Genomic DNA, 130,465 nt, shown 5'->3' on the forward strand with positions numbered 1-130,465 from the left:
AGTCCCAACAGGACTTCCAATTTCTGGAATGAGATAGATGCTCCCAACCCAAGACCTGTCTTCCAGTTTGAGATAAGTACTGAAGGAGCTGCCTGGACTCATCAATGAGTTATTTATTTAATGGTGTTCCTGGGGAAGCTTTCTGTAAAATGGCTCTGGAACTCAGCCTCCATCACTCAGACTATACAAGCTTGGAGGCAAGGACACCTCTTGGCCTCTGGACCCACACAGGACTCAAGGAGACCCAAGAATTTACTGCCTAAGGGAAAGACCTCTGGCATCATTTACTGAACTTAACCTTGCTTTGTCACACACTCTTCATAACTCTCTAAACTCATAACATCTCACTCTTTTAACCTCTAAGCAATTATATACCTTCTACACAGTTTATTGGATTATTGGAGTAATTTCAACGTTGTCTTCCATATTAGACACAATTCCTCTTTAAAATTTCTTACTAAATCAGAAATTTAGTAGAATCAAATGTTTTATAAATGCTGAAGTCAGCCAGTTCCCTTCCGTAACCTGTAAGGGTGCCACACATCCCAGAGGAAACAGAATTCTGAGTGGGAGCATAATCAAGAGGAGTGGGGACATAATCAAGAGCATAAGACAAGAAAAACAACAAAGCCACACAGCTCAAATTCTCAATGATCTTAAAACATCACAGATTCCAAGAGGAATTTAAAGACATTTCTGACTCTGAACACAGAGTCAGCATCTACTGAGGCACTGGCAAAGCTACCAACAAACCAGATCACATTTCATACGTCCCTTGCACCCTGACAGAAATCACTGGCACACATTTTTTTTTATAACCCATACAGGTTATACAATAACAATTTACCCTCCAGGGCTGGAATGCAACAAAGGGAAAAGGAAATGGAAGAGCATGGGTGTGCACGAACACGGCAGTGATGTGCCTCGGAAGCCATGGCTGCTGCCAGAGGCCCTCTGGAAGCCTCAGGCTCAGAGGAGCAGATGTGAGCCCTTTCCCAGCACTGCACAGAGGGGAGAGCAGGCACTGGCCTGGCAGGGTTAACTGTGCGTGGCTCCTGCAGGATGCATGCTCCAAAACAACCCAGGCTCCAAAACAACCCAGGCCCGCGGCTGTTTTGACAGAAGGAGCGGAAGATTTTCCAGTCCATCGCTTTCCTGAGCTCAGTGCTGGGATGCTGTGTCTGAAGAACAGCTCTCCCTCTCCTCTTTGCTTGCTCTACAGTAAGGAAAAAATGTAACTGTGGATGCTTGATGGCCACCTTAATGAGCAGCTGCTCTTTCCAGAAGGGCCTGGCACTTGAGGTCATTTTAAGTGACATTTTGGGATTTCTTTGATTATTTTCAGCTAGGTCAAATCACCTTAAGTTAACCAATAACTCATGTCTCATTAAAGGGAAGCTTCCAGAAAGACTAGAACTTACATCAGATTGTTTCAAGGTTCTAATAAAATCCACTATACTCAAACCTTTCCAGAGTAGTTTATAGGGCTGCTTTGGTACCTGGGATAAACAGGACACAGAGGAATCCAGGCATGGCCTTGTGTTTCTGCTCGCACAGGTTTGCAAGAGAGCCTGAAGGATTCAGGTACCTCTGGACAGTCTGAGAGGAGATATGTCTGCTCCACCAGCCACTGCTGGGGCTACAGCAGCTATGAATAGCTTGACAGGTTGAAATGGGTGTAATCTAGCTAGAAGATGAGGTGGAGAGGCCCTCCATGAGCCAGTCCCATTTCTTTTGTAATCTGGGGACATCCAGCTGCCTCTTCTCAACTCCTAAGGGACAACAGATCAGATCTCCAGAGCAGCTTAGCCCCTCACAGATATCTCTTTTTCTTTAGAGACACAGTAATAATAACAGCAGGTGTCACCACTTTGGCTGTGTTTCCTACAAAAGTACATCCACGTTCCCTTGGGAAACATGAAAATTCACTCCCTTCTTTCACACCCTCTGACAGGCCACAGACAGCTGTGCTGGGGCTGCTGCAACGTGGCTCAGGTGTTCAGAAGAAATCTCTGGGATCTCAGCCTGCAATGCAGATTGTTTTGGAAGGTGATACTGACAGCCCTGATCCTGGTGGTGCTGGGGCTGAAGCACTGCATTCCTAGGGACATGAGCAGGTTAAATCCAGGTCAGCAGGTCAGCTCAGGCCAGTACAATCTGTTGGGCACCCCCACATCAGAAATGTGCACCCCTCCTGTACCTTGCAAATGCAGCATATGATCTGAGAGGGTCTGTTCGTCAGCCTTTGTTACAACAAAGCTGAGTTAAAGCACAGAAATCAAAAACGGATGGCTCAGAGTGACAAAGAATGTGGAGAGCAAAACACAATGTCTCCTTCCTCTTAAACATTTTCCTCTAATGAGCAGGACCATCATTCAGTGAAATCTTTACCAAGGCAGTGCAAAGAGGGATCAGTTGTACTGCTGACCTGGGAGAGAATCTCTTGACTTTATTGATACATCAAGGGAGGGAGACACTGAAATGCTGACATCAAAAGAGATTTGGGTTTGAAAAAGGCTGGAGGTGGCAGTTTGTCCAGCTGGATAACTGAGGGTGTTTGGGGTGACTGCGAGCACTGCTGAACTGCCATGTTCAGTTTTGAAAGAAATACTTCAAGAAGGGTGTTGAAACAAGGAAGGAGACTTCTAAGACACTAACATGAAGGATGGCATTCAATGGAAGATCTCGGTCACATTCTACTTCCACAGATGAGAGAGGATCAGGCTAAGCACTATTTACTACCTGTCCTGCTTTCCTTCCCAAAGAAACTCAGATTTGATTAGTAAGGAACCATAAGTGAGCATCCCCAGGATTGGACAGGAGGGACTAGAAATAAGTTTAAGTCAGAATTAATTCAGAGAAGTACAAAAGTCTGTTTAATCACAGAATAAGCTGAGTTGGAAGGGAGCCTCAAGGATCATCAAGTCTACCCTGTGCTAGAGAACATCATCCAAACACTTCTTGAACTCTGCCAGGCTGGTGCTGTGACCACTTCCCTGGGGAAGATTCTGTTCCGGTGCCCAGCCACCCTCTGGGTGAAAAACCTTTTCCTAACATCCAACCTAAACCTTCCTTGACACAGCTTCAGGCCATTCCCTCAGGGCTTGTCACTGGTCACCACAGAGAAGAGATCATCCTCTGCCTCTCCTCTCTCCTCACCAGAAGCTGTAACTGCAGTGAGGTCTCCCCTCAGTCTCTTCTCCAGGCTGCACAAGCCAAGTGTCCTCAGCCACTCCTCATGGGGCTTCCCCCCAAGGCCCTTCACCATCTTCACTGCCCTCCTCATTATATCACCTGAGAACAGTGATGCCTTTCATTTATGAGCCTCACCCTATCCCAGTGACAGTAAAGTGATCCATATTCTCATAGATTTTGTTATATAGGCAAGAAGAGCAGGGAGGCAGCCCTTCTCCTTCTGTCTGATGTGACAGAATGAAGAAACTCAAGGGGAGTGTCTTGCCCCTCTATTTCAAACTCAAGAAAGCTGTTCCTGAAAAAAAGAGACCCAACAACACATGTTCCAGTGTCTTGATGCCAGGGTGCCTCAACAACCCACACAGGAATTGGGAAATACACAGGAGCAAGTTTCTGGGCCCTGTAGGGCAGCTCAAGGGAAGTTCCCTGAGCTCAGGGCAGTTCTAGCCCATCAGAGTGGTTTTGTTAGCCTGCAATCCACAGTGGTCAGTCAGGGAGTTAAAAGTGGCTCCCTGACACTGAAACATCCAATTCTCTTCCATAAAGACAGTTGTGAGCTACAAATCTGTAATTTCCCAAGTCACAGCCCACACATCTCCTCACAGCTATTTTATCTCCTCAATCACCATTAAGGTATTGGAATTACACCTACATGATAATTCCTCACCCTTAAAAATATTATGCTACCTTTTTAATAGTACTCACGTAACGCATAAGAACATTTAAAAAAAAAAAAAAAAAAAAGAAAATATTAAACTTGAGGAGTGTGCTCAGTACGGGAGATTTTTTTGTATTTTAAGAGTTAGAGTGCCCTCTTCTGTCCCATCCATGTCCTGCTGATTAACTAGCTGTTAACCAGATTACAGAAACCTGTCACTTGTTTTCTGCACACCTTATCGTCTGCTGAAGCACAGTTGAGAAGCCAAGCACCAGATCACAAAGCAGGAAATTATTCGTGTTAATGAGGGGGCTTGGGCAGTCATCTGCAAACAATAAAAGGGTTGGGGGAACATCACAGATAACATGATGGATCTAATTAGTTCATGGGGTCAGGGATATTTTGAAGTGAATCTCTGCAAAGTTTAAACTCTGGGGTGTTATTTATAGACCTGCATTTACAATTCACCTTCCTCCTGCCTCTGTAGGCACTAATTGAATCCAGACTGATGGCCAAGGAAACCTGACTGACACAAACATATTAAAGATACCTCAACAGTACTTTTGCATACAATAATTTCTAAACTAATCTTGGTGAAAAGCACTGAGACTGCAGGATATCTGAAGTATGGACAGAATGGCCTCGAAAAAAAAATTTAGTTGAGTGCTTTTATCATGAAAACACACAGAAGCGTGTTCCTGGAAAACACACCACCACTTTCACGTGGCAAAGCCAGAATTCATAACCTCTGGTGAATTCCTGACCTCTGTGATGTCCAAGGAGCTCCTACAGTGTGCCTGTGCTGAGCTGTGATGATGCCGGGGATGCACCGGGAGCTCCAGCTCTGCATCCAAGGACAGCCCCCGCCCCTCTCCCCTGCTCTGGGGCCTCCTGCCCTGAGGGATGGAGGTGGAAGGGGCCGCTCTGCTCCCCTTCATCCCCAAATCACAGAACGGGTTGGGATGTAATGTCCCTTCCAGCCCCTGCCTGGGGCAGGGACACTTCCCACAAAACCAGCCCCTTCCAACCCGGCCTGGAAGGCTTCCAGGGATGGAAGCCCACAGCTTCTCCGGGCAGCCCGTTCCAGGGCCTCGCCACCCTCACAGCGAGGAATTCTCTCCCGGTATCCCAACCCAAACCTGCTCCAGTTTGGCACCGCCCCGTGAGGCGGCACCGCCCCCGCGCTCCGTCCCGCCGCGCTTTGTCCCCCCGCGCTCGCCGTAGCGGCCGCGCCACAGCCGTCATGGCGGCCGCCTGTGGGAGGCTGCTGCCGAGGGGCGCCGCCATCGCCCTGCCTGGCCGTGAGCACCGCCCGGGCCCTCACCCTCACTCCCGAGCCTCCCCCGATCATCCCCCGGGCCCCGCGCCCTCCTCCTGCCCTCCCTGGCCCACAGAGCGGGGGGGAGGAGGCTCCTGGCCTGGCGGGCGGGTTGTGGTGCCATGCCCTGCTTTGGTGGGGAGAGGTTAAACTTGAAATCACGGGTGTTTTAAAGGTTCTGTTGTATTTTATAGGGTGTTTTTCTTTATCGGGGTGTCGAGTGAGCAGCGATGGAAAGCCACCGAAATTCCAGCCGCCTCCGAAGCCCGTCATTATCGACAGGAAGACGAAGAAGGAGGAGAGCAGGTGAGGGTGTCCCGCTGCTCACCTGGGCTGGCACAGCCTCACCTGGGCCGTGCTCGGGCTCTCACTGTGTGAGCACTCACTTAAAGAATCAAGGAATTACTATAACAAAAAAGAAAAAAACAACACGGTTTGTAAAATTCTAGCAAAGATATTTGAGTTGGAATATGCTCAAAGCACCTTAAAATACTGTTTCTGGAGTTTCTGAAAGCAATGAAACATGGAAAAAAACCATAGAGCAGTAAATACTTTTGCAGATTTGGGGTTAATGTGGGAGATCATGTCTGTTAAAGGCATCCCTTTGTGACAGTGACACAGGTCCTGTGTCTGCCTTTGCCTTGGACTTCAGTACTGGTTGTGATAGGGACCTGATGTCTCTGGTAGCCTTCATGAGATGTTTGATTCTGGGTATTTTTGTCACCTCAGCCCATTTCATGGAATCACAGAGTGGTTTGGGTTGGAAGGAACCTAAAGATCATCTCATTCCAACCCCCCTGCCATGGGCAGGGATACCTCCCACTAGAGCAGCTTGCTCCAAGTCCCATCCAGCCTGTTCATGAACACTTCCAGGACTGGGGCGTCCACAACCTCCCTGGGTTTTAAACCCAATTTGCACTACTTTAAGTGACCCAGTGGTTGAAAGTGCAGTGCTGTGTCTGGAAGAAGAGTGGTGGCACTGTACTACTCATCTGCTCCCTCCAAAACCTCACTTTGAAGATCATGAGGAGGTTTGGTGTTGTTTGCTGCCAGTGGGCAGCAGCACCAGCCAGAACCTCTGCTGCCCCCACAGCCCCATAAAGTTTGTAGGGCAGATTTGCAGTTGTCCTCCTCTCTGTTGGGCACTTCTCTCCTGGCCAGATCCAGGACTTTTAAGATGCATCTGTACAACTGAATTGAGTCCACCTTCATCTGTCTGCTCTGAGGGCAGATGGTCTTGCCATCCAAACCTGAGTGAGCACATCCAAATATCTCTTGGAAATGGTTCTCACTCAAGCCAATCCATGTCAGGAAATATGCACTCATCTTAGCAGTCAATAACTGAGGTTAATGGGGAAATTTTTTGGCATGGTTTAACTTTTTAGTAGCAAAAAATTCATTTTACCAGTCTATTTAAGTTTCTGTAACACAAAAGGACATTTATGTGGTGTGTCCTGTAGAATCAGTTTGTGAAAACTGTAATAGATTCTTCCATTTCTGTTATTAAAGTCAACAAATAGTAGGTGTTCAGTCATGGGGATTACAATTAAACCATGAAATAACCTGTTTCTAAGCTGTGACAGCACTAATTGAATTGGCCTCTTTCATTCAGCTCCTCTGAGACCAACATGTATTACTGGTTTGGAAAAAATTCTGTTTAAAAGAGCAGCAACAAAAAAAGCCACATAAAACCCCAAAACCAACATCAAAACCCCACAAAAAATTCATTTTCGATATCAAAAAACAATAATTAAATAAAATTGGTGACTTCAGAGACTGCAGTTCATATCTCTGAAAAGGCAACAGCTGATAATTCTTAGGCCAAATACTTGGAATTGTCTCGTATTTTTTATGCAAATGTTTTTGTTTCATACTTCTAAAAGTTTGGCTTTTCTTACAGGTTCCTGAGCCCTGAATTTATACCTCCCAGAGGGAGAAAAGATCCTCTTAAATACTATATAGAAAGAAAAGATATGATACAGAGAAGAAAAGTTTTCAACATCCCAGAATTCTATGTTGGTCAGTGTCAGCACTAAAACTTTTGTGATTCTGGCAGTATTTTACATTGTGTGGAGTGTGGTCATATGTAGAATAGCATAAAACATAAAGTCTCAGGTGTGTTAGATCAACTGGATGTGTTTCTATATGTAACACTTCATATTTTAATCTCATATTTGCATCCTGATTAACTAAAAGAGTAATCCTAATGTGATCCTTATGTGGGTATTTTTCAATCCTGGCACTTGAGCATATGGTTTACCAGCAGAGCTAAAGAAAAAGAATACATTGGATTAATTAAATTCAATTTGGATAGGGAAGAGCAAAAAAAAAAGGTGAAGAAAGTTTGCAGTTAGCCTGCAGTATCAGGCTATATTAATTCAGGTCACCTTTGCAGTTTTTTCTGTTTCTGGCAGTTTTGATGGGAAGCAAAAGTATTTTTAAAATGTACCTGAATCAATGCACTTTGCCTGATTCTTCCCACATTTTGGCACATACTAACTGTTTATTAACATATTAAATGAACATATTAACTATTAATTCAAATCCATTTTCTGGCAGGCAGTATACTGGCCGTGACGACTGCGAATCCCCTGGCTGGTGACAAATGCAGCCGCTTTGTGGGGATCTGCATCCAGAGGGGAGGGACCGGGCTCGGCGCCACCTTTGTCCTCCGCAATGTCATAGAAGACCAAGGTGGGGTTGCAGATGTGCTAATTGTGCTGCAAGTGTGTGGTGGTGTTCACAGGGATCCCAGCATGAGGGAAGAGATGAGAATCTTGACTCCATGTTTCAGAAAGCTGATTTGTTATTTTTTAATATATATTATATTAAAAGAAAATGATATTCTAAAACTCTACAAAAAGAATAGAAGAAAGGATTTCATCAGAAGGCTTGCAAGGAATAGAAAAGAATGATAATAAAATCTTGTAACTGACCAGAGAGTCCAAGACAGCCGGACTGTAATTGGCCATTAATTAAAAACAGCCACATGAGACTAATCAAAGATGCACCTGCATTCCACAGAGCAGATAATCATTGTTTACATTTTGTTTCTGAGGCCTCTCAGCTTCTCAGGAGAAAAGATCCTAACGAAAGGATATTTCATAAAATATGTCTGTGACACAAGTGTTCAGCAAAAAATGTGTTATGTTGTAGAAATTGGGTCTGTGGGGAGGAAAACAGCAGATTGAAGTGAAAGTATGAGTCTGCCTGTTAGAGTACTGTGCAAGTTTAAAACTGTGTACACAGAAATGCTGATGTGCTCTGTACTTGAAGATATGGAACTGCACAGTAATTTTTGGACATTTTGAGAAGGTTGTGCTTATGTCTGAGCCTAGGTTGTCTGTTACCATGTTAATACCAGCCCAGTTTGAGCACTGTGTGTTTTCATGAACTAGGGATGTAGGTGTGAACTGTTTTAATAAGCAACAGATTAGAAGAGTTTTATCACAGGTTCATATTCTGGATTATGACAAAACCAGGGGCAGTACAAATAGTGGAGTTCTGAGGGCACATATGAAAAGGATGGGTGTCTCTTCATACACACAACACCTACACTGAGATGCATAAATAACAGCCATTGTAACCAAAAGGAAATAAAGTTGAAAACCCAAGCTCATCTTCCTTAAATCTGAGCCATTCAAGTCTCTTATACAGAATGGCTTCAAAGATTTGATTTACAAAGAAATATGCAGACACAGTGCACAAGTATAATCACAACTGCACGCAGCACCGCAGTGCTCTGAGGACTAAACAGCAGTTTGCAATGATACAGAAATGTGTAACTGAAGCAATTCTGCTCCTGATTGTGTTGCATTAAAGCAGGCTTTCTGTCTCTAAGGGGTTGAAATCTGTTATGAACTGTACAGCCCTCGCATCCAGGCCATCGAGGTGCTGAAGCTGGAGAAGAGGCTGGATGAGAACCTGATGTACCTGCGGGATGCCCTCCCCGAGTACAGCACTGTCGATGTCAACATGAAACCTGTGCCTCGCATGGAGCACGAGGAAATCCCTGTGAACAAGGTAGGAGCCACGTGTGTCAGGGGCAAAGCACAGCATTGTTTACAGCTTCCATTTATGACTTATCCTGGCAGGCTGGAGCAGCTCTTTGCTACATCACTTACCAGGGTGACAAAAGTAGATAAAATCAGGCAAGTCTTTGTGCCATTTTCTATAATGAAAGAATGGTGAGAATGTAAACACCTACCATCCTCTGGAGTTCATTTTGAAGATACACAAAAAGGAGCAGCCTCCACATTCCTCTGTAGAACTGTGCAGAAGGGAAAGCTTTTCTTACAGGAATGTTTTTGTTAATGTCGTTAGTGATTCAGGAGTGCTTGGTGTCAGGAAGCAAGGTAAGAAAGATGGAAGAGTCACCTAAAATCTGCATCTTGGGGAAGATCCAGAAACCATCAAACCCTGCCAGAGTGTTGTGTAGAAACTCAGTATGGCAATTCCTCCCTTTCCCTCTCATGCTACTTTTATTTTTTTCTTAATAAGGAGTAAAACTAGAAAAGATGAGTTATCTTCAGTTCATGTTTCAGTTAAGCACTCTGTGATAAATCAAGACAGTGTTAATTAAAAAGTGTTACAAGATACTATAATAACAATCATAAATTAGTAGTTACTAAATACACTGACAGATTGGTCAGTTTTCTCTTACTTTCCTCCTGTTAGAGCAGCAGTTGTCACCTTTTGCCAAGATCACAATCAATCTAATTTCTTAGTACCCTTTTATTGTTTTGGGTTTTAAAAAATGTTTTCATCTTTCACTCTAGGTGCAGGTACGAATGAAACCTAAACCATGGTCAAAACGGTGGGAAAGACCCAAATACAATATAAAAGGAATCAAGTTTGAGCTACCAGAACATAAAATGCAAGCAGCACAGAAATGGAGCCAGCCATGGCTGGAGTTTGACATGCTGAGAGAATATGATACTTCAAAAATAGAGGAAAAGATTCAGAAAGAACTGAGTGAAGAACTTGAAAAATAATGGATTTTTGCAGTCTAGAATTCCTGAGAAAATTAATATTTTTAGTTTACTGTATGGATGATCAGTTGTCAAGTTTTGTATATACATGGGCAAAGCAACAATAAAGTTAACCTTTCCAGATTTCAGCATGAACAGATTTCTGTGGCTCAAGTGTCCACTGCCCTCTCAACGCCCTCAAGTCATTACAAGGAATCTTTCTTCCAGAAACAAACATCTACAGAGCTAAATTGTGACAGAACATCAATTACATATTTGTCATGGCACAAGGCTGGTGCTAGAGACAAGCTGGGATGAGGCAAAGCAAAACAAGAGAAAAGCAATGAGATCATGAGCTTGTGGTGATTGCTGATCAGCAGTTGCATTTTTGTTGGCATTCTGAGAGGGAAAACAGCAGAAATTGATTATTAGAAAGCATTATTTGCAACATAAGTCCTGAAGCTGCTGTAAGTTAGTGGAGCTGGCGGGCTTTTTTTCATACAACTTAAAAACATTTTGTCACATGTTAAAGAACTGAGCTGTAACAGTCATTACCACAGTAAAATATTTTATTTTCAAAAACAAACCAAATTATTTTTAATCTTTCATCTGTAATACTGATCAAACCTATTTACAATTAAAATATTTTACAAAAATATCTTTTTAACTTAAAAAAAAAATATAAAAAGAAGGCATAAAGATTAAGTCTACAAGAGTTAAATTCTATTCCCAGAAGATTTTGGAGAAATAGTCACAAACAGATTCTGTGATGCATTACAGTTTTTACAATGAAACATCCCTGGTATTCTGTAACAATATTTATTGCAAATATACAAAATTACAAAACATTAGAAATAATATCCTAATAAGGATATGAAGAAGTAAAGTTCTGTAGAGCTTACTGGGAAGCAAAGGGAGATTTCTAGAATTCCAGTTACTAAAAAGTAACTTGTTCTGTTCTCATCATCACAGTGTCTGTGATGAAAATCCTGATTCCTTACCTGCACACTGACCCCCCTTGTTTCTGTATCAGGGGCATCATGAATCCTTTTCACTAGGAATGGCTGAACAATAACCCCACCAAAAATCACTCTGGGCCACAAGTCAGAAGAGCTCAGTGACTGCTGAGTCAGAATGGTATTTGGCAATTAATACTGAAAATAACCTGTCAAGCTGGCTAGCAGTGATGAAGTTCACAGGCACTTTCTGTTTGCAGGATTCCATTCAAGAAGGATACAGCACTAAAGCACTCACACATTTTAGAATGCCTGAACCATTGCTTTGACAACTGCAATTTCTAAATATTCCCTAATCTAGGAGTAGATGGCCGTAAAAGACATTTTGAAAAAACACCTCATGTATTTAACACCAAGATAGTGACTACCACTACCTGAGTAGGCAGGATCCACTAATTAAATTTCATATTAGAACTGGTTCACTGTGGCTTGTTTCAGTAATTGTAAGCATTCCTTCAAAAGTTTCTATTTCCCAATCATTGCTTTAAGGTATTCAAGTTTATGCTCTTCAATGAAGTCTTCTACAATATGCAAAGCTCCAATTTTCACCAGCAGGAGAAGAACTTCTTTTGTTTCATCACTATTTAAGAATAAAATAAAAAATATTTAAAATATAGCAGCACTTTTATTAACCTGTCTAAACTATAATTTTTGTTTCCTGACCTTGGCTACCCTGATCATCAACAGCAAACAATGTCAACCATCTCAAACTCTCACAGTAAACAAGGACTGCTCAAGTGCTCCTTCACGTTAGACTCCATCTTTTCTTTTAGGTATATATATATATATATATATATATATATATATATATATATATATATATATATATATATATATATATATATATACATGACATGAGCATACTTTAAAGTGTCAAATATAAGGTGTTTAAGGAATTTTAAAAAATTTTAACACAAAGTATTTGGGGAAGCACTTGAATCTCAAGGACAGCCTCATCCATCACCTGTGGTTGTCCTTGTGTAGCGCACGGGCACATTGCAGCAAGTGCTGGCTGAAGTTCAGTAATTCAGGGAGAGTTGATCCACCCTTGAGATCTTGGAACCATCTTTCTGGGAGGCATGCAACCACCTGTTAACACAGTATTTGGAAAAAGTTTAACAAGCATTTCAATATAACCAAGTCACATTATTTCTGACAGGAACCTTCTGGCAGGTTCAGTCATTATTAGCGTGTTTTTTCCTTTAAACCAACATTGATTATCTCTCTAAGTAGTTATGCTTAAGAACCTACAGACCAGTATTTGCTCTAAAATGGTCTTATGCAGCAAGGTTGTTAAAAGAAAAAAATAAAATCATATTTTATATGTTTACATTTTCTTTGTTTTTAAATATTCCATCTTCAGTTTTGACCCCTCTTCATGAAAAACAAAAGGCTTTGAGCATACACCCTCCTGGAATGAACATTATCTTTTACCTTATTACACTTTTTGATGTTATCTGGCCCTAGAGGTGTGTTCAGGATGTTCAGCAGAAGGTACCGATTCAGCAGCTTGCTCAGGCCCAAATCACGGACCTTGTCTTCCTGGACAATCCCATCCCAAAGAACAACATTGGAGAGCAGCTGCAGTAATGCAGAAACAAAGAATCTGTAGAGCTGCTGGCTCTAAGTGTGCCAAAACTCTTTTAAGTTTCATAAAAGAAAAACATAGAAAGGTAATATGTGCATCCAGTACAAATCCTCAAACTCTAGAATTTACACTCTTCAAACTTCTGGTCAGTTAGCCACTAATAAACTAGAGTAAATAACCTAATTAATTTTACAAGTGCATCTATCTGTATGTATAGATACACCTGTGTATGTCTATACATGACCTCCCAAGGGTGGGAAGAAACTTTTACCCTTCTAGGGGGTTTAACAATTTGCTAAGTACAGAAGGCAACTAAACAAACTGTCAGAGAAGCAAAGACAGAAGTGAAAAAGTTACATCAGCTGCTCAGGACAAGACGACACACACACTGTCCCTCATGACATGATGATGCTAAAGTTTGTGGCATCACAAAGGTTTTTTTGTAGTTCATCAGTATTATTAGGCACTGAGGGTTTTTTTCTGTTGCCTCTATCACTATAAATCCTTACAACTGTAATTTTTGAGTCTGGTGTAAGGCTGTGTTTGTGAAGGTAAAACACCTTGAGGTTAAGCTACCTGAAAATTAACCTGCTCTGAGCCAAGGAGGAGGACAGGCAACACGAATAGCAGGAAAACTGAAATATGGTCTGGGATGTTAATGTTTCCAATGAAATGAATTTCAGAGAGGACAAAGAGAACAAATCCAGCCCTATTTTCTCTACCTTAACAGCTGACCAAAACCGTCTCTCTTGAAATTTTGAACGTAGTGATGACTTTTCTTCCACAGTGCTGGTCATAGGAAGAAAAATAAAAAGTTAAAATAAAGATTATTTTTTGCTGGATTTAAAAGAAGATAAACAGACATCTGATCTCTCAGACATGGATGTCTAGATGTCTAGTATTTCATCTACATCTGTAGGGGACAAACCAAAAATCCAAACTGAAGAGAGTCAGAGGGTTAGCTTACCTTTTAGGATACAGAGGAATAAAGACATCTTCCTCTACAGATTTCTTCATCCTTAGGACAACCGTGTTCATCAAATCCTATTAAAAAAGAATTATTAATGTGTCCTCAGAAGAAAGACTTCATATTCCATTTGTTACAACCTCAGAGGTTATTTAGTTCTTCCAGAGGTCTGATATCTTAGAGATAAGTGCAGCTGCCATTTGTATATAACACACATTGAGACCCTGAATAGAAAATAGAAACAGCGGACAAATCACAGCTGTAATTATCTATAGGCTTGGCCTAGAGGATTTTGCTATATCCATAAGCTATATCCCTAGGCGAGGCCTGTTTTTGCACATTAATCTGCAAGGCAGCAAGAAAACTGTACAGATTAAAATCAAAGCAAGTTATACACATGGGATCTCCATTAAAAGATGTTAAATTCTATGTAAAGAAAAATCACCATAGCTAGGATAGCATGCATTTTTGAGCAACATGTTTTCAGGTGCCATAGATTGCCACCTAGCTTTTTTTTTAAGCCTATTTATTAAAGTTCTTGTTAAGATCAGTTGTATCACTTGACTTAAAGCCGTGGTTTCAAAACAGCAGACTTTGGAAGGCATAAACATTTTCTTTAAAATATTTCTTTTCATACTCAGGGCCCAAACATCCATCCTGTTTCAGCACTTAATCCATCCCATTTTCACTAGATAAACTTCCTGATTTACATCAGAATAAACCCAGAATCAGGCTAAGAAGGGCTTCCTAGAGTGACTGTGTATATAAAAGTAATTATTAAAGGATTGCTAGGATTACATAGTAGTTTTCCTCCTCACCAATTAACCAACCTTAGGGAATTCTCAAGTTTTAAAATTCTAGGCCTACTTTATAAATAAATGCTTAAGGGATGCACCACTGAAGCATTACTAGCATATAAAGCTCAAATTTGAAAAGATAATTAAATGCAAATTATTATTATTGCAGTGAAGGAAGATTAGATCTACAAACAGATTCTGGATAGATACAGGCAGAATTTTTCTACTGACAGCAGCTGATTTCTGCCTCATCATCTTCAACAAGGAGAGCATCAGAGAGCTGGAAGTTTAACTGTTAAATCATCTAAGTGGCAAAACAAAAAAGTAATCAGAACCAAACAGCTTCAGGAGAATGTTCTCAGTACCCAAAGGAGCACACATAGAAGTACACGGTGGGTGAAGTTCCCCTTTCTCGGTACCACAGCTTTTACCTCTCTTGCTCGGCTGGACTCGTTTTTGGCAAGGATTTGTTTTCCAAAGATGTTATTGCAAAGCTGTACGAGGTTCTTTGTCTGTGAAGTAGATAAAGGATCCCACACGCTCTTCACAAATGCTGAAAAAAACAGGAATTTATTTCATTCATAATATGCAAGTTACTTATCTGCCCTATTTTCAAGCCATTACAAATGTAACAGAAGTAAACATACAAAAAGCTCAGCCTCTCACAATAATTTTGAAAAGGCCACCTCAGCCCCACTCTGTGGAACTACACAATCATTACATCTTAGAGCACTGTGATATCACCAATGTTATTTGATATTATCATTTTTATTTAAGGTTTGATTGTGTAGCTGCAGTGAATGATTTCAATACAATCTTATCATACCTGTAATTTTGGGAAGAACAGTTTTTTCAATCACTCTAGGCAAAACTTCTTTATCATGATCATCATCTCTTTTTGATTCAGATACATTTTCTGCATCGCTGAATTCTTCTATAGCTCTGAACCAGGGCATCTCTTCCAACTCTGTAAAATTCTGCTGAAAGATGAATCCTGTTAGTCGTTCAGCTGTCAGCATTAACAGAAAAGCTCAATCCAGCAACACCCAAATTCCCACTTAATTTCAGCTTCACCCTCATCACTGAATGGGCCAAAAGAGCAAAACTAGTTTTAAAGCTACAATTTAATGGGTGGGATTCTTCAAGTGTCTTCGAAGAACCCAGGAGAACTGTTTTTACAGGAGGTGTAAAAGGGGCTGGAGGTAAAAGGAAAGGGGAAAGTTAAGAATATTCCACAATATGCTTCAGTTTTTGAGACAACACAGTAGCTTTCTTAATTTCTAATTCACTGTGCTAGGTATAGGAAAAAAAAAATCATTCTTCATATTAATACATCATACACACACAGATACAATTTTTAACAAAAATGTTAGCTGATGCACCCACCTCAAGAGGATTCCAACTTATTAAATGAGCTCTGATCAATGGGTTTAATAACTTAGGCAGGCAGAAACTGATGTAAGCATCACAGTAAGAGTCAGGAAACTTCTCTTTCCATTCCTGGAATTTCAACAGGATTTTTCTGATGTCACAAAAATCTGCATGTACATCTTCAAAGATTTTCCTACTATCCTCTAAAACGTTATCTATGGATAATATTCATTGGGAATAAAAAGAAACAATCACAGAACTTATTGAGGCATAAGCTGAAGGGTTTATGCATCTATAGGACATAAAAGATATTTTTATGAGAATTGCATTTGTTATCTATCTTTGACACACCTGACATTGAAACGGTTTAAAAGCAGCTCCCACAAGAACCCAGAGAAAAATAGTGTCAGAATACCAAGGCAAGGTAAGTTTGTTCATGACCTTTTCCACAGATTTATATAACAACTGTATTTCAAACTTTGTTACAGAATGATAAAATTTCAGGCATGAAAATCCTTCTGCTGTTATGTTAAGAAAAGTTATTATACCTTTCTCTCCTCCTCTTCATCCATTCACTGAAGATAATACAAACACTGTAAGCAACCTTTAATTCACACTCCAGCTTTGGGAAATAAATTGACTGTACAAAACATGTTGCAGCACTGCACTGAGTACTACCAGATCAGCTCTGGCAGAATCTGACAGAGCTAACCTCTAGTTTAAAAAGCCATGTAGAGTGCTGCCACCACATAACTGACACCACAAGAAATCTACAACCATTCATTCATTCCTCCCAAGTCATTAGTCAGAACTGCCTGAGTGCATTTTTTTCTACAGTGTGCAAATAAAAATATGGAACTTAAATGAAGTATTCCTCTACTTTTTCTTAAAAAAAAAATCATTGAAGAAATATCAACAAGAGATCTTGTTCTAGTACATCACATTAGGACTGCCACCAACCTTTGCTCTTCTGGAACTCGTCCAGCTCTGTGGGAGTCAGCTCCTCATCACTGGACAAGCCCTCGTGGTGATCTCCTTCTCCTGAGCGCTCCCTCGCCTGCCGCCTGCAAGCCCTGCATTTGGGAATGAACCCAGATGAGTTATCCTCTCCTGTGTCTGCAGGAGACAGCTTAAAGAAATAATCCAACTTCAAAAACTGTACTTAAAACAAGTCATGAGAACAGCCTGAGGAGAAGCAATGGGGGAGCAACAGTGACTACAGAACCAAAAGGACTCCTAAACTGTGGAAATAGGAGGGGATTTGGCAACTGACATCCAAGAGCTTAGAGCAACATCTCTGACCTCCCCCATGAGCCATGCAATAACCTTCCCTACACTTCATCACCACTGATGAGGCTAACAACTCATCCCACCTGCAACACTGAGCATCTGGTGTTGAACTGTATTTACTGAGCTCTCAGACTATCCTGCCAGTCCTGGATCACTTGTTCAACAACCCACAGGAAAAAGGTGATAGCACCCATGTGCCAGTGGTGTTCCAAAAACTATTGACATGGCATCAAGAGAAACAGGCTGCAAAATGGCTTGAATTTCTACCACAGGAAAATGATAAATAATATGGAAGTGATATTGCATAAATACTTTTAAACAGTTATTCTTATCAATTACCATTAAAAGTTAACTGCTGTGAGAGGAAATTATTCTTATTATATCACCTTTCCTCCAGTAAAATTTCAAGGTACTTGCTGCTTCAAAGTATAGTTATGACTTGAGGTACCAACTATAAAACTTTCAAAGCTCCCAATAATATTAAAAAAAAAAAAAAAAGGTACCAATCTCTGAACACTGTAACATCAAAAATGCAGCATCTGTCTGACCTACACTGATAGTAGACCTGGGGCAAGAGGTTGATTTGCTTCACTCACCATCACCTCTCCAGCAGAAACAATTCTGCCCAATTTTGCTATTTATACAGAATATAAAAATATATTTCTGTAGAAGTTAATATTATTATTAATTAAAATAGGAAGAAAAAAGCTCCCTCCTAATTTTATCTCACTTAAGACTTTTTAATTTAAAATATCCAGCTCTATTAACATTCAGGTTCAAATCAATATGAAGAGAATGACATTATAGCATAATGGCTTCCATGTACTTCAAGTTCTGGAAAGCAAATACTGAAGTATTTTAGTGTAATCTCATTTAGTAATCCTACAGGTTTACATTCATGACTGCAGGAATAACAGGAAGTCAATGCACAGCACATTTATCAGTTAAGTGCATCTCTGTGTAAGAGTTACCTTCGATGCTCACACATTTCCAGAACTTGTGTCTTCTCACCACCTTCCAATTTGCTTTTCACTGGTTTGTCATTCCCACCTGTAAGACAGAAACAGCCAAAAATAAAGTGGTACATTTTTAAAGTTCCTGTTTTATTTTCAAACAGGAAACAATCAATCTCCTTCTATTGTTTTTTCAGTTTTTTTTTTTTTTTTAATTTGGAAAATAGACAACAAAAGAACAAACCTAATCAAAACTCTAACAGTGTCCAGAGTAAATCAGAGTGAATTCCTTGTAGCCTTAATAACTGGCTGATGTGCAAAACATGCCAAAGAGAAAGGGTGTACTACTACTGAAGTACTATCATGTAAGAAAAAACAGCCTTTCCACTATATTAAATATAATTAGGAACATAAAAAACAACGCTATGTGCTGCTAAACATGCAAGTGCAGTCTCATTTGTAATGAGCTGGAGGTAAAATCATTTTAATAGCAATTCTTATTATGTCATTACCCTTCTCTCCTTACACCTGTTGTCAGTTTGCCAGCCCATTTTACAAAACCATCCAGGCTGCTACTTTCTCATCAGCAGTTTATCCCCTCAAGTGAGAAGACTGAACCCATATGATTTAGTATTTACCAGGATCCAGTGCATCTGCCCTCCATCTGTTCCCAGCAGCTCCAAGCAGATTGCTCTCAGCTTTGCCTGAACAGTTTTAAAGGGTTTTGGAGGTCTGGTTTGTTTGGGTTTTTTAAATAGCAGCAGCCAGAGATTCACACAGCATATAAACAATACCTTAGTGAGGAAAGAAAATATGAGCTGAGAAAACTGTACTAATTTTTCCTACAGTGACTGAAACACAGTCTTCTTTTAGATAAAATCCCTACACAGAGTAGCTTCTCTCTTCATGCTCTGCCACATGGGTGTCACCTCCTGGTTTGAAATCTCCCATCTGGGCACACATATAGCCTTACAGACACCCTCAGGTAAAAGTGATGTTGCCAATTACACACTCAGCTTTTTCAGATATTCACAGAATTCAGTAATAAGCAAGCTTTCTCCAACTTGAGACCTACTGGAAAACTGACTCACATTTTTCATTTTAAATATTGATGGGAAATTGAAAAATTAAAAATTGACAAGGTACTTGGTCACCTTATATTTAGAGAAATTAAGCCAGAGAAAAAGTGTCATGGGCATTACTGAGGTAAGAATTTCAAATGAGGTACAATATAACACACCTACTGACAATGGGAAGGGGAAAGGGGATCAAAGGTGAAAATTAAAATCATAACCCAAAAATGAACTGTATTTCTGCTCAAAAACAGAAGTTATTTTCTCACTGAAAATCTGAACTTTGTACTAACTTGTCAGATGCTGAATATAAGCAGATTCATTTTTCAGCTCCTCCTGCCTTCGCTTCGATACTCTCATGGCTCGTTGCTGCAGAAGGGCATGCACAGCCCATTCCAGCTCATTAATGTCCTTCAGCTGCAACACAGCAAACACCAAACAGGCTTTCAATTGGTTAAATCTCACAAGAATGAACAAAAACCAACATCCATGGGTTTTTTGTGGGGATGTGAAATTAGAACAGAAGCATCATAGATTGACAAGTAAGTTCCTGGTCATGTGAGTTTTCAGGCTGAAAACACAAACTACATGCCAGTTACACATAAAGGACTAAGACTTCATACAAAAGAGTTCACCAGGACACCACTGGTGTCCATGGTTTTACTGCAGTTTGCTTTTAAGGCACTAGCCACTGAAGAAAATGTATTCACTAACATGTCTTCTGTTTAAAGTTACCTGAAGAAATTCACAACTGCGAAGTGACACAAAATTAAATTAAAATTAAATTTGATTCTGATAGAACTGATTTTTAACTGCGTGGTATCCCTCATTTTTCACTGACAGGATACACCTTTATCATCTTAAAAAAAAAAAAAAAAAAGAGGAAAATATACATACTTTTTCATTCAAACAGTTTATCAAGTTTTCTACATATGTTTTCATGGTCCTGTAGAATTTGTAATTCAGAGCTGCATCTGAAGACTTCTCCAGCTCCTGGACAGACATCTTTGAGCTCTCAATATCCTCCATGTATTTTTCATACTCTCTCTGGTGGGCACGGTGCACATCCTGTAAGGATGTTATCCTGAAAGAGAGAAACCCAGACTATCAGAACTATTGCCATCTTAACAGCAGATGTACTCCAAAACATTTCTCCCATTATAATCACATACAAAATCTTTGCCTGTGCTTATAACAGCACTTGCATTTGACCTGAGCAGCACTGAAAGATTTACCCATGCCAACATTTACAGGGTAGGAACAACCATCATGCTTTGGTGACCCAAATGTCATTTATATGGTGCTGGTTTGGAAAGCACCACAGGTATTTTACCTGGACTCTTCAATACACCACACTTTCCAAAACCATAAAAGCCAAAATTACATGGTATCACATTATTAAATAGATTCTACCCAAGGTAATCTGGTAAAAACTACAGCTCACATCAACATGTCCATACCAGTTAATAAAAAGCTGCATGGACAGAAGTACCTGTAGTATTCACAATGTGCTCACTATTAAACACAAACCAACTGACAACTCTTACTGCTGAGGGACAAACACCAAGACATGTAGCACACAAACATTTACATATATTACAACTCTGCTTTCTCTCTTTTTTACCCCTTCCCTCCTTACATATCCCAAGTGTTTGCTCAGTTTGAGCAGTCTGGAACAGAATCAAGGCACAGACCACAACTTATTTTACCTCCCTGAACTAAACACTTCCCAAAGAAAACAGATTAACTAAGCTATTGTGTTCTATTGTGTTACCAATTAAAAAGAAAAAAATATTCATTTATTTCAACACTTAATATGTTAAAAACATGTACAAACAAAACAGGTTTGTACCTACACCAAACACATTCCCTCTCCCCTTCCTGCTGTTTCCCAGACAAATTTCCCACTCTTGACAGCTGTATTCTTATGCTTTCTTATTTGATTCTGTACATAATTCTGTACATCAATTCCCTTCAGGTGATTAAAGCTAAGAAAGCATACAATTCCACAAAAATATTTAGTCCAACTTAGTTTCACTTCTCTAAACAAATGCAGCAATGATGGTCTGTACAAAGCAAATATTACACAGAGTTTGGTGCAAGTTCACAGCACAATTTATGTTTCACTTGTATTAAGTTACTTGTCTAAACTTATCTGAACAGCTGCTTCCCAGTGCTGGGAGGGATGACAGGGGATGGCTTACCTTGGGATGCCTGACCCCAGCTGTCCTTCCCACACACCCTCTAGGAGGTTCCCATGTCCACTTCAGCTGCCCACACAGCAGCTGAGCTGCCCAAGAAAAGTCACAGCCTAGCACACAACTAAAGAAGATCCAGGCACGCTCTGAACAGGCTGTAGAGAACCTGGGCTCCTTTGGGAAATACTGGGCTATTTTTGAAGCTGGTATAAGAACTACCATAGGAGAATGGAGAGTGCCAGCTCCACCTGCCCCCAGTGAAGTTCTTCTTGCTGGGAAAACAGGCCAAGGCTTCTGTCAAGAACTACCAGTAACCATAAAAAGCTGCTGCCAAATAAAAGAATTTATGTTCTAATGTTCAAGTTGACAGAAACACTCTTGGAAAGTCCAAATGCTGCCCTGAAACAAAGTATTGCCACATAAAGTAAAAAATTTGTAGTACTCCATTAGACATCATTACACTTGGTAACAACCCAAACAAAGCTCAACGCTCCAGAAAAAGAGTAAGACTTTAAAGCTGTTGCCTCATTCTGTGACAAAAACTCAGACAAATAGTAAGTTAAGGAGTTACCTTTCAGTCAGTCTCTTCTTCACAATTTCCAAATTCACAGGTGGTAGAGAAACAGAGGTATCAAACTTGGGTTTGGTTGGCTGATATTTACGCACAGAGGCATCATCACAAATTTCCTACAAAAATTAAGTGTCAATTTTTAATACACCATTTACACATTTTCTCCCTTTGCAACTCTACAGATCATCAAGACATACCATTTGAATACTAGACATCTGATACAAAGACATATATTTCAATCACAAAAAAATCTAGACAAAACCCAATCAAATCAAGCATTAAATCCATAACTAACAAGGTCTACAGCTATAAACTGCTGCTGTATCCTGAAGAGTAGAATTAACTTTTCCATAAGCAAGTGGAACATGAGGACCTAAGATCATACTGGATTTGAACACAGTCTCAATAGGATGTAACTTTCTCTCATTCCTCTACTCCCCAAATTGGAAAAATTTCTACAATTGTCAATACTGACTTCAATAAAGAGCTGGTTATTCAGATACTCCTATGTCTGATCCAGTGTAAGTGATCCAAGCCAGAACCAAAACTTCCAGCATATCAGAATATAGTTAGTTTTTGCCAATTACTTACTGAGAAAAAGACAGCATTCTCCTTAACTGTGAAGAGATCTCTCAGATTGCCAGTCAACAGAAATTTAGCAGAATAAAAGAATAATTTTTGCTTTGCAACTTTGCAACATTTGTATCATTTGCATACTCTTGTTTTCAAGATCCCTTGCACAGCAGCAAAAAAATCAGAGTTCAGAATTTTCTTCTCTGCTTCTTGTGATCTCTTATCACAACAGATATCTGCCTCTGGGGCTGACACCACCACACTGCTTCTCAACAGCCAGACAGAGATTACAGATTTTCATTGTCATCTTCCCGTATTTCTAATCATCGTTCCCTGAAGAATCGGGGAATAACTTCCTAAGATCCTCCCTAACAAGAGGGCAGAACAGAGATACAACAGTATTCCAGACAATCTCTCTTGCCTATAAGCAAAAAGCAACTTCCAATGGTTAGGAAAGCATGTGTGTCACCTGAGAGAGTTTAACAGCTTTCTTTATTTGCTGCTCTTCCCACTTGGCTTCATCGTCACTTGATGCATCACTCAGAGACACTGGAAAGTAAAACAACTGTTATTAGATCCAACTACAGCCTTTATTTTTCCCCCTCCATCTAAAGCAACAATGGGTCTCCCAGCCAACACTGAGAAGTGATACAGCAGATGAAAAACCTGCAGATGGAAGACTGCAAAACTGAAAGGCAAGGAAGGCTTGGAAAAGGCTACTGGGATTTGTAGGATTCACAGTAATATTAATTCCCCCAAGTGTTTCTCAGACAACTACTACTGCAGTAGGAGGCACACAAACATCTTGTTTTTATTTCTCAAAACAAAGTTTACATGCATAATACATGTAAACAAGAGTGTAAGTATAGACCAAGACATGACACCCAACAAACCCTTGAGCATTCCAGAACATACACTCAACTATAGATACAAAAACATCTCGTTAACATTAATCTGAATGGCAGATTCTGCTCATAGATATGCATACCTTATAGCCCTTATCCAAATAATTAAGTAAACCTGTGCTTCATAAACAACACTATAAGCAGCTCTAAGGGAATAAAAACAATGGAAAAGCCAATTATGTTTTGCATGCAGTAGGTTTGTTTACTTCTGAAGGACTAGAGTGAGGGTTTGTTTGTTTGTTTTCCATATTTGAAATTTATAATGTCAGTGCAGGAAGAGCACTTAGAAGGCCAGGCCAGAAGCAGGAGGCAGGGCTTAGAGTAACTTTATTCACAGTAAATGTGCCTCTTACAAGGCCATTTTTTTGCAGTCAACAAGGCCAAAAATAATTTTGTAAACATTTCTCAAAGTATCCTGCTCCACCACCAGTGAGACCTAAACCAGGTTTATGACCCATATAAAGAAACCTCAAGTACCAACTGCACAGCCTTTTTCCAAGAGCCCTGAGGAGCAAGGGCTTACTGTGCAAGTCCCACGTGGCTCCAGAGACTAAAACAAAGCCTCTGGGAGAAACAGCATAAACTCACCCATGTCTTCAGTCATCCTCTGCCTAAGAGTTCTCATTTTAGGAGCAAAATCAAGATTCTTTGTTTCAGATTCATCTTCACTCTCCAAATCACTGCTTCCTCTTCTCTGAGGGACCTGAGGACTGTTTGAAACATCCAGGGCAAGATAATCAGCCTCTGTCCTGGCTAAGTGACGCTTCCTCCGAGCAGCCTCAACCTGAGCTGCACTGGGGATATTGCCTGTATCAAAGAGAGAGAAAATCTAAGGAAAGACTAAAAGCAACATTCTGTATCTAATGCCAATCATCAACTGTTGAGCACCACTGTACAACCCTGGATACACAACACAAGATGGTTTTCTACAACGGTTGCCATGTAGAATACAGGGAGATGAAAAAGTGGCTCTCAGCCCTCAAAGTGAGGTTTTATTTTCACCTCATGAAGGGAATTGTGCATCACTAAAGAGAAAATTTCTGCTGCCTTTCTTCTATAACCAGGGCTCATAATTTCTGCTCCCTTCCCAAAACCAGCATAGAAAGACAACAAATGTTTGCAACTAAAAATGTGGGGGAACCACTATTCTTCCAGAAGGGTAGGTAGCCCTGACTCAGGATAAACAGATGCCAATATCTTCGGTGGTTTAAGCTTAGTGGAACTCACCTCACCTAACTTGTCATGTCCTTCAAACACAAAATGTTCTAAAACAGCTTTCTTGGAAAAAAAAAAAAAAAGAGAAGAAGCTAGGGAACTAACCTGGTGATAAATCCTTCCCCCTCTGTGGAGAGCTGGATTCATTTTCAGAATCTGAGCTGTTGTAATCCTCATTCAGTGAAGAATAAGTTTCATCCTCATTGTCCTCATCCTCTTCATGAGTATCTTTGGTGTTGCCAACTCCAGGCTCCAACTGACAGATTTCTTCATTACAGGGGAAAAAAGTATGATCCATTATTTCAGTTTCAGCTGCTGGAATATGATGTGCCATAACTGGTTACCAGAAATTATTTACACCTTGCTGCAGCAAACACTGGTCACATGTCTATCTCCACCTGTTCTCATCAAAACATGTCAAATTGTAACATTCCAAGAGAGTCACAAGCCAATTCTTGTATTGAATAAAAGCATCTTTGATGATGCTTCCCACAGAAAGACTACGAGTCCTTCTGAGACACAGAGTGTATTTACATGCACAAAAGCAATGAGATCAGCTCTCAGATAACAACTAATTAATATTCTGATTGCTCACAGCATATTTGGATTCTTGACTTGAAAAACTGCATTTAGAAAGCAGTCTTAGTTAAACTATAAACATTTTTATCTATCTTGTCTCCAGTTATTATCAAATGTTTTAAAAATACAGATTTCTCTTCATCTGCCACTACACTTTCAGTAAATCATAAGATTAATGAACAACAGAATGTACCACCTTTTATAAGAACATTATATACTTTTATAAGTTACTAAGAAAATTTACTATCTCAGCTGAATCACAACCTCAAAGGGAATTATTGCCCAATCTCAATCTAATTTACTTTTATCTACCATTAGCAAATATGGTATATCTGTGAATTGACAGAGGTGTTAAAAGGGGAATACATAAAGAGAACTTTTAGATGCACTTGTTTCTAAAACACACAAACTCCAAATATTCAAACAAGAGAGTTACCACAGAATGGTTTGGGTTGGAAGGTACCTTAAAGATCATCTAGTTCCAATTCCCCTGCCATGGGGACCAGATGCTCACAGCCCCATCCAACCTGGCCAGGAACACTTCCAGGCATGGGGAGCCCAGCCTCTCTGGGCAACTGTATTTCAATGAAACTAGGGATACTACCAGAATAATCTAGGCTATTGACTGAATTAAATTAAAACATTTAAATGCTGTAAGAGCACACAATTTATTAACCTTCATCAGGCAAAATGTTACTAAGCTCACATTTTCCCTCAACGCCAATATTCAGATCAAACTGCAATCGGACAGCAATAAGCAGTGGATACCTGGCCCATAGTTTGAAAGATATGATGCTGAGGTAAAAACTTATCAAAACTTTGTTAACTTTGATGTTCATGGTTCTGCAAAATCAATAAGAGCCTCCAAGTTCTGATAATCTTTTACCACGGTCAAACTGAAAATAATTTCAGCACAAATACATCATAATTATAAACCTGTAAACTAACATTGTAAGTATAATTCTGGGTTCAATTAACAAGCAAAAAACATCTAACGGCAGTATTTTTACATCACTCTTCATGTATTTCATAAAATATTTAGCTAAAAAAAGTACTTACTTTTGCTTTCTTCAGCTTCTGTCTGTACAGGCAGTAAGCTTTCCTTCTTTTTAATTCTAAAGGTTACTTCATTGAAGGATGGCTTTTTAACTTTAAAAAACTCTTCACCTAGCAGATAGAACAAAGTGATTCTGAGTAACATTCATAAAGCCAACAATATACACACATATATGTGTATGCACTGCATGCAAAAGTGCATGTAAACTCTCCATGTGCACAGCATAACTTCTGAATCACAGAATCAATTAGGTTGGAAAGGACCTCTGAGATCAAATCCAACCTATGACCAAACACCAACATGTCAACAAGGCCATGGCATTAAGGACTATCTATGTCCAGTCTTTCAGTTCTGGCTGGATTAATTCTAAATATTACAGTAGCTTTATCACTCATGATCTATCACCTCTTTGGTAAAAGCTGCAGCTCAGCCTCCTCTACACAGCAACACTGCACTGCTGAAATGCAGGGTCTCTCTGTAGATTGTCTCCACCAAGGTGGCTACATTCTCTTATCAACCACAACAGTAACAGCCCAGAAGTGTCAGTTAAACATACAAGTTTCATTTATTTAAGCTTGTTCATCATAAGCTTGTTCAGTCATGGAAGCACACAGTACTTGTTCTCTCTGATTTTCTCCAGTTCTAAGAAGATTTCAGTTGTTTTCAGCCGAAAAAATGTGGACATACATAATTGCCAAAGTACTTTTCACAGAGTGACTGAATTGTCAGGGTTGAAAGGGACCTCTGGAGATCCCCTTGGCCAACCCCCCTGCCAGGGTGGGGTCACCTGGAACAGGTGAGACAGGAATGTGTCCAGGTGGGCTTGGAATGCCTCCAGAGAGGGAGACTGCACGCCTCCCTCGGCAGCTGTTCCAGTGCTCTGCCACCCGTGATGTAAAAAGTTCTTCCTCGTGTTGAGGTGGAACTTACTGTGTTTTAGTTTGTGGCCATTGCTCCTCATCCTATTGCTGGGCATCACCGAACAGAGTCCGGCACCATTCTCTCGCACCCGCGTTCGAGATGGGTCTAGACGGACTGATCTAGACGGACTGATGAGCCCAGCTCTCTGTCTTCTCCAGACTAACCATGCCCAGCCCAGGTTTTGGTCCGGGTTCACCGTGCAAACCCTCCTGAGAGCCCTTCCCCTGACAGAGCACGGCTGGGTGTGTTTACAAAGACAGGCAGGAGGGGCTCGCTAAGGCGGCAGCCCAAGGCAGAGCCTGTCCGCTCCCGCAGCTCTGCGGCTCACACACACACTCGATCCCTCCTCACCTTCCCGCTCCTCCTCGCCGCCGAAGCTCAGCAGCTCCTTCCCGGCCCGGCCCGGCCCCGCTGCGGCCCCGGTTCGGCGCTGCCCCGGGCCCGGGCCCGCCCCGGCTCTGCGCGCCCGCCCGCGGGGGCTGCGGGCCGGCTCCTCCCCGGGCAGCGCCCGCTCCGCGCCGGGACCGCCCTCGGCCTCCGAGGGCTCCGCTTCCCGCTCCGAGGGCGAGCTGGCGCCCGAGTCCGGGGACGGGGCTGAGTCCGGGGATGGGGCTGCGGCCGGCTCCGCCTGTGGCTCCGGCTCGCCGTCGCTGCTGCCGCTGGAGGCTGCGCGCCGCCGGCCGCGGAAGTTGCGCGGGGGACGGCGGAACATCGCTGCCGGAATCGCTACCGGGAATCGCTACTGGGAATCACTCCCGGGACCGCCGCGATTCCAACGTGGGGCCCGGCGCGCACGCGCGGTGACCCCGGCACGCCCCGCCCGCGGCTGGGCGGGAGCTTGGGAGGGACGGAGGGGCAGAAGGGAAAGGTGTAAAAAAATGTACAAGGCGTTTTTTGGTGATTCATTGATGCCTAAAATGTAACTTGTTGGACAAACCCTGAGCCCCTCAGTGCCGGGGCTGCCGTGCTGGGTGGGTGCTTCCCCCTCCTCCGCAGTACCATCGAAAGTTTGTGGAGTTCTGGTATTATAAAATATCATTTATAAATAACGTATGATAGTATATTATTTCAATATGCAAAAGTTATTTGGCGATAATTATTAATGAATATTTATAGACTTTTGTGATTGCTATGTATTACGTAAATGAATAGTAAATTGAACTGTAATTATTAATGCCTAACTACGCATAAATAAAATAGCTGTTTTAGAATTAGTAGTAACATACTAATAAAAACAAATAAATACACTTTTTAAGGCCAGGTTGAAGGGAGCTCTGAGCAACCTGTCTACTGGAAGTTGTCCCTGCCCATGGAAGGGACAAATGGAATTAGATGACCTTTAAGGTCCCTTCCAACACAAGCCATTCTATGGTTCTGTGATTATTATAAATGTAAAACTGACTCTGTAGCTTGTTGTCAAAAAGTAATCACACATTTTTTCCCCCTTCCTCAGGCTGAGCTCACAGAAGGATCCAGGCAGGTACCAGTGCTGGTGGAAGAGAGGGGAACATATGGCTGGGAACAGAAGGAAGGTGGGAATGTGACAAGTGATGACAAATTGGTTTGCTTGGAGAGAAGTTGTGCTGTAGCTTGTACCAGCCTTTGATTTCTGCCGTGCTGACTTGAGCTGTGTGTGATTTGCTCTGTGGAAAGAAAGTGCATCCCACTCCAAATGAAACCATAAAACCAGGCAGAGCAAGTCCTTCAAGTAAGCCTTTGTGTCCCAAGAGAAGTATCCAAGAATAGCAAACGTTTGAAATGTTCTTGCTCAAATCGCTCCACCTTTCTTTTCTTCAGCTGTAATATGAGGATACTAATATTAACTTGCCTCAGGAATCTTGTGAAGAAAAAGCTGCATTTGTGAAGTACCAGTTACAGTAAGAATAACATAAAAACCCAAGAGAAAATAAACTAAAATATATTTTTATTCAGTGCTGCTTCTGAATGATTATTAAATAAAACCCAAGGCTACTTAGTGAATAAGGAAGATTATAAAAACTTTAAGAATTCAGGAAACACAATTCACTTTGCAGCATTATTCATTTTCTGCACTGAAAAAGGGTGGGGATCTGGTGGAAAAATAAAGTACTTATGTAAATGCTGAAATTAAACCTGTCCATGAATTTGTGTTTAAATTGACTTATTGCAGGCTCTGATTCAAAACTGCCTTATTGCTGTGGAATTGATATGGATTTCCATGGGTAGTTTCTCTGAGTGAAAAGTGAAGTCAAGAATGGTCTGGAGATGACCACGTATCTTGAGTTGCTCCCTTGCAACCTGGGCAAAGCAAAGTTTGCAGATGTACATTTACCTGGAATAAAGCCCATAAGTTTCCTGTTTCTCATTTACCCCTCCAGGACTGATGAAGGCTTCATCATGCCAAGGAAAGCAGGGAGTTTTACCAGGAGCCTTTAACATCCTTATAATAATGTCAGACCTTCTTGCCTGGCTGTGTCTCTGTATTTAAGTGTTTCTTTTTAATCTGATTTTAAATCCTGTCAGTCTAGTGAGCACTACTCAGGCAGGACTGAGCTGGCTCCTTGTAAGACAAAATGGGCCAGGACCTCAGCATGGCAGAAACAGGGGACACAACCCTTGTACTCTTTGTCTTTCCAGCAGGTTGAAACTGCCATGCTTGCCGTTGTCCCTCCAGTTAATTTGCTCACTAAGTGCCCAGATACTGATCTAGGCAATGGCATCCAATCCATTATGATCCCAGTTCAGAAGAAGAAAAGCAAATTCAGCCTCAGCCACACAGCACAGTATTTCTTGGAAGGACTGCCAATGCCAGGTGCTGATGGATTTATCTTGTTAGGCAGTAAAAGCCCTTTTCCTGGCACTGCTGACACAGAACAGAAGGATAATTTTGCCTTAAACTATTTAGCCATGAAGGTTAAACTTAACAGATAGCTTAGGATTTATTGGTCACAAATATTAGAATAATTTGTTCTTAAGTATTTTAGTGACTCTGCAGCCAAAATTCCTCTGGGAAATGAATTTTCAGAAAGACTTGGAGTAGATCAGTGAAGTAGATCAGCAAATTGTTATAGATTATCCTTTCCGAAGCAAGAAGCAGGATAAAAGCAAGACAAACCTTGCATGAAAATTCAAGTGAAGCATTAATGGCTGACAGTATGATCTCTTTTCACACTCCATTGATTTCAGCTCTGGCTTGAACTCTGTTAAACTTTAATGTCAATGTAAGTTACAAAGTTACTTGCTCTGACAGACTTACCTCTGGTCAAAACAACTTTCAACTGCAAAAAAACCCCTAAACCTAAGAGGTCAACTCTGTTTTGGGGAAAGACTACAAAATTAGATCTGACCCCCTGAATGCAACAAGTTTGCCACTGATTCGAGGTACCGCACAACCTTATTACTTGCAGCTGGTGGAAGAATTTGCCTTTGCTCCCGTTTTTCATGGAAAAGTCCAGCAGGATGTCAGGCAGATGGGGGCAGCAGCACCTCAAGCTCTCAGCTTTACACCAGGCAAGCAAGAGCTACAGCCAGGGGAAATTTCTGTGTCCTGTCAACACAGAGCTTTTGCGTAGACTTCCATAAGCCAGGTTAAAACCACAGTGATCTCTTTGCCCTTTCAATGAAACCCTGTTTTTATTAATTATGTTATAAATCATAAACTCACTTTACTGTTTTACACTCCTTTGCATATCTTTATCATAATATGTACTTGTTTCATAGCATGCCTGCGCCTTTCCAGAAATCTGTGAATCTGAAAAAAATTCCTTTTCACAGCAACTCACAAAACATTTTGAAATCTGAGATTTATTTCAAATTTTCCACAATATTTATGTTATTTGTCCCTTAAAAGCAATGTGTAATTCCAGACAAACTCACAACATTCAGTACACAAGAGGTACACTACTCAAAAGTAGTACTGGTCCTCAGAACCCAACTGTATGTATGAAATAACAGGTTTTTAGCACCTAAAAGTGAAATATTTGGGGAAAAGAAACTCACATTTGTAGCAAATGCAGTAGGGATCCCAGCCTATTGGGATCAGAGTGGCTTCTTGGCTTGCATCAAAACCTGAGCACAGAGAAACAAATGTGTCTGAAATGAACATGCAACTCTGTCTTACCGAGGTGTTATTTACTAATTGTGGCATCAGGATTGTAAAATTGCAGCAAATAACCTTGCTTAACCCCATCACTCTGCTATTGTCAGCACTTGGCACTTGTGAAATTCCTGTGTGCTTGAGCGTTTCTGCCCGCCTGCACTGCAGCTAGGGATAGCAAATAAAACCCTTGTGTCTGCTCAGCAGTTGGCAAAGTTTTATTTGCAATAATTCAGTCTGCATGAGTCAGCACTGCCTCCCTCCACAACATGGTCTGGCCTGTCTGGAAAGCTGCTTTCTCTATGGTTACATACATGTTCTGTAAATCTCAAAATAATTTCAGTGCGGTAGGCAAAGAAGCCTTTGCCACACTGAACAAATACAGTTCAGCTCCCCATCCCCTACTAAATAATATCAGTGCTTGGCAGGGAACAAAGTTGGGACATGAATATTTTATTTCATACAGCTATGAAGTAATAGAAAATCCTGCAAAATGAATACAGTAGCCATTTGTTATTTTAAAACCTGTGTGGGCTTCTAGTTCAGAAACCAAACCAACACCTCTAGAAGTTCTATTTTTGATGCAGTGTGTGCTTTGTGCCTTCTACACCTTTTTGATAAATTGTTACTCAGAATCTATATCAGAAATGCTGTCTTGTTCTTGTTCTGTTAGGCGTGGAAAGCAAATATTAACCTGTCCTTCTGTTTATCCTGTTCTGTTTTTTTGCCTCCATTTTTAAACAAAGGTGTGGGTTAAAAGACAGTATCTAGCACTTACTCAGAAGAAGGAAAGCAATTGGCACTGCTGTAAATATGGAACCTCCAGCAGCACTGAGTGAGGGCTCACTGCTTATCTGTTTGCTGGAGAGCAAAAAGAGGAGGTGGAAAAGAAAATGTAGCATGAATAAGAGAGTTGAATCTAATAAAGGGGTCAGAGCTGTCACTCATCAGGTAGGTGTGGCTGTTCCTAAGTAGTTCTTTATAGCTGGGACAACAAGCTGGACTCTCCAGATGAGGAAATGCCACTCACTAGGAAGCAAAATTAAACAGGTCACTACAGGAGGAATGTGTGCAGGTTGCTATTGAGCAATTACTGCTTTTTGACCACTCAGAAATAGTTGTCACTTTACGTCCCTTGGTCTCTGACCAGTGCACAAAGCATAACTTATTCTTGAAATTACTGATTTCTGGTGTACATTTGGTCCTGGTTTAACTTTATGTATTTTAAACATACATTTACAGGAAAATGTCTGTCATCAAGCTTTGACACTGCCTGGTCAGAGGGCTTGGACAGGGAGAATAAAGCATTCGCTTCTCTTCCTGCAGCAGAGCAAAGAAAATAAGCAATATTATGGAGCAAACTAAGAGCAGAGAAGAAGTCATGTTACCTTTTGCCACTCAGTTCAGGCTAAGCAATTTTATTAATGATTTTTTTGCTGTCAGTGGAGATCTTTCCTTATTACTCTAAAGATAGGAAAACTGCTTGTAACAGAAAACTGAGACAGAGTACAGATAATGGTCAAAAAGTAAAGCCTTAATGTGAAAGTTGAGTTGCTAGTAATAGGAATAGTTTCTCCATTATATCTCCTTATAGTTCTTCATTATATCTTGTTAGGTTTTGCTGTTGTGTGTTGGTTTTGACACAGACATGACAAGATCACAGAACCATAGGATGGGTTGAGTTTGACCTTAAAGGTCATCTAGCTCCAATCTCCCTGCCATGGGCAGGGACACCTCCCACTAGAAACCCAGGATAAAAAATGGTACCATAACAATCCTAGAGGATGAAACATTGCTTAGAGTAAACCTTACTTCTTTTCTGCTCCTCCCACACTTTTCATCTTAATTGGTCTCCTCTGAGTAGCTGTTGTGCTGCAAGCCTGCCCCTATGTCTGGAACAAGCCTCTATCTTATCATGCCTTTGGTTTCTCCTCCTTTCAGCTCCCTTTTCTATTATCAGTTATTATTAAACAATTTCTCTTACTTTAATGAATTTTTGGAACAAACTAAGTTATTCCTGCAGTTTAAAGTTTCTTTGCTACTGTCTACTCCTTGCTAGAAGGGTACTGTCAGCAGAAGGGACTTTTATTTCATCTGGTATTTGACACCAGCCCCCAAAACCACATGTTGAAGCTTGTAAAAAGCACTTTTTCCAAACCTGGAGATGCCCAAAGGCAGTATCTGCAACAGTGCCTGTAGAAACTCCACCTTCATAAAAGCAGTGTTTTTCTTTTGAACATGCTTTGCAGTAGTCAAACTCTGAGTGGAAACAAATTTCATTCTCCATTTTAAAGATGTAATACTAGTTTGTGCCTTGGTCATTACTAATAAAACATCTCTGTAAGACTCTTAGGTTGAGTAAGAGTTCAGCTTTACTTCAAGGATGCATTTTTTCATAGCTGACACTAAACACTGTATGTCTACATACTCTATTTCCAAGGAAGAGTGGAGGGGCTGCTGCATTCAAATGTGTCTACACTACAGGTTGTGAGTCTTCCTCCTCTTCCTGATAATTAACTAATCTTACAGATATCTGTTTTTCTAGTATCTCTGATCAGCTCCAGTTCATTGTAATAATGCAGATGCATTGAATTTGTGTAGAATCAGAACACATAAACCCTTGATGTGCTACTTTTTTATACCAGGTTATCTTGCTAGGGAGTCAGCTGAATTTTTAATTCCCTACAACTCCTCCCTCCCCAGGCAACAGGTCAAAAGAGGTGATTCTAAGACCCCACTGGGTGTCCAGCTCTGGGGCTTTAAGCACAAGAAAGACGTGGTCCTGTTAGAGTGGGTCCAGTTTGGGCCATGAAGATGCTCAGAGGGCTGGAGCACCTCTGGTAAGAAGCAAGGCTGAGAGAGTTGGGATTGTTCAGCCCAAAGAAGAAAAGGCTCCAGGGAAACCTTATTGTGGCCTTTCTGTGCTTAAAGGGGCCTGAGAGATGGGCAGAGGAATTTTCAGTGGGCCTGTTTCGGTGGGAGAGGGGGTAATGGTTTTAAACTGAAAGAGGGTCGATTTAGATTAGATATAAGGAAGGAAATTTTTTTACAATGAAGGGGGTTAAACACTGTCAGGGAGGTTGTTGGTGCTCCATCTCTGCAAATATTCAAGACCAGGTTGGACCAGGCTCAGAGCAACCTGATCTAGTTGAACATATCCCTGCTTATTACAGGGGGTTTGGACTGGGTAACCCTTAAAGGTCCTTTCCAACTCAAACTATGCTACCATTCTGTGATTTTCCTGGCTTCAGTTTTGTCTCAAAGGAGGTGTGTAGTTACTCCAACCGACGTACATTGCTGCTTTCCTATAGGGATCTCACATTTAATAAAGCAGATGGGTCATTCCCCATCTGTCATATTTACAGAATCAAATATCCCAACATCCTTTATACAATTCCTGCTTTATGTACTTTGTGACCTCTAAGCCAGTGGTTAAGCACAGACGTGGCCCAAGTTCATTTTTGTGTGGGATGTGTCAGTAACATCAGTTACAGAAGAAAGGAACCGTGAGGTTCTTTGAAAAGTCACTAGTCCAATGTTCAAGGCACAATCAACTGTATTTATCAAACTCCTCCAACATCTGCCTAACCTGTTCTTAGAGACTTTCCTTCACAGATTTTTACATTGCTCTTCCCAATCCTTAACCACTGTAATCAGTAACATGATCGATTTTGTCTTACGAGAAGAAACGTGTTTATCTGGTTTATTGTTATCTTAATCCTCTCTACAATAGTGTTTCTGTTATGCCTGGTGCAAGCCCTTGTCTGCAGTCCAGAGCAGGCTGGAGGTGTTGCCAACACAACAAAGTCACATTTACAACTGTATCGCTATAATGTGTACTAAACAGATTAAAGGCTGTGCATTAAGAGGTGTTTTAAAGTAATTCAAGTGAAAAGTGTCAGATGAGAGACTTTTTAATTGGCCTTCAGAGAAGCCTGTTCTTGACCCAGGGCTGCTTTGTTATCCCAAATAATTGTTTGAAGCACTGCTTATGAAATCTGCAGTTGACTTCAAAACAGCCCAGGGCCACCTGGGCCCCTTGAATAACACATGTTTTAATCCACCTACACAGCAAATATCTGTGCATCAAAGCCGAGGTTGCTGTCTGTTCACAGGGTAAAAATACAAAGCATGTTTTTGGGCCGGGTGTGAGAGAGGAGAATGCTGTATCTTCAAAAGCAGTGAATCAGATGAGGGCTGAGGAGGTCACAAGGGGTAAATGCCTGATGTGCAATGTGGCAGCTGCAGCAGCAAATGCAGACATCAGGTGTGCAAGCACAAATCCTGCCCGTGCTAAGTGCTAGGATGTGGCCACAGCCATTGCATGGCGCAGGAACGTGACTCTTCTGGAATCACCGTGAATGATAAAAGGTGTAACCATCTGGAAAGGCTCATTAGGAACCCAGAAGAATGAGTCAGTGGAAAAATCTGGGCTGTACGAAGGTGATAGGTAATTATCTACCCAGCAAAAGCACGGCAGAAAGGCGCTGTAATAGTCTGTGCACGGCAAGATCCCCTCACTGAAGAAGGAAAACGTTTGGTGGTTAAAAATCATGACATTTTCGACGTGCTGCCTTCCTACAGGGTTCTTTAATTTTTGGAAAGATAAACCCCTGAAACCCTACGTGTTTCAGTCCCCGAGCAGTGCCTGGCGTGAGCCCAATTCAGCTGCTGGAGCAGCCCCCTCCGCGCCGCTGTGGGGTCCCAGCGGGACACGCTTCATTCCCATGGAAAAGCACCAAGGGTGCTCTTACCTGCTCCCAGGGGGAAGAATTAGCTTAATCTGGGAGCTTTGCCCGGGCAGAACAGAGACCACGGCTTTTCAGCTTCTAGTAGAGATAGGGCTGGGATACAGCCGGAAAGCTAAAGCAAAGGTAACCTATGGAGCAGATGAGGAGGGAGCGGGTAGAATCGAGTGAGACAGAGATGAGCAAGGACGGGGTAAATCCTCTGTCTTCTCTTTAAACAGTAGCTGTTACCGCATAGCAAAGGCACCGACAAGCTCGGTGCGACATCCCCGGATCGCGGCACTGTTTGGCGAGCATGGCCCAGACCCAGGGGCTGCACTGCCGGACACAGCGACCCCTCCATGGGGCTCCGAGAGCCCCGTCCCGGCAGCGGCGGAGCCCGGCCTCGGGCAGCGCCCGCCCCCGCTTCCTCCCCCGCCCCCGCCGCCATGTTGTGGGGCCGAGCGCCGCGGGAGGCGCAGGGGCCGCGGCCCGGCGGAGCCGCCGCTCGGGGCAGCGCAACAGGTACCGGCGGGCCGGGGGGCGCGGGCCGCGGGCGTTACGGGCTCCACTGCCTTGAGCCGCTTTACTTGTCTTTTATTCTTTAGCTGTGTCTGGGCTCTTTTTTTTCTTTTTTTTTTTCTTTATTTCTTTTTAGGCAGGCTTTTTTCTTTCTTTTTTTAAATTTTTTTTTTCCTCTCCTCTTTTTTTTTTTGGGTGGGGGTGGTGTCTGGGGCTTTGGCGGCGGCGGCTCCCACTGCCGGCGCCGCCGCTGCTCGCCCGCGCTCCCTCAGCGCGCTGCGAGCGGAGCGATCGCGGTGCCCGTGCCCAGAGAGCTCCCGGAGCGCCCGGGGGAGCCCCTGCCGAGGTGAGGTGACTCGGACGCGGTTGTAGAGCCCCGCTCCTTGTGGTGGTGATTTTGTTCCATCTGGTTAGCTGTGAAAACGCGGGGTTTGGAGAAACCCAGCTGGTTTCTGCAGTTAAAGTTTGTAAACTGCTCTGTCTGTTAATAAACTGGCTTTTCTCGGTCTCGACTTCTCACCGCGGCGTGTCGTAATTCAGAGAATAAAATGAGGCTGAGGTACGTGATTCGGTTTCCTAAACATTAAGGTACCATTTTGAATACAGTAAATGGTTTTCGGGCCAGCTGGGGCTTTGACATCTGTCACATCGCAGAACTCGAAAGTAGATCGTGCTTTAAGATAGTGCCTGCGTTCTCTGAAGTTATTCTTGCAGCGGTTCTCTTAAACACCAGTCGGAAATTCCCCATCTAAAACACGGGAATGAGAAGTCTCAAGCTTCTTTGCCCTTGTGTCCAGGCTGCCCTCTGTTGTGCGTTGCTCCTTTGGGAAAATGATGTTTTCTGAGCTGTTGGTGCTGGCCTGTGGTGGCCGGAGTGTGCACAGGAAGGCTCGGGGTGTGTGTGAAGAATGTGCTGTGTGTGGGTAACATCGGTGCTGCATAAACTGTTGCCTGCTCTCAAGAACTTCTAATAATTCATCTGAAATTGGCTTGTAACAAATATCTATATCCGCTGATGCGACGGTGACATGTAGAAGTAACAAGCGCTAGGAACTAGTTGGATAAGCAGCTAACTGGGCTTCGTTCTGCTCCCAAATCTGGTTCATTTTTGTTACCTTGTTTCCACTCTACCTCCCCTGTTTTGTTTGTGTGTATTTTTTCAGTCTGACTCATCTGGGAGGGGCATTCACACCACCATACCTCTGAGTACTCAGAGAAACCTTAACTCAGACTCTGGGCTCCCTGTGATGTGAAGAGAACTGTGTGATGCCTGCAGACATGGATTTAGGCTGCTCTGTGCTCTCTGTTGAACAGAATTTTTTGTTAAGATTAGCCTCCTAACTCAGATGCCTAAATTAGATCAAGTGAATATGCTTATCCTTTTAATTACTATCCTGAGGGAATTGCATTTACTTTTTTTCTCCTCCATCTGTACAAGATCTGGGGTACAGGATGAATCCCTGGCTGAGTTGTAGCTGTCAGTGTAATAGAAACCAAGAGGATGATGTTCCTATAGCAGTAACAATAGCAAAATGGGGTACCTATGGTCTGTTTGTGCTAATCATAAAAATAATGGGGTTATCTACCCCATTAGGTGCTGGTCAAAGCACCAAAGCTTTATGGATACTTATTTTTTTAACCATTCTTTTAACCATAGACAGAATGAGATAGATCAGGGCAAAAGTGAGCGTGGATGATTTTGAACTGTGTTTTTGAGAAGGCTTTATTTATTTATTGAGACTCAGGTATTAGAGTGATTTGTACCACAGCAGTACTTACAGTAAAGTTTTTTAACAGGTATTTCTGTTGTAGTCTGTAATGTTGAAAAGTGAATTAATTTCATGGCATAGGAAAGTAGCAAGCTATGAAAAATTAAGCTAAGTCTGTAGGTGATAGTATTTCTTCAATAGCTGGTGAGGAAAATGAGGCAGCATTTGGAAAGGGAAAGGTGATGTGCATGCTTTGCTTGGGGTGTTATCAGAAACCTTCACAGCCTTTGAGAATAGGCATCTGTCAGGAAAGTACTGTGGGTTTAGTTCCTGAAAGGCAATGTAGTCCAGATTAGTTCCTGTCACAAATTGAGACAGATGTCTCTGGTCTGAGAGATAATTTACTTGCAGACTTTTAACTAACAGGTTATCTACTATTGCCTCAAAAGATTTAATTTGATTAGCATGCAAAATATGTGAAAAAAATAGTTTAATGAGATTTTTCTTTAAAGCCAGAGCTGTTCTCTTTACCTTTTTACAAACTGGTTCAAAAATTGGATGTCTTTATTTGTAATGTTAATTTCTAGCCTATTTTCACTTGAAAGGAAATACCTCCACTATCTCAGTTTTAAAAAAGCTTTTAACTGCTTCAATTTGTTTTTATTTACCTCAAATGTAGTTACAGAACAATATTGTTTTGAAGGGACTTCTGGAGATCATCTGGTCCAACCCTATGAAAAGCATGGTCAGGTCAGGTCACTCAGAGCCATGTCTGGTTGTATTGGGATTATCTCTGAGGGTGGAGATCCCAAAAACTCACTGGACAGCCCTCTCCAGTTTGGTACCTACCCTGGCTCAAGGTGCATCCCATCCCCTTGCCCAGGCTGCCAGGGAAGGTATTAAACAATACTGGCCATGGTGGCAGCTCCTGGGGAGCATCACGGGTTCCAGCCAGATGGATTTGGGACTACTGAGCACAGCCCTTGCAGTCTGCTGGTCAGGCAGGTTTTCCACCCACTTTACAGTCAGCTTTTTCAAACTATATTCCACCAGTTTGGCTGTAAGAACACTGTGGGAGATCTTGTTCAAAGCCTTTGTGGTGTCAAAACAAGCTGCTGTGCCCTTGTTCACAGGGCCAATCATCTCAAAGATGAGATGTGTCAGGTGTGGTTGGTCCTCAATAGCCACATGCCATTTCCCTTCACTTTTTTCTTCTTCAAGCATCTGTAGGTGGGTCCTAAGGTGATTTGCTCCATAATCTTTCTAGGGACTGAAGTGAGACTTAGCTGCCTTCAGTTTGCCTTTTTCCAGTCACCAGGATCCTTGACCAGTCACCAAGACCCCCCCAAAATAACAGAGTTTAGTCTTACAGTGACATTAGCCAGTGTTCCTGGCAGCACTGGGGCTATGATTTGTGCCATATGCACATGTATGCAAATGCTTTATTTACATGTTTTAAAATTATTTTGACTTTCAAAAGCTGCTTTCAGTCCAGTGCGATGTTAAATCTTTTGCTAAAGGATATTAGATGATGGATCCTGCCATGTTTTTAAGTTTTGGGATGAACCTTGGTGTAGTTGTTCTGTGAAAATCATGAGAGCAGCAGTTGGCTGACAGAGTTTGGGGTGTTGCTTGGATTAGAAGGTTTGTTTTATGTGGCTGAATGATTGGGAAAGTCAGTGACCCTTCTTAGGCTTTTTTTGTCTTAAGTGATGATTGGTGGTTATAAAGATAACAAAGAGTTGTAGAGTCCTCTTCATTTTATGAGGGACTGACCTATTTCAAGCACTATCACTTGTCAGGAAAACAACACAAAGTATACTTTGAGGTTCAGAGGTTGAGCCTAGATATGGGGTGGAATAGGGTAGTTACTGTATTCCTCTTACCTTTAAAAACATACTATCACTCTTTAACTTCACCTTTTAAAATTGCATTTTTCCTATGTGCCCTGGTTGGTGATAGATGACACATCAGACTATTTTGAAGGAAACACTCCTGTTAGAGTGCCTGGTTGGATTTCTGGAAGGGCTAAGCAGCTGTTCTAAGTGATCCTGAAATTTTCAAATGCTTAGTTGCAAATATTACAGGTAGCTGAATTCCCTTTGGTATTCTGTGTCTGACTCCTGATCAGTATAAACTTGGAGATTTATGTCTATGTGTAAGTTCAAGTTCCTTCCAGTGACAGACCAATGTAAGCCAAAATTTTAAGCCAGCAGTGAGCAGTGAAACCTTGTTTTCTGTGGCATTAGCTGTCTGAGTTTGATCAGATGTGAGCCTGTGTTGAATTTTTTCTTGTGGTCAGTATATTTAGAGCAGCCTTCAGCCATGTGGATCCTCTGGTGTCTAATATAGGCCCTCAAACATACTGCAGTCTTTCTCTCCCTTGAGGGTACTAAATTTGGTTGTGCCTTCTCTGTCTGGTTGCCTGCTTTTCATGAATATTATATTCAGTGAAGATCATTGCAAAGGACACTCTTCTGTTAAGCTTGGTTCATGTTGGTGACGGGGTTCATCAGAGTAGTTTACTCATGTCTAATCTCTGAGAAAGGCAAGCTAAGAATTCAGGCATCCTGGTTGCTTGGTTACTGTAATGCTGCTGCTTTCATTAATTCACTTGTCTATCAGGATGGTGGTTTTGGGGGTGTTTTTTTGGTTGTTTTTTTTTTTTATTTTATTCAAGGATAAGTCTTTAGAAACAAACAGGAGACTATTTCATGAGGAATTCTTTGTTCTTCTTACTTCTATGTATACATTGTTTTATTGCCCTTTGCAAGATGGCAACTCACAAGATGTAGTAACTCATTTTTCTGGTATAGTTGTGCCATCAGCACCAAATGTTGTAAAGGTGAGGATTAGGTCACATAAAAATTATATAGTAAAAATGGAGCTGGTGAAATGTCATTTTTCTTCAAATTGAGAGTATTTAGAACTCAGTATAGGAACAGAGCCTGCCCATGTTGGTTACTTGGATCCTAGAGTTAAAACAATGGATTGAACATTAATATATAGGTGAGCGCAGTGTTGTGTAACTCTTATTTTCAGAACAACACGTGAAATTCAAATGATGTAACATGATGACAGTAGCAGCACAAAGCATTGGAGTTACCTAATAGAGGGCAAGTATCTGAGAACTATTTTTAAACATTTTGGCAGTACAGATAGTTGAAAAGGTGTGGTTGATCCAGAAAAGTCACAGCTTCCTTGGAACAGCGATTCTGAGAGCAGCCAGCTTGACTTGAGATACTTTGATATGGGATGTTGCTGCTTCAGAAGTAGCAGATAATAATTCTGAGCTGGGTTTACTAGTGAAAATGTTCAAGGCTGATGCAAGTGGAGCTTGTGAAATGCTGTGGCATCTGCAGTCAGTGATTCAACAGCATACACATGAAGTAAGGGAAGAACAGGAAATGGGAGTTAACTTTTCTTTGTTTCTAAAAATATTACAATTGGAATGTGGAAAAAAATTACCTATTATGGCTATACTAATAAATGCATCAAAAAATCAGGGCACATTTAAATAATACTTGGGTCTTATCTTTCAAAGGTCAACAATTTTACTAGTCAAAAGCTAAAACTTTTTAGCTTTTTTCACTACACTTTTACGACTTTAGGTAGGACCTGTGTCTTTCTAACTGGGATACATTTGCCCCTCAGGATTTTACATGATATTCAGATGTTTGTTTAACATGGGTGATAATTGATTCCCTAAGTTCATGAAATTCAATTTGGTGGTCAGAACATTATTACTGTATGCTCTAGAGCTCTGTGCTAAAGGTTTAAGAGACCACATTTCAGCTGGGTGATTTGAAGAACTGATCTTGATAATATGAGCGTGGATGTGACTTGTGGATGGGAGTGGGCTCAGAGGCAGGAGTCTTCAGCTGGGGCAGGTGGGAGGTGCTGTGCCACACTGCCTGTGTGCTGGGTCTCACTGTGCTGGTCCCAGAGCCCCTGTGCTGGGGGGATCTCCATGACACCCACACTTTTCTGTGTCACTTTAGGGAATGCGTTTTTACCCATCCATGATCCAACTAAAATACTCCTACCTAGTTATTTTTTCCTGGTTTTACTGGCATATGCTAATCTTTGCTTCTTCTCCCACAAGGTTTCCCTGGGTTTTGATACATCAGAGATAAACACCATTTCTGTGCTTTGAAGGCTTCTTGTGGCCTTTTTCCTCTCTGCTTGTCATCTCATTCAGTTTTGAGAAGTTAAACCTGGTGGTTTTGTGCACCTGTCCAGCTTGAAAGCAGATACCTAAACTGTAAATCCTGTCTCACCGAATGTTTTACTTTCATTAGATAGTCAGATTGTTCTCTGCTGAGCACAGGAGTGCTCACGTATCTTTGGTTTCATGCTTTGCTATAGCAGCCCATTAGATGTTCTGTTTGTTTTGCACTGTTATCTGTGTCTGAAAGCTGAGCAGCAAGTTAAGCAGCATCTCTTCTATAATAAGAAGAAAATAACATTATGAATTCTTCTGTTAGTTTTTTTTTCTCTGTTAGAATTTTGCTTGTGCTTCTGATGGAAGGACAGGAGTGGGCTTAAAATTTTCCTCTAAGGTGGCAAGATTTTAAATGAATAAGCTTAAAAGTAATATGCTCTCATGTTTCCAGTCATGGTTGAAGTAAGAAAACAATGTAAAGAAGACAACTCCTCAAATACTTTTGTCTTGCCCAAGTCCACATTGACATAAATTAGGAGTTACAGTGTGAAAGTGGAGAACTGCAAGTTTTAAGGTGTGTGGACCTCACCAAACAGCATTTAAGGGTGCTTGCACAAAGCTTGCAAATTATTACATGTGAGAATTGATGTGTTTTAAAACAGAATTTTAAAAAAAGGCATATGGAGTGTGGAGTCATGTGAATTGGAAAGTAGGAAGCATTAAAAACCCAAAAAAACACAAGAGTATTTTAAGTTACCACCCCTTGAGGAGCAAGCATATCTCACTCAGCTCTCTGGAAAGGTTACAGTATGCAGCCTAGAGTTGCTTCTTCAAGGTAGAAGCTCAGAGCCTTTAAAAAAAATTTTATAAATAGTATACCCTCTACTTCTTGGTTTTTTGGTTTTTTTTTTTTTTCATTTCCTTTCTAGGCAAAGCAAGCAGAGGTGGTGATGTCTGTCTGGGATCAGGTGAGTGAATATATTCTCCCAGGGCGTGACAGAGCTGGGTTCAATTTCCATCTTTTCCTGAGGAAGTTTGTGTCTCCTGGGAGAAGGGCCAGGGAATTAAATAGTGAGCTTCCTGAAGTGGTATTCTCATTCTCTCCCTCAGAACAATTTCTTCCTTGCAAAGAAGGTTTGAAGCTGGAGGGACACAGAGAGGGACCTGCAGGTCTCTGCCTTAGTGTAGAGAATTAAAAATAAAATGGGAGAAATCTTCTCCTAGAAAGGAGGAAAGAAAGATCAGTTTTAATCTCCAGAAAGAGAGGAGAGAGCTGAACTGTGTCTTGGCACTTTGAATGGGTGCTTTCACAGCTGAGCAGCTGTGTGAGAAACAGAGTAAGCCCAGCAATAGTGGCCACACAATTCTGGTTTTTGAACAGAAAGAAAGATCCTTGTGTTTTGGATGGTCAGTAAGTTCAGAAAGCATATTAGTCAAGCAAGGTGGGTAGAAAGGTATTTGTCAGAAAAATACTTTTTGTGTTCTGTCTGGATCACAGAATCACTGGGTTGGAAGCGACCTTCAAGGTCATTGAGTCCAACCCAGCCCTAACACCTCAATTAAGCTGTGGCACCAAATGCCACATCCAGTCTTTTTTTAAACACATCCAGGGATAGTGACTCCACCAACTCCCTGGGCAGGCCATTCCAGAACTTTATCACTCTTTCCATAAAAAACTTTTCCCTAATATCCAACTTGTATTTCCCTTGGCACAGCTTGAGACTTTGTCCTCTGGTTCTGCCAATTGCTGCCTGGAGAAGGAGACCAACCCCACCTGACTACAGCCACCTTTCAGGTGGTTGTAGAGTGATAAGGTCACCCCTGAGTCTCCTTTTCCCCAGGCTGAGCACCCCCAGCTCCCTCAGTCGTTCCTCACAGGGTTTGTGTTCCCAGCCCCTCACCAGCCTTGTTGCCCCCTCTGGACACGCTCTCTGTTGGGTAGGAAGTTTCTGTTTCACAATGAAGAAGGAAGGGACTTCATACCCTAGGGTTAAGAAATAAAATGTTTAGCACTTTTTTTTTTTTTTTTAATATCAAAATATTAACTGAGGCTCTCAGTACTGTTATCTACAGTAGCAGGGGGAGCAGGAAGAGCCAGCAATGTGCTGCCCACAGTCAACTCCTCCGTTCTGTCACTGATGTCATTCATCTGTTATCAGAGTGGGTGGACTTTGTAAGCTGGCCACAGTGCATTTTGAAAAGGCCATGTGTCTGTGTATAACTGTACTGTATAAAGGAGATAAATGCTTGGCCTGCCACAGTGTTGAGATGTTTTTCTTTTTCTTTTTTTTTAATCAGTAAACTCTCATATCAGTATGTCTTGAACAAAAAGACAAAGAGAAGTAAGAGAAGTTACAGTCTGTGCTGTTTCATAATGCCTTACTAATGCTTCTTATTCTCTCTTATTCTTCTATTTTTAAGAGAGTACTCCGAAAAAAGCAGCAAACAACTACATGGGCTATTGCAGTGTCACTGCTTTGCAAATATAATGAGTTGTCTTTGTGTTGTCCAGGTCTACAGGTGTTGCAAAGAGTAAATCAGGTAGTTAGTGCTGCAGTCTCTGTCCTTGCTAATTGGCTCTTGCAGCAAAATTCTGCAATACATCATCCTCCTGCCACAGAGAGAAGGAAAAGAGCAATAATGTGACCACACATGCTGCTTCCATGGGGTTTGCTTTCTTCCAGACAGAGCCTGGTGCACCAGACCTTCATTCGTACTAAAGCTATGTGGCTGTGGTTCTTCTGAGAAATGTTTTGAAAAAAAAATTGATTCAAGTATAAATATTAACAAAGATTGTGGTAAGGCTGCCCTTCATAAAATGGCAATATGCCTATGATAGGGAGAACAAAAAGCTTTTTTTCCTTTCTCCTGCAGTCTGCCCAGCTCTAATGTTTTCTGATGCTTTCAGCATGGTCCTGACATGCCCCCTGCTTCTTGCAATCTCCTCATTTCTTTTCTCCACTTGTATCAACTATAATGAACACTGAGAGAGGGAACAGAAATTGCAGTCTGGCAGGCCAGTTTGTGAAAACAATTAGTGCTTTAAAGATTTGGGCTAGTCAGATGGCTTGTTTACAAGAACTTGCTGTTCTGCTGTTTAAATGTGAGATCCAAGTTTTCCTGTTTTCACCCTAAATGGCAGCAGGGCTTAATGTTATCTGCAGTGTTTGTAAGGATGTTTGATCCTGTTGTTACACCATGGATTTTGTACTGTCTGCCATGGTTTCTTACAACTAATGACTGAGTTCACCAAGCACATCTTCTAGAGCATTTTGCAGAAACAACTTTCTGTGAAATGCTCTGGTGGCAATGTCCATAATTTTATCCATATCATCTGTTTGGGACACTGGTTATAATATTTTCTTGATTCTTATTTTCTTTCTTCAGTGAATGTTTCTGTATGACATTGTGTAAAAAGGCTTAAGGTGCTTTTACACTTTTGTAATCTTTATAGATGGTGACTGCAGCAACTTTATTTACAATTTGTGAAAATAAGCTGCTTTTAGCTTTGATATGTGCATGATCTCCAAGCCTTTGGGATGTGCTGGAGAAATACAGAAGGCAGAATACTTGTTGAGGGCAAGCTCCATTCATTGAGAAGGATTGTTCTCCCAGACTTTTGAAAAATGTGCATAGATTTCAAGTTTACTGGGTTGTTTCCTCCTTCTTTAAAAAAAATTGAGGGGAAATTATACTGCAGCAATACTTGTATTCTTCCTTTTTTCACTTCTTGGTACAATCTGTCACTGTAGAAGTATCTGTGCTTGGTGTAGTCCTGGTGTCTGAATGATGTCATAAGACTGTGTTCCCAATGTTGGTGAGATACAAAACCCCCTGCAAAAGTCCCATTTATGATTTTTGGTTGCTTCTGTAAGATTATAGTTTTCTCTCTTTAGGGGTTACTGTTGGAGGGTTTGATTCTCTTCAAGTTTAGTGTTTATTTGAAATACCACAAGGTCTACATATAGACATAATAGTGAGGCAACAGAGCTAAATCATGATTTAATCACATCACAGTGCTGTAATGTACTCTCAGTACAGACCCATTGGGCACTTCCCTGGTTTTGGACCTTGGATGTTGGTTCATCTACATGGCAATGCCCAGCACAGATTTACCAGGCTGGTTCAGCCCAGGCTTGGGGAATTTTCAGGCACACTGAAAAATCCCATGTTGATAATTTGGGCAGGGATGCTCATTGTTTTTGCTGATGAAAATGAACCAGCAACACGTGTCCTCCATAGATGCAGGGCCTTCATAAATAGGAATGACCTTCACCAAGCAAAAGTGACATCCGAGTCCTCAAAAGTTTTCAGTTGAGATTGATTTTAAAATGTGGTATAGTTATGACTCTAGGGACATTAAAATGAGGAGAAGGGGTTTCCCCATTTGGTGTGCATGAAGCTGTCTGGGTTACTTCTCCCACTCATGTGCTCAGCAGTGGAGGATTTTGAAAGCTGTCTACACAAGCCATTTCAGCAAAACCAATGCAAAATGCTACTGTATAACTGTGAGTTATATGAAGTATTTTTAAAGTATATCTTAAGATCTGGGGCTTTAAGAGTTAATCAGTTTACTGTCAAGACTTGTATCGTCTGATAATTATCTGACTTGTGTTGGGAGGCCTCCCCTCAAGTACTGTGTCCAGTTTTTGGCCCCACAGTGTAAGAATCATATAAAAATACCAGAATATGTCCAAAGGAGAGAAACGAGGATGGTGAAAGGACTAGAGGGCAAGACTTTTGAGGAACAGCTGAGGATGTGAGGTTTGTTCAGTTTGGAGAAGAGACTGAGGGGGGACCCCATTGCTGACTATCCCTTCCTCATGACGGGAGCAGCAAGGGAAGTGCTGGTCTCTCCTGGTAGCAGGGCACGAGGGAATGGCTTAAAGCCATATCAGAGCACATTGAAATTGGATAGAGGAAAAGTTCTCCACAGAGGGGGCCAACATGCCAGGGAGCTCCCCTGGGATGGGGTCGTGGCCCCAGCTGGTGTTCATGGAGTATTGGTCAGTGCCCTTTACCTAGGCAGGTTCACTTTTAGGGTATCTTGTGTGGAGTCTGAAGTTGGACTCAATGATCCTCTTGTGTCCCTTCAACTTGGGATCGTCTATGTTTTTGTGATTACTCCTTTAAAAAAAACCCCAAAACCTAAAAGATGGCTGAAATTAAGAGAGTAAAATGAGTTGGAGCAAAGATCAAATATGTAGCCCTTAACCAGTAAGATTAAATATGGAACAAGTCACATGCAGGTAGAAGTCTGCTGATTCTGGGGGTGTTCTCCAGCATCCTGCTTCATGTCATGGTTTCAGGTTCTGTTTTAGACCTCCTTGACAGAACAGCTTTTGCAGAGAAATGTGCTGTAGAAATGTTTAACAACATTGGCAGCCCTTTTCAGGAAGGCTCTTTATAGATCTCAAGTGTCTCTTGATAGGCTGCTTGGTAGGTCCATGTCTTGGAACAGTTCCATGCTTCCTTTTTTAATCTTTCTGTGGTTGATACCTTGTGTTGTTGTGAGGGATCATTTGGACTCACCAACCACTCCCTTTACTTTCTTTAAATACACATATATACATGTGTGTGTGTGTAGCCACAAATGTGTGTATGTGTAATGATGATGTGAACTATATATAGAGAAAGAATTGTTAACAACTGATCCCAGACATTTTTAATTTTATTGAAGAAATGTGCAATAGGTACAAAAAATGCTGTCCTCAGGTGGAACTGGAGTGCTTTCTGGCTTTTTTGTGCTGAGATGCACAGGAGTTTCTCTGCAGGAAGGCAGTATGGGGGATAGATATTTCTGTACTTATTATTAAAATATGTGCCTGTATTGAGGTGAGGGGGTTTTTTGTGTATGTGTGTGGGTAAGACGTTTGGTGTCTGAAAAGGGGATGGGCAAGATGTGATTCATGTTTCTTTTAATTAAAATAAATATTTCATTTTTCTAGCTTCATCCTGTACAGTAGTTTCTCCACAGAGAGCACAATGATAATGATGTATAAATTTCAGTATTTAAGTAAAATTATCTCATCCAAAGCACAAGCTCACTTCATTGTCTTAGTTCTATATTTGTAAAGCAGTGAATTGTTCATGCTTTTTCCTCAGATAATTATTAGTGGCTATTTTGCAGTTCTAAAGAATTCTTTATATGGTACACTTGAAAGAATGTGTACTAGAAAAGGAAAATCTTAGTACTCTGATATTCATTATGAAAGTAAATTCTGTTCCGAGCCCATTTAAATACTGCTTTTGAGTGTTTATGCAGTAGCTCAGGAGAAGGAATAACTTCATTGTGTTGCTTCTGCAAAACCGGCTGATGACAGATTTTTATTGGGACAAGCCCTTTCTTCAGAATACATCATGTAAGAGTGTTTTCTTTGTTAATAGTGCGTGGAGTGTTGGAGTGGATGAATTTGAATAACAATTGGTTTTCCACTTGGCTCAGCAGCAGCTTTCGCTTACCGAGCTGAGCGCTGAACTTTTGTTTAATGGAACGCACAATATTTACCGTGGAGGGAGCGCTGGCAGGGACGTGCTGGGGCTCGGCCGTGTGTCCCGGCCAGCCGGGAGCTGTTTGTGCTCATCGCTCCCAACACTTGGTACCGTTTTCCTTTAAGAGCTGCCACGAGGCTCAGGACTGCACTGCATACCCTATTAAAAAAAAAAAAAAAAAAAAAAAAGGCCAGAAAAGGATCCCGCCGGCCCTCCCCGGTGTGATGCCGCCGGTTGAGCAGCAGCCCCGGCCGGGCATTGTTCGCTGTCGGAAGCGGGGCCGGGCGCTGCCCTTGCTGCATTATTAATGCGCGATGTTTTCATGTTGCAGATGGCTGAGGGCTAGCGGCGCGCAGTCGGGACCATGATGGCTCAGTTTCCCGCAGCCGTGAATGGTGAGTGGCTCCGGGGTGCTCAGCCAGGGCTCGAGGTTTGGGGTTTGCTGTTTCTTTGCGGGTTTTGGTGCTTGGCTGCAGATCCGATCGCTGTCCGTGGGCTGGGAGGGGACAGCATCGCTGCAGTGTCATTTGGGCTGCGATAGCAATCCCGGGGCATTTCCAGCGCTGAGGAATGTGCGAGCTGTAGTGGAGCCTGCCTGACTTCAGGCAGGGAATATGCTAAGTAATAGTTGATTAAACTTGCATACCTTTTCTGTTACGTAATTCAGCACAAAGTGTGTTCCATTATGGTCCATTACGCTGTTTATTTTAAACAAAATATTTGAATGTGTTAAGCAGTTTGTGACATTGATGAAAACAATCAGCCCTTCTCAAAAGAAAAAAGGCAAAAAAGAATTTTCCTCTTGACTGTGCTCTTTGCACTACAGAAACTTTTAAATTTGTTTCTTGGTGATTTCCTTTCAAAGACATATGAGAGTTGGAACCTTAAAATTGTTCCTCTGTATGTGTATGGGATGGAGCCTTTACTTTTAGAGGAGGCCTATTTGTGAAGGCACGATTTGCAAAGACCTGCAAAGAAATTTGACATTTGCATGTTGTTATTTACAGAGCTGGCCAAAATGAAAATGCAAGTATAGGAACAATGTTTTGTACTTCAAATACTCCTGATAAAGAATATTTTTCTTCATAAAAATAAACATAGGTACAGGAATGAGTATTTATCTCATTTGTCTATGAAGGTTACTGCAGGACTGGGAAATCTTTAATTTAGAAAATTGTCACTGAGATAAATTGGGAAAGGGTTTTTGGTTTTTTTTTTTTTTGTTTGGTTTTTTTTTTGTTTGTTTGTTTTTTTTTCCCAGAACAACATTCAGATTTCAAATTAAACCTCTTAGTAAACCTACAAACCTGTTTCATATAAGCGTAAGGCTTTTCATAAAAAAAATAAAATCTGTGTAATCAACACTTTGTTTTTATACAATCAGCTGCAGTTTTTTCCAGACTTTGTTTCACTTTACAATAAAAGCCAAGTTAAAGGAGTCAGTAAATACTAGGGGAAATTCTATAGACCAAATTATTTTTTCATTTAATTGGACATAATGGAAGTTGTTTTTTTTTATTTTTACCATGTGGTTTTTGCTTCTTAATTTAAAATAAACAGTCAGGGGCTCTCTTTGGAGAAGATACAGCTTTATGTTCTTGGCTGTCTCTGTGGTGTATGCATAAGTTATTTGATGTCTCTTAGTTTTGGCTTTTTATGCCTTTATTCCATTCTGTTGGACAAGCATGCTGTCAGTGCTGACCACATGCACTGCTCTCAAAAGCCTTAGTTTGGGAGAATATCCTTGATCTGAAATCCCTTGGGCAGAACTGTCTGCCCCTCTCAAAAGGAGTGGTGTCAGGGGATGCTGCCTTTTCCCTCTCAGAATTTTACTGTGTTGGAAGGCACAATAAGAGGGAGAGCATGGGGAAGAGACACCAGGCAATAGTTAAACTGTTGCTCCTCACAGAGTAGTTTGGATGACTGTGTCAACTTTGTGTGGTGTTGCAGTCATATTTCTTATCAGAACTGGTGAAATTTCAAACAAGTCAGGTGTTTTAAACAAGTTTTAATGTGATTTCTAGGTAAATACTGAGCTGTTGAAGTTGTTCTCTAATCTTTGTTCCTCTTCCCTGCTGCTTACCACTTACAAGCACTGCTGTAGTGGTTGCATTCAAAGTAGCTCACCTGCATTTGCCACTCATTGCAGGAAACCTCTAATTGTGTTGTTAGACCTTGGTAGTGACTTGAAGCATGAGATGAAGAATGAGGTGATGCAACCTTGTGTGAGGCAACCAAGCCATTAGGCACTGCTGCAGCCTGGGAGCACTGCCTGTCTGCCTGCCTCACCTTTGTGCTAGCCCTGCATTGACCCTTCCCTTTTGTGTGCTGTTGGGGGAAATAGTGGGTTCCTTCTGTGAGAAAAAACCTCTTATTCTTACCAAGATACAATATACTTAGCTTTTAGTTCATGAGCAGTGTAATGCATGACGTAGTTTCTGTTTCTGGGTTATTTTTGGTGTTCACTGTTACAAAAAAGTGAGGGGATGGCATGGAGCAGATGTGTGTGCAAGTGTGTGATTATGTGACAGCCTGGAGCTGCAGGGTTCAAAGCATGATATTCAGCCTCAAACAAATACAAGTGGGAGATGCTATGGCACTTTATTTACCAGCCTAAGCAGAGAAAGCAGCTCTGTACAGGATCTTGAGTAGGAAGGGGAACTGAGCTGTGTGTAGCTCCTGTGGAGAGACTCAGCTTCATTGAGGCACTTTCAGAATGTACCTTGGCCAAGCAGGGTCCTGAGCCTGGCATGTGCCTGGTGGCCACTGTGCTGTGCTGGGAGCTGGCCACGTGTAAATGTTGTGTGCTCTGGGGGCACCTGCTGTTGATAAACCTCTCTTTAAAGTCATGAAAGGACACAGTGCCCAGAAAGGAGCTCCCTTTGACTCTCCATTGCTGTCCAAGGTGACCTTTGTGGGTGCCTTACTAACAAGCTGAAATTCAAAGAGGAAAGCAGGACTAAAGAGTGGGTGTTGATTTTTCTGGAACTCAGCACAGACCTGCTGATTTTTACAAATTTATATCCCGTGCAAAATGTAAAGGTTATGGTGACATTTTATATGAACAGGCAAGGCTGAGCAACATGTTTCTTATACAACACCAGATGGATAAGAGACATTTATCTATGTGGAGTCCAGTTCTATCAAAGAGCCACTCCAGGCATTTCCTTCTCCCCAGTCAGCAAACAAGATTGAGGATACCCTACTGAGAGTTTAGTTCTATCCTGTAACTGCTTGAATATTGGTCATTATTCCTGTGAAAATGATAATACAAACCCAGTTTGTGGTAGATGATTCTTCTTACAAACTGTTCTCCATCTGAACAGAGCTTGCTTAGGAATTCATCCTGAGTCTTGCAAAAGCCTTTGGGAATGGCATTTTGTTACACGAAATAACTACTTCAGCAATTGTGTTTCTAAAGAAAGAGTTAGTATACTAACTGCAAAAGACACTTAAAAGGATAAAAGCTTTAACAGGTTAAAATGTACTTCCATCTAATTTGTCTCAGTGATTGCTGCCTTTGTCAGTGCAAGAAGTAACCTTCGCTGCAGTGGGGTGTGTTCTTTCCAGCTGGAGAGGAGTTGCAAGATGTTTCTTTTCCAACTCTCCTTCCTTCTTTTGTAGGACAGACAGATTTGTTCAGGGTTTGATATCCATGCTGATGGATCTTGGTTTTGGGGAGATTTGATCTTAAGGGACCACCTGGAACAAGGAAAGCAGTATTTGCTGATCAGTATCTTTCACATTGTTTACTTAAGTACCATTGGAATTTTTGGCCTGTGTTTTTTTTTGTTTATGTTTTTATTTGCCATTTCTCTTCCCTTCTACCACCTGTTTCCTTTCAATATAAATTTTCTGTGCTCCAGCAGGAAAATCTCTGATAAACTGAGGTGTAGAAAGTAATAGTTGTAACTCAATTCACATGCTTCCAAACCTTTATAAGTAAAACTGGATTTTGTGCTGCTGTGAATAGAATTTTGTGTCTTCACACTTAGGTGTGTTGGAGACTAAAGCAGACATGAAGGGGTTCTGTGAGGTGCCAAGGGCAAAACACTCGCCAACAGGTTCTGTTGCACCTTCTCTTTAGAAAAGTCAGTCTCAAGCTTTGCAGTCTGAATGTTTTTGAATTAGGATCAACACTGGTCATCAGAGTTCAATTAAAAGCTGCTTGAGTGCAACCTGACTCTTCACCTTGTGTGCACTGTAGATATGGAAACTGTAGACTTGAATGTCAACAAGTGTAGATAAAGACACAAAGCTGAATTAGACCTTGCAAAACAAGTATCAGAACTTGTTCTCCCATCTAAAAGTAGGAAAGGGAAAGAAATTGTGAGACAAAAGCAAATATTTTCTCTGTATTTATGAATTAAAACTTCCTCTTGGTGAGGGCAGTGGTGTCAGTTGATATGGAGCAAAATTCATATGCTCAAGTCAGAGGGGTGTTTATCTTCCACTGTCACACCCTGCAAAAAATTGGATTTCCAGTGTGTCTGCCATATTATGTGTTTTCTTTCATCTTGTAAGTCAGAAATAGTGCTGTAGGGTTTCACAATACAAGGTGTCTTATATATATTTAATTGTGAGCATAATATGATTCACATGGAGGATGTAAGAGGAAATTTTAGAGGGGAAAAAATAGACATGTAGGCATATGTTAAATAGAGTAAATGGAAATAGCTTTTGACAGGGGAATGTTGCACTTTGTGCCTTCTTCAATGCCTGGGTTTTGTAGAAAACATGTAACAGATCCCATGCTTGGATTTCATTAGAGAAATAAATGGCTAAAAGGGAAAGAAAATGCAAGTTTTAGAGCAGACTGTTGTAGTCATGTTATTCGTCTTGGATTTTTTCATGATGCCAGTCTTAATGGTTATTTATGGCAATATCATCAGTAAAAAGAAAACATATGCTGGTTAAATTGGAAAATGACAAACTGGAGTAATTTTCTAGGCAGAATTACACAGTATGGGCTGCATGTCATTGGTTAAATTTCATCACATTTCTGCTGTGCTGACTTCAAATAGCTTTTTAGCCATACCATTATGGGCTGGAAGGATTTCTGCTGTGTGCTGGCTGTGACTAACGAGGAAGGCAACCGGATGTGTTAGAGGATCACGTAGTAATTATGTGATTTGAGGGAAAGGAAATGCATCCTAAAATGTGGTGGATGAAATAAGGAGCGCTGTGTGCTATTGCTTCAGGCCCTGGTGAGACATGTGGGCTAGAGGGCAGAATTTGGGTTATCTGCTTAAGAGGGCGGGCAAAAGAACCCAGGGAGTGAAATAGATACAGAGCTGGGCTTCAGTGTAATTAATTAAAGTGCTGAGAAAGAATAAAGGGATTGCCTTTGTTAACCTGCACAGATAAAAGCTTACTGTTTTGTTTTGGGTTTAAATTTTAATTTTATTGCATTTCCTACTCAGTAAATAAATTTGCTCTTTATTTCTTCTTACAAGGAAGAACAACTTTAAGGAGGGAAATGAACTTGTCTTTAAGTACAGTGTTAGCACAGGGGCAAATGGAGATGAAGCAACTGTTGATGCAGTTGGTCTGGAAATGGGAATGGTTCTGTCAGCAGTGACATTCTGGACCGTGGTCAAGGAGGAAATCTGAATGCCTTAAGGCAGAACTTGCATTTTAGGAAGCAATTAATGTATTAGAGTTTCTTGGATAAGCAGCAGTCTGCACATGGTGACCTTGGAAGTCCCTTCCAAGCCAGTGCTCCTAAAATGTAATGAAGAATTCGATAATAATGAAGATTAGTGTTAGATCTTGTGCTGTTAGCTTACTTTAGGCCTATAGTTTTGTCTTGCTAAGATTTCATTTTGTTAGTATCATGTGTTAGCTTTTATAAGGTAAGTTTTCTCTGAGTGGGAAACCCAGGATGGTTTTTGTCTGGAATACTAATACTATAATGTAAGCTGCGTTATTCAGTTTGGATGTCAGAGAGACTTCCTGATGTTTTTTCTTCAAAGCACGTAAAACCCTCAAAAAAAAAAAACACAAGAAAATCTACGAATACTTTCCCAAAATGGAGCAGAAGGCTGAAGGCTTGGCTGAGATAACATAAATCTAATACATGACCAAGTTTCAAAGTGCTTTGACTGTTAAAATGTTCATTTCCTTGAAGGTTTAACTCCCAAGTTTATGAAATACATTACTCTGATAAGCCACTTCATGTGATTGTTGCAATTTAGGGTTGATGAGCATTGTGTGAAGTGGCACCATCTTAACATCTACTAAATTCCAAATCATCTGTGATCATCACTTTGAGCAAGCCACAGACAATACTAATCAGTATTGGCAGAATGAGTTCAGGTTTAGCCCACTAATTATAATGGCAAGAACAAACACATTTTTCAGGCATTGTGGTCTGTCAGATATATTTATATAATGCCTATTACTTTAATTAAGAATCTTGTGTGTTCAGGCTTTCCAGTGTACTGCAGCAGTTCTTTGGGACACCTGTTGTTTTTCTGACAATGGGACAGTAGCTTTAAATCATCACTGAGTGAGCTGCAAGGGGTGGAACCCTGGAAAGCTGAAAGAATGTCAGTGGCCACGGGACTAGCATTCATACTGGCTATCTTCAGAGAAGATGCTTTAATAAGCTAAAAACATCTGTGCTTTAGGTGGATGTGAAGTTCTCTGTATGCAAGTCTCAAGAACAGGTAAGGTTAAATGAATATCAAGAACTTTTGCTGCTCTTTTACCTCTTCTTACTGAAGTAATTTGCATAAAAGTTATTTACATATCTATGTAAATAGAAGTAAGAGGTGGTATATTTTAAATTATGCACTGACATTTTCCCCTGCCTTTCTTGTCATAACCATAATTTAGCATTGAACCATGATCTGTGCAGCACAGTTGTTTCTGTAGGAAACAGATCTTTCCTGAGAAGTCCTGGTTTCACTGCTGTGAAGCTCTGCACCTGCTACAGTGTGTGTTGATACTTGTATAACTGTACTGAAAAGGGTGCACTTATTTTTTCTTACCAGCTACAAGTGAAATTTGTTGTGAAACAAATAATAGTGCTTCTATAGCTCTGTGTCTCACAGGAAATCCTCAGGCTTGGGGAAATAAAATTTACAGGTGTGAGTTAGTGTATAAACTGTTTGTGATGGAGATGATGTGGGTTGGAAGGCCAGCAGAGTCTCTCCTCTTATTTCTAATGTACTCTGTTCTCAGATTGGATTAAGAAATACACAGACAGTCCTTTTTAACCTGGCCTGAAGATAACATTCACCAAGCTCCCTTTTCTGGAAATGATCCACTCTGTAGCTGCCAGAATCTGTTACACAAAAGGAATTAAATCCAAAGTAAGGATACCTGTGAAAAAGGTGGCCACAGAGAGATTGTGGCTCCTGTGCTAAGTGAGACTAAAGGGATGAGAGTTGCTTAGTTTAGCTTAGAGACAGCTAAGGATAGTTTAGGTAGTTTTTTAGAGACAGCTAAAAACCTGTAATGCCATAACAGTATAGAAAATGCTAACAAGGGAAGGAATATTCACTGTATTTTTTCATAGCTGCAAAGCAACATGATATGTAGGGAAATTATTGAGTTTAAGGCTAGCAGAAGAAAATGGGTTTGTTTGTTGGTTTGGTAGTTTGTTTAACACAGTGAACAACTTACAACTCACTTTTAGGACTCACTGTCTTTAAGATCTTTTGGAAACACGGAATCAAAACTTGAGGACGAAAGATCTGTGCCATGGCTATTAAATGGTTGCTGCCTTTTTTTTCCCCTTTCCCTTTGGGGCTTTTTTTTGGCTCAAGAAGTTTGCTAAATCAGTGGTTTCTGGCAACTGAGAAACTGTAACAACTGTAAAACTCAGGGAAGAATTCTGTTCCAAATTCTAGCCCATAAATGTCCCTGTGAGCCTGCTGGCAAGGTAGGATTAGGGACTATGATATAAACTGATATATATATATATATATATATATATATATATATAAATGATACTATATAAACTGATACCAATGGTTATATGAACATAAATGAAGCAGTTTAAAATTTATTGTATTTCAAATCAACCCCCCATGTGTGCTTGGAAAGTAATACTGTATGTGTGCTGGATATAGTTGGCAGATTTTGCTAATTAGTAATTTATCCTTCTAAGGAGAACTATTTGAGCAAACTCTCTTATTCTTGCTTCTGTTTCCTTTGTGTTTCCTTCGTTTTGCCTTCATTTTTTCTTTCTGCCAGGACTAGAAGTTACAAAGAGGAGGGTAACAAGAATGATTAAAGACACAGAACAGCTTCCATATGTGGATTAATTGAATTGACTAGGACATTTCAGCTTGGAAATGAAAGGGTGGGGATGGTGGAAAATACAGATGTCACCTCCCCAAGGTCATCCATTATTTTTCAGGCAAGGGAATGGTAATTACTCTCTGATAACACATGGATTATCCAGTATCAGATGAAAGTACCATAGATCTCAGTCATACAGAGCACTTTGCACTGTGTCAAATAAAAAGTGAAAGCTGTAGGAAGCTGTGAATGACAAAAGGTCTTGGATTCCTTAAATCATTAGAGATAGGTGGATTTTCCTTCTAGTAATGAGGCAGTTCTCTGGTTCAGGAGCTGCACTGGGGCTGAGGAGACATCCTGGAGCAGCACCACCACATGCTTGGCTCACACTGTCACTGTGCTGGCGTATCAGCTGGGGGGATATTCAGTCTCTGCTGGAAGGACTGTCACTGTGTTTTGTTTCCTGAATTATCTCCCATTTTTATTTTATTCCAAGATCATTCAGGAAATGCCTCTTCATTTTTTCTTCTCTCCCACCCTTCCTGTGTAATTTTTTGGGGATATGTTTTTTGTTTGTCTGTTTTCCTCTCCTCTTTCAAGTCTGTGTCCCAGTTCTTCATTGCAGATATAACCCATCAGCCTTCCTCCTCAGCCCTGAGAACCCAGAAATGTGGTTTTTAGTCTAATGGCCAGATAGCGATGAGAACTACAAAAATTACTGGAAAAGACCTAATATTCCTGAAACAGAATTCTGTTCTGATCTTGTCAGTGTATGTCTTCATGAGAGAATAATTTCCTTTACCACACCTAATTTCAAGGTTCACTTTGCATTCTCTTCCCTGGTATTTTTACTGCCTGCATTTCTCCTGGTGCAGAAAGATTTATTGGCTGCCACAGATGCAAACTCACCTGAATCTTATTAGTTTTGCAGCACTCCACAGAGATTTGCTAGACAATAATTAAACAAATTGTTCTTTTGTAAATTTTTAATTAAATCATAGGGTTGTTTTGTGAATGCTGGTGAGCAGCAGCAGCATAAAGCATCAATTTCCAGGATTAGAAATGTTTTGTCTAGGCTCTGGTGAATTTTTCCACAAACATGGTAACTAAAAATTTTTATTTTTCTCCTGGAAGGCTTTGATACAATACAGGTTGATGAGTTTACTTGAAAAAGCTTCTGACTTATCCTTAACTGAAGGGTAAGCATCCCTTCAATCTTCTGTGTTAGGCTGGGAAGGAGGGTCATGGATTCTGTCAGCTGGAAGTTTGCTCACCTTAAAAGCAAATGGAGGCAAGGCTTAAAGCTGGAGAATTTAGCAAAGTATGATTATATAATGCCATGATAATATTGCTTACTTGACCTTTTCATACCTTCCATTGGAAAGACTCTTGTTGGTGTGACTTTTTTCATGTCTTCTTTCCATTTCTAAAATCCATCCAAAAGTATGAATTGCAGGTTTAGGAAAATGACCATTCCCACGTGCTGGTCCCTGGAGAGGATGTGCCTCAAATCCTGTGTGCAGTTTGGGAAGGACATTGAGGGGCTGGAGCGTGTCCAGGGAAGGGAAAGGAGCTGGGGAAGGCTCTGGAGCACAGGTCTGAGGAGGAGCAGCTGAGGGAGCTGGGAAAGGGGCTCAGCCTGGAGAAAAGGAGGCTCAGGGGGAACCTTCTGGCTCTGCACAGCTCCTGACAGGAGGGGACAGCCAGGTGGGCTCTTTCACAAGTAACAAATGACAGGACAAGGCAAAGTGACTTCAAGTTGTACCAGGGGAGATTTAGATTGAATACTGGAAAAAATTTCTTTCCTGAAAGGGTTGTCAAGCATTAGACAGGCTGCCCAGGGCAGTGCTGGAGTCACCATCCCTGTGGGCATTTAAAAGATCTGTAAATGTGGCACTGAGGGACATGGTTTAGTGCTGGCCTTGGCAGTGCTGGATTGATGGCTGGACTCCATGATCTTAAAGGTCTTTTCCAACCTAAAGGACTCTGTGATTCTGGGCACAGACAGAGCTGTCACTGGCTAAAAGAATGGGCTTATTTCATGTGCTGCAGTAGTGTAACTCAGCAACTACGGTTGGTTTCACTGCCATTGTTTCTCCAGAATCAGGCAGAAAATAATTTTATATTAATTGCTGCTATTGAATCTAAATCTGGCAAAGGCTTAGGTTAAGCCCAGCTCTGTGTGCCAACGTCTTCATGTAAGGAAAGGCAAAGTTAATTAACTTTTAAGAACAAAACATGAGTTTACCAACATTGTGTATTACAGTGATTGCCCTTTTTGATGAGATGTAGGAAACTTGCTTCATGGAAACTTAAAAAACGCACTATAGAATGAATTTCAGAAACTTTACAGGAAACTGGTGTAAAGGGTAGCATATTAATTTGCAGTTCAGAATAGTTTATATACATTTCTAGCACACATTTCCTGATGTACTTTTACATTAGTGGACCATTAACGAAACTTTACTTTTTTTTTTGTTTTTCAGTATTTTTCTTCCTTAGTGTGGGTTTTTTTGTTGTTGTTGTTGTTTGGGTTTTTGGTTTTTTTTTTTTTGTTTTGGTGTTTTTGGGGTTTTTTTGGGGTTTTTTTGTTCTTTTTTTGTTCTTTTTTTCTTTTTTTTTTTTTTAGTGCTTCAGTGGAATTGGCAATAATTTAATAAAAAATATCCTCGGAAAATGGATAGCCTTAATGACCGAAAAGATTCTGTGATATTTATAAAGTATAGAAATACTATCCTGCTATTATAAACTGATACTTTAAGTGCTTTGGAATAGCCAAGTGTGCTGTAGAGTTCAGAAAAGAATTAGATCTATACTGTTAGCATGGATTACACTATTATGTATCTCTAAATTGTTTTAGGGATTATACTCCTCCTGAAAGCATGGATTATGTTTCTACATTGGGATCACTGTGTGGCACGGGGTGTCCTGTGTTCTGATGTTCCTCCTTTATGGATGGATTTTGTGTATCAGAGTGGGGGCTGCCAGTGACAAGATCTCCAGGCAGAATTCTGCACCCCATCTCACAGGAGAAAGTGGATAGTTTAAACAAGCTCAGTATTTGATTTCAGTGAACTGTCCAGCCTGAGAGTTCCCAGTGTACCAAATATCTGGAAATTCTGTACATAATGCAAAGAATATTAATTGTACTCTAAAATGCAATGTGGCTGCTGTTGCTTTGTCCGCATTTCTGAAAGTTTGCTCTACAATTAATCAAAATTTTCTTGGCCAAATCTTGTAGCCTTGCATGTGCCTGACACTATTTAACAAGTCTGCAGGTACCAGGTGTGCAAGAGGTGCTTGAAAATCTTTAAAAATTCTCTTGGCTTCAGTGGGCACAATTCTTGTAAATATAGACATAACAAAATTGAAGGAGAATCATGTTTCCCTGTACTGAACATTCTTTAGCTACAAATTTTTCCTTTTATCTATGTGCACACAAAAAGAAGTTGCTGAAGTTACAGTTAAGCACAGAAATAGGTACCCTTTTCCTCTGGCAGCTGCCTTGGTGTTGCTTAATAAAAATGAGAGCCTCCATGGAGCATTTCTGGTAGGATGAGTAATTGGAGATTAATGTATGAACTGTGAAAGGAGATTGCACATGCCTCCTGTGATGGTCTGAGATTGTGGAAGCTCAGAAGAGCAGGTGCAAACCTCAAGGAAGAGCAGGTGATGCTTTGGGATGGACCCAAAGCCTCTACAGTAGTAATTCATACACATTAGCACACCTAAATAAGGATAAATGCTGTTTATTAGTCATTTTTCTCCTGTTAGAGATATGGAATCAACAGTGAAGGAGGGAAGCAAATATTGAAAATAGCAATTGCTGATAAAGAATCTCAAATTCAGACTAATGGTAAAATGTTCTGTGTATTTTCAGACTCCTGGAGTGTTTACTCACCACTGAGGAAAAATTAGAAGCCTGATTCAACATCTCAGTTGGGAGTGTTAAATCAAATCTGTGATAAATGCCTCTGTGGTAAACTTATCTGCAAACACAGAAAGACTGGAATTATTAGATTAATCCAAATATGTCCTAGACCAGACAAGTCTCTGGAGGCTCCTAATAGGAGACTGTAATGTGATTGCTGGTTGCATTAAGGAAAACCCCTGGTTATACAGCTTGAGGCACGTTGCTGCATGTCTGTGCTGAAATTTTCTTCTCTTTAAACACAAGGATAAATATTTATTTAAGGTCATTATGAAGCTTCATGCTAGTTTTTTTTGATGGTTACAGAGGTGGTGGTATAATCCTCATGACTCACATGTACAAGGAATGCTCTTTCAATTTAGGTTTATTATCTCTGTGGAGTTAATTAACTTTGTAGGTCATAGGAGCATAGTTTTTATTAGAGAAAAACAAGCAATGCCTGTGAGTGAGAAACAAAGATATTCTGGAGAATGTGAGAAATGTCTTATGTTTTTTCCTTTTCAGTAATCCAGCTGTTCTCACTACAGCTACCCTTTGCCTATTGGCAGGACTAACCAGTGGCAGAGGTCTTAATAGAGCATTTTCAAGTCTATTTACTCTTCTTCTAGGACTGCACTTTCTTTTCTCCCCTCTCTTTCAATGGTGATTTACTGTTTTATGGAGAGAACAGCGTTTGCTTCCCTTTTGATGTTGGCAGGCCATCAAAGCAAGTCCTTTATTTTATTCAGAAGGTTATCTGTCTGATGCAGTGCTGTAAAGACATTTCTGGAGCTTTCCTGAAATGCTGTGATCCTGCCATAAGCAGACCTCCCTGCTATCCCCTAAAGAGGTGTCTTTTATTTTAAATGAACTTAAAGAAACTGAAATACCAAATCAACAGCATAGTCACTAGTTTCCAACAATAGAAAACTGAGTGCTGCCACATGGAATTACAGAAATACCTGTTACATTAAAGGGAGGTCAGTCTGTGTTTTGTCATCTTCAGAGAAGTCTTGAGAGTGAAGTTCAAAGTGTGTTTAGCTTTGGATGTTTTGGGTCTTTGTCATCCCACGGGGGCAGGCTCCACATCTGACATTGAACTCTTGAATGTGTTGTGGAGTTTTGGAGTGGGCAAGTAAAGGACTTTTCACTGTTGGTTTTATGTTTTGGAGTAGGGAATTTTTGGAATAGGGAATCTCTGGAGACATACCTGGATGTGAAGTCCAGGTTTCCAATATTGGATATTGAGAACAATTGCCAGTGCTGATGTTTATTCAGTCTTGTCTGAAAGTACCAGCCTTCTCTAGGAAAGAAAGAAAACTTGGCCTCTGTCTTTTTCTTACTGAGAAAGACTTGTGGTTTTTCATGAGCAAAAAGAGCAGGTGAAGACAGTAGTTACTCTATTCTAGGCAAAATCTTTGTGGGGAAAATCTCTCTGGTTCACCATTTCTTGAGTTTTGATTCCTAAAAAGGGTAGTCAAATACAGTGTTGGCTTCATGTATGATGTTGTAAGATTCTAAAGTACTCTCTTTTGAAGAATAATGAATTAATGGGATATCTTCTTGTCAGAGAGATTGTACTGTTCTTGCCCTCCAAAATTTTATCAGCTACAGTTGGGAAAAATTATTTAGATGTCGAAAATGCCCAGGAAATTTAAGCTGAGTCAGAAAAGTAATGTGCTATTCCTTGTCAGCAGCAAAGCCTCTCATGGGAGCATGTAGGAGCAGCTGTATTTTGATTTCTGGTGGGGAACTGATCTGTAAAATGTGATTTTACACATTGTAGCTCACTGCTGCCTGGGCAGCCAAAGGTTCAGCACTGCTCCATCAAGGAGACTCCTGCCTCTTGCCCATCCTGTGGTCAGAGAGGGCTGTGAGGAGCAGACCCTGCAGTTTGGTTTGTGATTCATGACTTGCCATGAGTGAGGACTGGGGCCGTGTGGATGGAAGAACAGCAGCAATTTCTCTATGCAGAATTCATTGGATCTGGTTTATAGGCAAGACATTTCTCAGCCCTGGAACTGAAGGTGTGTTAGTACAAAAAATGGCTGAGCTAAGCCTGTTCAGTTTGGATGGTACATCTTGGGTGGCAGATGTTTGACTCCTCCTGCGGTTCTGCCTTTCCCAGGGAAGGAGTATCTTCCCTTCATCACAGCTCAGCATGCCCAGGACGTGGTTGTGTGTAAACCAGGCAGTGTAACTTCTCTCAGCAGTTGCACTGAGTGCCCATTTTTACCACTTGTGGTAGTTTTGGGAAGCAAAAAAAATTCTCACAATATTTGTATGGATTGTAGCATGATTTGATGGTGATGGCACAGGAGAACCGAGTTGCAGACTAATTTTGGCTGAGTTTTTGTGATGGTCTTTGTTGTACTCTATAGATAAACACAACAATTGGAGAATGGTGCTGTGATGTGTTTTGTGGAATTGCCAAGACCTTGTGAGTCCCATTGTTGAAAGTGTTTATTTCAGATAGACTGGTATGGTATTTTCACATGGTATTTTGAGAAATCTTCATATGAGCTTTTCTGTACACAAATTTTACTTTTCTTAAATGTGTCACCAAGAGCACCATCAAAAGAGCTGTGAGCATCTGGTTAAGCTAAATACAGTCATTGACAGTGCTTTAGCCTTCCCTCTTGTGCTGTGCTGTTTATCTTGTTTCTGTGGCATATGGGGTGGGAGTTGAAATAAACCAGTCAGTCCTTTAAATAATAAGTGTGGGTGGGGTTTGACTGCATTCACTGTGGATCCCTACCAGAAGCGATGGGGTTTTAATTTTTTTTTATTATTATTTTATTTTACACAAATACTTTCATTGTCCAACAGTTATTAACCTCTATTTGGTAAACAATGACCTGTTCTGGTTCAGGCTGCAGATGGCAGACACTCTCTCCAGTGATGTTAGGATAAAACTTAATTTTCTGTGCCTTTGTTCAGTTATAGACAAGCACTAAAATTTCACTGGGAGTGGTGTGCTGACTTAAAAGTGTGCTGTTCTCTAGATCCTAATTCCTGCTATGAATATTTATATTTTTAAAAATCTATGTTTTTATACATTGAATTTTAAGACTTACTGCATTTTCTTCCATGCCTATAAAGAAACCATCAGAGAGCGTATCTTTATGGAATTAATCACCAAAAAAGTAGGACTCTCAGTCTCTGTCCTTAGGGAAAGGGAGAATCTGAAATTTTTCTACTGTTGAAAATAAATTAATAGCAGGTTGGTGTTTTCAGTTGCCTGAAACATTCCCACAATGTGCTTTTGATAATGTTTGTAGTTATCACTATTCCATGACAGCTGCTTGCACTGACTCACTAGGACTGTGGAAGGCTGTAGAAGCACTTGTTGATAGAATAATGTGGTTTTAGTCTAAGATTTCTTTTTAAAAATGAAATTTATACTTGCAAGAATCTTGGGGTTGTTCAACCTGGAGAAGGCTCCAGAGACACCTTTCTGTGGCTCTTTAGTACTTAAAGGAGGCCTGTAGGAAAGGTGGGGACAAACACTCTAGCAGGACCTGCTGAGATAGGAGAAGGGGTGATGGTTTTAAATTAAAAATTGTAGATTTCAAATAGACGTAAGGTAGAATTTTCCTACAAGGTAGAATTTTCCTACAAGCACAGGCTGCCCAGAGAAGCTGGGGCTGCCCCATCCCTGGGAGTGTCCCAGACCAGGCTGGATGAGGCTCTGATCCACCAGGGCTGGTGAAGGATGTTCCTGCTCCTTGCAGGGGTGTTGGGCTGAATCACAGAGTCACAGGCATGGAACAGAAAGGACCTTGAAGATGTAGGTCCAGAGGTAAAAGTGTGCAAAAAAGAGCAATGTTCTTGGATGTGTTAAGGAAGGCAAAAATGAGAATGAAGGGTGAATGTGGATCTTGAATCACTTGTTGAATGACATTTTAATCATCATGTAGCTACAGGTGTGAATTTGGGGATTTGCTGACATGCAAGGTTTTAGCACATTTGAGAAAATGCTGTGTAGAATGCTGAATTTCATAGTTGGAGAGGAAATATAATTTACCAGATAGTAAAGCAACTCTTGAATACAGAAATGTGTGAGATTTTCAAGATTGATTGCCATCTTCTTGCCTAATCTGTAACAAATAAGTAAGAAACTGTGCATATATGAACAAAAGTTGTCTTACAATGTAAATTGGATTCTCTAGAGGGGCCATGGTGATGGTCATAACTCCAGTCAAGGAATTGTTACTGTGTTTTTATCATTTTGTAGCCCCTGACCATGTGAATATATTATGGTGGTCTTAATCATTCTGTCATTGATTTTAAAAAGCTGAGGAGTGTTGCAGCTACCTGCTTCAAAAGATGTTCAAAGAGGGATATTTAATAGAAGGAAAATGTAATGTTTTTAATATTTTGTCTTCAAAAAAATAGTCAATCTCTCTGAAGTTGCTGCTGGAAGCTTTAGGAGCATTTTTTCATCTGTTTGAGATAATTTCTATAATCACAACGACATGTTAAGCACTTCCCATTTCTAGCTTAAAATTAGCACTTTAAAGAAATCTAAGTGCTGCTCTAATTTTTGCCTCAGGGTGTAAGTTGTCCTCATTAGTGTCTTGCAGTAATGCTCACAGTGCCCGTTGATTTCTAGGCATCTGATTCAGATTTACTTCACTTTATCAATATCTAATTTAGATTTTTTATGCTCATTTAATCAGAAGAAAATAGAGGGGTGTTCTTGAAGTACAATTTCACATGTAGCCAGCAAAAAGACTCTTTCATTGAGGCCACACTAAAAAAAAAAATTGGTGTGTCCTCAAGAGAGAGAAGCAAAACTCCAAATTCTGGTGTGTAGAGGTTGTATCCTGATGCCCTCATATCTTTTCTATTATACATCTCCCCTGTGAGTTTCTGCTTTGTTTTGGTCTTTTTAGCATTTTATTTCTCTACTTCTCTACTAAGAGAGCAAGGGTAAAGAATTAAATCTGTACACATGCAAGGAGAAATACAGTTTTAATAGGACCTTCTTAAGAGGAAAAAATAAGTGTGTTCTGGAAAATGTGTTTCTTTATGTAGATAAACAAAGATGAGAGATGAATAACATTGTTACTGTGTCTGTATTGGCAAGTATATCAGCTCCTAGTCCCTTCACTTTGCTGTTGCACATTGGAAAACAGTGCAAAAACCTCTTGAAATTTTGGATATTCAGTGCTTTGAAATAAGGTTTATGTAGGAAGAGGAAGCCTTTTATGCTAACTTTTTTTTTCCAAATGCAGTGGCTTTTAAAGTAAGTTGTTAATATCATATTAGAAGAATTATTTATTCCCTTGACTGTCTTTTAGGGAGCAGTACAAACACTTCAACAGATTAACAGTTCTTTGGAAGTAGTAATACTCAGCAGAATGTAATTTTAGAAGTGTTTTTCATGTAATAACCTTTTAATGCTGTTTTGAGTGGTTCCATTCAGAATTTTGGCTAGTTCTTGCATTCATTGACTTGAAAAATTAAATATTTGTCAAGAACTTCCCGACTAAAACTTCCTTTTACTTAAAAAACAAACCCAATTATTTCTGGCAAGCTGCTTTTCCTGCAAAGGATGCACACCCTGACCTTTATGCAGCAGGTTGCAGCATTTCTGAAAGTCTCTCTGGTTCTGCCTGGTATTACCAGCACTGAAAACACAGTTATTCCCTGTAACTTCTCATTCATACTCTCAGGCTGTAATATTTTATTCTTCATTAAGTATTGAAAAATGTGAAGTGGGCATTGCATGCTGTTTAAAAAATAAAAAACAGCCCAAAATGTCACTTCTTTGTCAGACAAAACCAAATTATTTTTTTGTTAGCAGTCCCAATTTTGCTTTTAGAGTGCTGGCAAGACAAGTGTAAGCCTTGAGGGTGCTAACCCTGTGCATGGGAACCTAGGTGACACTGAATGCCATTTGTTCATCAGAGAGCCAGGGGAGGGTTTGGCTCACACAGGGGATGGTGAGACACATCCTGCCTGGGTTGCAAACAATCAGCAGCCATGGGAAACTGCTCTGCACCAGCTCTGAAGGACAACAGAGCTTGTCTGAAAGCCAGGCTGAAGCAGTCTGGCTGGGGCATTGTCTCAGCTGGGTTGCACATCTGGGAAGCAGGTTTGTGTTGCACAAGGTCCTTGCCAAGCTGGTAGGAGCTGGGTGTGTCTAAGTTTGTCTCTTGAGAAATCCAAGCTTTTATTTTGCAAGTGACATGTTTTATTTCTGAAAGTTTTCAGTCTATTTGGTTGTTCACTGGTTTTTTTGTTGATTTGGTTTGGGTTTTTTTTCCAGGAGGGCCAAACATCTGGGCCATCACCTCCGAAGAGCGGGCCAAGCATGACAAGCAGTTTGATAGCCTTAAACCCATGGGAGGGTTCATTACAGGTTGGTCTGAGCTCTGCATTACACATTAACTTCTGTGTACACATACATATCTTTGCAGAACACTTTTGGAACTGCATCCTATTTCTAGCCCTTTGTTGTGTGACTAATCACCATATTCTTCAGGCAAACAGCCACAGGTTATTAGTAAACTTAACAAGCTTTCCTCTCAAGTCTGGCACAGGAACGCTGTTCTGTTTAACCCTGTCACTTCTGCAGCCATCAACTGTGTGCTGCCATTCTGTCTAGTTTCAGAAACCAGAGAAGATCAGGTGAAATATGTGCTCACATGGGAGGCTGCCAGGGAGCACTTCCAGTAGCTGTTCTGGCAGGTGACACCAGACACAGCAGAAGTGGCTTTCCTCAGTGTGAGGAGAGAATGCTGTGCTGTTAGACATCTTTGTTTGGCAGGAGGAGACAGGGAGAGGGATGCTGACAGCTTGTCTTTGTTAGCAAACTGCTTGAAATTTGGGCCATTGGGCCTTCAGCAGGGACAGGGTGGACTAATGGCATTTTGCAGGGCCTGCTGTCAGTTCCAGTTGCATTCAGCTGTGTCTCCTCTGAAACAATTGGGTCACGTTGCTATGCACCTCACAATTTGGAGGTTTTAAATCTAAAATCTGCTTTTGATATCAAGACCCAATTTCATTGGCAAAGATGTCTTAATTTAAGAATGCTTCATTCTTGGTGGGTGTCTGAGCACTAAAGACCAGCCCTGACAGCTCCTGCCTGCCCAGCTATCCAGTAATGCCCTATCTAGTTCCTCTACTGGCCCTGCTTTTCCTCTTTTGGGGCTGGAAAGGATTGAGGAGCGAGTGGAAAGTTGTGTGTTTGGAACATGCTAAGTGGCACCTAACTCCTGCTTTGGCCAGACAGCACTGGGAGGTTGGTGTTTGCCTCCAGCTGGAAACTGTGCAGTGCCAGGAACCACCCTCAGGCCACATCTGGGCTCTTACCTGCATCTGCAGGCTTTGTTATTTATTTGGCAAATGCTTGAAATAAAAGCTTGTGTATGAATATAAGAGAGAGCTGAAAGAATAATTTGAAGTCTTAGCTTTAAGCATCTGTAATTCACTCAGATGTAGGCATAAACACCACTGTCCCTGCTTTGTATGTGTACCAACTGATGTGGAACTTGGTATGGGATTGCACAACAGTTCCTACTCCCTTCCTGAAATACTGAAATTGTGTGTTGTCTGACAGAAAAGAATATTATTTAGAACTTGACATTTTCCTAGTTTTTCTAGAGACACAATACTGGCTCAAGTTAGATGGGATAGAGAAGAAAAGAACCAGCATTCTCATCCTCTCCTGCATAAGTAATTGGGGCAGCACTAAATTTTCATTCATTTTTTTAATCCATGCATCTTTTAAGATGTTGGCAGCCATTAATTTGTGACCTGTTAAAGTTTTTATAGCTATCTGAAATCACTTCTCAGAGCAAAGATTGGGAATTATGGAATACATGGGTGTCTGACAGTCACTGTCACCAGTGTTAAAAGCAGGAAAAAAGCCCTGGTAAGCTTGGCATCCAGCACGGGGGTTTATTTCAAAAACCTAATCCCCCAAGAGCATGCTGAGCTCCTCAGAAATCTGTCTCTGGTATAAAAGCCTGTTTTTTGTTCTTTGTTTATCACAGGTGATCAAGCACGTACCTTTTTTTTGCAATCAGGTCTGCCATCTTCTATCCTTGCTCAAATATGGTAAGGTATTCTTTATTGTTTGTTTTTCCTAAGATAGGAGATTCATAGTATTCAAATGCTACCTTTCCTGTGTTGTGTTTCACAGAGGCTTTCAGCAGTCGAGGTAGAAAGTGTTGTCTGGGTCATTGTTTTAATTTTATTTAATATAGAGGAAGGTTTCAGCCCATGTGTGGTGGACCAACAATTAATTAAAACTCAGTAATTTTTACATCTTTCTAATGATGTTATTTCAAATTGGATCATGCTGAATGCAGTATTTTTAAACTATATTAAGGGCTTGAAGTACACAAAGTAGAAGACAAGAAAAAAATCTAAAGTCACAAAAAAAAGTAGAAGGACAGCTTTGATATGTGAGTTACCAAGCAATGCTGTAGTACAGGAACTGGAAAAAGTGCTGTGCCTTACAGCATAGATGTGGTGAGTGCAACACTTGAAATGTTTTCTTCTCTGTAAGCCCTCGGTCCTCACTAGAATCCTGTGCTCAGTTTGGGGTGTATGTGCTCAAAGACACATACCAGAGGCTCATAATAATTAAGAACAACTTTAAGAAAAAGTGTTAAAGCAAATAACTAAATGGAAGTTAGTTTTTCCTTCAGCAACATGGAATCACAGAGTTGTTAAGGTTAGAAAAGTGTTCTAGGATCATCAAGTCAAACCAGCAGCACCATCATGTTTACCATTAAACCTCAGTGCCTGGAAAAGAGGGGCAGGGAGATTTTTCTGTGGGACCTTGGGGTTTTGTACTGAGCAGTAACAGAATCAAAGGAAAAATGAAGCTTAACATTAGTCTGATTTTTTTTCTCCTAATTTTATTTACGTTCTTGTGCTTGGTCCTTGCATGCTTAAATGTTAATAAAATTTTATATTACCTGTCTGACCAGAAATGTTGAGGTTATGTATGCACTGTTGCCTATATTTCCTGTTGTATTTATTTGGAGAACTGTCAGAAGGAAAAGAGTGTGGGTATCAGGCTCAGAAAACCTCACCACTGGGAGGTTAATTCACCACTGTGAATTAATGAAGTTTTCATAGCAGTGTATGGTGCCTTTAGGAGGTTCCTGCATCCTCCTGCATCTTGTTACAGATTCTTGCATCAATTCCTTATCTTACCAAGGATTAATTTAAAATAATTATTCTGACTGGGAGCATAAAGAAAAGCATAGCAGAGGCTTGCAGCAGAGGCAACAAGTGTATCCACTGGGCAGGAGATTTCTGCTTTCCCAAAAGCTTTCCTGCTTTCTTGGGAATTGCGTGTTTAATATATAGGAACCTCAAAACTGAACTCTGCAGAAGTGAGTGCTCAAACTTTTCACAGGTAAGAAAGTTATCCACAGCTGAGAATTTACTTTGCAGTAAGTTTCTTGTTTTCCTGTGAAAAAACAGTAAATACATCTAGTAGGAAAGCCTCTCATAGATCAAAAATGTTATATTTCTGTTTCTTTTCTAATTTTATTTTATTTTGTATTGTTTTAAGGACGCTCTCGGACCTGACCAAGGATGGAAAAATGGATCAGCTGGAGTTCTCTATAGCTATGAAACTCATCAAGCTGAAATTGCAAGGACAGCACTTGCCCACAGTTCTCCCTCCTGTCATGAAACAAACTCCAGTGTTTTCACCACTAATGTCAGCTCGCTTTGGTACTTATGAATATATAATTACTTAGTGTTCAGAGGTAAAAAGCCACAGTTAATTGCAGCCAAATAAAAGCATTAATCTGACCATGAAAGTTTAGTGAATCAGTGTGAAACAAAAAAAAAGGATATTCTGATTTAGGAAATTCACCAGGTCACTTTCTTGATATATTTGAAAATTTGATTATTTGAAGACTTCTAATAGAGAAAATTTATTCAGTTTTAACAAGAAGGCCACTCACATCTACTGTCTGCCTTGCAGGCTCTCATTTTGTACTAGTGGTCTTTTTTTTTCTTCCTCCTACTCAGTCATGTATTTATACATGGGGGTTTTAAAGTTAAATTTATGCAAAGGTCAGAGTTTTGGTAGAACAGCTGTTTTACATATTTTTTCAAAGTGAATCAGACTGTTTTGGTTATATGATTAACTGAATAGAATTACTTTGACTCTTTTTTTTATATAGTGTTTGGGGATTCAGTGCATGCTTGCTATTGTGTTATTTTATAGCACAAAATATCCACAATGACTTGGGCTGGATTAGAAAATACGTGTACACTTCTACGATGAAATTAAATGTATGCATATATGAATTACATACATGATTTAAAATGTCTGCCCATCACCAAATCTCATGTGTTTGGGTCCAAGGGCATGCATTTACAGGGAGCTGTGGATGGCATGCAGTTACCTTTATAACTTTCCATCATCTCACCAGCACTGTTGTGTTCCACAAGGTGCAGCCAGTAATTCAAGTGCCCTAATTTGCCTCAGGCAGCTGCCTCTAGAAACCCTTTGCTAAGCATGAGTACTAATAAGGACTTTTCACCCCTGTGGATTCTTCCAAGGCTGATAGTTGGAAGAGACTTAGTTCAGAAACAGCAGCAGCTTTTCCCTGTGGAGGATTGTCACAGCTTTTGAGGTTGTAATTCTCTCTCAGGGGCCAGGCTTGTTAAAGAAATAGGTATAGCTGCAATTATAGAAAACCAGATCTTACTCTGTTGTGAGAATAGTAGCTAAGCCTACCTTGAGAATGAATTTGCTTGTCAAGATTTTTCTTTTTAAATTCCTGTTCTTCAGTGTATTTTCCCCTGTGAGCTGTCTTGCCTAAATTTAGCAAAAAAGTAAATATTGGACATGAGCATCTATTTTCCCTCATTGTATTTCAGACACCAGTTGCTTTGGGTAGTTTTGACCCACATAAGGGACCCGGTTTCTTGCTGAAGCCTCTGCAGTATTAAAGCCTGAATTATTGGGTTTTCTCTAGGAATGGGTAGCATGCCAAATCTGTCCATGCCCACGTCTGTGTCTGCAATCGCACCGCTCGCTCCCATGGCTCTGACCTCCATGACTTCCATTCCTCCCCTGGTCATCTCTGCTCCCCTGGTGCCTTCTGTCAGTACCTCCTCGTTGCCAAATGGAACATCCAGCCTGCTGCAGCCTTTGTCTGTTCCTTTCTCCTCAAGTAAGTATAGCACAGTCCAGTACTTGCTCTGAGAATTGTGAATCTTATTTTCTCTGTGGCTAATTTCAGACAGGAATCCTAACATATGCATGAGAGTTAAAAAAAAACAGCAAAAAATCCCCAGAAAACCCTACAAATGATTTTTCTCCAAAGTTCACATTTGTTAATTCTGTTCTAACTAGTTAATCATAACAACAAGCCACTGATTAGCTTTTCTTACTTCTGTCAAAGTGAATGTTGATTATGAAGCATTATCTTATACCCAGTTGCTTTATAGTTCTGGGGTTAATTTTTTGTTTCTTCTTCTTCCAGCGCTGCCTCATACTGGTTCTTTAGGCCCCATGGCAGGAGGATTTGGTGGTTCCAGTATGCAGAAGGCACAGTCACTAATTGATTTAGGATCTAGCAGGTATGGAAGCTAAGTTTAAAATTGTTGTATCTTACACTAAAGTAGTATACCTTCCAAAACTTACAGACCATTTCTGTTCTCAAAGTACATTTGTTCAAAATTAGTCAATATAATATGACCTGTCAAGTATAAAAACAGATTTTGTTTTTATATGCACAGGAAGTAATTTTCAGTAAATTGACAAAATATCCAAAGTAGGTGAGGAGGTCAGATGAGCAGTGCCAAAAAGAAGGGAATATACCTCATTAGTAAAGAGAGACAAGCCTTGCTAAGTGGTTATAAAAGCAATGTTTGTGCATTATGTGCTCATTCATTATAGAAGGCACCATGTCATCAGCAGGCATGTTAGAATAGGAATTTTTATCAATATTTATCAGTGAATTTGCTTTATGAATAATAGAAGATTATGGATCTTTATAATCAGCTGCTCTGATTCACTGATTTTAGGGCTTTGCCATGGAGGGACTTGCACACAGTGAGGGACTGGGCTTATGTATCTGGTTGGGCACTCAGGGGTGTCTCCCAGGATGGTCCTGAGGGCATCTCCACCCCAGCTCAGTTCCAAGAGTGACTCAGAGGCTCTTGCACCTCCCTGCTGCCTGTTCAGGGCATGTGGGGTGCATGATCTGGGCTCCTCACACACCTGATGTCTGTAGGCATGTGTGACTGTAGGCATGGCATGTGCCTGGAACCATCTTTTTTTGGTTGGTTGTCTTTTTTGAATTGGAAAGTCTTCTGTTGCTGGTGCTGTACAAAGGAGCCCTTCTCCAGTGTTATTGTTGGCAGTATTGTCACCATCATATTGTCTCATTCCATGCAGGGGATGTCAATCCAGCATTGTGCTGGAGAGACTTTGTTTCTGTCAGCATTCTCAATTGCTTTGGATAGCACTTCAAAGTGTTTGGTTTTTTTTTTACTTGACAGAGCAGGGGGATCACCTTAAACAAGGCAGGCTGGATTCAGCTCTCCTGAGTTTGTCTGATTTTCAGAGATGGGACACTGAAAATGCTGGGAGTTTAGATGGAAGTTTGATGGGTATATCTACACCCTCCATCAGCACTATTCTGCAGAAACTGACTGAGTTGGAAAAGCTCCACTCAGCATGTTATTGTCACAGAAAGAAGAGGTAGAGCTGGAATATGGTGATTAAAGCAGCTTTAGAAGCTGCTTTTGGTTATGAGTTCATCAGATCCATTTTTATTCTCATGTTTATTCATTAACATGCCTCTTAAAATTACTTAAACAATGACCCAACACTCTTGGGACAGTGGAGGTGTTTTCCTGGGTTTCCTCTACTATTATTCTGCAGTGGTAGAAGGATCAGTTATGGGCATTAGTGCCTGTGATACCCAAGGAAAATTATTTTCTAATCCTCATGTTGTTTCCTTACAAATATATCCCTACTTTGGCTGTAAAATTCCATATTTGTGATGAAATTATTTATAGCAAGTTAGCAGAGGTAAAACATTGTGCAAGTTGTTTCATGTTACTGGAAGATTCTATGTATCTTCTGTTCCAATGCCTCTTTTTTAAACCAAATGATTGAGAGTTATTTCTTTATCTCTTTTTCTCTTTTGGTTTTCTTTTAATATTTGGTTGGTTGGTTTGGTTTGTTTTTTTGCTTTGTTTTGTTTTGAAATTATATTGCAGTTCAAATTCTTCCTCTAGTGCATCACTAGCTGGGAATTCACCAAAGATTACATCCTCAGACTGGGCAGTTCCTCAGGCCTCCAGATTAAAATACAGACAGAAATTTAACAGTCTTGATAAAAGCATGAGTGGATATTTATCAGGTGAGTATGACTTTTGGTATGGGCTGGAAAACCAGAGTGTTTCCTGCCTCTGAACATTGCAGGCTGAGGGATGGAATCCCAGCCTGGGATTTGGCTTGCATGTGAAATAAAAACTGAAATGTTGGTGTTCAGACCTGTGCAAGAGACAGTGGATTTCAGCCACCCAAGGAATGGAAATAACCTTCAGTTCATTGGCTTGGGCTTGGTGTTAGACCTGGAGGAGCCAAACACACTGGGGAAGCTGCAGCAGCTGTGGCAGGGAAGAGGAGAAGCCTGGAGTGGTGGGACTTGACTGGAGGAGCCTGAGATCCACAAGGCTGTGGAGTTCAGCTCTGTAAAGTCAGCAGGCATTTTTCAAACACCACTCCTTGGACTGAGGCTCTTTCTTGTGACATTGGGGGACATTCACCTTCATTTTTGTGACATGTGCTCCTGTCCAACTATCCCTGCTCAGATACTTGGGTTTTCTTTATCTTTTGAAAGAAAGGAGCTTGGGAAAGACTGCAGAACTGCAGCCACTGCTTGGAATTTTTCCAAAGTTTTTTAAGAGAGTCCTTGTTGATTTCCAGTGCCATCTGGGCTGGGCCACAGCATTATAGTGGCTTCAAAAGACTTCATACCAAGTTAATATACAAGAGGAGGGTTTTACAGAAGTTGTTACAAAATGGGATTCCTCAGTGCAGTGAGTAGAGAGTGCTCAGAGAGCAGTCAGGAGGTGCAAAGTCACTATGTATGTTTTGCGTCTGCATTAGATTTCCCATTTTGAATGAGCACTCTGCCTCAGTTCCATTGCCTACAAAAGAACAGGACAATTATTTCTTTAAGGAAAGAGTCTGAATGTTTTAATCTTGTTCAGTCAATTTTGGACTGAAAGTTTCCTCCACCTGCCTAGAAATGTATCAGATTCTTTGCTGCCAAGGAAAGCTCTCCAGGTGATAGCTCAAGGTTTAGGCAAACAGTCAGCAGTGCTTTTGTGATAGCTGTGGGGATTGCCATAAATACCCATTTTTCATGTCAGCTCTGGTGCTCTGGGTGGAAAAAGGTACAGGAGAATACTTACATCTTCATTGTGTTCAGGTTATAATGCCTGTTGTTAAGCTTGGAAGTAAAACCAACTGATGAAAATGGATTAGATTAATATTAAAAATAAACATGCCCCAGTTCATGACCCATTTTTTGCCTCATGTGAACCTTTGAATGAAGTGTTTATTTTAATAAAAATCTTTTACACTTTCACTAAGGATTTCAAGCAAGGAATGCCCTTCTGCAATCAAATCTTTCACAGACTCAGCTGGCTACTATTTGGTGAGTTTAGTTACTGATGCAATGTCTTCATGGTGTTGAGAGAAGAAATGTACTTTATTAAGTAAATGATAGAGAGAGATAGCACAGATCTAAAATCATAAACAGAAACTGAGCTGCTAGTTAAACTGTTTGTTCACTAGTTACATTTCTAAAAGACACCTTGAGATAATTCAGTTTTTCATTCTTTGTGCGTGTTTGTTAAACTCTGTGTAATAGAAGAGGTGCTAACTTCAATTTCTGACCCAGGGATGCTCTCACTGAGCTGAGGGCTTCTTCCTTTCAAAAATAGGATTCTGAAATCTAGGTTGTTAGTATGTTACTTTTTGAAATATGGAGGAAGATTAAAAATTAAGTAACCTTTCAATTTTTTTGAGTTTTACTGCACTTTCCATAAAGATATCTGCATATTACACGGTTTTTAAGACTTGCCTTTATTGTGCTGATGAAAGCAGTGAGAGTTGTCTGAAGGCTTGAATGATCTGCTCTGCTAGAGATGGCCGTTTAGATTATACCTTCAGACATAACTCAGCTGTTATACATGAAATTTAGTGGCCCAGCAGAATTCACAACAGCTTTACATCTCCTCTTGAGTTCCCTTTCTTCTTCCTCTGTCCCAGGACAGTCATTTGTGTCTGGCAGCAGCAAAGCTCAGCTTACTTGATTTCATGCTGTGAAGATAAATGTGGGCTGTGGGGTTGTATTGCTCCTCTCTGGAGTCTGGGGGATAAATCAGGTGTGCAGTGTTTCTTTTCCTTCTGGGTGTGTATCCTGAAGGTATCAGTAGCCAACACAAGGAGATCTGTGTTCCCCTGTAGAGAGAAATAACAGCCCAAATTTCAGTTTTGCCCTAAGAAATTACCAATATTTCTACTGGGTGCTTTTTAGTGGTAATTACTGAAATAATGGTGCTGTTACGTGTGAGTAGTGCTGGTATGTGAACATAACAAAATATCATCATCTCCTGCTTTTGTTTTTCACTGGTGTGTGTGTGTAATGGGCTTTTCTTTTTTTTTTTTTTGGTGTTAATTTTGTTGTTTCCTTTTTGTTTTTCATAGACTTTTTGTTAAACTGCTTTTTAAATGAACTGTGTTTTTACTAAGCATTTTGCTTTTGTGCAGTCTAAGGACACATTTCAGCAATTCTGTCTCTATAGACAGTTCTTTGAGAGAGGCTTCTGCTTTCTTGCATTTCACTGGTTTCACACAAACACACACACCCCACCAGCCCCCCCAGTTTGTGGGAAACAGTTTGTAGGCTCATAGGATCTCCTGCTCCTTAGAGGGGGTAGGTGATCCTTTTCCTGCCCACTGTAAGTTACTCTGCACCAGCTCGTGTCTTCCCTGCACTGTCAAGGAGACACAAGGGGAAAAAAGAATTCTATGCAAAGCTCCCTCTTGTAGAGTTTGATGTAATTTTATGTAATGTTTTCTTTGGCTTCAAAAAAATAATTGAAAAAGTGGTTTCTAGCATTTCAGGCTGGTTAAGTCCGGGATTCACTTTCCAGCTCTTCTATTTGTGATGCAATAAAGCAAGAGATACTTCTTACTTTCAGTGTTTTATGGAAATGTTGGAGGATTGGGTTTGTTCAGGCTGGAGAACGTTTCAGTGAAGCTGAAAAGAAAGTTGCACCTGAAAATAGCCAAAAAAAGACGGAGAGAGTTTATTTTCAAGGGCCTGTAGAGACAGGACAAGGGGGAATGGCTTCAAACTGAAGGAGAGCAGATTTAGATTGGATATTAGGAAGAAATTCTGTACTGTGAGGATGGTGAGGTACTGGAACAGGCTGCCCAGAGGAGCTGTGGGTTCCACATCCCTGGAAGTGTTCATAGCCAGGTTGGATGGAGCTTGGAGCAACCTGGGCTGATGGAAGTTGTCCCTGTCCATGGCAGGGGGTTGGAACTGGATGATCTTCAAGGTCCCTTCCAACCCAAACCACTCCATGATTCCATGATCTGAATAACAGTACATGATTAAACCAAATAATATCTCTCTTCATCAATTATTTATGTTATTAATTGTAAGTATTTTTACCAAAACATTCCACGGGAATTGTCAGTTTTAAAAATTGTTTTTCCACAGTGCCTTGTTTTAGCTGTAATTTGTGAGTGGTTGTGGTGTTTGGTTCTAATTGGTGCTGCTGCTGCATCCCTGCAGGTCCCTGGCTGATATAGATGGAGATGGGCAGCTGAAGGCTGATGAGTTTGTGCTGGCCATGCACCTCACAGACATGGCCAAAGCTGGGCAGCCACTGCCCCTGACTCTGCCCCTTGAGCTGGTGCCACCTTCTTTCAGGTAATCACTGGGGGCAGTGAAATGTAATGTATTTAACACAACTGTGCTGTTCCTCTAACAATGGTGGGGTGGGGTTGTGTTCCCCTCCAGGAGTGGAAAATATACTGAAAATATAAATGGAACTCTGCCATCTTACCAACCTGTGCAAGAGGAGGAGCCACAGAAAAAACAGCCAGGTAAAAAACAGGGTTCTTAATGTATGGGGCTGGTTTTGAAGGGCACTGACACCTTTAGGAAGTGGAAGGAAGAATCCAATCCATGGAAACCTTCATTTCAGGAGCTAGATCCCTTTTAGCTGGGATGGTAGGAAGGTTATTAAGTGGATGTAGCCAGCCTGTTTCATCCAATAGAATTGAGAAGGCAGTGACAAGGGGCTATTTTTAGCTGTAGGAGAGGAAAAGTGTGCTGATTAATAATGTATTCTGGAAAATAAACCCTTCATGGCAGGACATTGCTGTGCTACTGCAAATTTTTTTTTCATTTGAAAGTTCCTGGCATTACTGGCCATTCTGAAGGCAGGGGGGTCCAGTGTAGTTCAATTCTCTGTAAACTGGAAGCAATTTGGACACAACATAAATTCTGTTACTGACAATGTTACAGGGACACTGCAAGACAGAACTTGCCTCTCGTTTTGGAAGGGTGGTTGCTGGGGCCTAAACCATTCCTTTGTGTCTCTTTTTAACCTTGTGTGCAGTAATTGAGCTTGATCCTGTTTTGGTTACTCATAGTTTTAGCACCAGGAACTCCAACAGGGAGCACCCTTAAAAACTAAGCTCTTTATCCATGTGTTAATGTTTCCTGCACATTGGAAAACCATTCCAACAGCAGAGAGTTTTCTCCCAGCTTATAAAAGCTGTTCTTTTATGTTTTCCTCTAGCATTCTTTCCTCTTTCATTCTTTAGAGTGAAAGGCTTTCCTGTTACATTCAAGTCATTTTCGTGGTCATTTTTAAACTGGAACTTTTTCTTCTTTTATTTTATTTTCCCCAGTTGGAATATACTTAGGAAAATTTAGAGGTATTTTTGAAGAGAAAAATAAAAATAATATTTTAACAAATGGAAGATGGTTACATCATCCATGACTGAACAACCTGAGCTTGCCAAGAAGTTTCTATCTTTAGTGGCATAACTGAAGTCCTTGTTTGAGAGTGGTGCTTTGCACAGGGCAGAAATAACAACCTTTCCTTCTTTTAGTGACATTTGAGGACAAAAGGAAAGCCAACTATGAGAGGGGAAATATGGAGCTGGAAAAACGCCGACAGGTCTTGCTGGAGCAGCAGCAGAGAGAGGCTGAAAGGAAGGCTCAGAAGGAACGGGAAGAGCAGGAGCGAAGAGAGAGGGAACGCCAGGAGCAGGAGCGGAAGAGGCAGCTGGAAATGGAGAGGCAGCTGGAGAGACAACGAGAGCTGGAGAGACAAAGGGAAGAAGAAAGGAGGAAAGAAATAGAAAGGCGGGAGGTTGTTTTCTTCACATTGTTCTTTAATGCTCCAAGGAATGTGTGTGTGCATACAGCATCCAGGGTTTGAGTGCTGCCTTTGGCTCTGTCTCCTGGCCTGGCTCATGCCAGGTTGTCTTGGAGAGAGAACACCATTTGTTATAAATAGTGGTATAGGTTAAAGATTTTCAGATACTTCATAGGAGAGATGAGATTTTCTTGGGCATATTTCTTGCATTTTTGCAAAAATTTGTATTCCAAAGAAGACTCTACTGAATTCATAATTGATAACATTTTGACAGCCGAGCTTGAGACAAATTTGCTTCTACTTGCTGTTTCAGTGCATGCATCACACTTCCATATTTTATGTAGTTCTGTGAAATACTGCTTGTAACCTCCTTTGAGCATCTGTCAATGTGCTGTTTTATGGGCAGTATTCCAAGCTGCAAAGGCTTTCTGAATTATGAAGCTTTTTTTCATCCAGAGTCAGGAGTGCGGCACGAAGTATCTTGTAGGATCACTTCCTGCGTTCTTTGATGCAGAAGTGTATAAGAGCACTTTAGAGAAGACATTATGTTGTGTTGCTGTTGTGCTGTTTAGAACTAGAGCACATTATATTAAATCATGCTCTCTGAGTTCTGCATCTCCACTGTAATTTAAGGTAATGCAACTTTTCCTCAGGCAGCAAAGCAGGAGCTCGAGCGCCAGCGACGACTGGAATGGGAGAGGATCCGTCGCCAAGAGCTTCTCAATCAGCGCAACAGGGAGCAAGAAGAAATTGTCAAGTTGACCTCTAAAAAGAAGAGCCTTAATCTTGAATTAGAAGCCCTGGTAAGACAGGAGTTTCACCACATATGCTGAAATACAGAATTTTAAATTATACAAATATTATACCTGCACTAATGGCCCACTAAGAATTCCACTCTGATTTGGGTAATGAATCTAAAGCAGGTATTTTGGGTTGTTTTAGAGAACTGGTGCCCACAGGCTTAGCAAAGGGGTTTTTACCATATGTGGTGTAATCTGTCTCTGCTTTCTTTCCAGACTGACAAACATCAGCAGATCTCAGGCAGGTTGCAGGATATTCGTAGCAAAAAGCAAATGCGGAAAACTGAGCTGGAGGCTTTGGATAGGAAATATGACCAAGGGATCATGGAAGTCAAGCAACTACAGCAACAGCTGGAGGTGTGTAACTTTGTTAAACTTGTGGTTTTCTTTTACCATATTCTGTGTTTCCCTAATGCTGTTGAAAATGCATCTCCATAGGGAGGAATATGTAGTCAGTTGGATTGCAGTGGAGAGAGGAAATAGGTAAGACTGTCAGCATTGCCGAGGCTTTTAGTTTTGTCTGTGGGTGTTAAACAAATGATTATACGTATTAAAATGAGCTGAGGGTTCAGTAACAGTTGTGAAAACCTCAGCTATTCTTTTGTGGACTGATAGTAGAGACTTCTCTTTTAATTTTGAATTCTTCTGTGGCTCCAGACTCAGATTTTTTTTGAGGAATGTTGTCCTTTGTTCAGACCAAGTTAGTGTTTAGGTTGAATTACCTTGCTGCTCTTTTATCTTTTTTTTTCTCTATTTGAGTAACAAGACATTAATTATTTCTAATCACTTGACTACCCTAAATTATCCTCTGCCATATTTTTATGTGATGTTTCTGCTCATCAGGGAAACTTCTTTTCATGTTGTTACTGTTTTATGTTAGGCTTGGAGCAGTCACCTTAAATGGTCTTGTGATAATATTTACACTTCTAGAATGTTTGTTAAATGTTTGTTTTCCATCTGTGTTAATGGTTTGGGGTCAAAATCTTTAATTTGTAATATTATTTCTATTAAAAGTATAGAAATAATTTTTTTCTTTTCCAGTAATAATAACTTGCATCCCCGTTTCATTAGCATGAGTTGAAGCTATGTTTGAAAAATCTCTCAGTTTTACTTAATGATTCATAAACAATATTAAAATTGTTATGTTCTCTTCAACATCTACAGGATTATCAGAATAAACTAATCTATTTGGTTCCTGAAAAGCAGTTGTTAAATGAAAGGATAAAAAATGCTCAACTTGAAAACACTCAGAGTAAGTGCTGGCACATGAGTTCTATTCTTGATTGCCTTGCTGAGTTCTCATCCTTTGTAATCAAGGCTGAAGGGTACAGAGGTGTTAATAACAGCTTCATTTCTATATCTTCCCAGTTTAGTGCCATTGTCTCACCTGCATTCCATTATCTCCTTCATGTTCTGAATAAGAGACAAAGACATTTTGGCAAGAAAGCACAGATTTTGCTTAAAACTTTATTTATACAGGCTGTGTAGCTCACAGATACTATCACAATTTGTCCTTTTTTTGGTAGTCTAAACTCGGGGGAGTTAATTTATGTAAAGCTTGGTCTTTGTTTCAAATTACACTGGAAGTCTCTGTCTAGATAATCTTGGTATGAAATGTTCTGATATAAAATCCCCACAACTTGCAAGTTATGCTGTATGTATTGCATGTAATGCCTGTGTGCCTTAGTTCAGTGGGGTATTTTTTCTTGTGCTGTATACGAATAGAAAGGTAAATCAAGGAATTCTTGTGACGAAGGAGGTTTGGATTGTGTATACAATAGGAAAATAACAAACAATTATTAAAAACTCGGCAAAAAACTTTTAAAAAAGCCCAGAAACATATGTAAAATTGCATGTCTTTCCTTATGTAGATACAGGAGTTGATTCAGTGCACAAGAAGTCCCAAGAAAAGGAAGAATTATGCCAAAGACTTAAGGAACAACTAGATGCCCTTGAGAAGGAAACTGCTTCTAAACTTGCTGAAATGGATGAGTTTAACAGTCAGCTTAAGGTACCTGCATTATCCAAATACTTTACACTTGTGAGCACTGTATTTTATTTCTTCATCCACTCATAAAGATTGGTGCCACTTTCGCCAGGCTTCCACCAACTTCAGTGTCAAATAAGAATTATCAAAATCTTGGAGTAAATAACACAATACAAATGCAAATGTATTGCTAATGTACTAAAATATGAGTCTGTTGCTAACTATTGCTTTGCATGACTCAGCTATTGCTCCTTCTCACCTTTTGCCTTCTAGAACTCATTTTGATTTAAAGTTTCTCAGGCCCTTGCACATTCTGTGCTTGCAGTATGAGGTCATATTTGCTGCTATTTTTGAATTGTGTACTGAACACTTGACTTTTGTTGATAGACCTGTGTGGTTTCACAGCACACTCTGCAAGGTCTGGTGGCAGAATTGGGTACGAGCCTGAAAGTAACCGTAGGCCACTTATTTGTTAATATTTGTTAATTTGTTGTAAGCCAAGAGTTGTTGACCACTGGCTCTGAATTTTTGTTTCTGAGGCAACTCTTTGGCCTGCCTAAAAGCTCAGGCAGCTCTCACAGGGTAGCACTCATCCATTTAACTTTATTTGCCAGCTTGCTCCAAGTGGCACTGGTGGGAACTTTTTCCTTAAGTAATAGATTGATGCTGGGCCAGCACGAGGGCTCTGCACTCTCCAGTAAAAAAAAGGCCACAAAAATTTGTAAATGTGTAAGGAATTCATTTTCTTTTTAAAAGTGGCTTCATGCAATGGGCATTTTCAGTTACTTGTTTGTTGCATGGCTTGCTGTATTCAGTGGCTGCATCCACAGTTCAGTCCTCCCTAAAATATGTTTTTCAAAATACAGTGCAAAGATTAATTGGCTTTTTATCTACCTTATCTTACAGTGTGAGAATATGGATGATTCTGTTCTTCAGTGCCTTTTGTCTCTGCTAAGCTGTCTCAACAACCTCTTCCTCTTACTTAAGGTTATTTTCTAATCTTTGGCTTTTTTGTTTTTTAATTATTTCGCAATTTCTCTCTGCTTACCCTTTCTGTTTGGATGTACAACTTCTATTAAATACGTTTTCCCAAAAGAAAACCAGTAGGCTGCTTTTCTTTCTGCTAGCTTTTATATACTCTTTAAGACTTAATATCCTTACCTGCTTAGAAATCCAAACTGCAGAATACTGAAAGCAAAATCCTGACTTTTAATTTTTTCATTTTTTAATGGTCTGTTCTCTAAGTTGTTTCACCCAAACTTTTTTCTTGTTAGTTAACATGAACCAAAAAAGCAGTTTTAGATGGAAACAGTGTCTTCTCCCACTTTTCCATCTCTTGCTCTGTACCTGTAGCCATCCATCCTAAGCTGTGAGTCAGGTATTCGAGTTCTTGTCCAGGGTGCAGAATATGGTCTGGCAAACACAGTGCTGTCAAACCTCCAGATTAACCCAGCACTAAAACCTACTTGCTGTCTTTCAACACTGCTTTTGTCTGCTGAGGTCAGAAATACTTTACAGAAATACTGAGGTCAGAATAATGTATGAAGAAAAAAACCCAACAGAATTACCTAATTGAGCTTTTCATTTTGCTTTGCATGAGGGTTTTTCTCTCCTTAAAGGCAGAGAATTTTTCTAATGTAAGTTCGCTTCCAGAGTGTTCCTGAAATTCTGGGCAAAGTAAGAAGGAAAAATGTTCCCAGCTGAATATATTTGAGAAAAAATTGTAGTCAATTGCTTAATTTAGTTTGTTGCTACAGAGACTTCCAATGACACAGCAACCTAAATTGCACCATATGTCTTAGGCAACATGATTCTTGGTAGAAGTGCATAGTGTAGTGGGAATGCTTCATTCTTAATTGCTTTATTTGTATTTATGAGATCAGATACAAAAACTCAGGATTTCCCTATTGCATTGCTGAATGTATATCAGCAGGATTTTCCTAAGAAAAAAGAAAAGACTGGAGTGGTGATTTAGCTGATTTTGGTGATCTTAGAGGTGTTTTAGCAACAAGGTGAAGTAGAGGCAAAAGTAATTCTATTATTGTTGATCTTTTTCAGTCTGTAAATTTAATTATCAAGAAGATACATTCTGATTTTTTGTTTGGAAAAAAAGATTGTTATCAGAGGGAGGTGGGATAGGAATTGAAGGATGTGTTCAGAAAGAAAAAGACTGGAACTGAGAAGGTTACAAGTACAGGAAAAGTCCAGTCAGAGTTAGTGTCTTTAAGCTGTGGTTTCCCGCAATGGTAAGACTGCTGGGTATATTTCTGAAGTTTTTCTGGTTTAAACATGGGACTGATCACTCAGGAAACATCAAGGATGAACACCTTACTGCAGGATGCTTTCTCAGGTTATGGTGCAGTGTTGGATTTCAGCTGAAATCTGCCTCCTTGTACTTACTTAAAATACAATTCACTGCCTTCAGAAATGTTGTGTTTGATCACTCAGTTCTGTATCTTCCCCTCTCCTCTGTTGTATTTGGCATTTCCATCAGGTGTAGGACTGGAAGGGCTCTTTGAAAGCCCAAATTACATCACTGACTTTGCAAACCTGCCTTCTCCTTTTATACTTCCAATGATTTGACTTTCTTTGCAGTGACCTCCAAGGACTATTAATAACTTATTACTATTTTGGCCATTTGTATTAAAACTTGGTTGAAAAAGCATTAAATGCCTGGATGCTTTTCTCAAAGATTGGCTTTATTCCCTTTTATGTATTCCTCTGTTCCCTCCCTAGGACCTGAGGGAAAGTTACAGCACACAGCAATTAGCCTTGGAGCAGCTCCACAGGATCAAACAGGACAAAATAAGAGAGGTACAAAAAAGAAGAGCTGAGCTGGCACAGAAGAAGCGACTGGAAGATGAGGCTGCAAGGTGATCATGGCTGAGGGTGTCAGTGCTGCAGTGCTTAGAACAAAGGCTGTTGTGGCTTTTAAGATAAGATCTGTTTTTAATGTAAAAATACATCCTATGTTGCCTTAGAGGAAGCATTTTATGTGGAGTACTACTCATGTTAGTGAGTTTGAATTTGAGATTTTCAATGATTTATATTTGATTTGACTGAAGAAGCAGAGCTAGTGACCTTGTAGTGTGGGTGATTCATGGACTTTGCTCATCACAGCATTTTTCTGCTTGAGATGAAGTTTTATAACATTGGGACAGTCTAAGAGAGGCGTGGGCCATATGTGTGGTGATAGCCTGTTAATTTTTTGGCTGGACACAGCTGTGTGATGGAGTAACAGCATCACTGCACAGCTCCTACTGCATCCTGCCATGTGCTTGGAAACACTAAAATGCCCATCAGAGGAGTGAATGTCCCACAGGGAATGGATGAAAAGGTCTCATCTAGACATTTTTAAGAGGATGACCCAAAGGGTTAGGTCCTTTCTCTTCAGAAGAAAGGTCTTGACAGCTAAAATATTGTGTTGAATTGGATACTAACTTCTTTAGACAGCTGAGGCATAGGATAACATCTGAATAGTTACAGAGAATACAGTCAGGTTTCCAGATCCTGTCTGCTGCAGTGTGGTCCTGGCAGGAATAAGCACATTGGATAGATTACAAGTGCTGAAGGCAGAAATACCAAGCTGCCAAGATCAGTATGCAAATGCTATTTTTATCTATGTACCTGAGTGGAATTAATCTCTGTGGAAGTAATTGTTTCCAGTCAGGAGATTTGGGTTCTGCCTTGGAGGAGAGCTTAAATCCAGCTTGGTTAAATTATCAGATCAGTTCTGGCTCATCAGGATGCAGGTGGGCAGAAGTACTTGTGAAGGCACTGCTCAGGTGATGGACTAAAATAGCTGAATTTTAATCAATTTGTTATTTTTATGTGGAGCACTCTGGCACTCATGTTAAGCCATGGTCTGTGGCAGAGCTGATGACCCTGAGAGCAGAGTGATCAGTGTCATAAACTCAGTTTTGCTGACAAGTGTCACTGATTGCTGTAGGAACACAATCTCATTCATTTTTGTGTGAATGTTGTCTTACCTCTCTCATTCCTTTCTTCTAGGAAGGCAAAAAGGGAGAAGGAGAACCGATGGCAGGAAAATATCCGAAGGGAAGAGGAAGAGAAAAAGAAACGGCTGGAGGAAGAACGAATACAGGAAAAAGTCCAAGAAAAGCTGAAAGCTGAAGAAGCAGCTGCCATGATGAGGGAAAGGGAAAAAAAACAACAGCTTCTTGCAGAGGAGGAGAAAAATAGACAAGCCACAATCTCGAGGGAGGTGGAACAACAAAGGCAGAGGCAACTGGAAGAAGATAAAAGAAAACAAGAACAAATAGCAAAAGAAGCTGAGGAGAGGCGCAAGCAGAACGAGGAGATAAAAAAGATAAAAGAAGCAACCAACTCTCAAGAGGTGGAGAAACACACTTCCAAAATAAATATAAATGACAAGTTTTCAGATCTGTTGAAGCCAACAGAGGGTAAAAGTCTTAAGCCACCCTGGAAAAATGAAGGTAATCTCAAAATCATTAGACTTCTGGACTTTTACTTTCCTGAGTGTTTTTTCACTCTTCAGGTGTACTATTATTGATGTGACCCTATGGCAGACTTCTTGCCTAAGTTACAAGTAAAAAGAACCCAAACCAGCAATGTTTCCTGTCTTTGTCAGTTACAAATGATCCTATAAACTTTAGTTACTTCTGTCAGTTTTCAGCACCTATGACTCTGATGACAAATCTTCCACTGATCATGGTCAACAAATAACAGTTGCTGGGAACAGTAATATTTTAGGTTTTTCCTAGGGCTTGCACTTTCTCTCATGAAAATAGAATGCTAATATGGAGGGGCTTTGTTCATTGGTGAGAGATGGGCAGGTAATGCTCAAAGTGATTTTTTAACAGTGAAATGTAGTTTATTTTTGCATTTCTCAATGCCTCAAATGAAAAAACACAAAAACCTGAATGACTGGACCTAACTAGTTGTGTGACTTGGAAAAATAGTGCTTTAACAATATTCTCACTAAAGGCACGTTTGATTTCATCCTTCATTTGTCCTTGTCAGTTTTCATTAGCCACTTTTCTCACTGAGTTCAGCAAGGATCAAATTAGAACAAGGCTGAAAGATATTTCCACACCTCAGCTAAACCTTGTAAGACATTCCCTGTTTGCAACATCAGTCACTGACTTGGAGAATGGAGATGCGAAGAAAATCGAAATCATGATATTTTGCTATTATAGGTTTCTAAATAAAATCTTCACAACATGCTGCTGAGCACTTATTGTTGCAACAGTGGGATTTATTCAACTTGGAACATTATAGTGGTGTTAAATGAGGTTTTATTAAAGCACTGGCTTAGCCAGAGCAGCATGGCAAGGAAAGAGGAGAACATAAAAATGTCATTTTTAACAATGTCTAGCAGCGTTCCCTGCCCATGGCAGGAGGTTGAAACTAGATTACCTTTAAGGTCCCTTCCAGCCCAACCCATTCTATGTTTTTGTGATTTTTGCACTGCAGAAGTCAATGCACATTTTGTTGTCTCAGTTACATTTTCATGATGGGTGTGTTAAATTGATGCTCTGGTGATCTCCTCTGATACCTGCCCTGTGTCTGGGGCAAGAACTGATATTCCTACCAGTTGCTTGGAGTGCTGGGGCTCCAGCTGAGTGCTTGTCTCAGCTGTGTCAGAGTGGTAACTGGTTTTCTTACCTTCCAGGCAAGGCAGCTGGTGCTGCAGAGTCAAGGAATTCCGTTGCCTTGGTAAATTACAGAGCTCTGTATCCATTTGAGGCAAGGAACCACGATGAGATGAGCTTTAATACTGGAGATGTAATTCAGGTAAGATTGGCTATTCACATTTAACTTGCAAAAATTAACCTTCTTCTCTAGCCTTGAGATGCACAAAGTCTTAAGGGTCAAAAGCTTTGTGTTGATGTATTGTAAGGTTGACTCAAAATTTAAACTGGATTGCTGCTTTATGTTTTTCTAAACAGGCAAAATTAGGATTAGTTGAGCCAAAATATTTCTCTGAGTTTTCCACATCCTAGATATGTTGACAATTTCTTAAAATATAAGAACAGTGAATGCTAAACATAAACTTTCTAAAATTAGTAGATCAGAAACAATGTAGTTGTTGCAGCTCATTGCACATGTACAAGTTGGCTTCTGAGTGTTTGCTGGAAATATGAGCATAGTTAATAGACACATGAATTATTCATTGATGGCATTTGAATTAAAATCAAATTAGTTATATAACAAGTAGATGTGAGAGGTTCTTTTGAATCTTAATGCTGTTTCCAGTGTATTCTTAACAGACATTTCTGCCTGTCTGAGCAACCTGGTCTAGTGGAAAGTGTCCCTGCTCCTGGCAGAGGGAGTGGAACCAGGTGATCTTTAAGATCCCTTTCAACCCAAACCATCCTGTGAATCTGTGATTCTCTGAGTGTTCCCTTTATCAATCCTCCCTCAGGCAGACACTTAAAGTAATTTGTTCTGTGTCCATTTATTGTAGCACTTTTTGGAATTTGCTGTCTATAATATTACAGCAGGACCATAAGATTGGAAATGCCTTGTGGCTTCTCAGTTGAAGTCTGTGTTATTTCATGTACATTAGTTATTAGCCCTTGTTTGAAAATCTTTGCCTGCAGGTGAATGGGTGAAAACTGATTTACAACCATGGTAATACAGTTTCTAATGTATAAGTGTGTGTGGTTGCTCCTCATTCAGACTGTAAGTAATACAAGTAGGTGATAAGGAAGAATTTATAAAGCTGTGTGGTACAAAATATTAAAACACTTGACTAAATTAGCTTTCAGTTTGACAGTGTTAAAGCATTTATTTGCATTTTCATAGCAGTGAGCCATGGAAGGAGGGAACAAGAGAAGTAGGTTTTGCTTTGACTTCCTTCTCAGCTGTAATTGTATCATTCAACTGCTGATAACTGATTTCAGAAATAGGCTAACAGCTGCCACCTCCTCCTCCTCTGGCATCCCAAACCCCGGCTAAGCTAACCAGCTGATAGTGTTTGATGGGCTGCTAATTTTTAGCCAATTTTCACTAACTGGCTAGTTTGTAGCATAATGCAAGCTTCAGGATTGCTGTGGATGTTTAAGGATGCTCTATACTTAATCACACAGTAAATAACAGAAATTTTGGATGTGTTTTGGAAGCAGTCAGCTGATAGAGTTAATTATATCTGTGAGCAGAGCAGCAGCAGTTGTTTCCTGCTCTGCTGGGCTCACCAGCCCCTTCCTCTTGGCTGCACATTCAGCAGAATGCAGCACAAAGCACTGGCAGTTTTGGCAGGACAGGGTGGCTCAGAGGCACTGCATGACCCCCATGTGCACGTCTGGGGCCTAAAGCAGTGCAGGGTCCCTGAGGTCTGTCTGCACCTGTGTCTGAAACCAGTGCAACAGCATCATCACAGGGCAAAACCAGCTCAGTTCTGCCAGGGCAGAGTGAAAATGCTGATCCTGGTGTGGGCACTGCCCCTGCTCAGGTCAGAGAGCCAGCAGGTGCCGTCACACCAGGTACCCTGCTTGTTCCATGCTGCTAATTCTCTTTCCTTTGTATTTCTCCTCCTGTCCATAGGTTGATGAAAAAACTGTGGGAGAGCCTGGTTGGCTTTATGGGAGTTTTCAAGGACATTTTGGTTGGTTTCCGTGCAATTATGTAGAAAAAATACCAGAAGGAGAAAAAGCTTTATCTCCTAAGAAAGCCTTACTTCCTCCTACATTATCTTTATCTACTACCTCAGCTGCTTCAGAGTGAGTTGTTGTTATGTTTGTGTTTAAATTGCTTTTTCTAAATTTAGCTGGCACATAATGTGCTGTATAGTTTCACTTGGTTTTAAATTATAAAGGCAGAAAACTTACTGAAGAACTTTCTTAAATGTCTTGGCTTGGAAAATTTGAGTCTTTGATAGTCTGCTTTGAATTGTATAGAATATCAGTTTTATAGATGTTGGGGAAAAAAAGTTCTCTGCTTGAGGTACTTTATCAAATTACAACGTTTATTTACAAATATGCCTTGTGTTCAATTTGCAGACCACTTTCACCAAGTAAATCTGCAGAAGAATCTGATTACCAAAACATCCCCTTTTCCAGCCTGAACGTTAACACAGCCTGGCAGCAGAAATCAGCTTTTACTCGTACTGTGTCCCCTGGATCTGTTTCACCTGTTCATGGACAGGTACCTTGTGCGGAACTTGATACATTTCAGATTCATCTTAATGAAAATAATTTAAATTAAAACCAGAGCACCACACAACTTTGCTAGTTCTGGGTGCACTGAACGGGCTGCAGGATAAAGAAGCTCATCTAAATATTCTATTAGTGTGCAATTCCAAATATTTCCAGGGACCACTGAGCAACAACACTCATCTTTCATAATTCTAAAATAATTTTCACCTACAATTAAACACAAAAGATATTTCTAACAAATAAGAAACTGAGTTGCATGCGTGCATTGATGGAAACAAAGTTATTCAGCCATCACTTAGGAATGAAGTTGCTTAACCTTCAAGAAAAGATACACCAGTGTTTGTTTTTAACAGCTGGGGCAGTGTGGTCAACCAGCATCTCTTCTGTCTTACAGGGGCAGCCTGTAGAGAACCTAAAAGCACAAGCACTTTGTTCTTGGACTGCAAAAAAAGATAACCACTTGAATTTTTCAAAGAATGACATCATCACTGTCCTGGAGCAGCAGGAGAACTGGTGGTTTGGAGAGGTACATGGAGGAAGGGGTTGGTTTCCAAAGTCCTATGTCAAGCTCTTACCTGGGAGTGAAACCAAGAAAGAGGAGTAAGTGTGACTTTTGTTGTTTTATTCATCAATTTGCAAAAAGAGGTGGTTTAGAGTGCAAAATTCTTGCAGTGCTTTAGTGTGCAGAACATAAATGCCATTTAGAATTTACACTGTGTCATTTTAGGCTTTTATTATTTCATTCTGGCAAGCCAAGTAGTGTTGGGCTCACTGCTGTGTAACCACAGTCTTGCTGGCTGAGTGCTGTGAAACATCAGTGGTGTTTGATTATTCATCAAGTGCCAGACTTTTTGTTCATTACCAGGTCTCCTCTCTTGCAGTGCAGTTGCATTCTGCCTCTAAAGGTGCCAATTTTTAAGTGACCCAAAACTAATTGTAAGCTCTGCACAGAGCAGTAGTGTGGTTTTCTTCACTTGAAAAGATTATTATGCCTGTTCTAATGTTCCAGGGTACCTGTTCAGGTCTGGTTACTGCTGGGATGGCTGCACCACTGTGTGTAAATTGTTCTGGTCATGTGTTTTGCTTAAATGTCTTAGAAATTCTTTTGCATAAGAGAATTTAGAATTAGAATAAAATCTTTCATTTACTTCTTTTGAATAACATAATTTGTGAATGTATCTCTTCCCTTTTATTGCATTATATTTTTAAGTGGTGTGCTCTTGGGTGCCATAAATATATTAAGTATCAGTAGTACTTGGCACTATTTGATAGTCAGGGAAGTCTTTGTAGTTAATTCAGAGTCAGCACCAGCTCTGATATAACCAAAGTGATCTTGGTCTCATGTGAATTGAGAGATTTGCTCTTGATCAGTCTCTTGCTAACACAAAGCTTTTTTTTTACTTCTTTCTGCAGACCAGAAGCTATTTATGCAGCTGTAAACAAAAGGCCTTATACCCAGAATTACACAGCAGGAGAGGGTAAGAGAGCATGAAAAATGTCAACTAATGCTACAGTCTGGTTCTGCTTAATGATTTGTAAATACAGTTCAGTTTGTGAGGAGTTTCTGAGCAGAGCTTTGAGTGCTTGTCCAAAACACACAGTGCAAATGTTCAGCTATTGATACAAAAGTACTAAAATAGGAAGGTTGTAAGTAATTCAGGTTGAGCATAGGCCTAGGTTCTCATATTGAGACTTCTGCTCAAGCGTGAATATATTTCTGAAAACCCATAAGCAGAGTTCTCTTCGTGCTGTTGTCTACTGTGTTATGCTGTTCTGTAAAGACATGAGAAACAATCTCCTGAATATGGATCATTCTCTTACAGTCAGTAAGGAGTAGAGAAAAAAATTATTATTGGAGAAGAATTTCTAGTGTATCTCCACACTTCCCTGATTATATTTTAATTGCAGCTGTATTTTTTCATTACTAAGTTGTGTATCTGTAAGAAAAAATGTGAGTTCAAGCAGGTGGACAGGTTGGTTCACAGGCTTGTGAAGGTGTGATCCCTGTTATGAGCACACTGTTATGATCCCTGTTGGGCACCCACTGGAGAAGGCTGATACCCTTTATGTGCACCTGGGGTTGCTCTGTGCCCCTCTGAAGCTGTGCTCTCCCCTGTGTGCTCCCTGCACAGAGTACATTGCCCTCTATCCCTACTCGAGCTCCGAGCCCGGTGACCTGACGTTCCTGGAAGGGGAGGAGATCCTGGTGACCCAGAAGGAAGGGGAGTGGTGGACCGGGAGCATCGATACCAGAACTGGAATCTTCCCCTCCAATTACGTCAGACCAAAAGATCCAGACGTGAGTTCAGTCTGAGAATTAACAATTCTCAATGTGTCTTCTCTCTATTTCATTCTTACACAGGGATTTTGAACAGAGGTTAATATGCTTGACAGAAAAGAAAATCCTTTGTAGCTTGAGTGCTAAATCAGAGCTGTAGCCAGTGTCACACTGCCTCTCTCTCTGTACAGGATGGTGTTTTGTTAAACACCTAGGTTAAAGTTAAAATCTCCATGTGCTTTTAGTGTAAACTGTACTGGTTTTATTGCACATTAAAGGTGGTTTTTGTTTTGTCTTTGTAGGCTTCTAGCTATGCTGGCAAAACTGGAACAATAAATAAGAAACCCGGTAAGTGACAACCTTTTAACATTTAAGACTGTTTCTTGAGTAACTCTGAGTATTTAGGTTCATAGCAGTGTTTAAGGGTGGCTGATGTTCTCAGCTGCAGGTTGTGTACCAGGATATTTCTGTGGATCCAGCTCTTACTGCAGTGAACAAATAACAAGTGCAATTACTGCTTTCTTTCCAGAAATCGCTCAGGTTACTACTGCCTATGCTGCATCAGGAACTGAACAGCTCAGTCTTGCTCCAGGACAGCTGATACTTATTCTGAAGAAAAATGCCAGTGGATGGTGGCAAGGAGAGTTGCAGGTAAGTGATTCAAGGAGGAATAATTGTAACTTCATGAATGGCAAGGAGGTGCTTTCAGGTTTAATTCAAAAAAACAACTAAGTATAGAGTTATATAAAAGCTGGTCAGAAAGTTATCCTGTGTAAACCAAAGGGGAAGAGAAGCTGTATGGTGGATTTTTTTGTTTGTTAGATTGATTGGTTGGCTTTTTTTAAACTTTGGGTTGCTGGGGATTTTATGGTTTTTTTAGAGTCAACTTTCGTGGTCACATAAAATAGTAAAACTGTCAATTAACAGGCAGGAGGAGGAAGAGATGAGTTGGCAGTTACTTAATTGGTTAGGATTTAATTGGTGAAACATTAAACTGTGAAGTTATTCTAATGAAGGAACAGGTGGGTTTGGAAGCTGGAGTTGGAAGCTTCTTTAATGCAAAAGTTCTGTTTCCACTTCTCTCCTTTCCCCAGCTAAATTTAAGAATCTCCTGTTAAAGTGCCCTTGACCTCATTAGAAACTCTGGATATGATGCATGGGTGGAATAGTCATAGAACAAATTTTCAGCCCTACATTTGAGTTGTACTCTGAAATCTCACTTCAAAATTTTGGATGAACATATTAGGGTGCAGCTTTATCTGAATTGCATTGTTTTATGCTTTAGTCAGATTTTTATCTTTTGAGATTCATTTAGTAGCTGTTTAGAAGCCTGACTTCTTGTCTTTTGTTGGGAAAAATCTGTAACATATATGTTGCAATTTTTTCCAGTCTATGGACTATTCAGTTTTTCAGTTGTGTAATAACCATTATGAACATTTACAGGCAAGAGGGAAAAAGAGACAGAAGGGATGGTTCCCTGCCAGCCATGTGAAGCTGCTGGGTCCGAGCAGTGAAAGAGCCACATCAGCTGCTCCCTCAGGTGAAAAAAGGACACTTTGTATTTCATTTAGAATTTTATGTAACTATTTCAAATGTTCATGTATCTGTGAGGGTCAGGCATCCATCTTCTAGGCTTTTTAATTTTGATGGTTGCTCTGAAGAGCCATACTCTTCTCTTTTGGAAACCCCGTGTTTCCAAGTGCTAGCAAAAATTTTAGAGCTAGCAAACATTGGCAAACCACATGGAATTACATGCACTGCTCCTTACAAAGAGGAAGACTAAGCAAATTTTCAGGTTATTTCTAAATTTTTCCATTTGAATGGTTGGGTACAAATGAGGTTATTTCACAGAAAATGAGCTTTTTTGCTTCTGTGTGCTTAAATTATGCTGTTCTCCACAGCTATGAGTTGCTTATACAACAATTTCCTGGGTTTTACTTGACAAAACTTCCCTGTGACTAAAACAGCAACTCATGATTAGCTAATGCATGTTTCCTCTTCCTCTGCCCCATTTCCCCCACAAGTGTCTGCAGTAAGATAATCAAACTCACTCTCTTTTAAGCCAGTAAAAGAGAGAAGGATCCTTGATTACATTTTTAAGTATTTGGAAGGCCAGTAGATGCAGTCCATTCATTATAGAAGTTCACAGATATATAAAGTGGAAATAAGAATTACTGGCTGGCTCAGTTTTAAAGAAGTAAAAGAAAAGGGAAGGCAATTCTGTACCAAGATAAAATTATGTGGCAATTATGTGGCATTTTTCTCATGCAGCAGTGCATGTGAGATGGTTGTTTCTTTCCTGTGGTTTTGTAAAACACTGAGAAAATAGTTTTAACACTGGTATAACTCCATTCTGCTCTTCTTTCCTTCCCAGTGTGCCAGGTGATAGCCATGTATGATTACACGGCCAGCAATGAGGACGAGCTCAGTTTCTCCAAGGGGCAGCTGATCAATGTGCTGAACAAGGATGATGCTGACTGGTGGCAAGGAGAAATCAATGGAGTGACAGGTCTCTTCCCCTCAAACTATGTGAAGATGACCACAGATTCCGATCCAAGTCAGCAGTGTAAGCAACCTCTACTTTTGATTAATTTTGTTACTTCATTTCAAAGGTGCATTGCTGTTCTCTTTCTTTGTGTTTGGAATTTGGCATTCCAGGCATCAGCTGAATTGATTACTACTTCAAGTACTCTTTAAATTCTTTATTATAGTACAAAGTGCTTTAAACCCTTTTCCAGTTAACCTACAAACAACCAGCCAGTGTGGGATAGCAAGAGTGCTGTAGGGTGAGCTAAAAATACTGGGTTGGGTAGGAGTTCTTCCAACAAGATTCTGGTAATTAACATGGACTGGGAAGCAGTGCAGGCACACTGCAATTACAGAACTTGCTCAAGTTTTGTAAAATAAGGAAAAGTGCTGTAGTAATTTTAACACATATATCAGTTAAGTAAAAATACCCGTAAAAAAGGATAGGAAAAAGATTTTGGCATTAGCACGTGGTCTGTCCTTCCCCTGGCTCCCAGCATTCCAGCTGTGTTCCAGTCCTGAGAAACAAGATATATGTCAGGACATAGGTTGAGGTGAAAACTACCAGCAGCAGGCTGAGAACTGGATCCCAAACAGTACACCTGACAGTCAGCTTCTTTCTGCATTTTTAGCACATAAACACAGTAAAGGTTTCTGGTGTCCCCTACACACAGCCTAGTTTTTGCCCCCTGTCCCCAGAGAAAATCCTCCTCCCAGAGAAATTTAGCACAATTTTTATTCTCCCAGCTTTTCATCCTGTGATTAAACCAACTTTTACATCAGCCCACCATGATGGTGGTTTGGGAGCACACCATGATGCCAGAGTTGCTGCTTTGACCCAACAGACCTTGTCCCTTCACTTGCTGTTTTCCTCCAGACAATGTTTGGAGTTCTCTTGGGATAAAAACACCCATCTGGAAATCTGGCTGAGCCTCACTCTTGTTAGCCTGTAGCTACTGTAGGATCAGTCTGCACTTCAAATTTGATCACCAAGTTGTGTTCTTACAGAAAAATTCACAAACTCATTAATGAAGGTACAGCTTGGGTTGGAAAGTAAAAATATTTTCCCTGGGTAACTTGTTATGGTTCCTGGGCAAAAGAGAGTGTGCACCATTCTTGAGGTTTTCTTTTTAGCTAAATTACTTCTGAGCTCATATTTTTATATTTTTGGTAGCATATTGTTCTGGCTTTTTTTTTTTAATGTCTCTGGCCAATATGGTTGGGATGTCAGAAACTTCTGGATTTAGATTGAATTTAACATTATTTGATGAGACATAGATAAATCATTAAAATGGTCCTTTGAAAGTTTTAATTTGTTTGCAAATCTCACATTTAAAGAAACTGTATAGACTATACCAGGTGGGCTATAAAATTAAGATTCTGGCTGAGTATTAAAACTTAGGAATTTTCAAAAATGATACAGGTAACAGCTTGTCACACCAGCTGTGTTATTTCAAGTTATGTTGTTGAATGTGACAAATGCAAGGTCATCACATAAACCACTGATTTTCAGCAAAAGCCATGATAAGACAATGCTGTAATTGGAAATTTTCTGGATAATGAGTAAGTTTTTCTCATTGTTTGCTGGTACATCATTAAGTTTTCCCTCAGATTTCAGTGATGTGAAATAAGAGTATTTCCATCCACATCAAACTGGCTTTTTACAAGGGTTAATGATGTGCAGATGTGGACCAGGTCATCTCTACCTGGCCATTAAACTTTTCTCTAATCACTATTCTATGAAGCAGTTCTACAAAATCCACCTACTGGTGAACAAAGAGTATGTTGAATTTATTCTCATTTTTTCAGATTCTCTCAGGATTTCAAATAAGCTAAGTTCCACATTAGTTTTGTGCTGGGATTTGCCACTCTGTTGTGATATAGGCATTTGGAAACTTAAGGAAAAATCCTGCCTTAAGCCCAGAGCCTGCACAAACCCAGCACAGCTCAGGAGCTCTGTTCAAATACCATTTCCCAGATTTCAGCTGGGCTGCCACTGCTGCTGGTCAGTTGTGTGAGCAGCAAGCCACTGCTCTGTAGCTCTTCTGTAACCAGAGGAATGTTTAAATGTGTCCTGAATGAACTTCCAAACTTCCTTGGGTTTCCTTACAATATTTTTGGCTCTTGTTTAAACAGAGTAGAGAAACTGTCATGAGTATTCTTGTGAAATCACTAAGGAATTGTCCCACAGAAATGTTAATGTGGCTTTCAACAGAACAGCTTTGAGATATGAGAGAATATAATTTTAAAAATGCATTGTTGCATTTCAAAGAACTGCTGATCTGAGTATTATAATGCCTCTGTTGAATAATAGCAGTTTTTCCCTCTGTTTTTCCTAGAACAAGTATGATGGTATTGGAAAGGGAGCAGGCAAATTTGGTTTACTCAAATAGGTTTGTAGTTCAGGAAAATTGTGGTTTTTCCCTCAGATTTAAAGACCTTTGTTATCTGGAGTCTTTTCTGGGAGCTATTAGTTGTAGCTGTAATGGCAAACTTCCCTAGCAAAGAAGGAACTGGGGTCAGTGAGATGTCCCTTCTCTTAAGTTGCTGACACAGCTCTGTGAACAGAACATAATCACTCTTCCTCTTGGTGTAGCTGCACATGCTGGCATAGGACCCTGCAAGGAAAGAAAAACAAAATTACTTCAGGGTGTTGTAGGTTTGTTTGTCTCTTAAACACGTGGTGATTGCAGAACACAGGACAGTTGAGTTGTGTTCCTGGTGACTCTGGTGGTGGTTAGACTTGTCATTAGGTTTTAATGACAGTTTTAATAGCCTTTTTTCTAATGTTTGCACAAAAGCCAGCATAAATAATAAATATACTCAGCAGGTTTCAAAATAGGTTTAAAATAAATCTTTGAGTGTTTGTGCAACCATGCAGGATCAGATCTTGTGTGTTGCCAGTACCTCTCTAGTGCCAGGTTCTCTTCCCATCCTTTCCAAAGTGTGTGTAAGGGGGGTAGGCATGATGCTCTCACCACTTCACAGTTCTTCCCAGTGCCCTGGTCTGGAGATAATTTTATTTTGGCCAGTCTTCATCTGCTTTGCACTTGTTCTCTTATTATTTGTTGGCTTTTTCAACGAGATACCTTTTCAAGTTTGTCATCTTATCCATGGAACCAGTGTAAACTGTGTCATTTTGTTTTCTTTAGCTGAGATTTTCTCCCCTCAGGTGAATCTCAACCATTAAATGTCAAGAGTCAGGTCTTTGCTGTGTTACCAGGGTCTGACAAGGACACATCTACCAGGTTCTCTTCCCATTCCTCCCAAGGGATGTTTAAGGTGGGGTAGGCAGGAGAGAAGTGTAAGGAGGCAAGACAGCTGCTCCAGCTGTGTCTGCCATACTTGGTTGCCAGATGTCTTCTGGTGTTAGAGGTCAGTTAATCCCTCAGATGTTCTTGCTCAGGGCTGGACAGCTCAGCCAGGTGCACATGCCTGTGCTCCATGTGCAGAGGGGCTTCTGGTTCATTCCAAGGTGTCTCATCCCATGAGACTCTCAGAGCTGAATGTTGTGCCAGTTCTTTCTGCTCTAATCTTTCTGCTCTAATCTATGTGCAGTGACTGTTTCCTGTTCACTCTTTCTGCTTTCTATAGCCCACACTGCTGCAGTTCCTCACACATCAGAGTTGCTCCTTCAGGTGCTTAGCCTGAGCTCCACATTGTTGTTTGTAGTAATATCTCTAGAGCTACCACATTTTTGTCTTCCCCAAACCTTACTTGTGGATGTGACATGTTGGAGACATGAGGCAAATCCTGCAACAAGGATCTGTATTTCCAGAAGTTGATTTCCATGCGCAAAAGATCTTCAGTAATTCCTGTCCACACTGTCAGGTGGATGAAGCTGACTCACTTTTGGGGGTGTTCATAGTGAAAAAACAACTTCTGAACTGAGGTGCTCATGGCTGGTGTATTTCTGTGTCTGTATGGACAGCACATTTGGAAGTTCTCCAGTTCTTGCCAAGTAACTTCTCTTTGTGGAGTAACAGTTCATGGTGCAGTAGCTTTGAGGTGTTGCCTGTTGCAGTTCCACATTGATATTTTAATAAATGAGGATTAAGTATTTATTCTGATTTTACTCAACAGCTCCAGAATTCTACTTCTTATAGCAAAGATCAAATATGAAATCAGTCCCTTACTTCATAGTGGCATAGTAACTTTGTATTTGGTGAATGTCAGTCAGGCTTGATAACACTTCCAGGTTGTAATCCTGGGGTCTGGAATAGTCTCTGGATTGCCCACAAGGTGTGTCCCTCTTCAGACCATGTGGCCCTTGGAGTCTGAGGGGTGTGGTACCTCTTGTTCTGTGGACACATAAGACTAGAGACAAGATTTTAACTTCTTTCAGGCTCAAACAGAATTGAACAGGTTAATTTGTATGTGCTGATATGAATAAATTCCAATGAGATTTTTTGTTACAAGTTTACTTTTTATCTGATTTTCTAATGTCCCAGTAGAAATTTCTCAAGAGAGATTCTGGTTTTGTTGAAATCTCAGGGAATTTTGCCATTGCCTTTAAAAAACCCTTATGGCTTGACCTTGTGTTGAAGTCTACATGACAGATATTTTCCTTAGGAAGAAACTTTTTGTTAAAATGAATGAGCTGCAGGAGTTTTCAGAGTCAGCCATGGCTGGTCATAAGTACTTAAATTTGTGTGTTTATAAATATGAAACTGCAAGGGTGGAAGCTTGTGATGTCTGTTTTCAGAAAGTTGAATGTTCATCATTCCTTTCTGACCTTTTTGGTGTTGGTCTGTCTTTGTCCATAGAAGTCATATGTTTCAGTCTTCAAATTTATGTTCATTTTATCCTTCATTTTTTTTTTTGTTTTTTTTTAGGACCCAATGTTGTCTTCCAGTGTGAAAGCACCTCAGAGACCCACTATCCAAGTTTGACTAGCGTGGAGGCAGGGTGGCCAGCCCTGCTCACGTGTCTGACACAATCCTTTTGCTTCGTTTGAACGTTAGATCCAACCAAGAAATTAGGTTTTCGTGGGTTTTCTTCTAATCTACAGTTTCAGTGGATTTGTAAAAGCAGAAAGGATAGTGGGTCTTTGTGTGGCTTTCACTGCTGTTCATTCTTGTTTCCTTTAGTATTTCCTTTGGGATTGATAATCGTAGTCATTAGCATGCATATCAAGTATTGTTTGCATGGTGGGATTGCAGACACACAAAGACCCACTATTTGCACAGTTTATCTGAGCTGTTTGGAATGGGCACTTGTGTTCTTTTAATGTTATTATGTACATATTTTGCAGAATTAAAATGTTCATTGATTATTGTTCTAATGGACTTGATTTAATCTCTTACATATTGAGCTTTTAAAATTGGGGGCCTTTATGGCTCATCCAGATACAAGCCCTCCCTGTGTGCTGCTGATAGTCACTGTGATTACAAACATGCTACAGGATCTGAGGGTTAGATCTGGTGCACTCCAGCCTTTTCACACCCTTTTTAACAGGGAAAAGAGCTATTAGGTGTAGAGTGGAGGGTATTTTAATGGTTTTTCTTCCTTCACAATAGTACTATGGCAGGAATTCAGGTTGTTTTGGCTCAATCCAGTCTATCCCTAAACAGCCTCCTTCCTTAAATTCTGATCATTCATATTTGCTTTCAGTTTTGGCAGATGTGCTTAGTTGCTGCACTAAGTACTTGCACAGCCTCTGTGTGACCAGGCCCTTCCCCTGCCCCTTCTTCTCATTAAATAGTTCACGGTACTGAATTGTTTGTCTCTGGCTGTGGTCTGCAGTGACGTTTAAAGTACTGTCTGAAAGCTGCTGCTCTTCCTCCTGGTAAACAGAGAGCAGCCTAATGCAGAGCTAGCCTCACTGAGGAGGTGTTGCCAGGAGAGAGACACTAAGAGAACCTGGAGTGAGGGCAGAGCATTTGGGTTTAGGATGGAGCTGTGCTCCTCAGCCCACAGTCCTGGCCTGTTGGAAATGCAGTGCAGTATGAGCTGCCCTTGTCTTACTGTAATGTTTGGAGGGAAGGAGGAACTTGTAACCTTGATTCCCCTTTAAATAAAAGGATTAATTTGATTCTAGACTACTTCTCTGATTAAATAGTTCTGTGCTCTTGTAACAACAAGAGAGATCTCTGGACACAGTATTTAATTTAGTTGGTTTCCTGAACTTGGTTATGAAACAGCAAAAGTCACTTACGCAATCAGAAATGTTTACAAAACAAACTGCTTGTTTACTATATAGAAATATATATATATATATAGATGAATGTTGTGAAGGTACTATCAGGAAAAGGTTAATCCAATTGCAGAGATTTAAAGCCTTTCTCCAAAATCCAATGTTATGTATTTATATCCTTGATCAAATAATGTATATGTGCCCTTTAGTTCAGAGATGTATTTTCTGTGCAATACGGATACGCCATGTGCCTACAGAAAACTACAAATGGGTTTTTATTCTGGATGTATTTTGTCTGAACCAGTATTTTGTTATAGAATGAAATCATGTTGTTGTAGGCAAATAATGTGCTAGATAATCCTTTGAGTATTTCAAATGACTTGATTTCCTTCTGAAACCACGTTTTAAGTATTTCTACTAAAATACACTACTCACCCAGAATTGCCTTCTGTGAATTCTGTCTTGGAAATCCTGTTTAATACAGGCTGAAATGTGTTGTGCTGCACCAGTGGCATCAAGCAGTCATGTACTGTAGTCTAAGAATTAGGTGAGCTTCTAAATTATGTAATTTCTAAAAGGCAGAAAGGCACTGTTCATCTGTAGGAATTGAGCCACACTTACAATCAATGTTCAGTCAGTTTTCCTTGAATACTATATTACTACTAATTGTCTTTGAAATAGTAAAAACAACTTCCCATCCTCACTCTGAGGTATTGGTGGAATTTTCCAAAACAATGTGGCATTCTACTAATTTTTAATTTTTTTTAAACTGATACATTTGGAGATTACAGTACTGTTGGCAAATTTCCACACAAGTAGTAGCCCTGTGTTGTTGTGTAGGTATGAGCACTGATAATTATTGAAACCTCTGCCTCGAAGTCTGAACTGAAAAGTATTGAAGTGAAGCATTTTGTGCTTTCACAGCTATCTTTTCATGTTTCAGTATTACCTGAGTACACTCTAAATTCTCTTAAGTGTAATAATAAATATAATAATAATAAAAATACACCTTAATAGTGCTGATTGAGAGGGACATAGTCCCTGCCTTCAGTATTCATCTGTATTGCAAAAGTCTGCCTAGCACAGCTCCAGCACAGTTGCCTGAGAGCTCTGCACTCCTGCACAGTGGTGCAGAAATAGTAGGATACACACATCAGATCATCCAAAGAAAAGGCTATGCCAAGGATGTATTTACAGCAAGATTATTTTAAAATGGCATTCTGTATCAATAAAGCAGTGTGGCTATTGGAAGTTGCCTTTAAATCAAACTTTACTTTTAAAAATGCAACTTTTTCTCTGGTTGTGTGCAACCCACCCCTTTGTTGATAAAAGACCATAGAGTTGAGTTCAGCTGGTCATCCCAGCCAGTCAAGTAAAATCACCCTTATCTCGGTGAAAAGGGTTGGCTGTGGAGCTAAGGGCAAGGTGGAAAACAGAGTCCTTTGCTGAACTCATGGTTCCCAGACAAGAGCTGAGAGTCTAAATGTTGCTGAGAGCCACACAAGGTTAAAAAGTAAAACTGAAGCCAACATGGAAAGCAAAATACGCTGTTTGCTGCTGCCTGCAGTGTGGTACTTGCTAAATGTTGTTTCCTGTGGGCCAGCAGAGAATAAGGGCCCTGGTGTCACAGGGGTGAGAACCAAACAGCGCTGTAAATGCACAAGAACAGGTACCAAAATTCTGCTTCTGTAACTGGTTTGCATAATGGACTAACAAACTACAGAAGCCTGGTTTGACACTTGGTTCCTGATCCAGAGCTGGATCCATGCAGGAAGGCCTTTTGCCACCCCGGGACCAGAGGCAGGGCTGGGTGTGTGAGGAGCCCGTGGTGCTGAGGGCTTGGGAGCACCCAGAGCTCTGCCTCCACGTGGCTGATGGTGCAGCCAGGAGCAGAAGGCACAAAACTCCATCAGAGAGTTGCACACTAATAACTGAATCTTCTCCCTCTGGTCACTGAACATTTCTGCCATCTCAGAGCTTTGTCAGATTGTATCCCTGTGTGATTCTCCTGGGCAGGGTCGAAACACCTGTAAATAAGTCTGCTGGTAGGAATGCCAGCACTCCTTGGCCTGCAGTGGGAGCTGCTGCAGGGTTGTGCTACTTCAGTGTAATGACCCCATAAAACTGCTGTGTTCTGGTGTGTGCTGCCTTAAAGCCCCTCCTTGTCCTTCCCAAGCTTGAGTGTCACTGTGGGATGGTTGCTGAGACATGCAAATGCAGACTGTGCTTAGCATGAGGCAATTGTTCACCTTCGGATTTGAACAAAGTTGTAAGATAACTATGCAAATGTATTTTATTAAAGGGATGCATAAAAGGATCTAGTTTGTCTGTTGTGGTTTTTTGTCCATCTGGGGAGGATATTTTTCCCCAGCTGAATAGCTTGGGATGAGCATTGTGTCAGCTGTGATGGAGTGACTTGATTTTGCTTTTTACCTCTTGAAAACTGATTCATAAATTTCCTCTGTTGTAGCACAGTATCCTGTGTTTACTGATTAGGGAAAATTGGCTAAAAGTTTTTATTATTTCTCCCACGGCCTGATGGAAACTGCCTTTTCCACAGTAGCAGATTCCTTGTTTTAGTTCCTTTTGTGGGTTTCAGAGGCTGCTGGTGGCTCCAGGAGTGACAGGAGTGTTGGCCTTGTGTGTGGCTGCAGAGCTTGCACCTGGCGTGTGGGTGTCCCCTGATGCCATCAGCTGCTCTCTGGCTGTCCTGAAGGGACTGTGCCAATGCCAGCCCATGGTCCTTAAGGGGACTCCTGGCCTTTCTATGGCAGGCTGGGAAAATGGAAACAGGAAAAAGACCCCCAACCTTTACCGGCTTTGCCCACCCATGTCAGCTGGCTTCAGAGTCAAACAATTAAACAAACAACCCCTTAAAAAAAAATCCAACCCTAAACATACCAAGATATTTCCTTTAAAAAAGCAGTTTATATGGAATCATAGAGTCATTAAGGTTGGAAAAGACCTTTAAAATCATCAAATCCAATCCTTAACACAGCACCAATAAACCACATCCTAAAATGCCATATCAATATGTTTTTTAATACTTTCAGAGATGGGGTCTTCACCTCTTCCCTGGGCAGCTTTATAACCCTTTCCATGAAGAAATTTTTCCTATTATTAAATCTAAACCTCTTCTCTATCCCTAAATAGTCTTCATTGGTCACCCAATGCCTCTGGTGTAGCTGCATCCTTCCAGATGAGTGCCTGAGCTCCTCTTGGAGGGTTGGGATGTCTTTTCAGAGCTGTCACTTTTAATGGCTCTTTTCCCCCGTCCATTGAGTGAGAAAGTCTGTTGGGGAAATAGTGATATATGTTGTTCATCTGTCTTTCACTGGAGGATTTCCTTTCTTCAGAAACTGACCCTCGTCCCCTTGAGTGGGCTCATACCAAAAAAGTCAGTAATTGGGAAGGTTTTCTCCCCCAGCCCTCCATGTTTTTCAGGGCTTTGAATCTCCTGCAGAAGAGAGCAACTTTTCACTGTGAAACTCAGTAGTTTTTCATGCAGGGGTAGTTATGTTAGCAGGAAAAGATGTTCCTTGTTCAGGTATATTTGGAAAGTATAATTTTAAACACAACTTCAGAGACTGGGATTTCCTGTTTATAAACTCTCCAGGTTGTTTTGCCCTGGCAGCTGCTTCCTCAGCTCAGGGAGCAGGATTTAGACCAGAGGGCACCACAGTCAGTATGGGCATCTCTCTGTTGCTGTGCCCTGAGTTTCCAAGGTTCCAGACCCTGCTTGCTCTGGTGAGTGTTCTGGAGAGAGAGCTGGGCAGGCTCTGCCCCAGGCTGGCTGAATGCCTGGCATTCTCCCTCTTGGTGAGAGAGGCAGGCTGGCTTCCCCTCCAGGGAATCCCTCTTGGTCAGCAGAGCAGGTGAGGAGCTGCAATTCCTTACTGCAGACACTCCCAGAAATCCCACTGCTCTTCCTGAGCTGCCTGGGGAGCTTGGGATGAAGCTTCACCAGAGGGAAGCCAAGCCAAGAGCTTTCTGCTGCCAAACAAGGCAGTTTTACTGCTTCCATGCACATTCCTGGCTGTTAAACCAGCAGAAAACTGCTTTCTTTTACTCCCCTTGGGATTTGTTTGTTGCCAGCAGGAAATCAGATAAGTGCCAGAATTGATGCAAGGAAAGGAGGGAACAGCAATGTGGGATGAGAAGAGGTGGAAATGTAGTTCCACCCAGTGAGCCAGTGGGTTGCTGTGGCCACTTAAGAAAAACATTGGCAAATGCACTCGTTAGGCTGGTTTATTCTTCTTTTATTTTTTGTTTTTCCCTTCAGACTCAAATGCCTGAATTCACCCTCTAAAATCAAACATGGGGATTGCATAATGTGTTTTTATGTCAGTATCGTCAGACCTATCAAAATTAGGAGTGTTTTCACTAGTAAACACTAGTGTTTAAATAAAATTATAAAAATAAAATTATATAAAATACTAAATACAAAGTAGCATTCATCCCTCCATCCCAGAAGCTGACAGTCCAAACACAAGGTTAGCACAGGAGCCAGTTAAAGTAACTGAATTTTTGCATCTGATAACAAATTTATAAACCAAATCTATTTTAAAGCATAAAAAGGGCTCATTTCTCTCCCAGGCTTGGCCCCAACTTTCAGTGGCCAGCATGAGACAGACCCAAGCCCTAGCATGTGGGTTGTTCCAGCCAACAGCAGCTTCAGCCCATCCCTGCTTCTGTCACAGGAGTGCACCTTGCAGTAGGAAAGGGAGCCACTGGCAAAAGCTGCGACTTCCAAATCTGGACAGTTAATGCCTGGTTACTGTGCAAGCCCTTGGATTGTCCTGAAATTTCATGTCTTAGTAACCAGGTGGGTTTAACCTCAATCCTGTACAGACTGAAGAGTGACACAGGAATCCAGAAGTAGCACATTGGCCACAGACTGTCTCAATGGACTAAGACAGACTTTGCAGGAATCACTTTTATCTGTAACTTCACGCCTTTTTCTCATCTAATTTTGCCCTGGTTATAGTTTTGGGGATTACTAAGGCCAGAAGGAGTATTCTGTGTGATCAAAAGAGCTGCAATCCCTCATCTCTTCTTAAAAAGTGGTGTTTTTTCAAACCTTGTCAGAAAGTTTAAGATCTGTGATCCTCCTTAGGGTGCAGAACTGAAAAGTCCTGATTTTCAATCTAGCTGTTGTCTTTGCTGCTGTTTTACTTCTTTGTGTTGTTCAAAGGGTTTCCTTGTTATGGTGTCCTAAAATTTCATTTGGCAAGAGTTTCTCTTCTGCTGACAGTTGCTCTTTGAGAGCACCTTGATGCTGATGTAGCTGGAAGCTCAGGAGCCTGTGAGGTTCCCATTAGGCCACTGTCACATTAAGTTCAGCCTAATTGTTCAGTGTTTCTTTGTTTCTTTCCCTCAAGTTTATTACTAACTTGCCTTCCCATGAGCAGATCTATACCTTGGCAGTGAACAGTCACATCCTTGTGTGCCAGGAGTGTCAGGGTGCCAGGGGGCACACAGCCCTTCCTGCTGTAGGTCATTGTGCCTTTCACAACTCCTGTGAACCTTCATGGAGTATTGTTCCTCTAGAACTGCCGGATCAAAGTGAGTCCCTGCGATGTCCTTTCTGCTGTCCTGCCAAACCCACAGTTCACCTGGTATTGCAACCTGCTGCCATCACACCCAGGGACAGATGGATGCTCTCAAACACTCTGTAATTGTTCCTTCTTTTTCCTTTTTCACCCCTGCTGCTTTGCAATATTCTGCTGTGTGATGGCTGACAGAGGGATCAGATTGACTTTCTGTGCTCTCCTTTACCCAGCTAAACACATTCACCACTCTGGTTTTACCAGTTTTTGGTTTGGTTTTGGTTCAAAGTTTGAACACTGTTGTCTTGTTTACTAACATCCAGTAAGAGATAGAGTCCTGTGAAGCTGCAGGGTTTGCATGTTCTGACATGGGGTTTGTGACATCGACTGTCAGTGTGTTCCTTTGCATGATTTTGATTCTTCATCCTCGATGCATGAAAATAATTCAATATATTTCCAGCTCATTAAAAAAGTTGTGCAGCTGTGAGTTACACAACTACAATGTTGTGTTACAGCTTTACAAATTTGTAGTGGTGGTTTGTATCATAAATTAATAAATAAGGCAGAGAACTTGAGAAATGGGGTGGGGATTAAAAGTGCAATGTCTTAAGTCAGGACCAGCCACATTTTCTATGACTTCATCTCACAAAAGACAACTTAGAATCATAGAATCATTAAGGTTGGAAAAGACCTTTAAGGTCATCAAGTCCAAAAAGACATTGCTCAAGGTAAGAGAAAATCACAGTTTCAAATCAGTGTGGCAGAAAAGTCATGAGACAAATGGAGTGGCAAGATGTCAGCAACTCTTGTTCTGCATCATAGTACAAGGGGTGTTCAAAGAAGTAAAAAGGTGATTGAAAAGTGACACAAAGAAGGGAGGGGGTCAATTGCTACATCACTTGATTTTGAAACCCACTGCTGCTGCAGAGAGGGTTTATTAGTGCCTGTAGAGTCTGAGCCATAGACTGCCGAATGCTGGTGCAATTTTATTAATTTATCAGATTTAATGCCTTGAGTGGGATCTGAACTCCTCACTTATTTCCTGCAGGGTGTGCTGATCTCCAGAGCCTTGACACCATGCAGCCCATGGAAAGGAAAAGGCAGGGCTACATTCACGAGCTCATTCAGACAGAAGAAAGGTACATGGATGACCTGCAGCTCGTCGTAGAGGTGAGATGGCTTGGATGGGAAAGTGCTTTTGGCAAAAGAGCACCTCTATACTGAGTAATAACAATAAAGGAATTCTTATGAATTGTGAGATGATGGAGGAGAAAAGGTGTGTGGGCACCTCCCTTTTCAGTGAATGATATGTGGTTGCTCACCAGGCAAAGGCACCACTTTGTGAAACTCATTAACTTACAAAGACCTTCCTGTTTTCCAAATCCTCTTCTTGTGTTGGGGCTCAGTAAAAAGATGATGGGTTGGGGCCAGGTGTCAAGCAGAGCTGCACAGAGCTGTAGAAGCACCATAAAAGCTTTTCATGTGCCTCCTCCCCAGTCTTATTTCTGGAAGCAAGACCACCTCCCTCAGCAGGGCAGGGACAGGCCAGCATTAAGCGCTCTTGGGTGTCCAACTTGACCTCTATGTACAGAACAATGGTGTGGTGAAGTGTGGCAGATGTTAAATAGTTGACTCACAGGGGTGCTCTGCTCCCCAGAGATGAGGTGCTGAGGGCCCCCGAGAGCAGCTGTGGTTCTGCACACAGGGTGACCCTGAGGGCTCTGGGTCAGGGGAGCAGAGCAGTGCCTGAGTGTAATTTGTGCAGTGACTGACCCTGAAATCACAGGAATGCTCTTCTGCTGAGCTATCAGCCTGCAGGTCCCAGTGCTTGTCCTCGCTTTGCAAGTGCTGGTGCCAGTGTCAGAATGGGGTCACACGCTCAGCGGAAACAGCTGTCACAAGTGCTAGTAAGAAATTGCTGTCAACTGCTGAGAAATTAGACACTGAACATTCAAAAAAAGTCACTGCTGGGCTAAGCGAGAGGCTGAGCTGTTTCTATTCTCTGAAAAATTGCTCATTTTTTGGCTGCAGGTTTTCCAGAAACCAATGGCTGATTCAGGCTGTCTCACAGAAGGAGAAATGGGGCTGATCTTTGTTAACTGGAAGGAACTCATCATGTCAAATACAAAGTTACTGAAGTGAGTACTTACCTGCAGTCTTAACATTTCCTTTTCATTATTCTGTCATTCTTTCCCCAGAAAGTTTGCTGGGTTTACAGTCAATATGCTGTCCTTGCTGATTATTTACTGTGGATGCTTGCATTCAGAACATCTGAATGCAGTCAGACTGCTTCAAAAGGAGCTGTAATAAGAGAGGGAGAAATCAACAGCAGGAGCAGATGTACATTTACTGTAATATCTTAGAAACAGACCCTACACAAAAGTAGGAAGCTTTTCTTCCCAGTTTTCTGCAAAGCAACCTTTTATTCTCTAAAAATAATCTTTAGAAAGATACAGTGGCTAGTAATTCACTGAATGGAATGCTGGTTGAATGTAGAGATTGATGCTGGTTGTCCCAGAAACCTCAAAGGAGAGTCCCAGTCCCCCAGACCCCATCAGGGGTCAGCTCAGGGTGTTGTGTCAGGGTGACTTCCTGGGGTTTCAGGCAGGACCCCGGCACCTCCTGGAAGTGCCTGTGCTATGTAAGGAAATTCACCTGCCAGGTTTGTGTCCTTTCAGAGATGGATCTGTAAGGTTGTGACTTGGCAGCAGAGTTGGATGCTGATCTCTTTCCTGTCCGCAGGGCCCTGCGGGTGCGCAAGAAAACGGGAGGCGAGAAGATGCCGGTGCAGATGATCGGGGACATCCTGGCAGCAGAGCTGTCCCACATGCAGGCCTACATCCGCTTCTGCAGCTGCCAGCTCAACGGAGCGGCCCTGCTGCAGCAGAAAACTGATGAAGATGCTGATTTCAAAGACTACTTAAAGGTATCTCATTCGGTGGCTTCTGTGCCCTCTCCTTTCCTCAGTGACAGGAGCCCGTCTAACCAGCATTCACCACATCAAAATAAGCCAGAAGAGTAAAATCCTGCAAAAATAGCTAAGAGGCTTCCAAGGTGTATTTACATGGTGACCATGGCTAACACTGTGTGTGCTCTTTATTTATAACACTGTCTTTCTCTCTAGCTGATTTACTTAGGCCATAAAAGGAAAATTGCCAGAACAGTTGACATCAGGCATTTGTTTCTTTCATTGCTTTGCTCTTTTTCCACCTGAGTGGAGCCTGTGGTGTCAAAATAAAAGCTGGAACAGTTTTGAATGTAAGGATTCTGTATGAGCAATGACCCTTTGATTTATGCTGGCAAAGCATCTGGGTGCAATGACACTGCCAGCTTTCCTGTTTGTTCTAGATACAAGTAGTGTCTGTATACTGAAAAAATCTAAGATCTCTTGGAATGCCTGGAAAAATGAATCTGCTTAGAGAATTTTCAGTATTCAGTGCCAGTGATGCAACTGTTTTCTGATGACTAATGAAATGTCTCTGCTAAATCTCTGGGTTGCACCACAGAAACTTGCCCTGGACCCTCGCTGCAAAGGAATGCCCCTCTCCAGCTTCCTCCTGAAACCCATGCAAAGGATAACACGCTACCCCCTGCTCATAAAGAGTGTGAGTACCCCAATGAGGCTTTGTAGGTGAACGCTTTGAGTTTGATCTCTGTAGCAAAAGCCAAGATAAAGGCTTGTCCCTTTATGGGGATTTCTCCGACAGGCTTACCTCTGTTTTTATCTTGCTTTCTCCCCTCTTTGATCCACACCAGATTCTAGAGAACACTGCAGAGAGCCACCCGGACCACAGTAACCTCCGGCTCGCCCTGGAGCGCGCGGAGGAGCTGTGCTCCCAGGTGAACGAGGGCGTGCGTGAGAAGGAGAACTCGGACAGACTGGAATGGATCCAGGCCCACGTCCAGTGTGAAGGCCTTGCTGAGGTACCTGCACTGATGCCCTGCAGGGCTGGGGCTTTTCAGAGTCATTTCAGCAAGGCCAGGGAGGGAGTGGGAGTCCTTGCTGACATCCCTTATTGGAACATGATCCGCTGCTGAGCTCTAGGCAAGGAAGCTTTTATTGAATCCTACTCACAGCCATAACGTGATGAACCATTGTTTTTGCATGGCTATAGTGGCAGAGAAATCTTGATTTATCAGCTTAAAAACTGGTGCCATTTAGACCATTAAACAGACAGAAATAACTCTTCTCTCTGAACTCCTGATCATGCTGCCACTGGGCTAAGTCAGGTGTTACTATGGAGGATTTCACTTAATGTGTGTTTCCCAGGGTTTCCTTCGAGCAGGCAGGGAACAGCAGCTCTCAGTGTCAGATCCTCAAGGATATGTGGTGTTCAGGCTCCTGTACCTTTCAGGACAGCCTTCAAACGGAGGTGTGTGTGACAGTTCTCCACTGCATAAGGAACCATAGCTTGACAGATCCAGGTCTGTCCTGTTCCATCACCTAATCACCCCCAAGAGGCGACCTGACTGCAGCCTGTGCAGCCTCTTCTTAAATACAGCTTCTGGACAACACAGAAGGGGCCATGCAGTAAATGCCTCCATCTGGTCATCTCTGTGCGTTTGTTCTTGGTAAAGCTTAAATCTCCTCTGAGGTGGAAGTTGTGCTGTGGCCATGGCTGATCACAGAACAGTTCCCTTCTCTTCATTTAGAATGGAATTCATTAAAGAAAAGAGAAGAACATTTTCAGCAGCTTGGTCAATCTCCACAGTGAAGAGGAGCAGGAGCTGATGTTTGCACAGACTTGCTGCTGCTAATGGGTTTTGTCTCTTCCCAGCAACCTGTGTTCAACTCCCTCACAAACTGCTTGGGACCACGGAAGCTCCTGCACAGTGGGAAGCTGTACAAGGCCAAGAGCAGTAAGGAGCTGTACGGATTCCTTTTCAATGACTTCCTGCTGCTCACCTACATGGTTAAACAGTTTGTGTCTTCTGGATCCGATAAACTGTTCAGTCCTAAATCCAACTCCCAGTTCAAAATGTACAAAATGGTGAGTGAGTCAAGGTGTTCCAGGTTGTGTTGGTACAGTGGGTCCTGGCCTCTGACGAGGAATGCTGCTCTCCACTGGGATTAGCTGTGTGGCCCCTTTTGCTGTCACAAGGGCACGTTCTGGCAAACAACTTGCACAAATGACTGGCTTAGTTGGCTTAGTACCCAGAAAAAGACAGACTTCTGCATCTTGGTTTAATTAATACTTCCATCCACTTTGGGGGAAAAGGGCAGAAGTAGCATCATGCCTGAACAGCTAAGTGGGATGTTCAGAAGCAGGAGCCTTGACTTCAGTTTGCAGAGGTTCCTGCATCCACAAGAAAATTCCTGTCCTTCAGAAAACAGTAGAAGATGCAAAATTTTAGTCTCTGTGCCCATACAGTGTGTGTTCCCAAGATTTTGAAACTGGAGACATAAGCTTAAGTATTGGGGCTGCTTTCCCTCAGGGAACCTGAGAGATTACTGGATTTCTGAACTCCACACTGCAGCTCTGCTTGCACACTCCTTCCCCTTTCACAAAGCTCTTTGCCTAGGAAAGCAGAATGGGGTGAATTGCCAGAGAAATTTTCTCTCAGCCCTTTCTTGCATCCTTTACATAGTGATCTCATTGTTTGTCCTGTGTCATAAGTCTTTCATTTTCCCTATAGTAAAACAGTGTATTTAAACATGCATATAGAGTTTCTGCCTATTGTCACAAGGTGATACTGCCACAGTGACATTTGCTCTTCTTTCAGCCGGTTTTTCTTAATGAAGTCCTTGTGAAGCTGCCCACAGACCCTTCAAGTGACGAGCCAGTTTTTCACATATCACACATTGACAGAGTTTACACACTTAAAACTGACAACATTAACGAGCGGTGAGTAGTGAAAATGCAAATCTGAGCTTAAACTTGTTCATTGATGCTGCAGGCTGTGTTTCCAATGAGCTCAGGAACAGAGCTGTCTCTTGGCCAGGAAATAAACTCACTTGACTCTCATTTGAATGAGAAGTTTTGTCTGATTTTGTTCTGCTTCAGCAGCATCTTTTGCAGCAGCATCCAGCCACATCTGCTGCTCCTTGATGTTTCACTTGTATCAAAGAACAGTTTAGGGCTGCAAAATCCAGCATCCCATAGGGCTCTTCCCCAGTCCTGAGCAGTCTTTAATGCAACCCAAAAGTCCTTAATAAAACAGCAGCTCCATGTCCATTTATGAGGCCGATTTGGAATGTGGCATAAGGTTAAATCCAAAAACTCCATCACCTTAGTCCATGACCTGACTTGATTTGTGATGGCTCTAAAATTTAGGGAGGAGAGAATGGGGAAGGAGAGTGGGGCAGAGTGACTGAAGATTTTGCTGCCTGTGGGATGACCCTGACTGTAGGGATTGCTCCCTGCAGGACTGCCTGGGTCCAGAAAATCAAAGCGGCATCAGAGCAATACATTGAAACGGAGAAGAGGAAACGAGAGAAGGCTTATCAAGGTACCCACCAAATTCTGCATTTCCCTTTATCCACCTGGATACAGGGGCAAGCCATTTCCTGGAGGATGCCAGTGTCTCCTTCAGATCTACTGCCAGTTCTTACATTCCAACCAATCTGTTTATTTCTGACCTCTTTGTTCCCAGCTCGTTCACAGAAAACCTCAGGAATAGGACGCTTGATGGTGCAAGTGATTGAAGCAACAGAACTGAAGGCCTGTAAGCCCAATGGTAAGTGAGGGAAACAGTCTCAGAGCAGTCTTATTCCTGAAACATTTGGAAAGGCTTGCTGAGAGCAGTTGGTCATTTGGGAATCCCTGTGGTTTGTCTACAGTTTCTATATGAAATAGTCATTCTTTAGTTTCAGAGGACAGAGTGAAGAGCCAGCCCTGTGCTGCTCTGGAATATAGGATTGCCTGATCCACATCATCTGGCAGCAGCATTGATGTGTGTCCAGGCAGGCTCCAGGTGGAGGGGGAGGTTGTGCTCTGCAGAGGGGTTTCACTCCCTGTTCTGTGTTTAGGGAAGAGCAACCCATACTGTGAGATCAGCATGGGCTCACAGAGCTACACTACCAGGACCCTGCAGGACACCCTGAACCCCAAGTGGAACTTCAACTGCCAGTTCTTCATCAAGGATCTGTATCAGGATGTCCTGTGTATCACCATGTTTGACAGGGATCAGTTCTCACCTGATGGTAAGTGTGAATGTTTAGGCAAAGAATGCTTTTTTGTTATCTAAGGGACCCAGTTCCTCAGCAGCAGTTTCAAGAGCCTGTAGGTCTGACTGCTGCCTGAGAAGTGTTGTGTAAAAACAATGCCTCAGTACTCAGGAGGTTCAACAGCCTTCCAGAGCCAGTAACTCCAGGCAGTCAGATCTGATCCCAGTCTGGCTTCTGTATCAGACACACAATTATTTTCTTGTCAGACTGAGGAGACAGACAAGTTGAAAGCAGCAGTTCTACTCACAATAGGTGCTCAAAAATAAGGTCCTGGGCTATATTTTCACAGCAACAGCTTGATCAGCTTTCTTGTTGCTTGGAAACTGAGCACGTTTTTGGCAGTCAGTTGCTTCTCATATTCTCTGAAAGGTTAAGTGCTTTTTCAGGGCTCTGACATACAGTCAATTATTGCAAATTTGCAGGGAACTGCCTTGACCTGAGATGCCTTGTGTGTAACCATAGCTCAGTCTTTTCTCCTGTGAGTTAATGTGAGTTTTGCTGGACAGCTGAGTCTTCTTTTTCAGTCCATGGTGAACCTTTTAATGCACACACACAAAAGATGTCATGTAAGAAATAGTCACACAGTAAGTTTATGATTTCTGAACAGGACTGTAAACCTACTAGTAATTGTTGAAGATCATTCTAGTAAAAATCATGCTATATAGGCATAATTAAAAGTTGGCTGAGCCAAAACAGTTGATTTTTTTACTGTCTTTGAGCACCTGAGCTGATTTATAAACAAGTTCCATCACCTAACTCTGACCAGCCAGCTCTGAAACTGAAGAACATTTGAAATTGTGCTTCTAAAAGGGTATTTTCTAAGAGTATTTTTAAAGCCCTTAGGTCAAATTGTGACATCCTAATTCCATAGCATTGTTCTCTTCTAAAAAGGCCCCTTTTTTATCACTGCTGGCTGGTTTACACAGGGCTGGGGTCCATCCAACTGGAAGCCTGGGAGCAATGCTCTGAAACAGAGCATGTACCCCACAGCATTGCATTACCCTGCCTCACTCAGATTTTCTATGGTCAATATCTCTGCCTAATGAAATTTCTAATTCATTTGCCCAACAGATTTTTTGGGTCGCACTGAAGTTCCAGTAGCAAAAATCAGAACAGAACAAGAGAGCAAAGGCCCCACAACTAAACACCTACTGCTGCATGAGGTTCCAACAGGAGAAGTGTGGGTGCGCTTTGACCTGCAGCTCTTTGATCAGAAAACACTCCTCTAAGAACGCTTTTGTTTTAATTTATGAAGGACAACTGAAGCTAACAGCCTGGACATCTTTTGGTAAAAGATTCCTTGTTCCATGCAGGTTATTAAGCAAGAATTCCTGCTGCTTCTGTGTTTCCTCTTAGTTCCTGGTTGTGCTTAGTTCCTTGCAGTGTTCCCAGTTGTTGTTGATCTATGCAAACACAAATGTTACTGTAAATACAGTACTATTGCTCAGTGCCTTTTTATTATTTTGGAATATCTTGGGTTTGGATGCCAATGTTTCCATTTTCAGGGCCATAAAAAGTATTATGTAGAAATGTGGCACCAAGCTGTTTGTATATTTTACCACTTAGTCTGACAGACAGACTGAGGAATGGTTTAAGCTCAGCACTAGAAATCATTCCATTTGAAATCTTAAAAGTGATATCCACTGGAATTTTCCCATCTCAGGATAATCGTTTTAACGGTTAAATGCTGAAGAAGCCTTAGCACTGGAGAAGTCTCCAATATATTGTATATTCTTTTAAGATTCAAGCATAGTTCTTTACTTGACTTTAGTTCTGCACTGGAATCAGTAACTGCTACTTGATTTTTCTTTCTGCTTCAGTTTGATTTCTTGTTCTCTGCTGAGACAATGAGGTTGTGAAGAATAGCTAGAAAAAAAATATTTTAAATACTGTGACCCACAACAATGTGGCAAAATACTCTTCAGCTCTTTGGGTTTTTTCCTAAGTATAAGTTATTTGTGTACATTTCCTTGGTCTTGCAGACCTCCATGTGAATCTTGAAGCTTTGACATTGCCAACATGTATATAGAGAGTAAAGTATAAGTTTATTAATTTGTCTACAGATGTTTATTGATGCATAGTGATTTTAAAAAAGTATATTTTATTGTACAGGGGAATGTGAAATAATAAGAAAAGCTTATAGGATTTGTTCAAGGAAAGTTTATCACAAGTTTTAAAGGTTTATTCTGGGGAGCTGTCACCCCAATATAAACTGTAAAATGAACTGGTTGAAATGAAAGCAAAAACTTTCTCTTGGCACCAAATCAGGGGTGGTTTAAAAAAAAGGTTTGTTTATAAATATTTGTTACATTGTAACCATTCTATTCCTCCTTTAAGCTGTTTTGTTGCAGAAGCACAGCATGCAGTTCTGAGCAGCCTGTGCCCTTGTTTTCCACGGGTGCAGAAATTCCTCCTGAAGTCTGGCAGTTTCCCACCCAGTTGCCATCTGTGCACCCTCCTATTACTCAGTCAACCTCTGTTACATTTAACAGTTTTCTGTGGTTCAGTATTTCTAATCCTAAATAAAACTCAACCTTGGCAACTCTTGAGAGATTGTGTCTGTACAAGGGGAGTTTGGAGGACAGAGAAAATTCAGTTTCCAGGCTCTGAGCCCAGAGCTCTGGTCAGCTGCAGCAGCAGGGAGATGGGACTGCACTGGCAGAGGAGAGGGTCAGGTTTGAGGGCACTGGCAGCAGCTGCTGCTCAGCACTAGCTCTGCAGAAAGCAGCAGGTGTTGTGTACACCACTTCCCATCTCCTCTCCCCTGCTTATTTCCTGCCTTCTCAAAACACCCACGATGTATGTGAAAAGTGATTTACTGCTTGGACACTGTCTCCAGGAGAGAACACCAGCACTGTCTTTACTGAGCTCAGCCCAAGTTAAACCTCCTAAAATAGCAGGTTTTGGCCTGTAGAGCATTGAGCTGGATCTGGGAAGAAGAGGAGCAGCATCTCAGACATTTCTTTGGCAGTGGGGTAACAACATTTCAGAACTACATGTTTAAGACAGTAAGTTTATTGCAGTTTGCCTAAAGACCTGCCTGGCCTGCTCTCACTTGCTTTGGCAGTGCATGTAACTTAATTGTGTAAAGGGTACCTTTGATGGCTGTGCTCAGCTGGAGCACAGGTGACATCATTGGCTCTCTCTGTCATTGTGCTAGTTGATGAGTTCCTCGTCCTTTAAAGAGAAGGAAAAAGTGTTACCATGCTTCTGTAAAGATCAGTTGAGCTGTCAGATTATTTCCTTCTACACAGCACACACTGAGCATGCCTGGGAACTCTCCAACCTTCCTTAGACAGGACATCCCCTCCATGCTGCCATGATGGATTTGAAATGAGGAAAACAAACCTCCCCCTGCCATTGCTACTGTGTCTCAAAAACTGGGCTTAGATCCAGACTGTGTTCCTGGTGAAAACCATGTTCAAACACTCTGGGGCTTAAATGCAGTAGGAGTGAGTTAGTAAAACTAGAACACACTCCCCTGGAGCAGCACGTCAGTAACATGCTCTGTTAACCTCCTGCTGGTGAAAGTGGGACTCCAAACCTGCTCACACCTTCCAGCAGTCTGCGCACGTCTTCTGGAAGAATGGATCATACTCTGATGGGTCATAATCATCCAAAAACACATAGCCCTGTGGGAGAAGCAGGTACTGGGTCAGCTGTTGGTGGTTAAAACAGTGAGAGCAGGCAGCCTGGGTGGGACAGAGCCAAGCATAGCATAACACAGCACCAGAGGTGGTTGAAATCTCTGAATGCTGTGAAAAAAGAATTCCCAATTTGCATACACTACACCTCAGAAAGAAAGTGACTGAACTGTAACAGGAAAATTCCTCCATCCATTTTAATTTATCACAAGCATAAATATATAACAAATTATTTCATGAAGCATTCAGAAACAATGACAGGCTAAAATGCTAACCTTAACTAGGACAGTCAAGACAAAGGAATTTTTTTTTTTTTTGAAAATGTTTTTCCAGAGGAGGAAGACCTGAGATTGGCTCTGTTTGTCGGAGCATGGTGCTAATAACACCAAGTTGGTGAGTTTGATCCCACTCACTTCAGAGTTGGACATGATGATCCTTCTGGGTCCCTTCCAACTCAAAATATTCTGCGATGTCAGCAAGACAGATATTAAAAAGAAAAGGAAAAACAGGAGTGAGTGACACCTCACTAGCCACAGCCTTAGGCAGGTCACTGGTCTGCAAGGTAGCAGAGTTCCATGTCTGGGTTCATGACCTGACTTTTCCATCTATACATTGGAATAAAGACCTGAACCTGTTGGTCTCATGGTCCAGGCCACAGCTCCATCTCATCAACAATGCTACCACAAGTGGAGGAGAAGGCTGATAGCAGGGAAAGGAGCAAAAGAAAATGGGCAAAAAGAAGGGAGGGAAGGGAAAACACATCCAGAATTAACCACATTAACTAACCCACACAAGTGTCTCAAGTTCTGCAAAATTTATCATATGCTGCCAGAGTTAACGCAAACTTATGCAAATGTGTAAATATGAAGGGCCTCAGGCTGCTTCTCAGACATGCTGGTGACAGACCTGACAGCACAGAGCAAGGAGAAAAGGCAGAAGCTGATCACTGATGCTGCTGCCCCCCTTCAGGCAGAAGGCCACATCCCAGCACATCAGCCATTGCTTCTGGAGGGCACCCAGCAAACTGCTGACCTGGCACAGCAGCTTGCAAGATGGACCGATGCAGACCCAGATATGTGCAATACACCCAACACAGCCTAAACCCAGCAGCAGGGTTCAGCAGCAGGACTGCTTCAGTTTTCTCATTCCATGCAGTTTAAATGCATGGGTCTGTCATATCTGGCCTTTGAAAAAGATAGTTTGGTCTCCTTAAAACAACACAGCTCCCATGGTATTTTCATTTCTGGATAAGTAGGTTGTTTACAGTCTCACAACTCCACTGTGCAGTGGTTTCCACTGACAATAACTGCCTGCTCTCATAAAGTATTATTTTTGTGGCAGATTACGTAACTGCTTTTATTTTTCTCTTTCTTTTCATTCCTGAGATGCAGAAAGCTTAGCTGTGGGATCTGATATTCAAGAGAGGTGTGAAATTAAGAGCAAAATGAAGAAAACAAACAAGTATTTTCTACAGTGACTGCAATTTGCAATTTTTGTGAATACTGAAACACACAGAACTACAAAATCCATGAGTTGGGTCCATTACCTGCATGAAGACAAACAATTGTTTGTATCTTCCTGTTCCCATATTTTTTCTTTTATGAAGCTTGATCAGTAGCATCCAAGGCCACAAAATCATTTCACTCATGCTCTGCCCACAGAGCTGCAGTACTGCTGAAGCTGAACTCCTGAGACTTGGGAGTGCAGCTCACACCCTGCTCACTCCGCCTTTGGTTTGAGCTGACAGAACTCAAGATTTTCCCACTAAATTGTCCAGCCCACAGAGGCAAACACAGCTCAGTAGGGTGTTCTGTCTCACCATATTCAGAGCCCAGCACGTGTTCACTGCACCAAGCAATACTGCTGCTCATAGCTGCTGGTGAACACACACAGCTGTAACATAACCATTATAGAAGTCCTTCAGAAAAGTAAGTTACAGGCAAGGTATAATTGAACTCCAGCTTACTTCACAAGAAGGAAATAACAGCTAAACCCCTGAACTTGTCCACAACCCTCTGTATACAACCCCCTCCATGACAGAAATGTGTTTCTCATTGATACCTTCTTTGTAAAGTAGTTTAAATATTGAGAGAATTTTTCTTGTCTCCTTTTCCACACTTCTTTCTCTGACTGGCTGTCCATTTTTTTCTTCATTTTTTGCATAAGTGGCTCTGAAACATTATCAAGATATTTTTTGTACAGAAGCTCTGTCTTTCTCAGATCTAGGAAATCATTGTGCTTCAAATATCTGTCCAGCTCCTTAAGTAAGAAAAAATGGAAAATAAAAACCATATAAACTATTGATCAATAAGAATCCACGTGTAAAGGTTTGCAGCTTGGCTGACCTGACTGCTCACTGCTCCAAGGCATCTATTTTCCAGCCCTTCCTTCTGCTCTTCCCTCTCTCTTCTTCTCATCACTTATTTCCAAGCTTGCCCTTTCAAGAGCTCTGGCATTCAGACCCTTAATTTTTGAAGTTGTGGTGCAAATTTGGCAGAAAATGACTCACATTTCCCCATCAGGTTATTGAGCGGAAATCACTGCAGAGCAGGGGGCTGCAAGCACCAGACTGTGCAAAACAGGCAGCAGAAGGACCTTCCCTGCAGCACTGACAATCTGCTGGATCAGATCAGAGCAGCCCTCCTGCCCTTTGTTCACAGCACCACTGTCATAAATTACCACACCCACACAACAAATGTTAGTGCAAACAGGCAGTTCAAGTCACCTGGGATTTACATTTAGGGTTGCTACTTCAGTCCTATCCAGAGTGGACTGAAAAGACAGAAGCTCATAACTCTAAAATAGTTTTTCAAGAATACAGGCAATTAAAATTTTCTCAAGAATCACTGTTTAGGAACTAAAAATACTGACAGGAAAGCACACAGCAAGTGAGAAAACAGCACACTTCTTACCCTCACAAAATTTTCTCTGTCCAAGATGCACTGAGCAGAAGCAATGATGTCTCGGCTTTGATCAGCTAGTGCCTAACAAAACATGAAAAAAGCCCACATGAGGTGAAAGCAGGACTTAGAGCAGGAGTTAATTTACTTTTGAATTCAAAATAATTCCTAGTGTTGTGATTAAAGGCACATTATACCACAACCCAGCTGGCAAATCCTTGCAAGATTTGCTCTGAACGGTTGGGTTAAGTAGCAACAGAAGAGCATAGGAAGAGCTGGAAGGAGAACTGGAATGTACATGCTCAGGCCTCCTTGGCTGCTCCTCACCATGACCACACCACCTCCCTCTTGCCACTGTTTCTCACCTGTGCCAAACATGTGGCTCTTCAACTCCTGCACTCCAGACAAGGAGTTCAGGCAATGCAGACCAGATCTATCCTTTGGGGATATAATGTATCTTATGCATAGAATGGAATACTGGCCTGCTACTCCCTGTGCTTGATATTGATTTTTAATTCCAATTGATGGTGTAGTTTTCAGTCATGTCTGCCTTGGCCCTGCTGACCAGCTCCATACTCCTAAAGGTTCATTACACTAAGATGAGCAGGACATTACACATCAGAGCAAGCAAGGAAGAGACAAGAAGTATTAAAAATTCCACCAAAAACAAATGAGAAAGAGGAAATCTAAATTTCTGGCATGTTTCAAGACCCTTACATCCTACTATTTGAAACAACTGATATGTTGTATTATGCCTGATGAATTTACTTCAGTCACAGATCCTTTCTACAGTCAGCAGTACAAAGACATGGCCACCACTCCAGCTAAGAACCATCAGTGGAGAATGGAAGAGCTTTCCTTCAGGATGACACACATGTGAAGGAGTTGGGTGTCCTTTCACTGAAGGAATGAAGTCCCTTCTCCCTGGAAAAGGGCAGGCCCAGGGGCACCTTAATCACAGTGCTACTTACAGGGCAGCTACAAAGAAGATGGAGGCTGTCACTTCACCAAAAGCCACAGCAAGAAGACAAGGGATGAGAGGTACAAGTTGCACTGGCAGAGCTTTCATCTCAATGTAAGAAATAAATTTCTACAGTGAGATCAATCAGTCACTGAACAACCTCCCCAGGGATGTGGTGGAGTCCCCACCACTGAGGGTTTTCAAGGTGCAATTGGCAGGTAGCTGAATACCCTATTCTGGTGTCTCTTTCCCATGAAAGGCTGGGCCAGACATCTCCCAAGGTCCCTTCCAGCCTGGGCTGTTCCATAAGTCTGTGATTCTAACTAGTCACAAGCTTGTTTCAGCTTTTATGGGAAACTTTTCCACACACCAAACTGCAAGTTATTTATTAAAACTGACTCAAAAGGATGCAAGAGCTGAATAACACCCATTGAATCTGTTGTTATTTTTAGAATTCTTTGTTCTCCTTCTCCATGATAAACATCTCTCAGATTTTACTGAACTTTGAAAATAACAGTTTTTCATTCTTCCCTTCATAATTTCTATTTAATTCCTCCACTCACACCTTCACACAACAGAAGCCCTTCCTTCTGTGTTAGCCAATCTTTGGCAATATTTTCCTTCCCAAAATGTCTGCTGAAATCAAAATTATTGGCTGTGCCACTCTGCTGGTGCTGAGGAGAACCTCTGAATAAATGAAAAGAAAGAAAAAGGTCTGCATAAAAAGACAACCTGCTTTACAAAGATCAGGTTCTCATCCAGGTTCCACAACCAAGGCACAAACTAGGATGGAATGGTAAGAATTAATACAACTGCAACAGCCATTTCTGAGTATGCTGTGGAGGGACAGACTGAAGCCCAAAGCTCCTGCTCAGGGCTCACAGATGAATTCAGGCATGGAAGCCTGGGAGCATGGCCAGACCAGAACACACAGCCAGGATTTCAGTGGGATTGGTGGCCAGTTCCAACACAGGACCCAGTTACACACCTGGGCTCCCAGTTACAGATACTGCTCTCTGTGTTGCTCACAGCAGAACCTACAGCTGAAGGAATGCTGGGGTCACTCACCTTCCAAGGCTCTTGCTGCTTGGGTTTTCTCACAGGCTTCCCATTTGCAAATCTTTGTAGCCAGGAACCTTTTGAGTAATTCACACTACCCATGGCTGGATTAATCTGGAAAAAAACAATAAAACCATCACAACCCATAAAAAACTATTGTATTAACAGCAAAATCTAAATTTTCTTACAATTCCCACTGATCAGTGAAACAGATTTCTAAAGGACTTCTACCTGCTGATACCTGCAACATTTTCCTGTCACATGAAGTAAAACACAGAGATGAAGTATCAGGTTTACAATCAGACACTGCCTCTGGTGGAACCGTCTGTCCTCATCTCCACACGCCATTTTGTTTCCAAGAACAGTCACTGACAAATTATTTGAAAATGCCTGTCAGCTCTGGAAACATTTCAGAGTTATCAAATTTCACCTCCAGACTATTAGTTCTTTCCTTTGTGCCTTTTTCAATCAGATAAAATCCCTTTCAAGTAACTGCCACATCCCACTATGGCTACATTTTATTGGTTTTTAAAGTTAGCTCTACCAGATGAAGCTTATGCTGAAGTGCTAACTCAGCTCCAGTCAGAAAATTCCATCTTCTCTCTTGTATGTGCTTCAGGATATGTGGATTGATTTATAACAGAAACAGTGCAACCACAGAGGCAAAATGCCCTTTACAGGAACCTCCATTTAAACCCCTATTTATCTCAGATTCACTGGAGACACACTGCTTCCAGGAAACAATGGATTCACAACATTACTTGGGTAAAGAATGGAACAAAAGAAAAGCTTATTTCTGCAGAGACACTGACCCCAAGTCTTCAGACAGAGCTTTCAGTTATTAAAAAAAAAAATAATCTGATATTCAATTACTTTTTGCAGAATCTAGTTATAAGAATCAGCAAAGACTCTTGGGTATTCATAGAACATAACCTTTTTTGTGTGTAGAAGACAACACGTAAGAGTTTATTCTGTCCAATCCAGCACTTTAGTGACAATATCTGACTCCCAGCTTACCTCTCTGGAGTGCAGATTCAAATTTCATACCATCAATTCAAGGTAAAGTCTGTAATCTACATCTTTATTTGTTTCATTTTATAGTCCCTGCTCTTGTACACTGACAAAAACATCTACTGGGATATTCCTGCATCCTCACAGCAAAGTTTTCCTGTCTTTTCTGACTGAAAGAGTCAGAAATCACAGGAGAGCATATGTTGGAAGGGAGTTCAGGAAGTCACCTGCTCCTGTTGCCTTTTTCCCAAACTGGAAATGAAACTCAAGATAATTTTAGTAAGGAGGTAATATAAAAGAGGATCTTTGTTTGAAGGCTTTCAGAGGCAGTTATGGAAAGATGTCCACACAAACCCCTCCCAGGGGTGAGTACATTTTTATAGGTTTTAGGAAACTAGCATAATTGATAAAAAGCAGCCATTAGGAGAACAAGTGGTGATGCAATTCCCCAAGGTGAAGCCCCTTCTCTGGAGCCCCCCTTCAGCACTAGTTGTACTTTGGCCATGAGAATGTATCCCAAAGAGCTGTTCTCAGCCTTGCTTCCCAGGAAGAACCAAGACAGGATAGGGGTCTTGTACCTCTCGGGGCTTGGAGCTCTGGAATTTCTTTCCTCTTTCTGTTGAGGGAAAGGCCATGGAAAAGTATTGGGAAAAGTAGCTACTAATACAAAAGGTGACAGAGTTACAAATATATGTGTGAAGAATACAGAGAACATATGAAAGAAATAAAAGACAAAACCCAAATGACATCAATCTCAGTACCAGCGAGAAGAAAAGCAAACCTCACAGAACCAATTTCTGATATAAAATTAACAGGCAAACAGCAAGGGCTGAAGAGATTTGGATACCTGACAGGCTATAGATTTGGCATTAGAAAAACCCAACACACCTTCCTGTGAGCAATATATCCTCCCTACCTGCACAGGTGCCACAGGCTCCTGTGTCATGCCACCATTTACAGACTTCCTCCAACTCCAAGCAGTCCATCCACCCCACAAAGACAAGCTGAGCACAAAGCAGAGGAGGTGCTTGGCCTCCTCAGAGAATTGGGAGCCCAGGGGAGATAAAACAGAGCAAACACAGAGAATGTGCCTCTGCAGCAATTTGCCTTCAGGAACCCAAAAGTGGCAAAGACTCTAGCTGCAGATTTCCCCCCACCACCAATCTTCATAACTCAAGCTTCTACTGAATCTTAATCCTTTCTTTTTCTGCCTTTTTTTGGACTCTTGCTGGGAGATGCCATCCTCCTCTCTGCTAAGGCAGGGCTCACTGATATGAGACAGCAGCTGTTTTGCAGGTCTTGAAACTACAGATTTAATCACAGGCTTAGACAGAAATAGAGTAAAGGATTTCCAGAATCTGAGTGGATAAAACAAGCATTTAGTCAATCTAGTGGCTGCAGTCTGCAGATGCCAAATCCCATGAGCAGGTTGGCTGTCCTGTATCAGGACATTTGTTAGACTGTGCCAGATCCCTGGAAGTGTCCAAGGCCAGGTCGAATGGGGCTTGGAGCAATCTGGTTTAGGGAAGGTCCCTGCCCATAGCAGGGAGTTGGAACTAGATGATCTTAAAGTTCCTTTCCAATCCAAACCATTGTGCGATGATTAAACCTGAGAACAACCTAAAAATCCTTCCTACATAAACATGCATCCTTCTGCACTGTCAGCTCCCTGTGCCCAAACACGAGGCTCTGCAGCAGCTTTGAGGAAACGCATTTTAATCACCCGGTGACAAATAAAGCACCCTCACAAACGCCTCAGTCCTCTCAAAACCCCGTTCAGCCACGTGTCACCGCACGGATGTCACCGTGCACAAGCTCAGCTGGCTGCCTGCACTGGTGCCTTGGTCCCCCCGCATCGCCTCAGGGGCAGAGAACGAGTCTCCAAAGCGAGCAGGGCAGCTCTGCGAACAGAACCTTTCGCACTGTGAATGCTGAGCTAACACGTAACGCGTGCATGCCCGCAGGGGCCTGGCCTGGCCCTGCACTTCGGAGGCAGCGATGAGATAAAGGCGGGCGAAAGGGAAAGGCTGAGACCCTCTGGGCACGGCTCGTCCCGCACCCTGCGCGGTGCTGAGGCGGGTCCCGCAGGCCCCAGGAAAGGGGAGGCGGGCAGCAAAAACCCGGAGTCCCTCAGTGGGGCGGCGAAGACAGCCCCATGAGGCTCCAGGGGCGGCGCCACAGGGCTACAATCGAAGCCAAACCCGCCCGGCACGGCCCCGCCCCGCTGAGGGGAAAATGGCGGCGCGCAGCGCCTCTGTCGCGCCTCACATCAGTCGCACCGCCCCTCCGTGACCGAAAAAAATAGTCCCTCTCCCATCACCCGCAGCGTCTCGGTATGAGGAGATGCCACCCGTGGGGAGAGGGACGCGGATATCCGTGGGGACAGGGCACAGAAACCTGCGGGGACAACGCTGCGGCAGCCCTGATGCGGCTCCGAAGACGTACAGGGCGGCGGCACGGCCGGATCCCTCCGCGCCCGGCCGCGCAGCGTCCCACACTGCTATGGTAACTCCAATGCGACCTCCTGCCGGCAAGGCTTCCCACCAATCAGAGAGGGGAGCGCGCGGTGAGCGAGCCAATCAGGAGCGAGGACGGCTCGGCCGAGCCGAATCGAGCCGGCACAATCCGGCTCCCTGGTTTATTATCGAAAGTCCATTAAATCGTATTACGAGATTTCACACATTCCCCTGCAGTGCTGGCCATGCCACCAAATTTGAAACTGCAATCAGCCAGAGATACCATCAGATGACAGAAATGTCAGGGTTTTTTCCTCCAGCAGTGCTGCACTGGCACACAGATTTCCCACTAACTGTGTGCCACGAAAACGGGGTGTTTCCTGGAGCCTTTATACTTTTTTTTTTTTAATGTATTATTATGATTGGTTTGTCAGCGCCCCAGGCATGAAGACAGCCTTGTGCCCAGCCGCTTGCCATTGCCCTGGAATGGGATCCCCCGGCACAGCCTGCTGTGCCCAGGGTGCGTTCATTAACCTGGCCAGGGACTTGCAACAGCAGCGTGTCAGAGTCAAAGCCCTGATATCAGTCTGGAAAGGCCCCCATCCTCCTGGATCCCCCACACTCTTAGTCTGTATGTTATTAATTTTGTCATTTTTATCCACTGTCATTGCCTGCCAGTACCCTTGAGGGACTCAGGCTGAGCAATTTAAGAAATAACACACTTTATTAACAAATACACTGATCACAGAAGACTGTCACAGAGTCGGGGCAGAGATTGTCACTGACAGTGCACTGACTACAAGAACAAGTTTGAAGGGATCCACAGGCTCTGATCACCAGTGAAAGTTTGAGATAATCAATGTGTACAGAGTAGGGATCCTACCCAACAGGTGTGCCCACAGGGGAAAAGCCACAATCAGCCCATCAACCCATCCCAGAAGTTACATGAAGCCTTTCCTAACTTGTCCCCCTCTTAACTCACTGTCAGACTATTTCTTTAGACTTAGGTGAAGCTTGAGTGACTCTAGTTCAAACATACTTTTGTTCTCAATTGGTGCAAAACTCCCTCACTTTGCTCTCAAATATATATAGTTAACAAAATAGAGAGTGTGTGCTCAGGGAGGGGTGGTCACATTTTGGGTGGGTAACTTTGGGATGGACACGTGTCACATCTTCACAATGAGAGTACAAAGTGTGGGGTTCATCTGAGGAGAGCGATTTCCCCACAGCTGCTGACTGAGTAACAGGACATCTCCTCCATCCTAGGCCTGGCAGCTGCTGTGTGGTTTGTCAGCTATGAGGTACCACTGAGTTCCCATTCCTGCAGGGATCACAACAGAGCCATGGGGTCTCCATCCTGCTCCACCTTCCATTTCATCCGTCCTCAGCATTTTCTTCAGGCTGTAAGGGGTGTTGCACGAGGAATTATCATGGAATTAATTCGGTGCTTGCCAACTGCATTCCCTCCTTGAAATCACAACTGTCTTTTACCCTAAAATTTCCTAATGTTACAGCTTCTGCTGGAATGTGATTATAACTTTAGCCTCAAGATTTTTCCCCAGATGGGTTGTCATTATAGTACAAGAGTTCTATGGTCATTATATTGCAAAGATTCCATATTGCTAGAGTTCCATACCTCCTTGATGTTTCTTGTAGGCAGCTCCTCCAGGCACTGACTCTTCCTTGCCCTCACAGCAGCAACTGACACCAGTTCCCCTCAGCCAACCAACCCACTCTTTTATAACACTCTGCTGACTGGCTGCAGCTGTGGCCTATTAACATCAGGCCTGCTCCTAATCCTTAGTAATTAACCCAGCTGCAACTCTTTAGGGGGTAAGAGAACATTCTACAACACCTTTATTTACCCACACTATATCCCCCTACACAGATGTCTCTAATTTTCCCCCATTTTCCCACTTAATCAATTCCATGACTGTAGTCATTCAAGCTTCCCAATATCCAAATGGAGTTCAAGAGTGTTTCAAGCATTTGTATTGCATTGATTATCTGATAATTGTAGGGGTGGTCAAAAGGCTAATTGCCTCATAATAATACATACTTTAACATATAATACCTTTATCAAGACAGAAAGAAAAAGGGTTAATATCAATACAACAAATTCCTTTAGCAGTTGGTGATCATTTGAAGAGTGTATCCCACCACCACTGTTCTGTATCTTTCTTGATTGGTTCCAAAACATTATCTATTTTCTCCACATTGTGATGTACAAGGACCAGAGTCCTTTGTCCATTTTCTTGAGCTTGTTTCAACAATTGTTTTGAGTCTTCATGTTGTAGCAGTTTCCTGCTCAAGGTGAGATTCATTCCAGTAGGGGTGGGCTGCAGGTATTGAATAAGCATTTAGTTAAACTGTAACAAATGGTAAGATGTGAGAGGAGCTAAGTAAATAAAACCACATCCCTTAATTTCAATGAATTTACAAACACAAACATTTGAGTGATTACTTGTGGCTACACTAACGTTATCTAAGAGTTACCATGGAATCACAAAGAATTCTCATGCTTCTGTCACCAATTTGTACAATTGAAAACATTTTCAGGCATTTCCCTGGGATGTGTCTCAAAATGACAAACATTTTTGTTCAGTGTCAAGACAAATGTCTTAAGCTTTGTGTTACTTTCACAAATGAGTCCTTGTTGTTCTTGCAAAATGACATCAATGCCTTGCCATTTTTTTCCATCTTTTTGGGCCCAGACTCTCTGCTCCCAGAGTATAGTCCCACTGTGATTGAACCCTCACACAATGATTTGGTATATAATACACACTCAAGGATTGTGGACAGTCAACACAAAAGCTGTGGCTGTGCTGTCAATGGCATCATAGGTAAAACTGACTAAATACCGCCAGAACTGGAATTTCTCTCCAAACTCAATCGCCATTATCCTCCCAAAGAACTTTCAGAATTTTAGTGGGTAAGGTATCTTCCTCACTTCCTCTTGCTGGGCCTGGATACAAGAAAGACCAAAGAAACATTGTTTTAGAGTGTACCAAATGCACCTATGATCAGCTGGTGTTCTTTCACCCTCTTGTAGGGGGATACAACATAAGTAAATAAAGGTAGTATAGAAAGTAATCTTACCCGCTAAAGAGTTGCAGGTGAGCCAATTACTAAGGATTAGGAGCAGGCCTGATGTTAGCAGGCCACAGCTGCAGCCAGTCAGCAGAGTGTTATAAAAGAGTGGATTGGGTGGCTGAGGGAACTGGAGTCAGTTGTTGCTGTGAGGGTAAGGAAGAGTCAGTGCCTGGAGGAGCTGCCTGCAAGAAACATCAAGGAGGTATGGAACTCTAGCAATATGGAACCCTTGTAATGTAGTGATAATAGAACTCTTGCACTGTAATGGTAACACTCTCCTGCTGAATTAATGTTTCCATTAGAAGCCACTGCTTAGTTGCTAGAGACAAAAGGGAAGATTTCAACAACCCAGGCAGGTGTGAATGATATGCTTTCTACTGCACATCCTGGCCAAAAAGCCATAATGCCTCAATTCTCTGACACTGAAAATAAGTTGTTGGAGAATTTCTGTTTTCCCTATAGTTTCAGTGATAATGTGGCTATAACTTTAGCCCCAAGATACTTCTCACTTTTCTTTAATTTCCTGCCAGTAATTTTCCTATACTGTGCTAGACCTGATTATTTATTTTAAAAGAAAATAATTTTTGGGTTGGGTCAAGCCCAGCCCACAAAACCCCCTCAACTCCCTCTTTCTGCTCTGATCTAATGGTTGTAGCGAGTTTTATCTCATTTCTTAGTGTTTTCACTGTGGACTGTTTCTTCAGCAGGATGAAAATATAATGCCAGGAGAAAAAAAAATCAGTAATACTTACACTATAAAAATGTAACTGGACTTTTATGGTCTTTCTGTGAAAGAGAACCAGTTTTCTGCTGGTCAATTCTCATGCTGTTGTTGTTGTTATTGTCATTTTGGTTATCTGGGGCCTTACATTTGTCCTGCTGAAACTCCTGAATTTCACATGGAGCAAAGTATGTTTTCCAATATGAAGGGGAGGGGGAATGAACATTTATACGTCTCTCTTTTTACAGAACAGAATGAAAATGAACCAACTTCAGGCTTTGCTGAGTGACAGCCTTGCCAGCACAAAGAGCATGTGGAAAATGCAGTTATCATTGGTATAAAGCCAAGTCTCTGCATCAACCTTTGGCTTCATTGTGAGAGATCAAGAGCTTCTTGGGAAGTGACAGCAGAGGTGGAAACTCTGTGAAATCAGAGCACAAAGCAGAAATAATGACAGGGAGCACAGCACTCTACTGAATCCATTTGTTCTCTCAGCCTCAGAGCCCAGTGCCGGGGTACAGCTAAACTGACTTGCAAGGTG

The 130,465-nt window shown here is 41.3% G+C and overlaps 3 protein-coding genes across 5 annotated transcripts; 2 read left to right on the forward strand and 1 right to left on the reverse strand.

Moving 5' to 3' along the window:
• Nucleotides 1-5,075: 5,075 nt before the first annotated feature.
• MRPL19 (mitochondrial ribosomal protein L19) lies at nucleotides 5,076-10,301 on the forward strand. The gene is made up of 6 exons (XM_059468935.1): nucleotides 5,076-5,154; nucleotides 5,366-5,477; nucleotides 7,072-7,190; nucleotides 7,731-7,865; nucleotides 9,013-9,194; nucleotides 9,950-10,301. Exons 1-6 carry the CDS (start codon nucleotides 5,097-5,099, stop codon nucleotides 10,163-10,165), a joined length of 822 nt encoding a protein of 273 aa, XP_059324918.1. The 5' UTR covers nucleotides 5,076-5,096; the 3' UTR covers nucleotides 10,166-10,301.
• A 399-nt stretch (nucleotides 10,302-10,700) lies between these two features.
• GCFC2 (GC-rich sequence DNA-binding factor 2) lies at nucleotides 10,701-27,927 on the reverse strand. Of its 2 annotated transcripts, none has more exons than XM_059468934.1 (18): nucleotides 27,567-27,927; nucleotides 26,297-26,404; nucleotides 24,764-24,925; nucleotides 24,032-24,250; nucleotides 23,008-23,087; nucleotides 21,966-22,081; nucleotides 20,094-20,280; nucleotides 19,490-19,613; nucleotides 18,142-18,220; nucleotides 16,841-16,953; nucleotides 15,896-16,095; nucleotides 15,336-15,486; nucleotides 14,941-15,062; nucleotides 13,713-13,789; nucleotides 13,468-13,534; nucleotides 12,592-12,738; nucleotides 12,122-12,246; nucleotides 10,701-11,737 (listed from the first exon to the last, which is right to left on the reverse strand). In XM_059468934.1, the coding sequence occupies exons 1-18, from the start codon at nucleotides 27,925-27,927 to the stop codon at nucleotides 11,623-11,625; spliced, it is 2,553 nt and encodes an 850-aa protein (XP_059324917.1). In that variant the 3' UTR covers nucleotides 10,701-11,622. The 2 variants fall into 2 exon arrangements, with proteins under 2 accessions (XP_059324917.1, XP_059324916.1); XM_059468933.1 differs by having other exon boundaries at nucleotides 15,336-15,489.
• Nucleotides 27,928-36,481: 8,554 nt separating this feature from the next.
• ITSN2 (intersectin 2) lies at nucleotides 36,482-116,621 on the forward strand. Of its 2 annotated transcripts, XM_059469230.1 has the most exons (40): nucleotides 36,482-36,542; nucleotides 49,237-49,300; nucleotides 67,346-67,438; nucleotides 69,075-69,138; nucleotides 70,613-70,776; nucleotides 72,036-72,233; nucleotides 72,546-72,642; nucleotides 74,293-74,435; nucleotides 75,677-75,740; nucleotides 77,895-78,032; nucleotides 78,123-78,208; nucleotides 79,226-79,488; nucleotides 80,148-80,297; nucleotides 80,511-80,651; nucleotides 81,459-81,546; nucleotides 82,166-82,305; nucleotides 83,188-83,268; nucleotides 85,018-85,154; nucleotides 86,293-86,738; nucleotides 87,938-88,059; nucleotides 89,812-89,987; nucleotides 90,267-90,411; nucleotides 90,817-91,022; nucleotides 91,836-91,900; nucleotides 92,555-92,721; nucleotides 93,003-93,048; nucleotides 93,230-93,351; nucleotides 94,144-94,240; nucleotides 95,075-95,266; nucleotides 107,960-108,081; nucleotides 108,943-109,049; nucleotides 109,654-109,837; nucleotides 110,418-110,516; nucleotides 110,668-110,835; nucleotides 111,690-111,902; nucleotides 112,636-112,757; nucleotides 113,279-113,361; nucleotides 113,506-113,589; nucleotides 113,882-114,055; nucleotides 115,151-116,621. In XM_059469230.1, the coding sequence occupies exons 2-40, from the start codon at nucleotides 49,270-49,272 to the stop codon at nucleotides 115,306-115,308; spliced, it is 5,376 nt and encodes a 1,791-aa protein (XP_059325213.1). In that variant the 5' UTR covers nucleotides 36,482-36,542; nucleotides 49,237-49,269; the 3' UTR covers nucleotides 115,309-116,621. The 2 variants fall into 2 exon arrangements, with proteins under 2 accessions (XP_059325213.1, XP_059325214.1); XM_059469231.1 differs by lacking the exon at nucleotides 36,482-36,542 and having other exon boundaries at nucleotides 49,035-49,300; nucleotides 74,311-74,435.
• Nucleotides 116,622-130,465: the final 13,844 nt, after the last annotated feature.

This window comes from Ammospiza nelsoni, chromosome 3, assembly GCF_027579445.1.
Source record: "Ammospiza nelsoni isolate bAmmNel1 chromosome 3, bAmmNel1.pri, whole genome shotgun sequence".
NCBI lineage: Eukaryota > Metazoa > Chordata > Aves > Passeriformes > Passerellidae > Ammospiza > Ammospiza nelsoni.

What these genes read in the sequence shown, in the direction of transcription:
- MRPL19 (XM_059468935.1), top strand. Translation starts at nt 5,097, where the DNA reads ATGGCGGCCGCCTGTGGGAGGCTGCTGCCGAGGGGCGCCGCCATCGCC. An exon ending in CAATGTCATAGAAGACCAAG is followed by an intron (nt 7,866 to 9,012) that starts GTGGGGTTGCAG and finishes TCTGTCTCTAAG; the next exon opens with GGGTTGAAATCTGTTATGAA. An exon ending in AGGAAATCCCTGTGAACAAG is followed by an intron (nt 9,195 to 9,949) that starts GTAGGAGCCACG and finishes CTTTCACTCTAG; the next exon opens with GTGCAGGTACGAATGAAACC.
- GCFC2 (XM_059468933.1), bottom strand. Translation starts at nt 27,927, where the DNA reads ATGTTCCGCCGTCCCCCGCGCAACTTCCGCGGCCGGCGGCGCGCAGCC. An exon ending in GAAATGTGTGAGCATCGAAG is followed by an intron (nt 16,954 to 18,141) that starts GTAACTCTTACA and finishes TCCCAAATGCAG; the next exon opens with GGCTTGCAGGCGGCAGGCGA. An exon ending in CGAGTTCCAGAAGAGCAAAG is followed by an intron (nt 16,096 to 16,840) that starts GTTGGTGGCAGT and finishes TATTATCCATAG; the next exon opens with ATAACGTTTTAGAGGATAGT.
- ITSN2 (XM_059469230.1), top strand. Translation starts at nt 49,270, where the DNA reads ATGATGGCTCAGTTTCCCGCAGCCGTGAATG. An exon ending in AACTACAGCAACAGCTGGAG is followed by an intron (nt 80,652 to 81,458) that starts GTGTGTAACTTT and finishes CAACATCTACAG; the next exon opens with GATTATCAGAATAAACTAAT. An exon ending in CACATCAGCTGCTCCCTCAG is followed by an intron (nt 94,241 to 95,074) that starts GTGAAAAAAGGA and finishes TTTCCTTCCCAG; the next exon opens with TGTGCCAGGTGATAGCCATG.